This window comes from Halichoerus grypus, chromosome 10 (assembly GCF_964656455.1).
Source record: "Halichoerus grypus chromosome 10, mHalGry1.hap1.1, whole genome shotgun sequence".
NCBI lineage: Eukaryota > Metazoa > Chordata > Mammalia > Carnivora > Phocidae > Halichoerus > Halichoerus grypus.
The window spans coordinates 30046484-30189682 of record NC_135721.1 but is presented as its reverse complement, the minus strand read 5'-3'; the positions used below and the strand labels follow the sequence as shown (position 1 = coordinate 30189682).

Genomic DNA, 143199 nt, shown 5'->3' with positions numbered 1-143199 from the left:
AAGGGTTAGGGGTGGACGGAGGCCGTGACTGCAGAACATTTTGGAGTTTGGGGGGCTTTCTGACTGTGGCAATATAGTTACACAGATCTATCCGTGCGTTACAATTTATAAAACTGTACATTAAAATAGGCTGAAAAATAGTTTTGAAGGAGAGTTGGTGCAAATGAGCTTCAGTGAAGCTGAATGGAGGTTGGCAGGCAGACAGGACAGAAGCTGCTGGAAGACAGAGAAGCACTGAACAAAGAAGGTCAAGTCCAGGGGTGTGAACCAGCGTCACCTGCGTTGAGTCCTTGTAGGCTGAGGGCAACGGGTGGCAGCAGGCCCTCAGAGCAGAACCGGAAAGTAGGACACCAGCGTTTGCAATGAACAACAGCAGCTAAAAGTCGTGAGTTGGAACCTGCCACTTGGTGCAATTTAAATGCATGCTGTAAGTGTTAACTGAGCACCTACTGTGTGGCAGGCACCGTTCTGGGCACTGGCGATAGAACAGTGAGGAAGATACCCGGCTCTGAGCTCTTGGAGCTGATATTCTAGTGGAGCGGACATGGAGAGAGAAAAGAAAGAAGACTTCAGTTAGCAGTAAGTGCCCTGGTGCTGTAAAGACAATGAAACAGAGTGGAGTGTGTGTACGTGCGTGCGTGTGCGTGTTGGGGGAGTCTAGAAGGAGTAGCCTTTTGGAAGGAGGTGGCAAGGAGTAGAATTAAGGACAAGCATCCTCTTCCTCCCACCCTATGTGAAGGAAATAACCTGCGCTGAGTTTTCAGACAATAAATTAGTTACAAAAAAAAAAAGCTGGTTACAACCATTAAATTGATTCTATGGTCACTAATGAGTCACAGGCCACAGTCTGAAATAAAATCACTTCAGCACGCCCAGTGACAGATGTTGTAGGCAAGCCCTTAATCAGCTTTGGCTTTTGGTTTTGCTGCATGGCATCGGTATGGTCCAGACTGTTTCCTGCCTCTGACTCCCAAACTCATTCCCGATCCTGCTCCCCGGGGAGCGTGGAAGCAACTCCTGGAGAACCACCAGCGAGTCGGCCCTCTGTGTACACACGGATGTTGGCGCTAACGTACTTGACAACAGTGCTTTGAAAAGTACAAGTTAAAATGGCCTGCGGATTCTGCAACTTTACGAGCAGCAAAGGATTTCAAATTGATTCTTTGGCGCACTTAAGGGATTTTCTTCTGGAATATTTCACAGACTCTATCTCTGGCCCTTGAATGAAACTTTTATTGTATCTGATTGAAAAGGATTTCCACCCTGATTTCCGTGGGCTTGCGGAGAAGAGCAAGCAGTCTGGGGTTACTGTGTCCCGGGTCTCGCATCCCCGGTATCGTACTGCGCGTCTGGCGAGGCTTTCTTTGTGGGCCTTGCTTTGCTGTTGTATCACTCAGCTCTGGCTGTTGTCCAGGCGCTGGGACACCAGAGCGCGGGTCACACCCAGCTCTGAGAGTGTTACACAGCTCCCTTGGGGCTGGCAGGCTCTGTGCTGGGCCTTCTGACGCCTCCTCAGGTGCTCACTCCCCCCCCCGCCCCCCACATTTCACTGCTGCCCCACTTCAGGGGGCCACGGGGCACCTCGGCTCTCCTACTTCCCTTTTCAGCAATCATCATTTTAACTTCAGACTCTGCTTCTGCAGTTCCCATAGCCTCTGAGCAGATCCAGTTGGCACGCTGCTTTCCCAGCACTTGGCATTGACATTGAGGGAAAAAGTGGGGAAACACAGGCTGGACAAAGAGGTGGAAGAATAAGGTTGGTTTTTTACTGTTGTGTTTTCCAACGTGGTTTCCAGAAACTCATTGTGGTAAAAAGTGGAGCAAGCCTGCTTGCCACTTAGTTTTCTTTTTTAACTTCACAAGATGGTTCTGGAAATACCTATCAAGGCTTTGTTAACAAAACCCACCCAAAACTGTCCTCCCTCCTCAGGGCCCCACCAGGCTCATTTTCTCTGTGACCATGTGGCAGGGGGTTCAGTCCATGATCCAGAGCTGCCACTGGGCTCTGCGGAGTTCAGCTCCTTTATCACTTTCTTTGCCCAACCTTCTCCTCCGGCCCTCCCTCTAGTCTGAGCTCAGACCTCACTTTTTTTTAAAAAAGATTTTATTTATTTATTTGTCAGAGAGAGAGAGAGTGTGTGAGTGAGAACACAAGCAGGGGGAGCGGCAGGCAGAGGGAGAAGCAGGCTCCCCACTGAGCAGGGAGCCCGATGCGGGGCTTGATCCCAGGACCCTGGGACTGTCATATGACCCAAGCCAAAGGCAGACCCTTAACCGACAGAGCCCCCAGGTGCCCCAGACCTCACCTTCTTGATGAAGCCTACCTACTTTGACCACCGGCCAGACACTCTCAGCTCACCTTATCTTACTCTACATTTTCTGTGTTTCTTTTTTCCTATTTCATAGCATGTATTTCCTGCTAATATAACATAAGCCTAACCTTTCCATCTTGTTTACAGTTTATTGTCTGTCTCTAATGGACCTCACTCCACAGAATGTAAGAATGGACATCTTTATATTGCTTGGGAAGTAGAATATCCAATCATCCCGCTAGGTTTTCTACACAACATCTGTGTGATCTGATCACTGCCCGAAATAATCCATTCTCACACACACACACACACATACACACACACACACACACACACACAATTAGTTAATTGTTGTCGTATAGACCTGTGCTGTCCAATAAGATAGCCATTAGTCACATGTGCCTATTTAAATCTAAAGTATCTAAGATTGAAAAAGTTAACAGTTCAGCTCCTCAGTTATACTAGCCATATTTCAGGTGCTCCGTAGCCACGTGTGGCTCGTGGCTCCTGCCGTGGACAGCACAGATATAAAACACTTCCATCATGGCAGAAAGTTCTATTGGACAGCACTGCTGTAGATGAATCAGTTTGTCAATGTATTGGATTTTTTTTTTCTTTTATCCAAGTGGTAGCTATCTATTTAGTGTCTACTTGGAGTAAGGCACCATGAAAAGAAATGCATGCTGCACGGGTTAAATTCAGAGAACTTGCTTCTTTCAGCAAGTGGGTCTGAAGATAAATATAATATGAAAAGATATGTATCAAAAGCCTTGAGGTAGATACAGATAAAGGACTGTAGGAATTTGAAGGAAGGAGAGATTTATATTTTCCAATTCGGGTAAGAAATCAAGGAAGACTTCTTGGAGGAGGTGGATCTGAAACAGCAAACTGCCCATTACTTCAGTGTGAAAGCACAGGACACTCAACACCTTGAGATAACTAGAGGAGAGGGCCTGTATACAGTCATAACCTGATGGGAAAGTTAGCTCCACACCAGGAGATTAACAGTGACAGTTCCCAAGGCTTTGGGGTTCTGCTTTTACCTCTCCCTCCCCTTTGCCCTGGGACAATGAGTCCCCTGGAAACAAAGACTTCCGGTGCTGATGTCCTCTGCTTGCACAGGGCTGGGACTGACAGCACCTGAATGGTTCCTTCTCCAATGCTTCCCCTCTGCCTGGGAGCGGCAATGCAGGGGAGACTCTTCTCCTAATGCCGCTTCCCCTTGTGCGACAAAGCTTGAAGTCTTGACCTAAAGAGCTCTACTGCAGGTTGATGAGTGATCGAATGTGATTTTTCGGATATCCGAGATTCTCCGCCTGGGCTCATTTACCCTCTCCCCTGAGCCCGTAGGTGCTGACTCGCATTAGCCCGGACCTCACTCACAGGTGGAGGACCCCACACTCCCAGCGGGAAAATAAACTCAGGACAAAGGAAGAGGGCATGTGAGGAGCACAATTATTTCCACAGAAATCAATTAAATCTGGAAGAGCTGCTCTAGCTCTCCAAGGCCGCTACTGCGATTTGAGTACTTGCGGAGTGCTTCTTCTGACACCGCGGGGACAGCCTCAGGGGCTCCGCGGGCCACCGGCCGTCTAGATAGATGCCACCTTCTGTGGTTCGCACCAGAGGTCAGCAAACCACAGCCCACGGACCAAATCCGGCCCATGGCTTATTTTTTTCCAGCTTGTGAGCTCTGACTGGTTTCTACATTTTTTAACGGTTGGCAAATATCAAAAGAAGAATAGTATTTAGGGACACATGAACATTTCATGAAACTCAAAATTCCGTATGCGTAAGTTAAGTTATGCTGGGACCCAACGACATCCATTTATTTGCTTTTTGTCTATGATTGCTTTCCTTCCCCAGAGGCAGAGTTGAGAAGTTGTGACACGGACCACGGGGCCCGAAAAGCCGACAATATTTACTCTCTGGCCCTAACAGAAAAAGGGTGCCAGTCCTGGTCTGTACCATCCACTTCTGGAGGCACCAGCGAATATTGATAATAACTTCTTCATGGTCCTCAAGCACGTTATGTTTGACAGAACACTTCCCCGCGCACCATTTTCCCCTCTGTCTTGAATTGTCCTGGGCTCCGGCTCGGCTCTGGGAGGCTGAGGTTGCTTCGCAGATAGACATGAGCCCACAAAGCCAACACCCCAGATGAGGGTATTCAGGAGCAGAAACGGGTGACAGGCATTTTTTTTACCAAGGCAATATTCCAGATTGTTTGAAAATGTAGGCATTGAATAACAGACTAGAGAACATAGCAGTCACGTTCAGGCAACATTCAGACCCACGCAGTGTGGTAACATTACTGAAACAAAATAAAAAAAAACAGATTGTGGCGTCAGGACTTGAAGTTCTTGCTCAATTATTTTCCTCTTCCCCGAACGATTTGGTTTCTGTAGGTTTATATCATCTGAAAAAGTGCCCTTCACAATTATTACGCATAGCCTGAGATAACTGAACCAATCAAATAAACGAAAATTCTTCCTCTTACATGGTCACAGGGGACACTCTGAAGCATGTTTTTGAGCAACTCTCATAGGATCTTCCATGCAGAGCGGAGTAAATCAAGTATAATTTTATGTCCATTCAGATCATTTATTCACATCCAACTTATGCTTTTTTTTTAAGATCTTTTTTAATTTAATTTAATTTATTTATTTGACAGAGAGACACAGCCAGAAATGGAACACAAGCAGGAGGAGTGGGAGAGGGAGAAGCAGGCTTCCCGCGGAGCAGGAAGCCCAATGCGGGGCTCGATCCCAGGACCCTGGGATCACAACCTGAGCCGAAGGCAGACACTCAATGACTGAGCCACCCAGGCGCCCCACAACTTATGCTTCTCAGAATTGTTAAGAACTGTTAGATTTTGTTATAAGAGAAAACTACTATAAAAACAAACACATTTCCTGATTCAGTGGTGTTTATTCTCTGTTCAAGGAGACACACTCGAGCACCCCGAACACAGTGGGATGGATGCAGCAACAGTTCTGGATGAGGTGCCAGGGGGAAATAAAGATCAGAAAAGACCCAATTCCCCTAAGGAACATGGGGAGATGAGGGTTGGGACGGGCTCTGCCGAGGAGGTTCCATGTGAACTGGGCCTTGAAAGATGCTTAGGGTTGACCAGAGAGACAAGATACTGGGAAAGGGGGCTGAAAAGGTCCTGGATAGGTGCTGAGGTGTGGAAGGTCCTGGTGGTCTGCCTGGTTCCCTGCTGGGTCTCCGGTGCTTGTGACGGTGTTGGCCCCTCGTACGTGCTCAGTAAATACCTGCTGGATGAATGAATCTGACGTGCTTGGGGGTAAGTGATAAAGATAGAGTGGGGCCTTGCTTGTATACTTAGTAACATGCTATTTGGGAACCATTGCAGGGATGAGATGAGACTGACTTTTAATTTGATTTTTCATGCATCTGTGGATAAATAAATAGCTTGTCTTGGAGCCCCTGGAAACAGCTTGTACTCTCTCTTCAACAGTGTTGCTGAAGCATTCTCCTGCTCTGGCACATGGGGTCGACATTGTGTACGCACTTGGCACTCCCGTGAAACCTCCCACACGGCCCAGGACATTTTAGCTAATAGTGCTGAGATATCCAGCTGTTAACAATACGCCAGTAACAGCCACCTGTGGGCTGTTTGGTCTTAGGTAAGACGGACTGTGCGTCTCTGGCAATTGTATTTGGAAAGCACTATTCATTCTCTCACTCAAAAAAGCATATCATGATTCAAGTGAGAAAGTTATATTATTATAGGAATAATTTTAAATCAACTGCTTTATTTATTTATTTATTTGTTTATTTATTTAGAGCATGCCAGGGAGGGGCAGGGGGAGAGAGAGAATCCCAAGCACGATCCACGCTCAGCTTGGAGCCCAATGTGGGGCTCGATCTCATGGCCTTGAGATCATGACTTGAGCCAAAATCAAGAGTCAATTGCTTAACCGAGCCATTTATTTTTAAGGGACATTATTATTTGTACTTGTTGGTACTTTATTTTTATGAACAAATGACTTTCAATCTCACAGTGATTAAAATACACAACTGGGATTTAGAACCAGTGCTTTGTTCTACAAAGAGCCTTGACATTTATGGATTTGGCAATCGTGGAGTTAGTGACCGAGGATCCGTTCCATACAGTGATTTTTCGGAGGCACAGATTTGAATGCCATGGCCAGCAAGGCTGGAGGATGGGAGTGAATCCATTAGCTGGTGAACCCAGTCCACTGCCCACCTGCCCATGTCAAAATAGCATTAACATTTTCTACTTGACCTCAGGGTCCTGTAATTCTTGGGAACTGATTAAGAAAAAAAGTTTGTAGAACATGTCCCCAGGACAAACAACGACTGCTGGTGATGACAATAAAAAGACAGAGAAGTCATCAAACAAAGAAGGATCCTTAGGCGGGTTCATCAGTGCCTATGGAGAATTATTAAGAATATGAAGGTCACTCAGAATTTCCATTTCCACTTGACTGCATGGTACAGAGGGCATGTAAAACTCTGTTGCCATTCACAAACACCTCCAGACACATCCCACCTGACTGCCAGGGGTCAATTATATCTTCAACACTCCCTTGGCAATTTGGTTTTGCTATGACTCTGCATGACCTTGAAGAAAGGGGTTGGCAACTCAAAGATAAACATCAAACCAGACTTGGTCTAATTACATAAATTCCAGATTGGTGAAGCCTGAGCTAATGAGGTTTCATGCCCTGAAGGACATCTTAATCCTTGTCACCAGGCTTGGGGATGTCTTTCCTGAAGAGGCTCACTCCCCGGGGCGTAGCCTGCCCCACGAGGCCACGTTCTAACTTGCTCTCCCTCTCTCCATCTCCGATTCTGGCCCTTAAAAATAACAAGCCCTTTATGATACTTTCCAGGTAATTTTTCTAGGTGGAAGATTCACAAAAGCACAGGATTACCCATGAGCCTTGTTTGGATGCTGCTGCCCTCTCTCATTTCTTTCTGATACTTAGGCATCAGCCACGGCGTTGGGGGTGGGAGGGTTGTCCAACTTGAGTTTTGAAGTTGGGTGAATCTCTCTCACAGTCAGGAAGCTAGACTCAGATTAAGAATTGCTATTTGACTTCAAATTATGTTGCTTCTATTAAGCATGTTGGGGGGAAACCATAAATAACAATCCTAGGCATAATCTTCCAAAATTAAATAAGAACTGATTTCAATTTCTTAAACTCATGTCTTTTAAGGAGCAGCTTGCTCTCAGAGTGAGCCTGAGATCCTAGTTTTTTGTCTACATAGATCCTATAGATAATAACACAAATCACAATAATTCAATAGAACAACATGTTATTATACCAATACAGTAGATGAGGAGGTTATGGTCATCACTCAGAGCCATGTAGTGAATGGTCCTCTGATCTTACTTTAAGAAATACATGTGGCCTTCATGCAGGGTCATGTTTTCTCTTGTTTCCAAGTTCATAATGAGGTGACCAGGAGCTCTCTTAGAAATTGAACCATGGTGGAATATCCAGGGCATCTGTTCTGCCCAATTAAAGACTAGACTGCATCCCAGTCAGCCAGGGCAGAGGCCTATGGACTGTTAAAGACTCCACGAGAACATCTGAGATCTGAAAACAATATAATGGACTGGTGATGTTGCTTGCCTTTTCACAAACACGAGAGGAGAATCAGAGAAATTGGGGCTGTAAGTGGGGACATGTGGAAGGAGACGTACGGTCAAGGGACATATTTTGTCAAAGTAGGTAATGCTTAGGCAGGTGTGTATGCTGGCCACAGCGGTCCTACAGGGAGAGGAGACGATGAGGCAGGACAGAAAGGAGCCTGTTGTAGGGGCAAAGTCCCTGAGAAGGCAGCAGAACGTGGGATACACAGCACATGGGGATGCTGGGCCAGGGACGTGGAGTCCATGTAATGTGGGGCTAAGCACTTTCATCAAACCTTGGGTTCAAATCTAGTCTCTGTCAGTTTGTAGAAATGTGTGAATTTGTGCAAGTTAACCTCTTTAAGTAGCCATCCCCTCATGTGTAAAATGGAGGAATAAGATCTCAAATTTAAATTCCTCCCCAAGTCACAAATACACACACACACACACGCACGCACATACACATGCATACACGCTCGCTCGCATACAAATCACTCATATGTGAAGCAAGATTACGTCCTCAGTCTTTCCACAACTTACCTTCTGGAATTTCTCTGTCTTCCCAGCCCACATTGGCCCTCACCCCAACTTGAACACGCCGATTGCTGCTGGTCCACTGGGTGCCGGAGGGCAAGGATCTACACCTGCCTGGGACATGCCTGTGGATTGTGCTGGAAGCGCAGGGAGCCCCCTGGCAGGATGATGGGGGGGACAGCCTGAGGAGAGGAGGGGCTGCCGGGAAGTGGGCGGGGGGTGAGAAGGGCTTGCTGTGGGTTTGTCGGACATGGTGCTGGGCATGTTCCCATTCCTTGTCTCATTGAATCCTCACAGCAAGGCCTGATCCTTGGCATCTGGGGGCAGGGGGTGAAACAAGAGACATTAGGGCCTTGGGAGGGCAGGGCCAGCCCGGCATCCTTCCCTGCTGTCCTTCCTGACCCCTTAGGAAACACACGGTCCAGCATTAGACAATGGGTGGTTTTGTGGCAAGGGAGGAAGAGGGGTCTTCCCTCATCTGTCTGTAAACCTAATTCCTCTGTGAGTGGAGGCGGGGCCTTCTGGTAACAAGAGGAGTGAAAGGGAGGGGGAATGTTTACATCAACACAGAAATGATGTAGCAGAGGGGCAGGGGGGTGACATTGGAGGGACCGTGCCCCTCAAGTAAAGGAAGTCACGGCTTCCAAGGAAGAAGTGAAAAAACAGGAGTGCCTGGGGATGCTCAGGAAAAACTTTACAGACTGCATGTCACCTGCCATCGACGCCATGGCCGATCTATGGATTTAGGAACCAGACAGTTCTGAATTAGAATCACATTTTGTGACTCACTAGTTTTATGACCTTAGACAAGTTCATTACTCACTAGTTTTATGACCTTAGACAAGTTCGTTAGCCTCTCTGGACAATAGATTTTGCACTTGTAAAATGAGAACAAGCCCAAATGACTAAAACCCTAAAGGACAATCCTAAAATGAAGACTGAGTTTTCTACGACAATCATATGCATCAGAAAATATATATATATGAATTAACGTATATATATGGAATGCTGAATAGCATCTGGCTTTTAACTGTTGCTTAAAAAAAATCATTACTGTATTTTCATCATCATTTAAACATTTCAAATCAAGGTTGGGTGCAAAAAAACCCTGCTTGGCTTCTAGGGGACATACCCGAACCGGCAACACGGGCCTGACCCTCCTGGTGCTGAGAGGGGCAGAACTTCTCAGGGCAGGGCTGGCATGGGCGATGCTGAGACGTGACGCACGGTCCTCAGATACGGACTCCACAATCGGGTCTGGTGAGACCAAAGTATCTGCCTCTACTTGTCCGAGGTCTACCTGTTAGTCTCAACCCTGCGGGGTTCCAAGAAGCCCCCAGTGTCATCAACCCACGTTCCCTTTTGATTTCAAAAGACTTTTGCCGGGTGCCTGCTGTGTGGCAGGTTTCATTCTAGAAGCCGTGGGTACAAAGACTGAAGGTTTGCGCTTGCACCACGGCGCGGGAAGATGGAAGGAAGCCACCGGCCACGGCCCCGAATGCGCAGGCGCGGACGCAGACGGCCCCGAATGCGCAGGCGCGGACGCAGACGGCCCCGCAGCGCAGGCTGCAGACAAGGGGCTGTAGCCCTGAGCCACGCAGGAGACAGTGCTGAATTTCCCAGAAAACAGCTTGCACAACACGGAGTATCAGTTTTCTCCTTGGCTCCTTCCCCCATGTACCAAGATAACTGAACCAGTTACACAGAACACTCGGCTTATGTGATTGTTGGGAAAAACCAAAAACACCCCGAGGGAAGGAAGGCCAAAGTGCCTGGTGCAGAGAGACTGGCAGCTAGCGGCGGCCTTGCCCACAGGCTCCCTGCCCACCCGGGGACCAGGCCGCCTCCGCCCAGGGCTCCCCGCAAGGCCAGGCTGAGGCCCTCCGTGGAAAGTCCCGGAAGGCCTCCCTCAGGGATCGGGAGATTTCCGCTGGCTCAGCGGAGCCAGTAAGTGCCTTCCGTGGTCTAACTGCGGGGAAAAAATGGAAACAAGGGAACGAAGGAGAAGAGAGATGAGACAAGGGACGGAAGGCAGCCAGCGTCCTGGACGCCAGACTTGCAAGCGAAGTCAAAACTACCAGGCTCCCGAGCTCTACAGGCTTACAAAACACTCCAAAGTATTGCATTTAATCTTTTCTTGAAATTCTCATTCCCTCACCTCTCTTTCTGGCCGCATTGGATGTGACTCCCAGCTCAGGCCTGCGGGAGGTCTGTTATTTAGCCTTGGGGAGCCTGTGTTTTATCACAAAATAAATAAAATGGGCATAATGACCTTGTGGGGGAGAAGGACAAGAGCCGGAGTGGGTAAAGCATTTCACGCAGTGAGCCATTTGGGGGTTTCCTGCCTTGAGTTACTTTCAAGCTCTCAGCAGCCAATGGGATCCTGAAAGGATGGTCGAACAAAATATGTGGGTCCGGGAAAGACTCACCAGGATTCTGAACTCATTTTGAGACCCAGTTAAGTCAAGGACACCGACACGGATTCCCCAGCGAGTGTGCGCGCGGCACGGTCTTGGCAGCAACGGGCTGTCTTCCCCCAGGACTTGCACCGAGTCCGTGGATGCCGCCGGGCCCTTCCTCTGGGCTTCTGGGCTGTGAGCTCCTTGCGGGGCCTGTCTCTGCAGATACTCGCTCAACAACAGGCACTGACCGCATTCTGACGTGTGGGCAACGTCAGGGACACGACAGGGTTATGGGGATAAAAAGCAACATGGAAACATCTCGGGAAGCCGTGACTAGCCCGCAGAGGCTCTGTCCCGGCAGGAGGGAAGCTGAGAAATCCTCTCCATGTCGCTATGCCAATTATTTTACTTGCGTTTACTCAATCTTTCTCACAAAATCTTGCATCGTAGGAATTTTTAGCACCGTTTTAGGGATGAGGAAATGAAGGCTCATGGAGCTTAAGTCACTGGTGCAACTTTGCGCACGGAGCAAGAGCGGGTCTGGACCTGAATCCGATTCTGAATGCAGTATTTGTTTCTCTTTTATATCGTGCCACCTTTCCCTGGAAGCCTCAATTTATGGAAAATAAATGAACTCCAGGGATAAAATGGCACATTTCCCCATGTTCTTTGCTCTGCACCCCCTTTCCTACCCTCTCTCTCTGGAAAGAGATCGTGAAGCCACCAGGACCCCGGAGGCGGCGGTGGCCATCAGCACCGTGGATTTTTGGCATATCTGCCAGCTCTGTCTGGCACATCCTGGCTCTGATTTCTCCCTGCAGGAACCTGAGAGTCTGTCTCTGTATGTGTTATCAGACCGGCTAAAGAGTTACACATGTCAGCACAGAAGAAGAGAACTTTGTTGTTGGCTCCGCGTCCAGGAAAGTCTCGCAGCTCCCCTGCTTGGGCCGGAGCTCTGTGTCTTTCATCAAGTTCCTTAAGACGCCTTGCTGCCTGCCAAGATGAAGGCAAATGAAGCAGGACGCTCCCGGGGGGGGGGGGGGGGGGGAGGGGGTGCGGGGAACGCTCCCCCCGGGGCCCTGCCTTTGGACAGGGTGCTGATTATTCCGTGGCTCCCAACCTTCCTTCGGAGGGAGGGTATCTGGATTCTTGCTGGGTCTACAAAGCCCATGGCTCCTTGGGACATGAAAGGTGACAACGGCGAGGGGCGTGCTTGTTACAAGCAAGGCTCAGCACAAAGGGAACACTTCCCTCTGACCAGAGTTTGCAAAGTGTACTCACATTTGTCATTTTGTGCCCTTCTTGGGGGAAGCCTATGAGCTGGGCACAGCAGGAAGAAGTATCCCCAACAACACGTTCTTGGCTTGCTGAGCACACTGAGCTGTGCTCCTAGTAAGCCTCCTGGTGAGACCGTCCTGCAGGGGATGGATGCTCCTGGGTGACACCTCAATCTCTCTGTGGTGAGATCTCCGCAATTCTCCATCACAGGCACCTCTTTTTTTAATCCTCAAGTTGGGCCCGTCAACAAGGGTCCCCTGGGTGTGCGCCCAGCGAGGCTCTTTTTCCACTTGTCCTCGTTGCCTCTGAGCCTTGAATTCCTTCCTGGCTGGCATACTTTTCCCGGCTGTGGTGTTCAGGGCTAACGAGCGTCCAGACCTCAGGGAGCAGTTACCGCGTCCTGTGCGCTTGGAATGGGAGGATCCCTATGACACGGGCAATGCCCAGAGTGAACAACCGTGCCACGGGGGGATGGGTCTCAGGATGCCGCTGCCTCCTGCTGGGAAACAAATTTACAGTCTCGTCCATCTTTCCCACCCTCTTTTTCTTCCAAGGGCTCCTTTACTGCATAAGCTATTTTACGTGCCCTCTTGATCCTCTGTCACACTGGCATGTGTATCTGGGTGTACTTACAGCCTCTCTATTCTGCTTCCCTGAGTGGTTCAGCTATTCACTCACAATACTGCTTTTTAAAAAAATCTTTTTATTGTTATGTTAATCCCCATACATTACATCATTAGTTTTGGATGTAGTGTTCCATGATTCATTGTGCATAACACCCAGTGCTCCATACAATACTGCTTTAATTCTTAGAGCTTCATACTACATTTTTTCTTATCGGGTTGGTATGCTTGCCCTTCCTTCCTTGACTTTTCAGAGTCTCCACAATTATTCTTGCTGTTGTTTTTCTATTTGAATCTTAGGACACAAAAAGAATCTTGTTGGCATTTTAATGGGAATTACGCTAAATATGTAGATCAGCTGAGGAAGCTTTGGGAACTTCAGGATGCTGTCTTCTTAGTCAAAATATAGTAGGTCTTTCTACTTGTTCACCCCCTTGAGGCCCTTAGATTTCTGCTGTGTATCAGGCACGGTTCTTACATTTACTCCTAGAGATTTGACTCGGTCTTGTGGTTGTGGTAGATAACGCCTCACCTTCCATTACATCTCCGACCTGGCTCTTGATCTCTACACACCGCACTGTCTTAGTAAACTCTCTTATGTTTGAAAATAGTTTTGCAGCTATTTCTCTCAGGTTTTTGTGTATATAGTTTGATTTACCTACATAAATAAGATATTTATTATACTCTGTTAATATATTACTTCCAAATGGACTCTGTAATTTACTTGCCTTTTTAAATTAGAGCTAGTACCAGGGCGCCTGGGTGGCTCAGTTGGCTAAGTGTCCAACTCTTGATTTCTGCTCAGGTCATGATCTTGGGGTGGTGAGATCAAGCCCCACATGGGGCTCTGTACTCAGCCTGGAGTCTGCTTGAGATTCTCTGTCTCTCTGCCCATCCCCTGCTCATGTTCTCTAAATTAATTAATTAATTAATTAATTAATTTGAGAGAGAGTGAGGGACAGAGAGAGAGAGAGAGACCAAGCTGGGGGAGGGAGGGACAGAGGGAGAAGCAGGCCCCCTGCTGAGCAGGGAGCCCAGTATGGGGCTCCATCCCAGGACCCTGGGATCATGACCCAAGCCAAAGGCAGCTGCTTAACTGACTGAGCCACTCAGGAGCCCCAATAAATAAAATCTTCAAAAATTAGAGCTAGTGCCTCCAGAATAATATTAAATAATAGTAATGATATCATCCTGTCTTATCCCTGACTTCAGTACAAATGTTTCTAAATTCTAAATTAGTAGCATGATAGACTCAAATAAATATCTTTTATCATTTTAAGAAAGTATCTTTTTATTTCTTTTTTTTAAAGAATTTCTTTTTTAATCAAGAAAGGAGGCTATCCTATACTTTGAAAAGTTCTATATGTGTGTATGTTTTATCCTGAATATTTTAATAGAGTTTTAATATTTGTAATTTATAAATAAATGAATGTAAATATGTTGGGGGATGCCAACTTTTAAAAACTGATTGAATCAAGCATGCAATCAAAAAAGTTTGGACACCAATGGGCTTACAAGATTGCAGTAAAATTACTTATATTAAAATATTAACATTTACCACATAGAATTTAGCTTTTTTTTTTTTTTTTTTAAATGCAGAAGGCACTTGAGGATCTTGAATGCTTTAGGTTCATCGTTATGGATACTGGTTATCTTATTAGTTGATGGAAGATTGGCTAACTAAGCATCAATCATTGGAAGGTCTTAGCTCACCTCTGAAAAAGTCTGATTTCTATGGCCCTCTGAATGTCTTCCTCTACATCAGATGGTTTCAGGGAAGCAGCGACATGCTGGGTTTCCCCAGCCACACCCCCCATCGTGGAGGCACCATAATATGACAGAGGAGGGATGGAGGGTGGGCCTGTGTAGCCTGGGTCCTGCTACTCTGAAGCATGCCTTGGACAAACAGAGTGTCCTGGTTGAAAGACGCTCTTTCTGGCAGAGGCAAGGTGGTGACATATCTATGGGCAGACCACTCAAAGGATGGGAAGGAACCAGACCTCATAAAGACTCATTGCTTCAGCACAGTGAGACTTCCTGTCGGGGCCACTGCCAGAAGTCTTCTTGAATAGATGATTCTGACAAATAAAGAAACACAAGTGTTCTTTGTAGTCATAAAAAAGAAAAAGATGGCTAGAGGGATAAACATCTGAAACAACAAATTCTTTTTATAGGATGTCTGGCTTTCTGCAAATTTTTACTGAACCAAGACGTGTTCTTTTTAAATTAATACATGCAGTGCAAAAACTCAAAACAATATGCTGATTTATTCCATAAAGATAATTCCCAGGCTAACTGTGGTTTGTTTTACATTGTCAACAAGAGTAGGGAGTTGGGGGAGGAATCTTGTCAAGTCCTGGAGATGAAAAGTTTGGGTCCACATAGAATGAATACTCTATAATCTAGAGTAAGTTCAATCTCAGTCTCCTTCCTTCCCTCCATATACCTCCCTCCCTCCCTCTCTCCCTTCTTTTCTCTCTCTCCTTCCCTTTTCCTCTCTCTCTCTAAATATATACATATACATACATGTTTATATATGTGTATATATATATATATAAAATAAACATATATGTTGAAAATTGCAAATTTAATTCAACTTTAAAAGTACTCATTGAGCACCATGGGAACACAAAAGCAAGATAAAATGGAGTGCCTTTCAATCTATTTAAGGAGTGACTACATGTGCATATGGATTCAATAACAATTCAAAGAAATTCAGAATTGTGGGGCACCTGCGTGGCTCAGTCGGTTAAGCATCTGCCTTCAGCTCATGACCTGAGCTGGGTCCTGGGATCGAGCCCCGCATCAAGCTCTCTGCTCAGCGGTGAGTCTGCTTCTCCTTCTCCCTCTGTGTTCTCTCTTGCTTTTGCTCTCCTTAAATAAATAAATAAAATCTTTAAAAAAATACAGAATTGAATAACGAAATCAGAAGCGTGGACTGTGTTGCAAGAGGTCAGAAAACTCATGACTGGTTGTCGGGATTGTATCAGTGGGGGTTCCCATAAGTATAGCGGAGCAAAGGGGGGAAGAGGGACATAGGATTCATCTTCCTTCTCCCAACTTTGTTCCAATGTCACAGGCTCAATCTAGCTGCTCACCTTTATTTCCGTGGGGTTTCTGAAGGTCTGTTTTTATGACCTCGTCCCGGGACGGGAGGCAAATCAGAGCTCCTGTCAGCTTCCTTATGTGCTGTCAGTGTTAAGGCAAGAGGGAAAAAGTGAAACCTACCAGCAGGTGAGAAGGATGTTTTTGGCTGTAGGATTATTGAGTTTAGTGCCATCCGCTAGTCAGAGCGAGTCAAGGAAGAAAGATACCCAATGAGCCCATGAAAAGATGCTCAGTCATTAGTCAGCGAAGTGCAAATTAAAACCACAATGCAATGCCACCACACTTCCGTTAGAATGGCTAAAATTAAAGACAGGCTGACTGTGCCAAGTGTTGGTGAGGATGTGCAACAACTGGAACTCTCATTTATTTCTGAGGAGAATGCAAAATGGCACTGCCCTTGGAAAAGCAGTGTGGCGGTTTTTCATAAATCGAACATGTGACAACTTCATGCCTAGGTTTTTGCCTCCTCCTTCCAAATAAAAACATGTCCTTGAAAGACTAGTATATGAATGTTCACATCAGCTTCATTCATAATAGCCCCAAACTGCAAACAATCCCGAATAGGTGAACTGATAAACGATTTATGACAGTCGGGTTATGCAGTATTACACAGCCACACAATGGGATGAACTACTGATACACCAAATAACATGGATGGATCTCAAAAATGTGCTCAGAGAAGGAATGATTCCATTTATGTGATATGCGCAAAAACAATTAACCTATAGCACCAGAAAGTGGTTGCGGTTGCCTGAGACTGGGGTGCGGGCCAGAGATGGAGTGGGAAGGGACCCAAGGGAACTTTCTGGAGAGATGCACCTATTTTATATCTCGAATGTGGTAGGGCTTAAACTGGTGTATGAATTCGTCCCGATGCATCACACTTGACACTTAAAATGAATGCATTTGGTTGTATGTAATGTATACCTCAATGACGCTGATGTAAGAAGAGAAGGAGGAGGCCCCTCCTCTGATGAATGGGCTTTCAGGACAGGGGCACCAGTGAGAGATCGCACTCACTTGTGAGAAATGCCTGGGGGTGATGGACAGTGAGCAGCTCGGCCCCACATCTGCTACAGTGCTGTTCAAGGGTGGAGGCTGAGTCAGAGCCTGGCAGGCACAGTGCACAGTCTGCTTGGTTGGATGCTGCTTTTGAGACCCAACTCAGTTCAATGGCTCCTCCCTTGGACAAGAAACTTAAGTTGGGAGTCTAGCTAACTGTGGTTCGGAAGAGCATGCTTCGTGGGCCCTGTGCATCTTGAAGAGGGTCCCTGCTTGGAGAGCTTTTCCGGTCTGAGACAAGGTGGGAGGTCAGAAGGAGATGGGCAGCTTTTGCGTCTGCGCCCCCAGCAAGTTATCCTCTTTGTAAAGATACCGGGTGTTCATAATACATGGCTGAGTTTGGGAAAATCCAAATAAACTTCCCCTCACCCCCAAGCTTCTCAGCCAACTCAGTGAGCCACATTGGAACAGTCTAGATTTGGGGAGGGGAGATTTGCAACTGTGAGATAGATCATAATCTCCACCAAGTCTGTTCTGAAATGTAAATTATAGTTATGGAACAGTGATGATTCACATAATTACACTGAAATTAAACCGGAAACAAAGTGTGACTGTGAGCAGCATCTTGTAGAGAAATTACCACAACCAGATGTATGCAAATTGTTCCCTAAATAGAGTAAGGCACTTTTCCAGGACATTCCCATGAATTTATATTCTATGGACATCCAAATCCTGTCCAAAGCCCATCTTAATTACTGTTTTCCTTTCCAATGAACCATTTCCCCCACTGTGGGAGATACTTGTGTGTCGTTGGCTAAGTTAACAATTACACGAACTTCCAGAAGTCTTTGTTTTTACAAATAAAGGAGACTGCTATAGGCACTTTTTAGGTAAATAAAAACAAAGGAAAAAGAAAGAGTTCCTAAGTACATTAAATCTAAAATGGTTTAAGGCTGATTGTATGGATCTGAGTATGATTTCCTCCCTCACTGCACATGCCAGGGCTGGGAGTCAGGGCACCTGGGTCCAGGCTCCACTCTCTCACGAGCTAGGTATGTGACCTCCAGCAAATCTAACCTCGTTGCAGTTCCCTCACAGGCAAGTTAAGATGGCACCATGTCCTTCCCAATCTCAGCAAGTAATAAGTTTGCACTGAAATGTTACATCTGGTGCTAGCACTTTGAAAAAGCAAAAGTTTGATATGAATATAAAGCAGAGATTTTTTTGCATTTAAAAGACAACTTTTACAATGTTATAAACACAGTATATGTGCTACCACTAGATGTACATGCAGTAGGACTGGTCCCTAAAGCAATAAAAATCATCTCATTTTAAAATTTTCCAATCTGTTAGCAGCAAGCTCAAGGGCTAGGTGTCCTCCAAGAGCAGTGCTCACTGTCACTAGGTTGTCAGGAACGGTCCTCTGTCACCTCTCTAGATCGTTTTAAGTTCCACACTGGGGGACGGCAGGAGTTACTTTATTACTAAACCAAGAGACTACAAACTGAAGCCTGGAAATGGAATATGAATTAAAATTTCAAAAAGAATAAAACAACAACGGGGTCCTAGAAATGCCACAATGATTAAGTCTAGTATATGGTCCATATTCCATTCAATGCAGGCGGTAGTAAAAAATAAAATGGAACGTCCACGTGTCTGTGTTGTTTTTAGGGGAGAAAGAGAGTACTAGGAATTTGAAGTCAAGGGCTGGTCTTGGCATTGCCTTGAGCTTACTGCCTCTGGCCTAGCCCCTGAGCTGCAGGGTGGCTCCATTTCCTGCCCTGCTTGCCCCCCTCCTTCCCTCTGCTCGCTCCCACATCATCTCCGAGGGTAGAAATGACCCTTAATTTTCTTTTAGGAACTGTAGGAGCTGTGAAGTGCTTTTGTGTTTCTTGAGTTGTTTGATTGATTGATTGATTGATTTTTTAAAGATTTTATTTATTCATTTGAGACACAGAGATACAGAGAGAGAGAGAGAAAGCATGAGCAGGGAGAGAGGCAGAGGGAGAGGGAGAAGCAGGCTCCTCGCTGAGCCAGGAGCCCGATGTGGGGCTCGATCCCAGGACCCTGGGATCATGACCTGAGCTGAAGGCAGACGCTTAACCATCTGAGCCACCCAGGTGCCCCTTGAGTTGTTTGATTTAGTTGAACACATGTTAATTGAGTGCATACGGCTAGACAGCCCATACAAAAGTGACGAATACCTGGTCCTTGTCCTCGCCTTGCTGAAGATCTAATGGCTGGTCAGGCTCACAAAGGACACAAAAAGTGCCTTGCTATTTTGAGAAAGGAGAGAGCACATCTAGTTATGTGGATCAGGAAGGTTTTATGGTGGAGCTTCTGTCACTTGACCCAGGCCTGGAGTGGGGAGAGAGATGTCCGCAATGCGGGGCTTGATTGCAGGACCTTGAGATCATGACCTGAGCCGAAATCAAGAGTTGAACACTTAACCGACTGAGCCACCCAGGTGCCCCTGACTGGGACCTTTTAAAAATTAGGACAGCTAACTTTGGGCTCCAGATGAATTTCATACACACCATGGTGCGACTAGTCCACCTGACAAGAAGTGGCTTCCCACTTAGGGTTCTGTGAACAGCACAGCTAAGTGACATTAATAATTCCTAATGCTGTTTCTACTTATAATTTTTAGCAGATTCTTTTCCCCAGTCAAATTTCCCAAATTTAAATTCGCTGGGTTGTATAAATGTAAAGTATTGAAGAAGGAAGAAAGGTATAATTTAATTCTTCATATGCAAACTTTATTTGCCAATGCTTAAGAATGCTGTTTAAAAACAAATTATCTGAGTTGTAACCAAAGTCTAATTAAATAAATAATTTCATAGTATAATTGTTCAACTTGTTTTATATTATAGAATGGATACATTTGAACATTATAGAAACTTGTTTTAAAAAGCAATTTAATATGTTTGAGCTTGTTGTATACAAAATAATGGCTTAGAGGATTAGAAAGTGCTCCAGAATGACAACTCCCTGAAGTTACAATTTCTGTTCTTCAAAATCCAAAACATGGACGAAATGTATGAATCAATGGTTTTCAAGATACTGGACAGTGGGAAAGAAAGGACAGTAATTCCTGAGAGACTGTAACAAACAAGGTGAGCCCTACAATTCCCCGGGGTTACTGCCTTGAGAGAGTTTCCAGGCAACAACGCACAGAAGGGGAGCCTGAGAGGAGTCCCACAATCTCCTTGAGTTGAGGAGACAAATTGGTCAACAAAATGCCAATCAAAATTCTAGCTAGATTTTTTTTAGAAATTAAAAAACTGATTCTAAAATTCAGATGGAAATGCAAAGAAGCTAGAATAGCCAAATCAAGTTTGAGAAGAAACAAAGCTGAAGGAATAACAATATCTGATTTCAAGATAATATAGAAGTACAGTAATCAACAGTGTGGTGTTGGCGGTAATACTGATGAATAGATCGATGGAACAAAATAGAAACCACATACATATATGGAAAACTGATTTTCGACAAAGGTGCAAAGGCAACTCAGTGGGGGAACAAGTCTTTTCAACAGATGGTGCTAGAACAATTGTGTATCCACATACACAACGAATGAACTTCAATCCCTACCTCATGCCATATACAAAAATTAACCCAGAATGGACCACAGGCTTAAATGTAAAACTCCAGGTATAAAATTTTTAGGAGAAAATTTTTATGACCTCAGATTAAGCAAGGATCTTTAGATACACCACCAAAAACAGTATACATGAAAGTATAAATTGATTCATCAAAATGAAAAACTTTTGTCCTGTCAGACACTGTTAAGGAAATTAAAAGCCACAGACAGAGAGAAAACATTGGCAAATTACCTATCTAATAAAGGACTTCTATCATACAAAATATATAAAGAACTCTCAAAATTCAATAAAAAAGAAAACAAGTATCTCAATTAAGATAATGGACAAAAATTTTGAAAAGTACTTCACCAAAGATATATGAATGGCAAATAAGCACATGAAAATACGCTCAATGTAATTTGCCATTAGGGAAATGCAAATTAAAACCCCAATTAGATACCTCTACACACAGAGCAGTAGCTAAAATTTTGGAGAATGATGATACCAAATGTTGTTAAGAAGGTGCAGGAAGTGGAACTCTCATTCATAGCTGGTGGGAATATAAAATGGGATAACCACTTTGGAAAACAGTTTGACTGTTTTTTAAAATGCTAAACATCATTAGCCATCAGGGAAATTCAAATCAAAGCCACATCGAGATACCACCTTACACCAGTTAGAACAGCAAAAATTGACAAGGCAAGAAACAACAAATGTCTGAGAGGATGTGGAGAAAGGGGAACCCTCTTACACTGCTGGTGGGAATGCAAGTTGGTGCAGCCACTCTGAAAAACAGTATGGAGGTTCCTTAAGACGTTAAAAATAGAGCTACCCTATGACCCAGCAATTGCACTACTGGGTATTTACCCCAAAGATACAGATGCAGAAAAGAAGGGTCACCTGCACCCCAATGTTCATAGCAACAATGTCCACAATAGCCAAACTGTGGAAGGAGCCGAGATGCCCTTCAACAGATGAATGGATAAAGAAGATGTGGTCCATACATGCAACGGAATATTACTCAGCCATCAGAAAGGATGAATACCCACCATTTGCATTGACATGGATGGAACTGGAGGGGATTATGCTAAGTGAAATAAGTCAAACAGAGAAAGACAATTATCATATGGTTTCACTGATCTGTGGAACATAAGGAATAGCATGGAGGACATTAGGAGAAGGAAGGGAAAGATGAAGGGGGGAAATCAGAGAGGGAGACGAACCATGAGAGACTATGGACTCCAGGAATCAAACTGAGGGTTTTAGAGGGGAGGGGAGTGGGGGGATATGTGAGCCCAGTGATAGGTTATTAAGGAGGGCACGTATTGCTTGGAGCACGAGGTGTTATATGAAAACAATGAATCGTGGATCACTACATCAAAAACTAATGATGTATTGTATGGTGACTAACATAACACAATGAAAAAAATTATAAAAAAGTAAAAAATAAATAAAATAACTTGAGAGCTAAAAAAAATAAAAAAATAAAATGCTAAACATAGATCACATGATTCAGACATTCTATTCCTATGTATTTATCCAAGAGAAATGAAAGCATATGTCCATTTAAAGAATGTATATGAATATTCATAGATTTGTTTGTAATAATCAAATACTGGAAACTCCCCAAATGTTCATCAACAGGTGAAGGGAGAGAAACAACTCTGGTATATCCATGTAATAAAATACTCCCAGCAATAAAAAGGAATGAACTCTTAGTATACACGACGAGATGAACGAATCTCAAAATAATTTTGTTGAGTGAAAGACATCAGACAAAAAAAGAGAAAACATAATGTACAATCCCAATTATATAAAAGTCCAGAAAACGCAATGTATGATGACAAGAAGGCAGGTCAGCGGTTGTTTGGGGATGGGAGGTACAGGGAGAGTCAGGAGGGAGGGGTTGCAAAGGGTGTGAAGAAACTTTTGGGGTGATGGAAATGTCCGTTATCTTGTGGTGATGGTTTCAGGGATATATTTATATATCTGTATCTATATCTATATATATCTCAAAACACATCAAGTATCCACCTTAAATATGTGCATTTTGGTATGCCAATTACACCTCAGCAAAGCTATTTTTAGAACTTAATGATGTGACTTCGGGCACCTAGAGCAAAATCCTGGTTTGGGAGCTGCAAAAGTCATGGAGCATCAAGATATTAATGATACTTGGTTCTAAAATGTGACCTTGTCTTTAACTGTGAAATGAAATATTCTTGTTAACTGCCCAACAATAGGTCATAAAGTTTCTCCTGAGGCTCTCCTGCCACACAGATCGAGGGGAGCGAGTCACTGAAAGCAGGTTTCACCACCTCCTTTTTTCTTGCTTCCTTATCTTGGGAAAGAAGGGGGGAATATGAAAACAGACTTAATATAAGGGGAGATACACAATAGGTTGTTGGAAATATATGTGAAACCAGAAAATGGGTATCAATATCCAAAAAATACAAGGAAAGATTTTTCTTTGCCTTTGCTCTCTTCTTTTCCTTCTTTCCTTACCATCTCTCTCTACCATTCCTTTCTTAATAAACCCTTTCTTCCTTTCCTGTCCTTTTCCCCCTTCTCTCCTTCCACCTTTTGTCTTTTAACCCCACATCCCCTTGACCCCCCATTTGCTGGCAGGATTCCACGGCGGTTCAGACTACAGCACGGACCGGAGCAGACTGCCCAAGTTCAAATCTTATGCTGTGCTCCATATGGTATTTAATATCTCCTGCTTTAGCTGCCCTGTCTGTAAATAGAGTGAACCAAAAGTTCTTTCTTCTCGGGCCACTGTGAGATTTAAATGAGTTGATGTAGGTAAAGCACTTAAAACAGGCAGAACCACGGGTTAATGCCATGCAGTATTACTGTTCCCAGAGCCCCTAATCTACGACAGACATGCTGGGCTTCAATGAGTTAAACGTAAAAAGCCCTGGGCTCAGAGAAGAGGGCAGAAGGCACGAGATTCCGAGTTGGAACCCAGTCCTGGCTCGGCCAGTCCCCAGCTCCCTGACCCCTTCCATGTGGTTTACGCATCAGAGCTTAGACTGTTTCCTGGGGAAAATGAGAAGGTTGGTCTAGAAGACTGTCTCCACGGTCCCATCCAGCTGTTAACACTGCTTTTTATAATTCAAAATTATACCCATATTATCAAATGAAAAGCTTTTGGACCACTGTTAGGCACAATGGAGTTTTTCATGTTCCAGCGAAGGTCATTCGTTATTGAGTAAGAAAGATAACTAAGCTTGCAAATTACATGGATAGGATGATTGCTAAAATTTTAGCAGAACGCTGACTTCTTTAATGTTTTATGAGAAATTTTAACATGCAGTTTATTATCTTCTGAAATTGAATATATTTGAAGTTCTGGATCAGAACCTCCCCTTTTCAAAGCTGTGCGTCAATTCTCTTGAAAGGTTAGGAGTTTGTGTATTTTGTTGTGGTGGATGGCGCACCACTAGCTAGGCCTTAGGGACCCCCCAGGATCATTTTGGAAGTGCTCTGGAGACATAGTGTCTTCTCCCAGGTCAATAGCACGAATGGCGAGTGAAGTAACCATAGAAAGCAAGCTACAGTCAGTTCACATGACTCACTTTGTGGGAAATTCACTGGAGTAAGTTATACCAATCTACAAATAGTGCTGCCATCTGAGAAAAATACTCAGCTTTTAAAAGGGGGCAGATTTAATGTGGAGACTATTCCGTTGTGACCTAGACAGCCGGGCTTTAATGTTCATTTGAAGGGGACCCAGTATAACCATGATGGGGAGGGAGATTTCCTCTGCTAACATCCTACTGGAGAAATTGTCAAATGTGTCAGCAATTCCTAATGCTTTAAAGGTTCAAGTAACTTTTGGGAGTGTTACACTCCCATTGTAACATATTGACTCCAGGGACCAAAGAGGAATTTTGTTAAAACAAACGGAGATCGGTTAGATGTCCCTCATAATTCCTAGCAGAAGTCTTTGCACTGCTCTCTGCTGGAATGAGCTGCTCCCACAACGTGGTTGATTCTCTCATTTGCTGTTAGTGACAATCACCTGTCTCAACTGGCACATTCTTGGAGCTGTTCAGAGAGAGCCAGAGGCATCCTATAGCCTGTGGACACCGCGTATCTGTGCAGGAACCTGCCCGACTCCTGCCCTTCCAGCCAGTGCGGTCAACATTAGACCAGGTGTCAGAGTTTGGGCAAGAATCAGTCGAACCGATTCAGGTATCTCCATGGGTCGGTGTAAAAGAGAGAGGAACTAGCTCAGTTTGATTAAATGGCATCTCTAGGTCAGGGCTTGAAATCTTGAGTGTATAAATGTATGCGTACATTTGGGATAACAAGAAGGAATTTCAAGTTTTGATCTGATTTCCAGGATGAGGCTGGTTAAAGTGTAGTGAGGAATCTTTACAGATCACTGCTAGCTAAGTTCAATGAAAAAAATCCTTTTAGTTTATTAAAAATTGGGAAATAGAAGAAATAAAACACAACTCCACAGAAATATGAACTGCTACCAGATTAGTGTCTTTCCAATTGATGTTTTTCTGCACACATTTTCATATAGCTGAGATGATATGTATACACTGTTTTGCCTTGTACTTGCACTTAAGATGCTTTGTGCATTGCACAATTTCGGTAATTTTTTCAATGTCAAAATAATATCCTGTTGTAGTTATATTTTAATATGGTTAGATTCTAATACGGTTAACCACTTTTTTATTGTTGGACATAGTGTTCTGCTATAATAAATAATGCTGTTATAAACATTTGTGCATAAATAATTGTCCTTTTCTCCTTAGGACTATTCCCCTGAAATGACATTACAAGATTCAAGAATTAATACATTTTTAAGGCTCAGGATACATTTTACCAAATGTTTGTGTCAAAATACCCTCTCACCAGCTGTGGTTGAGAATGTTCCAACTTGTGGCATCATTACCAGCACTGAACATCTCTTGAAAGAAAAAAATCCTTGCTAATTTGATGACAAAACAGTATCTTACTGTAATTTTATTCACATTTCCGATTACTAGTTACCATGTGTTTACTCTTTCGTTTTTCCTCTTATGTCAACAACTTGTTCATGACCTCTGCCCGTTTTTCCCATTTTTTATCCACATTAATGAAATTTTGTTTTGTAAAGTCTCCATTGAAGCAGTTCACTTTATTGAATTGATTTAAGTATTTTATTTAAAGAAATACTCTGAAGACTATAGTTTATTGATAGGAAAAATATAAATCATACATGTTTAAAGATAATTTTGTACTGACATTATGGGAACTTGATTTCTGCCAACAACATGATTAGTTTTGTCGTGCTACTATTGGAATGCACTCTGCAGAAACGTGGTTTTACCTTCAAATCTGAGCATACTACCCTTACGTCAAAGAAGAAAAAAGGATAATAAAAAAACACAACTTGGATTAGTTTAAAGTTTAGTAGACCACATCTGATTTGTTGAAGAGTAAGTTCTTTTATTTACCTCTTCAAGGAAGTGCTTATTTTTTTCACTTCTTTCTGTGCATCTTTATCCTATAAAGAAAATACAAGTACACAATGAAATTTCACACATTGATCCTGCTACTCTGGGTACTTTGAAGCAATCTTTGGTGGAGTGAGGCGATACTCTCTGAAGGACCATTACAAAGAAATTACAGATTTCTTAGATCCAGGCATGATTCAGATCTCTGAGAATACGTGTCATGTGGAGAGCTATTTCCAGGGTTTCCCCCACCAGGTCTGGAGTGGTGGGAAGACAGGGAGAAGAGAGCCTTTTGTGTAAGCAGACACATTCGATCTCACTAGTGTGTTAATGGTTAACATTGTTTTCTTCTTCAACTGTACCATGTGGAAGAAGTCCCAGCCCTAGCAGCAGGATTTGAAGAAATCTGAGATTCCACTGCATGATCCAGACTAGCAAATATACCTTTCATTATTGACTTTATCAAGTAGTTTATATTTAAGATGAAAAACCATGTAATATGTTCTCTAGTACTGCACATGTATTGTTATTTCTTTAAAACAAGTGTGGTGGTTAGAAACAGTGGCGATAAATTCAGATGGCAGGGTACTCCTCTACACTTTTGCATTTATTTATTTTTTTTTTTTTTAAAGATTTTATTTATTTATTTGAGAGAGAGAGAATGAGAGACAGAGAGCATGAGAGGGAGGAGGGTCAGAGGGAGAAGCAGACTCCCTGCCGAGCAGGGAGCCCGATGTGGGACTCGATCCCGGGACTCCAGGATCATGACCTGAGCTGAAGGCAGTCGCTTAACCAACTGAGCCACCCAGGCGCCCCAAACTACACTTTTGCATTTAACAAACATTTATTGAGAGGCTCCTGGGTGGCTCAGTTGGTTAAGCTTAGGTCATGATCTCGGGTCCTGGGATGGAGTCCTCCATCGGACTCCACGCTCGGCAGGGAATCTGTTTCTCCCTCTGCCTTTCCCACCTGCTCGTGCTCTCTCTCTCTCTCAAATAAATAAAATCTTAAAAAAAAAAAATAAAACCCCAAATACGTATTAAGCACCTAATCAGAAAGGATTTAAGGGATGTAACAAATGAAAATAAACAGATGAGGAAAAATGAACAAAGTAATATTTGGAAGTAGCTATTAGATTTTTTTTTTTTAAACCTGGAAGTTCTTCAATAGTTTTAATCATAATGTAGTGTCTGGTCAGTAAGATGTCTACTTCTATCAAATCAATATTTTTTGAAGGCTGTGAGAAAATGTGATTAATGAATTTAGGGTATTAATGTATTATTTAAAAGAACTTATACAAAATAAGCTGTAATCCATGTTTATCTTTGTAACCCCATGGCTAGCTGAGTGCCTGGCACCTAGAAGTCCCGAAATGGATGATGCCTACTATTAGTCGCTTGATGCTAGAACATACAGTAACATTTCCCATCAATTAATTTCTAGGAATCAATTTCTTACAGAATAATGACATCAATGAGAGAATTATTTCAATTAGATGCCTAAAGAAATGAAAATGCATAAGCCATAATGAAAGATTCAAAATTAAGATCACAGCATAGCAATATTTATACTCATGCACCACAAAGAAGAGTTCCTCTAACCTCCACCCCAATTCAACTGGCAGCAAATGTGCACACCCACACACTCACACTCACACACTCATACCACATGCCTCCCATTTCACCTCTTTCCCAGGGCTTCCATCCAAGTATTCTCCTTATTTATGTTTTTATGTATAGAGGGCACTGGCAGGGCTTTTTAGCCCAAAAAGCCAGCTAAAACCACCACCTCCAATTATGCTTTCCTCTGTTATCATCCAAAATATACATCCTTTACACCATCAATCCTCTTTGGTATTCCCCCCAATACTGCCCTCCTATGAATTCTCCTCCTTGACTCAACCTCCCACTTACCCCCTTTTTCTCAGACATTTCTACATAGCTTCCTAGCACTCCTGCTAGTAGACTTGTTTTGAAGTCACTTTTGCATAACCGGTAATGCATTTGCTGAGAGAATATATTTTGGGGGGAAGAGGAGAGGATGAGGGATATTACTGGTGGAGGGGCTGGAGCCAATGGTAGAAGATAATTGCCCTCTACCATTTCTTCTAGCTCTTAAACTCCTGGTCACTCTCCTTTTACGTTTATTTTTTTATGACTTCGGCACCTGGGTCACTCTCCACACCGTCTGCCATCACTGTTGGGACATCCTTGCCCCATGGCCCGTGGATCCCAGCGTCCCAGGAGTTGGTCTCCTCATCTCCGATGTCCTTCCCCACCACCCCCATGAGCACTCCCTGGGCTGCGTCATGACCTAGAACTGCTCTACCTCTGAAACAGGCAGCCTGCTCTCTGAACACAACTGCCTACCTTTTTGGGTAATTTATCCAATCACACCAATTTTTCAACTTCTACAGGTTTATTAAGTGATTTTTTCCTTATTGTTCTCTATCAGCTTTCTCCTGCTTTGACTTATTTTCAACCCACATTAGGTTCTACATCCAACTATCCTCTTAGCAAAAGATCAAAGCCCTTTCTCCCTCTGTGGCACCTGCCCTGGTTCTCTACGAACCCACAAGTCTACAAACCCATCGAGTTTTCTATTGAGCCCACAACAACAGCAACAACAAAAAAAAGAGGACCATGATGTGCTCTAGATCCCTTTCTGACTTCCTCAGGACCTTATTCTATCAATTATCTCCTCTCTCCCCAGTCTTTCTCGAACCCTGCCTTCTTTGCTGGCCCTTTCTCATCATTTAAATATGCTCCCCTATTTCCCATCTAAAAAAACATGATTTCTCAACTCCAGCACCACTTTAACTGCCACCTGACCTCTCTCCTCTTCCCCACCAAATTACTGGAAGGGCGCCGACATGCACTGACTGCATTTTCTCACCTCTGGTGCTCTGCACTATCTCTGCTTCTCTTGCTCCACTAAAACAGTCTGGGTGAAGATCACCAGTAACACAGACATCATTCAATTCAGCTCATTCCATCCTGACTTCTCCAGAGTGTCTGACCAAGGTGACCACTCCCACCATCCTTTGGCTTCTGAGGCCCCGTCTCCTGTGGCCACTTCTTTCCATCTCACCTGTAGCTTCCTTTTCCTCCTCCCCTTCCCTTATTTTGGGGTTTCTCAGAGTTGATCCTTGGCCCACTGGCTTTCAAATACTCACTTTACTGGGTGGTCTCTGCCATCTTGTGGCTTCAGACATCAGTTATTTGACAAATATACAATCACTTTATGGATTGGAAAACCTCATAGACACAAACTCAAAAGGTTCATAACTGAACTCACCTTCTCTACCAAATCTGGTTCTCCAATGTTCCCTGGATCCTTAAAGGGTACCTCCCTCTATCCCGGACAGTTTCTAAAGCCGGAAACCGAGATCTCATTCTTGAGTCTTTTATCTCCTGGAAATTCAATGTCTAAGTCTTGTAGAGACTACCACCCACAAATCTGTTAAATCTGTGCTCTCCTTTCACTCCTCACTGCCATCATCTTAGTCCGGGTCACTGGCTCATGTCTGTGTTATTGCAGGAGTTACCTAAATGGTACTCCTTCTTCCAGTTCTGTTCCCCTCCAAGCCAAGTCAGTCTCCACATGGTAGCTAGTGTGCCCTCCCCCAAATCTCATTGTGTTACTTGTTGCTTAAAACCCTGTAAGAGTTTCCCCTTGCCTTTAAGAAAAGGTATTCATCTCTTTTCTCCCTCTAGGACTCAACATTTCAGCCATATTGTACATTTGATTCAATCCTTTTAGGCATATTTTTCTATTTCAAGCCTTTGTTTTTAGTGTCTTATAAAGTAGGGCATGTATACCACTCACATCAGTATCACCTGAGATATCTGAATCACATAGTGTTTATTTGTCCATGTTTCCATTCACCTTTGCCATGTAGATACATATTTCAACACTAATATAATCATTAGAACACATTATTTTGTGTTCTACACTTTTCAGTTACATTAAAAGTTGTTTTCTAATTGAACAGTCTTTGTAAATATGTTTAGAGCTGCATAAAGAATAGAAACTGATCAGCTTTCAACAGTGATGTAACAAAGGGAAAATGGCCTAATTACTCAGCATAACGTTTCATGATTTTTTGAAGACAAATACCAATGTATCAGATTTTTTATCAACAACTTTTATTAATCCGCTGAGGAGGGATTATCTTACTGCCTATTACGTTTTACCAAATTCTGCATTCTACATTTCCAAGAATGCATTACAGTTCTGCATTTTTACACTACATTATTTTCAGTGCCATGTCATTTGCCAAAAGTCTAAATTATATGTTGAATTGTATTCTAAGGGTTCTTGATAGTTTTGTTCTCCAGTCTGAGTTTTCTTATATAAACTGCAGTTAAAGGCATTTCTACTTGGACTTGAAGGCTGAGGGACTCCCCAGTGTGAGAACTTGAAGGCTGACTAAGGAATGTGTGGTTACTGAAGACTTTCCTTCATTCACGATACTGAGAGTGTTTAATACAGTGAGAATCCTCACATGTCCTGGAATGTTACTCTGTGAGGAAAGGGTTTCTCCTATTTACTTCATTGAATTGCTTCTCTAACATGAATTATCTGGTATTTCTCAAATGGCTTCCTCCTCCTGGTAAAGACTTGCTGTTCTCCTTCTTGTTTTGCTCAGTGTTCTGTGCCTTCCAAGGCTTGAGCTTTGGCTGAAGGCTGTAGGGTGCCTCCCCTGTGGGAACTCTTGTGTAAAGGCTAAATCTGAGGCTGAAGGTGCTTCTACATTCATTACATGTTTAGGGTTTCTCTCCAGTATGTGTTCTCATGATGGCTAAGCTTAGAGCATCAGCTAAGGGCTTTACCACATAGATGACATTCATGTAGTTTCTCTGCAGTGTGAATTCACTCATGCTGTTTAAAGGATAAGTTGTTATTGGAGGCATTTCCACACTGATTACAGGCAAAGGGTTCTTCTCCTGTGTGAATTCTCTCATATAAACAAAAGTTAGCTCTCTGGCTGAAGAGTTTGCCACATTCGTTACATTTGTAGGGATTCGCTCCAGTCCCACAGACTGAGTCAGCTGAACTGTAGCTATTTCCCCATTCTCATTATAGTCAAAGAGCTCCTCTCCAGTGTGAAATCTCTGCTACTAAGGGGGAGAGGAGAGGCTGCTAAACGTCTGCCTACATCCATCCATCAATTCATTTTTCTACATATGAATTCTATGCTGACCCTTCAGTGATAATCTCCAATTGAAGACTTTGCCACATGAGTTATACTCACATGGTGTGATACTCGCCTGCATGTAAGTTTTTTCCTTCATAGCATGTCAACTGCACAGCTATCTGATTAATTCTGAGGTCTTCATTATGTTTCAAGCACTCGATATATTGGCCATATTTGTGTAAACGTCATCTTCTGAGGACTCGGGTTATGGTTTTGAGTTCAGGTTATTCCTTTCTTCCCCAGATTCAAACTATCCAAACCTTTCTGCTGAGACAGCACACTTTCTCTCCGTAAAATACTGTAGTGTCAAATTCTGGCAATGTAAAGTTGTTCACATGCATGAATCTAGGCCCCAGAGCCCAAGGGCTGACACTCTCAATAACAAGTTCAGTGTGATGAGCTTAGAGCTCCCTGAAAGGGACAGAAGACATGTCACAAATAACTATCATGCCAGGAAGAGATTACAAGTGCCACAAGAAAGAAGCACATATGGGAAAATATATCAATACTCTCTGCTGAAGACTTTGGATAAGTAAGAGAGAGATTTACTTATATTACATTGTTATACTCCTGGCATTTGGGTAATGATTATCAAACATCAACTTGACTAGACTGGGTACTGCTTAAGAATGACTGATTCCAAACCGATGCTGTGTCATCAGTTATTTTAAGAAAATTATTAAAAGGAGGTCTAAGAAATTTCTTTAAGGTGTTTTTAAAGATCAACTTAAAAAATACAACCAAGGCCATTATATATCAAGAAACCTTAACGAATAATATATTTTGGAATGCCAAACAACATAAGAGAAGAGCCAAAAGAGTAGAAATAGGGGGTTGTAAACAGAGTAGCACCCCCAGCCGGCAGCTCATGAAAATGTCTGTTCAGAGAGTGAGCAAAGTCTGTCTATCCTTTAGTGGCCTTATTACTTTCTTTTAAAATGTACCAGGAAGAATGAATTCTCCAGGCATGGATGGCACAGATGAGTTAATCTATAAGAAATAAATCCAAACCAGAAATAAATAGGTAAATCAGAATTTCTAAAAAATGAGATGCTGAACAACATTGCTGGGTTTCAGTAAGTAACCCACTCATCACTCTGAGCTGTTGTGTTCCCTTAACAGGAAGGCAGGGTGAACATCTGTAGACTAATTCTATTTTATAAACTTATCTGAAAAACCAATCTCTTAATGAAGAAAATCAAATATGAGGTCTTAATTAAGACAGAAAATTAAAAGCAGGCTTAGGATTTTATTGCTAAGCGTGGTGACTAATAAGAGGGATGATTCTTAATCTATGTAACAGCATGGAGGTACAGCCCAGGATTTTAAACAACAGGTAACTTCCAAGGACTTGTGAGCCGGGACACAGTCGTCTTTACTTTGAACGCTTCCGGTGTCCTCTTCTTCCTGGAGTTGTTTCTCATATATTTTATTTACTGTCCTATAAGACTTTGTCTTAGAAGAGCAATTAATGTCACTTCAAAATATTACAGCCGTTTAAGAACAGTCTGTTTCTTTACCAGACTAGCGCACCCCTCGTCATAACACACAATACTACATACTGCTTTGCGCCCGGAGCGCTTGCAGCCTAGTCCAGGTCAGTCACTTGGACCCTTCCTCCAGGCAAAGAACTCCCAGGCTGCTGTGTGGTCATGACTTCATTCATCAAGCATTCTCACACTGCCTTAGACATAGGAATCCCGGTTTTGTTTTGTTTTTTTTAAAAAACAGAATGTTTCTCAGGACCTGAGATTACCTCCCTGGGGTCAAGAAAAGTCCACATGAATAATAAAATACTGTAGTTTCAAGCTCTGGGAATATAAAGCTGCTCACATGCATGAATCTGGGCCCTAGAGCCCAAGGGCTGACATTCCCAATATTGAGTGCAGTGTGATGAGTTAGCACTCCCTGAAAGGGACGGAAGACAGGTCACAAGTGACTACATGGCCAGGAAGCAGTTACAAGCACCACGAGAAAGCAGCACACAGGTCAGGCAAGTTCACGTGAGGGAGAGCACGCCAATGGCCCAGTGGCCGTCACTGTAATGAGTGGCTCTGCTGGACATTTTGGAAATTAATAGACGGGTCAGCAGGATCACTAATGGGGCATATTTCCATCAGGAAAACCTCACAGAGATAAGGGTACTACAGATCACTCTCCTCAGCTTATTTGCTAATTGAAAAACAAGTGGAGATATTCCTGACAGTGCATTTAATTCCTTGAAAAAAACAAAACCAAACCAAACCTCCTAGAAAATACAAATGGAAACATCACTGGAAAAAAAAAAGTAACATGGGAAATATTCATTAATGCTATTTTGCTTATTACATAAGTATTTCCACAGGGCCCAGCTCTCTTAGTTACATTCATATCCAGTCCTACTTATTAGCACTATTAGCACTAGTATTTTTATTTGCGTGCTATTAGTCTTCTGATTCTTCCTACCAGGACTCACGAGTGCTTATTATATGCCAGGCATGGCACCTGGCACTAGGAATAGAGGTATGGATGAGACCCACCTAGCCGAGATTCTTGTGGAACAATCACACACATAACGAGGCAACCACAGCCCTGCTCAATGACTTGAAGGAAAAGCACAAAGTACTTTCTTGCCTGGGAGCATCAAGGAAGTCTTTCCTAAGGAAATGACATTTGTGGTGAGGCTTAAAGGGTGAGTGGGAATAAAGGTGGTGAAGGGGGTGGAGGGCTTGGGTGGGAGTGTTTCCAGAAGAGGCAACAACAGGGCCTGACGGTGTGAGGCAGGGAAGAGCATGGTGCAGAGGTGAGGAGAGTGGAGAACATGCATCAGAGCCGTGAAGGACATGCTACATACTTAGGACTTTCAAGTAGGGAAGGGACAGATTGAGGTTTGTTTAATCTGTTGCCTCGGCTGCTATGGAGAGCCAAGAATAACCTGGAGGGAGGAAGAAAGCTGTGGGGCCAGTGGGAGGCTCCCACAGCGCAGTTTGGGTGAACTCGGGTGGTTTCCTGTTTGGAGTGGTGGCAGCGGAACGAGAGGTCCGTTGGGTGGCTCATGGCATGTTTTAGAAGAGGAATTCTGAGAACTTGGGGGCTGGGTGGGTGTCTGGGTTGGGGGCTGAGGTAGAAGGAGGGGTCAAGGATGATTCCCAGCGTTCCTAATTGATGAATGAACGTGCTGTTTAGAAGATGGGAAGATGGAGAGGAACAGATTCAAAGGCCTGATGACGAGTTAAGCTTGAGACGTCTCCGAAACATCCAGGTAGAGATGGCACACGGGAAGGTGGACAATCAGGTCTAGAGCTCAGAAGGGAGGTCGAGAGATACAAATTTGAGGACTCCCGGCAGGGAGATAGCATTTGAAGTCATGGACAACAGGCTTGTGGGGTAGGGAGGAGGAAAGGGGAGAGGAGAGGGGAGATTTAGGGACGAAGGACCAAACCTTGGGGGTCATCGATATTTAGCCCTTGTGTGAGAGCACTAAATTTCATGCACAAATGTTTGCATGTCACACCAGGTATTAAACTTCATTATCATACTGTAGTCTAATCTCAAATTCTAATAAGAATGCATAGATACTCAGTTTAAGATGACTGCATGTAACCTAAGTGACATCATTCAGGAGAGATGGGAAAGATGGTACGGTCCCCATCACCAATATGGAGCAGGCAGCCAGAGGGACAAAATCTGTTTTTCTGCCCCCAAAATTACATCAAGTGTCTTCTGTGGGGAAGTGCCGCTACTGAGCCTGTGCTGTTGTGCTCAGAACTGATCAACGGAACCCACCGAGGGATCTGAGGGAGAAGGACAACCAACCTCATAGGAATGCCCGAATCTAGAAGCCATCCGAGACCTAGTGCTGGCAGTTGCTGGGAAGGCCCGGGGGAGGCTGGCCAGCCCTGTCTACAGACACGGCCCTCCCCGAACCCTGAAGCTCGGGGAAGGTCTTGTTCCCCTTCTCCATCATCCATATTTCCCATGACTGTCCTGAACACCCCCTTCCCTCCAAGCACACAAATCTTCGCTTTTCCACCACCGCACCTTTGTTCATGATCTGCGATGTGCTTCACTCACACCTCCACGTCATCAAAACCCACCTCTGATGCTACTTAATCTCTTCTAGGTGAAAATAATTTCCATCTTCACTATTTCCATAACCAATTATTTGTACCTCTCTTAGCATTTCAGGCTTTCCACCCTGACCTATAGTTATTTGGATATATAACTTATATTCTAGGCTATAGAGGGCTGTGGGCTATTCTAGAGGGCTGTGGGCATGCCTTACATGCTTATATTTGAGATCACAAACATCGGAGCCAGTGTTGCTCCAACAGAGAAGAAGAGGGATGCTTATTTCTGAGGCAGCATTTGTTTTCTTTTTCTTTTTTTAAATGTAGGCTCCATACCCAGTGCAGAGCCCAACGTGGGGCTTGAACTCACGACCCTGAGATCAAGACCTGAGCTGAGATCAAGAGTCAGACGCTTAACCGACTGAGCCACCTAGGCGCCCCTTGAGGCATTTCTTTTAGCTGTGATTCAGAGGATGATAATGTTTGGTGGTATGAGAAGAGAGAAGGAAAACATTTATCTATTTTCTTTTGTTCCCACAATACCAATATATAGCTCACAGGAATGCAGGCTGGACTGTTAACTCTGAAATTCCTAAAACAGAGTACATCCAGAACCCTGAATTAGTGAACAAAAGGGCAAGAAGCAATGTGATAGTTTCTTCTTCATTAGTGGTAGATGTTCAAAGACTGAGAAAATGCTAATACGTTATTTTTAATCTTCTTCCTGCTAGAGGATAGCCCTCCCCTGCTGCGAGCTAGGCCTGAAGATGGCAGCCACGTGGACAGTTCTCTCGCTCCAAGGTGGGCAGCCTACTTACTTGACTGCTGCCTATCACAGCTTCATCATCATCGGCTCCCCAGAATTAGGCTGTCCTCCTTCCTTCCCCCAGCGGGGCTTAGCCTAATCCCTTAACAAGCATTAGGATGTTTTAACTGCTAGCCCATGATTTGTGTGTCCCTGAAAGATACAGGGAGTCTGCTGGTGAAGGGTTATCTGAAGCAATTTTAAAAACTTCATACTACATGTTAAATCCAAAGTTTTAGTATGGAAGAAAAATCCAGACGTTTCTAAGCTATCTTTGAAGCCAGAAAAGGACTAATAAAATAACAGCCCTCATTGTCACTGTTGGGACTTACCTCTTTGGTAACACAAGGAAGCAACACTGCCAAATTACAAAACTTCATAGCATCATCTGTTTGTTCAAGATCGATGTAACACTAGAAATGAAAAATAGTCAATATGAAAGGCAAGCACATTTTTATGTAATGGACTCAAAGTGATCTTAAAACAGTGGTCTTCCTGGGGCGCCTGGGTGGCTCAGTTGGTTAAGCGTCTGACTCTTGGTTTCGGCTCAAATCATGATCTCAGGGTCACGGGATCGAGCCCCAAGTAGGGCTCCCCACTCAGTGCAGAGTCTGCTTGAGATTCTCTCTCTCCCTCTGCCCCTCACCCCGCCTGCACTCTCTCTCTCTCTTTCTCTCAAAAAATAAATAAATAAAATATATATATATTTTTAAAGATTTTATTTATTCATTTGAGAGAGAGACAGAGAGAGCGTACAAGCAGGGGGAGAGGCAGAAGGAGAGGGAGAAGCAGGCTCCCCGCTAAGCTGGGAGCCTGACGTGGGGCTCAATCCCAAGACCTGGAGATCACGACCTGAACCGAAGGCAGGTGCTCCACCATCTGAGCCACCCAGGCGCCCCAATAAACAAAATATTAAAAAAAAAAACCAACCCAAAACAGTGGTCTTCCTCACCTTGGCCAAGAACAAGTAATTGGACTTAGAAAAACCAGGGTGTAGTTCTTCAACCTGATTTTAAGAGAAAACAGAAAAGAGAATAATGGGACAATATTAAAACAACCACCACCACCACCAATAAAGAGGACATATTTCAATAAATCAAATACTAACCAAATTGTCCTAAAAATTTAGGTTGATTGTGTTACATCAGAATCATTTTATCAGTTCAAGTATCCTCTGAGTGGAAATAGAACTTTTGAGATTATCCATTAAAATCAAGTTATCATTATGTTCATAAAGCTTACGAAACAATGCGAGGCTTTGAGATTTCGGGATTCCTTTGTACAACCTATCCTTTCTCTTTTTTTCCTTTCAAGAACAAAAACAATTGGTGATACATCTCCCAGGACAAGTCCTATCCAATTCACAATCTATTTAGGAAATGAGGAGAGGATGACTGGTATCCCATGACAAGCATCCTCCACTGCATTAATATTTGATTTCTTAGGATTTCAACACATCCCATGAATTGAATCATATCCGAAGTCCGTTGCATCAAGTGTTTTTAAAGCAAATACTGACCCGTGAAACAACCAGTCCAAGTAGCAGACCTACTTGCAGATTTTAATAAGTGGGTATTATGCAGGCACTTTACTCCTCATCTACTAAACTCTTATGCATCAGTTCCCTTTCTATATCTCTGGTAAATAAGAATTTTTTTCAGGCATCTGGCATTGCTACTAGAAAGCACTTCTTAGAACCTAAGTCAATCTTCAGTCAGAGTCATCTTCTGCAGTTGTAAGGGCCTATGCAAATATAAGCTCCCAGTCTGACCCCAGAACCCAACCCAGAGAGATGCAGAACCCAAGAGAAGAAGGTTACTTTAAAAAATTTACAGATATGTTTATTTTATAAGATACAAATAATACGGACATTTCCAAAATTAAAAAGTGATAGTTTCTTTGTTCTAATTTTATTTTCGATTTCAATCTCATTCTCCAGGGGTAAGCACTATCAATAGTTTGACATGCATCCCACCAGACCTTTAACAAGTATACACAAATAAAAAAAATTCGCTTTTGAAAAAAAAATTAATATGGGACCATTTCTATGTATTGGTCCAAAACTTTTTTCCCCACAACACATCACAGATACCTTTTTGTGTTAGCATATACAGATCTACCTCATTGTTCTTAAGAGCTGTATTTCATACTGCACATATGCCATAATTAAATTAAGAATTCTCTATTAGACATTTTTTTACTCTTACTAATAATGGCTGATGAATATATTTGCTCCTATATGCTTGTGCACGTGTGATTATGTCTGTAGAAGAGATTCCTAGAAGTTGAATTGCTGAGTAAAAGGATACATACATTTTAAAGATGGATACTAATGGAGGGAAATCTAAGACCTAGGCACTCCTGTGCTGAGGAGTGCACATCTTTGGTAAAGGACATTTACTCTCTATAAAATCCAAAGGCAAAGGTCCTAGGAGGAGGAGGAGAAGAAAGTCTCTTGGGCTGGGGAGCCAGACTGGGTGTAACTCTTTAGGACCAAATAGATGAACACTGTATGGATCTGGCCAAGAACCTGTTAATGAGACTGCAAGGCTGCCAACAGATGGAAGGACATTGTCAAGTCCAGTCCTAGCCAGAGCCTTGAAAAGCCTAGAGAGCCATCCACAGTGCTGATGGATTCTGGTTCTGTTGCTTCTCTCTCGTCCAGTTATTTCCATCTCAACTCTTTCAGTCTACTAAGTGCATTTCTCAAATCACTCTAATAAGGAAGACCTCAATTAAACTTTGTTCAATTGTACCTTCTTCTATGTCCAACAGTTGCCCAGTTCTTTTCAAATCCTGTCTGGAAAACTTGCTGAGCACAAGCAGCCTCTTATTTTTTTAAAGTTGGCATTTTGATTCTGCATACACACCTTAGCACTTATGTTTAATTAACTATAATAACTATAAATTAGAATATCTCCTTTTGTGCTCATGGTTAAAAAAAAGAAGAAGCCAAAGGAACATAGGCTACTCACAATACCAACTTCCTAAAATGGAGCAGATTTTGACTTTTTACCAAAGGGCTTACCTGAATAACAAGGAAGGTAGTGCTGCTCAGTAGAATGTTCTAGTTAGGCAGCAGTTTCTAGCTAGGCTCTTAGAACGCTCTATAATACAGGGTGGAGAATATTGTAGTTGTTAACTTGGTCGTGGCTGTACAAGTTCCCTGGAGGCAGGAGCTGTGTTGACCATTTCTGTATTCCCTGTATTTGACACTGTGTTACCAGGTTTGTGCTTAATAAACATTACTGAATAAATTAGCATTGTTTTAAGAACATCTCATAACCTCAAGCAGCAGCCCTCCATCATATCAGGACATAGATGAAGGCTCTGCAGGTGGTAAAACCACTAAGGGGGATCCAGGGATCATATGTTGCAAACAGCAGGGGGACACCAGGGCCACCAATCTCCCAACATTGCTACACCTGTTATCCTACTACACACACTCAAGGCACTGGGCTCTCAACCATGCCATTGGCTGCACAGGAAGAGCTTTGAGAGCTTTAAAAATGCTGATCAAGCTTTTAAAATACTTCCCTCATGACCCAAGTCCATTCCCAGGTAACTTACCAAAGAAAATTTACAACATGTCTACATAAAAGCTTGCAAATGAATGTTCATAGAAGCTTTATTCATAATAACTCCAATAGCCCACTGGACACAACTCTAATGTCTACCAATAGGCAAATGCATAAGTAGACTGTGGTATATCCATGAAATGGAATATTACTAGGCAGTAAAAAGGAACTGCTGATACACCAATAAAATGAGTGAATCTCAAAACATTGCATTGAGCAAAGGAAGCCAGATACACACAAAATACAAGCTCTATGATCCCATTTATATAAAATTACAGAATAGGCTAAACTAATCTATAGTGACAGAAAGCAGATCAGTGGTTGCCAGGGGCAGAAGGTGAGGGAAATTGACAGCAAAGGGGCAAAGATAACTCTTGAGGGTGATGGAAATGTTCTATATCTTAAAATGGTGGTGGTTACATGAGTATATAAATTTGTCAAACTTCAGTGAACTGTATCCTTAAAATGGGTGCATTTTATTGTATATAAACTATACCTTAATATATTCAAAGATTCTGAAATAATTAGTCTGGGTGGTGGCCAGGGCTGGCATTTTTTAAAGCTCTCCAGATGATGCTAACGTATACCCAAAGTTGAGAACCACTGCCGGAGGGAATCATGCCAGAATTTTGGATGAGGTGGGAAGCATACAATAGTTTGAAAGAATTCCCACAGGGGATTCACAGATGACTCCTGTCTAAAACCACATCCCTAGATGCTGTGATGCTGTGGAGGATCAGATTTCACCAGTTATAAGAGCAAAATAATAGCAGCTAACATTTACTTTTAGTTAGAGTACTTTATGTGCTAGGCCCTGGGCTAAGAAAATTACATATATTATTTTATGTATCTTCACAAAAACCATATAAAGTAGGTATTATTATGCCTGCTTTACAGATGAAGAATTTAAGATTAGGAGAAATAAAGAAACATGGCTAGGTCATATAGACAGGAAAAGGCTCAGGTCTCAAACTGATTCTAAAGCCAGTGCTCCGGATCACTACAGAACTGAGCTGGATGGCCTGGGGACACATTCCTGGCCCCTGTGAACACTCTTTGGAGGGAAAGAGTTGGGGACAGGAGTCGGGTCCAAAACCACAACCTCCTGCTGGGACCAAGGGTTGCAGACTCCCCTTGAGTGTGGGAGCCAAGTTCCTTCCCCTCCACCTCCCAGTTTTCTTACGTACTCCCCAGCCTTCGCCCTTAGCACCCTGGGCTCCTAAGGACTCTTAGCTGTGGCAGTCAGTACAGGGGGAGGCTTTCTTGATGCCTTCTCACTCCCTCAACAAACACCACAAAATGCATTTTCAGACAGAATCTAAGTCATGCTGAATGGAGAGGTCCCCAAGATGGTTTGCCAGCATGTTTACAATTTAATGGAGTTAAAATTCTGTGAGCTTTTATTGAGCTTACTAGGTGATGGGCACTCACTGATCAATTTCCTTGTATTAACTTATTGAATCTTGACAACACTATGAGTCAGGTACTATTATCTCCATGTCATTGATTAAATTGAGAAAGAGGTTAAGAAACTTGTCCTGTCCAATGCTTTAACACCCCGCCTCACTGAAATGGACAGATCATCTAAGCAAAAGATCAACAAGGAAATAAAGGCTTTAAATGACACACTGGACCAAATGGACTTCACAGGTATATTCAGAACATTCCAACCCAAAGCAACAGAATACACATTCTTCTCTAGTGCCCGTGGAACATTCTCCAGAATAGATCACATCCTAGGTCACAAATCAGGTCTCAACCCGTATCAAAAGACTGGGATCATTCCCTGCATATTTCCGGACCAAAATGCTTTGAAACTAGAACTCAATCACAAGAAGAAATTTGGAAAGAACTCAAATACATGGAGGCTAAAGAGCATCCTACTAAAGAATGAATGGGTCAACCAGGAAATTCAAGAAAAATTAAAAAAATTCATGGAAACAAATGAAAATGAAAACACAACTGTTCAAAATCTTTGGGATGCAGCAAAGGTGGTCCTAAGAGGAAAGTATATAGCAATACAAGCCTTTCTCAAGAAAGGTCTCAAATACACAACCTAACCCTACACCTAAAGGAGCTGGAGAAAGAACAGCAAATAAAGCCTAAACCCAACAGGAGAAGAGAAATAATAAAGATCAGAGCAGAAATCAATGAAATAGAAACCAAAAGAACAGTAGAACAGATCAACAAAACTAGGAGCTGGTTCTTTGAAAGAATTAATTAGACTGATAAACCCCTGGCCAGACGTACCAAAAAGAAAAGAGAAATGACCCAAATAAATAAAATCATGAATGAAAGAGGAAAGATCACAACCAACACCAAAGAAATACAAACAATTATAAGAACATATTATGAGCAACTATATGCCAGCCAATTAGATAATCTGGAAGAAATGGATGCATTCCTAGAGATGTATAAACTACCAAAATGAACCAGAAAGAAATAGAAAACCTGAACAGACCCATAACCACTAAGGAAATTGAAGCAGTAATCAAACATCTCCCAACAAACAAGAGCCCAGGGCCAGATGCCTTCCCAGGGGAATTCTACCAAATACCATTTAAAGAAGAATTAATACCTATTCTTCTGAAACTGTTCCAAAAAATGGAAATGGAAGGAAAACTTCCAAACTCATTTTATGAGGCCAGCATTACCTTGATCCCCAAACCAGACAAAGACCCCATCAAAAAGGAGAATTACAGACCAATATCCCTGATGAACATGGATGTGAAAATTCTCACCAAAATACTAGCCAATAGGATCCAACAGTACATTAAAAGGATTATTCACCACGACCAAGTGGGATTTATTCCTGGGCTGCAAGGTTGGTTCAACATCCATAAATCAATCAATGTGATACAATACATTAATTAAAGAAAGAACAAGAACCATATGATCCTCTCAGTAGATGCAGAAAAAGCATTTGACAAAGTACAGCATTCTTTCTTGATTAAAACCCTTCAGAGTGTAGGGATAGAGGGTACATACCTCAGTATCATAAAAGCCATCTATGAAAAACCCACAGTGAATATCATTCTCAATGGGGAAAAACTGAGAGCTTTTCCCCTAAGGTCAGGAACACGGCAGGGATGTCCACTATCACCACTGCTATTCAACATAGTATTAGAAGTCCTAGCCACAGCAATCAGACAACAAAAAGAAATAAAAGGCAACCGAATTGGCAAAGGAGAAGTCAAACTCTCACTCTTTGCAGACGATATGATACTTTATGTGGAAAACCCAAAAGACTCCACCCCAAAACTGCTAGCACTCATACAGGAATTCAGTAAAGTGGCAGGATATAAAATCAATGCACGGAAATCAGTTGCATTTCTATACACCAACAACAAGACAGAAGACAGAGAAATTAAGGAGTCGATCCCATTTACAATTGCACCCAAAACCATAAGATACCTAGGAATAAATCTAACCAAAGAGGCAAAGAATCTGTACTCAGAAACTATAGAATATTCATGAAAGAAATTGAGGAAGACACAAAGAAATGGAAAAACGTTCCATGCTCATGGATTGGAAGAACAAATATTGTGAAGATGTCAATGCTACCTAGAGCAATCTACACATTTAATGCAATCCTTATCAAAATACCATCCACTTTTTTCAAAGAAATGGAACAAATAATCTTAAAATTTGTATGGAACCAGAAACGACCCCAAATAGCCAGAAGAATGTTGAAAAAGAAAAGCAAAGCTGGTGGCATCACAATTCCGGACTTCCAGCTCTATTACAAAGCTGTAATCATCAAAACAGTATGGTATTGGCACAAAAACAGACACATAGATCAATGGAACAGAATAGAGAGCCCAGAAATGGACCCTCAACTCTATGGTCAACTAATCTTTGACAAAGCAGGAAAGAATGTCCAATGGAAAAAAGACAGTCTCTTCAACAAATGGTGTTGGGAAAATTGGACAGCCACATGCAGAAGAATGAAACTGGGCCATTTCCTTACACCACACACAAAAGTAGACTCAAAATGGATGAAAGACCTAAATGTGAGACAGGAATCCATCAAAATCCTAGAGGAGAACACAGGCAGCAACCTCTTCGACCTCAGCCGCAGCAACTTCTTCCTAGAAACATCGCCAAAGGCAAGGGAAGCAAGGGCAAAAATGAACTATTGGGACTTCATCAAGATAAAAAGCTTTTGCACAGCAAAGAAAACAGTCAACAAAACCAAAAGACAACTGACAGAATGGGAGAAGATATTTGCAAATGACATACCAGATAAAGGGCTAGTATCCAAAATCTATAAAGAACTTATCAAACTCAACACCCACAGAACAAATAATCCAATCAATAATGGGCAGAAGATATGAACACACATTTCTGCAAAGAAGACATCCAAATGGCCAACAGACACATGAAAAAGTTCTCAACATCACTCGGCATCAGGGAAATCCAAATCAAAACCTCAATGAGGTCAGTCAGAATGGCTAAAATTAACAAGTCAGGAAATGACAGCCACTCTGGAAAACAATATGGAGGTTCCTCAAAAAGTTGAAAATAGAGCTACCCTACGACCCAGCAATTGCTCTACTGGGTATTTACCCCAAAGATACAAATGTAGTGATCAGAAGGGGTATGTGCACCCCAATGTTTATAGCAGCAATGTCCACAATAGCCAAACTATGAAAAGAGCCAAGCTGTCCATCAACAGATGAATGGATAAAGAAGATGTGGTATATATATATACAATGGGATATTATGCAGCCATCAAAAAAACAGAAAATGAAATCTTGCCATTTGCAACGATGTGGATGGAACTAGAGGGTATTATGCTAAGTGAAACAAGTCAATCAGAGAAAGACAAGTATCATATGATCTCACTAATATGAGGAATTCTTAATCTCAGGAAACAAACTGAGGGTTACTAGAGTGGTGGGGGGATGGGAGGGATGGGGTGGCTGGGTGATGGACATTGGGGAGGGTATGTGCTATGGTGAGCGCTGTGAATTGTGTAAGACTGATGAATCACAGACCTGTACCTCTGAAACAAATAATACATTATATGTTTAAAAAAAAAAAAGAAGATAGTAGGAAGGGAAAAATGAAGGGGGGGAATCAAAGGGGGAGACGAACTATGAGAGACTATGGATTTCTGAGAAATAAACGAGGGTTTTAGAGGGGCGGGGGTGGGGGGATGGGTTAGCCTGGTGATGGGTATTAAGGAGGGCACGTACTGAATGGAGCACTGGGTGTTATTAAGATAACATAATAAAATTAAATAAAAAAAAAAAGAAACTTGTCCAACGTTAATCAGTTGGTAAGCAGCAGAACTGAGATTTAACCAGGTGGTCTGGTTCTAGAGGTTGCAATCCTTACCTCTACAATATTGGGCCTCTGACCATTTTTTATTTTATCTGGCTAATATTTCAGGTACATTAGCACCTTAAGAACTTCTGCGTAACATCCTGAAAACCTGAGCTCCCATTTATAACTTTGATACTATGAAGAAATGAGTTTCAAGTCCAAATGACGTTTTTCCTAATTAGCTTAGCACCATCTATGAACTATCTTAAATATACCGTGATCTATATTCTTATAAAATGTAAAATGAAAGAACTAATTCTCAGTGGTAGATAAAAGGTGAAGAAATGGTGATGATACAGTCTTAGACTACATGCATATCTTCGGTCTGCCATTGTGTGACACTAGAAAAAATTAAGTTCCTGAGGTCTTGATTTCCTTTTTATAAAATAAAAAAGATCACGTTAAATAAAAAATAAGACATGTCTGGCCCCTGTGCTTTTATACCCTGCAATCTTTTCCATTGGGCTCATGCTTGATCTCAGAACAATTATTTTTTCCACAGGGCATTGTAGGTAGCCACTAACCATTCATTCGTTCAGAAATGGAAAGTGCAATGAAACCTATTTCCGCTCTTAGAATATATGTTCTTTAAATTCCCTCTTAGTTCTACAAAATCAAACCCTAAGATACAACAAAAAAGTAAGAGCATGTATAATATGTTGGACAATACAGTTTAGAGCCTGATTTTGTCTATATTGTTACAGAAAAGACATCTTAGTGTCTATAAGATTCTATAATTGCTTCCAGAGAAAGATAAAGGGATTAGCCCATCAGGAAGTTGATTATATGCACACATATATTATTACTGTTTAGAGTTTTATTAGCCTAGCAATTATACATTTTAAGATAGGAATGAAAATACTGGTTTGGTCTGATGCCCCATGTTCCATAGAACTGTCTGCAACTTATGGAATGGCTTTTAAAATATAACTCTCCCTTTTGGTATCTTTTAGTTCTTCAAGATCAAACTGCTTCTATATTAGGCTAATTGGGAGTATTGGGGAACAAGTCTAATAATCAGGGCATGAATGCTTTTGCACATACTCACACAACCTGGAGAGCTGCTCTTGGATTTGGTAGCAAGGGCTGTGCACATAGGACCTAGGGCATAACTAGCTGCTCTGGGAAGCAGTCTGGACACTCCAAAACTAGGATTCAACCTGGGGCTTCTGTTAGAGATCTACACACGGAGAAGGGTAGGAGGGATTGGTGCAGGTAGTAGCCAGTTAGATACTAAAATAACAGACAGACAAAATATACCTTAAGGAAATTTTGCAAAGCTTCTTCTACAGTTGAGGATGGTATTTTTCCAAACAGAGTAGCAGCCATTTTTTTCTCAATCCAGCTCAGTTTCGAGACCTGCAAACATGGAGGCGACATCATTCTTAGAAAGTGGTTCCCCTTTTGAAAGAATCATCTCTCCTCAATTAGACGTGTGTGTGTAGGTGTATATGTATGTATATGCATGGAATATATAAATATAAACATATCCATACATAATATACATGACAGAGATCATCTTTATGGTATTAATATTTTACCTTCCTTTTTTTATAGTTCTAATAAACTATGAGCTCTAAAAGCACTGGTTACCAAATCAATCTGAAATACTCATGATAAGATTTGTGTTCAATCAGAGAAAGGGATGGGGAATAATGCTGATCCTGTTTGTTTATGTGATTCAAAATTCTGAGATGACCACACAGTATTTCTTTGCACAGAGTTTCTTTGCACAGAGTGGAGGAGACCCCAACTTTGCTTCCTTCCTGCCAACCTGACCCAGAACACATCATCTCAGAAGTGTAAATAGAAGAAGGATTCTTAACCCAGAGGGAGTATAGAGTGAGGGCCCAGTATACATATTTACAATCCAGGAGAAAATTTTTTTAACTAGCAACCACCAAAATTAAATTTCATATTATCATTTATTTTTTGCTTCCTTTTATCCCCCATTTTAATTCCAGTATAGTTAACATACAGTGTTTTATTCTTTTCAGGTGTACAATATAGTGATTCAACAATTCCATATATTACTCAGTGCTCTATCCCCTTCATCTATTTCACCCACCTCACTTCTGATAACCATCTATTTGTTCTCTGTAGTTAAGAGTCTGCTTTTTGGTTTGTCTCTTTTTATTTATTTATTTATTTTTTATTTTTATTTTTTAAAGATTTTTTATTTATTTATTTGAGAGAGAGAATGAGAGAGAGAGCACATGAGAGGGGGAAGGGTCAGAGGGAGAAGCAGACTCTCTGCCGAGCAGGGAGCCCGATGCGGGACTCGATCCCGGGACTCCAGGATCATGACCTGAGCCGAAGGCAGTCGCTTAACCAACTGAGCCACCCAGGCGCCCTGGTTTGTCTCTTTTTAGTTCCCTTGTTCATTTGTTTTGTTTCTTAAATTCCACATATGAGTGAAATCATATGGTATTCGTCTTTCTCTGACTGACTTATTTTGCTTAGCATTATAGTCTAGGTCCATGTTGCTGCAAATCGCAAAATTTCATTCTTTTTTATGGTTGAATAATATTCCATTATGTGGTATAATATACCACTTCTTTATCTATTCATCTATTGATGGACACTTAGGTTGCTTCCATAATTTGGCTATTGAAAATATGTTACAATAAACATTGAGGTGCATGTATCCCTTTGAATTAAAGTTTTTGTATTCTTTGGGTACTCAGTGCAATTACTAGATCATAGGGTAGTTCTATTTTTAATTTTTTGAGGAACCTCTGTACTATCTTCAGTGTCTGCACCAGTTTGCATTCCCACCAATAGTGCATGAGGGCACCTATTTCTCTACATCCTCACCAACACTTGTTATTTCTTGTGTTTTTGATTTTAGCCATTCTAATAGATGTGAGGTATCTCACAATGAGAGACGAGGTATCCCATTGTGATTTTGATTTGTGTTTCCCTGATGATGAGTGATGTTGAGCATCTTTCCAAATGTGTCTGTTGGCCATCTGTATTTCTTTTTTTTTTTTAAGATTTTATTTATTTATTTGACAGACAGAGATAGCGAGAGCAGGAGCACGAGCAGGGGGAGTGGGAGAGGGAGAAGCAGGCTCCCCACTGCGCAGGGAGCCCAATGTGGGGCTTGATCCCAGGACCCTGGGACCATGATCTGAGCTGAAGGCAGATGCTTAATGACTGAGCCACCCAGGTGCCCCTGGCCATGTGTATTTCTTCTTTGGAGACATGTCTGTTCATGTCTTCTGCCCATTTTAAATTGGATTATTTGGTTTTGAGTGTTGGGTTGTATCAGTTCTTTATGTATTTTAGACACGAGCCCTTTATTGGATATGTTATTTGCAAATACCTTCCCCATTCAGTAGGTTGTCTTTTAGTTTTGTTGGTTGTTTCCTTCCCTATGCAGAAACTTTTTATTTTGATGTAGACCCAATAGTTTATTTTTGCTTCTGTTTTCTTTGCCTCAGGAGACACATCTAGAAAGATATTGTTATGGCCAATGTCAGAGAAATTACTATCTGTGCTCCCTGCTAGGATTTTTATGATTTCAGGCCTCACATTTAGGTCTTTAGTCCATTTTGAGTTTTTGTGGTGTATGATGTAAGAAAGTGGTCCAGTTTCATTCTTTTGCATGTAGCTGTTCAGTTTTCCCAATATCATTTGTTGAAGAGACTATCTTTTTCCCATTGTATATTCTTGTCTCCCTTTGTCGAAGATTAATTGACCAAGTAATTGTGGGTTTGCTTCTGGGCTTTCTATTCTGTTCTATTGATCTACACATCTATTTTTGTGTGAGTAACATACTGTTTTGTTTAATACAGCTTTGTAATATAACTTGAAACCTGGAATTGTGATACTGCCAATCTTGTTTTCCTTTTTCAAGATTGCTTTGGCTATTTGGGTGGTTCCATACAAATTTTAGGATTGTTTGTTCTAGTTCTGTGAAAAATGCTGTTGGTACTTTGCTAGGGATTGCATTAAGTCTATAGATTGCTTTGGGTAGTATAGACAGTTTGACAGTATTTGTTCTTTCAATCCATAAGCATGGAATGTCTTCCTATTTCTTTGGGTCATCTTTAATTTCTTTCATCAATTTTTTATAGTTTTCAGAGTACAGGTCTTTTTACCTCTTTGGTTAAGTTTATTCTTAGGTATTTTATTATTTTTGTGATTATAAATGGGATTGTTTTCTTAATATCTCTTTCTGCTTTTTAGAAATGCAACAGATTTCTGTACATGGGGATTTTGTATTCTGTGATCTTACTGAATTCATTTATGAGTTCTAGTAGTTTTTTGGTGGAGTCCTTAGGGTTTTCTATATATAGTATCATCTCATCTGTGAATAGTGAAATTTTTTACTTCTTCCTTACCAATTTGGAAACATTTTATTTCTTCCCCGTATCTGATTGCTGTGGCTAGGACTTACAGTACTATGTTGAATAAAAGTAGCGAGAATGGGCATCCCTGTCTTGTTCCTGATCTTAGGGGAAAAGCTCTGTTTTTCACCATTGAGTATAAAACATTAGCTGTGGATTTTTCATATAAGGCCTTTATTATGTTGAGGTATGTTCCCTCTAAACCAACTTTGTTGAGGGTTTTTATCATGAATGGATATTGTACTCTGTCAAATGCTTTTTCTGCATCTATTGAAATGATCATATGGTTTTTATCCTTTCTCTTAATAATGTGATGTATCACACTGATTGATTTGCAAATGCTGAACCACCCTTGCATTCCAGGAATAAATCCCACTGATCATGGTGAATGATTTTTTGAATGTATTGTTGGATTTCTCTTGCTAATATTTTGTTGAGGATTTTTGCATCTATGTTCATCAGAGATACTGGCCTGTAGTTCTTTTTTGTTGTTGTGTCTTTAACTGGTTTTGGAATCAGGATAATGCTTACCTATTAGAATGAATTCGGAAGTTTTCCTTCCTATGCTATTTTTTAGAAAAGTTTGAGAAGAACAGGTATTAGCTCTTCTTTAAATATATGATAGAATTCACCTGTGAAGACATCTGGACTTTTTTTGTTGGGAGTTTTTTGATTACTGATTCAATTTCATTGCTGGTAATTGGTCCGTTCAAATTTTCTATTTCTTCCTGTTCAGTTTCGGTAAGTTTTACGTTTCTAGGAATTTATCCATCTCTTCTAGGTTGTCCAGTTTGTTGGCATATAATTTTTCACAATTCTTTTATAATCCTTTTTCTGTGGGGTCAGTTGTTATTTCTCCTCTTTTTGTTTCTGATTTTGTTTATTTGAGTCCTTTTTTTTTTGGATGAGTCTGGCTAGAGATTTATCAATTTTGTTTATCTGTTCAAAGAACAAATCCTGATTTCATTGATCCATTCTATTTTTTTTTTTTAGTCTCAATATCATTTATTTCTGCTCTAATCATTATTTCCTTCCTTCTGCTGTATTTGGGTTTTGTTCATCTTTCTTCTAGCTCTTTTAGGTGTAAGCTTAGGTTGTTTGAGATTTTTCTTGTTTCTGGAGGTAGACCTGTGTTGCTATACACTTCCCTCTTAGAATCACTTTTGCTGCGTCTCAAAGATTTTGGATCATTGTGTTTTCATTTTCATTTGTCTCCATGTATTTTTTTATTTCTTCTTTGATTTCTTGGTTGATCCATTCACTGTTTAGTAGCATGTTATTTAACCTCCATGTAGATGTGGTCTTTCCAGATTTTTTCTTTTAAGCCTAAACAAATAGTGTATATTCAAGCCCCAGACTCATGTGAAGTTGGGTCAATGGTTTTTAAGCCTGAGGGGTCTTCTACCTTAATTAAGACTCAGATTCTTAATATTTAAAACTGGCATAATAAAAACTGCTTACAGGATGTTTTAAGGATTTGACACACAGTTGATACATAGCAGGTGTTCAATAAAAGAGCTTCCTTCTCCATTCTTAATCCTCAAACCTCAATTAAAAAGCTTCTTCTTTTGCTTATGCTAATTTTTTCATTCAGAAATAGCATTTCTCTTCAGCATAATTTTTCATGCATCTCTTAAGATAGATTTTCACATTCTGTTAATTCTCTATAAACTAACGTCATTTAAGACACTGGATCTTAGACTCGCTAGCTGCCTTGATTTATTTCTATATGTTTCATGTGTCTTTCTAAATTCAGTTCTTTGAAGACAAGAACAGTGGGCACATAATTTATGCTCAACATGCTCTGATAAATGAAAAAGTCCTCTCACAAGATAAAGAGTAGTACACATGTGTGTAGGTGGCTGATCACCAACTGAGAGCACAAAGGGGACATGTGATTGCTGCCAGGGGAAACAGAGAGGTGGTCAGGTGAAAAATACAGATATATATGTGTGTGTGTATATATACACACACACACACATACACACACACACACACATATATAAAATCATATACTGTATGTAACACAGTATATAAACAAATCAATCATAAACTTATAAAATATGTACTGATTTTATCATTTTCCCTACAGTAGGCACTAGGTAAAACACTTAAAGAATAAGTGTTCACTGGAAATATATCCCATAATCATAGTATATTTAAACAAGATTTATAGATCAAAACATTCAACTCACAGTATAACAGTATCTTCCTTTGAGGTAATACAAAAAGGGTTCTTCAGGTAAAAATTGGATTGCTTTATCTAGATGTTCCTGAAAAAAAATCCAAAACAAATACCATCACTCAGATTCCAGGCAGCGTTGAATGGAAGTGTGCCTAGTAAGTTCAAAGGGGTTTTACAGTGTTGTTTGGTTCTCCTCCTCAATCCCTATCATTAATACAAGTAAGTCTTACCAATAATTCAATTATCAGGAATGACTGCTCACAAGTAGAACCAGATTGTGACTATGATTTAATTAAACTATGGATAATTTAAAGGCAAATGTCACTATAAAAATAGAAAACATCCGAGTGACATTTTTGTCTTCCCATGCCTTGCCTAGCTAATACTTACTATTAGGAAGCATGTTTGCAAATACCAAGTGATGGGGATATAATGGGGGAAAGAATAGCAGAGCTAGGTGGTGGAGGAATCTACTCCCCTGACATTATTATAATTGTTATAGGGAGCTGGAAGGCAAACTCTGACCATTTATATTGAGCTATCAAAGCTAGAGGTACATTATAAATGATGCACATATACATTATTTATTTTATTCACTTATCATGTTAAGTTTAAGTCTTAGATTGGATTCTATTCCTCCCACCAAATCAATATGCAAGAAGTGTTAACTAATTAGTTCCAGTCATGTTGATGATGTTGGTGAGTTCATGACCAAAAGACTAATCCTCAGTCTTTGAAAAAGTAATACTCATCTACTATGTGACTTCTTTCAAGATCCAGAATAATAATAATCCTCAATCTCCCATATAGTTTCATTCTTTTTCGCACAGTACGATGAAAAAACTGTCACTTCATTTAAATAAAAAAGATAAATTCCTTAAGATTAATTCATTGAATAATTTGATTTATATCTTTTAAGGGAACATATAGCTACATTAAAATATTTTTAATATCAAGAAATACCTTGAAGCGATGTCCATAGTTGATTTTGTTTTGTAAGCCCTCAAACTCAGATACATAGCCACACAAAACCGCATACCTGAAAAGGGTAAAAACAGTGGATAGCGTGTGAACTTTTAATCAAATACCACCAAATGTAACATTTTAAAAATATCTCTAAAGCATTCATTAATATTTGAGAAAAGTAGTCATATAGATGCAAGGGCCCTAAAAATAAAAAACACCTGACATGAACATGAGGCCAGTTTCCTCACCTATAATGGGGAGACTAACACCATCTATCTCACATGTATGTCGTGAGGGCAAAACACCCAAAACACATAAGTGTTTAAACTACTACCCGGCACATAGTGAGTTCCAAGAAATATGAGCTTCTGCTATCACCATCATCAACAGCAAAGTCACAAAGAGGCTCTCTGAAAAAGTCTAGTCACACAAGTAATAAATTGAAAAATATATTGTATCATGATATCCCTATTCCTCCTTAATAAAAAGAAAAAGAAAAATTTCACAGCCTCCCTTAATGTCATTTGAAAACAAAAATAAATATCATGACTAAAACAATGTCAAAGGTAATTTCAGAATACACTTTTCCGAAAAATTCCCCATGACCTTCAATCTTTCCTTGGAAACACTGCATATTAGAATAGCGCATCCCATTAATTGTTTACTCCCCCCCCCCACCACGGGGAATACAAAAGTTACATCAATAATTATCTGACATAAATTGGGTGCAATATTTGTTCAGCAATTTGCTCACTCCAAAATCTGGGGATATATTACTTTTTATATCCAGAATGTTTCTGTCTGTGCAAAATCTCCAGAGTATTTCAGAGTGTTTCTGTCTGAGGCAAAATATTCATTTACCTAAATATTTCAAGAGTAAGTATTAATTTTTACTTGCATTGTCATAACTGAAATGAAAGATGTAATTTTGTGTATTTATCTCAATCATTTCTGTGGATAAGCATAACTTTCAAGTACAAAAATGACGTGAACGATTTTCTTAATTTGGAACAGTAAGACCCTTCCTGAACACAAAAGATCACATAATTCACACAACTTACGACAACCAATAAAATAGTCACTTTTCAGTTATGACTTGTTTGACCTCTGAATTTTCAGTTTCTGTATAATCAACCAAATCTGCTAGAGTAGAAACAAGAATGATGACTAAACCAACCTATCAAAAGTGATCTGAGAACTTAACTAGATTAGGAGATACTACTACTCACAAATTCCATAATCAGACTACATTACACATACATCTCTGCACCCACCAGAGATCGAGCATGTAGGAAAAGATGACTGGAAAAAGACTCATGAGTTTCCTTGTAAAACTGCTATTGTCACCTCCAGCCTCACCATGTTCTTTTGAAATGCTCTCTGTCATTTTGTTCTATCATTCCTCCCGGGGAGTTCCAGAAAGTGGAGCAAAATTCCATACAACTACTTCCCCAAATTCTCCCATTTTTGTTATGGGCATTATCATTTTCTGATGCATTTGGACTTAAAACCTTAGGCCGCTTTTTAAAAAAATAAGCTTTTATTTTAAAATAGCCTGAGATTGCAAAGATGTTACAGAGAGTTCCCATATACCCACATTGGGTTTTCCCTACTGTTTACATCTTACATTACTAGAGTACATTTATCACAAGTGTACCAATACCGTCAAACAATACTGATACATAATTTTTACAATGTACCAGTATTAGTACATTATTATTAACTAAACTCCATGCTTTATTCAAATTCTTGTCTGTTTTTCCCTAAGTTAAATGTTGACACTTTTCTCTCCATCCCTCCTTCCACATTTATCCCTATTAATCCACACATGTGAAAATCTTTTGAATTACTATTGTCATTCGTCATACATCCTCTTCCTCCTAGTTCTGTGTTACTTGCAACTTTTATAAACATACCTATTATATCTTTACCCACTGACAAAATTACGGAACACTCTAGTGTCTAAGATACAGATCTGAAACCCTAGAATCACCTCCAGCTTGACAATGATGTTGCCAACAGTTATTCTGTTGAATAGCTGAGGCTTGAACCCTTCTCTCTATGTGGGTAACACAGAGGCTTGCCCACATTTTTACATCTTGTCCACAAGAATGTTATTGGTAAACTTACATGAATGCCTTGCTTAAATCCAGATATACTAGCTCAATTTCCCTACTCTACATGCTGGCAAAGAAATAAAAAACAAATCATGTCACATTTTTAGAAAAATCTGAAGGATCTATTTGAACTTTCTAATCCAGAGATTTATAGAACAACTCAAATATCTGTGCTGGAATCAAAAGAAAAGAATGTATGTTCACTGATGTGGAGCGGTGGGATCCATTATCTACTGATGCTAAACGCCAGCGTCAGATGACTTCGTGCGCAGCATTAGCACAGACACCACTCTGTCAGCAAACTCTCTTCAAGCTACTGAGTGAGGACAAAAGGGAAAAAAAACCCTAGGACTTATGAATACCATTATATGAAATATGAGTATTTCCCTTATAAATAATCAGTCTTAATGCTTTTCATAATCTTTTTTGAAGTCTGTTTCTTTCTTTTCTTTTTTTTTCTGAGCTGAGATCAAGAATCGGATGCTTAACCGACCGAGCCACCCAGGCACCCCTTGAAGTCTGTTTCTTTAAAGTCTAAAATATTGTCTATCTTCCTACATATCCTAAGTTCCAAGTTCATCTGACCACTTTTTCTCAAAGGATCATCACTTCTTTTCTGGCGATCAGTTCCACTTATGTCTCTGTGTATCTCTGTGTTTTTGTTCTTTTATGCTGTTCATCTTTAAACATGTAATTTAAAATTTTATTTTGTGAACCATCTCAAGTGGACTGGAACTCGGAAGAACGTTAATTCACAATATGGTCTATTACCTCCACCTAGAGGTCATTCTCACCATACAGGCTTTGACAAAAATTCTGATTTTCTTTGCATTGATATTGAATATATCTTTAATAAATGACCAACATTCTTGTTTTAACAACTACTAAAATAACCCCATTAGTTTCCCTGCATACTTCTGATTCAGCACAAATGCTATTTATACTGTGGGAAAGCAGTGGGAAAATAATGTAATAGAAAAAACACTGAGTAAGAATAAAAGATCTGGTTTTTGTTTTTCTATTTATTGTGTGACTCTTGCATACTAATCAGCATATTCCCCCCATACACCCCCTAGACACACTACCTTATCTATAAAATGGAAACAGGTTGTTCTGTGACTCATGTGCTGTAAAGCATGTGGATATAATTTGTGAACAGTAGAGCACAACAAATATGTAAGACATGATTTGTAATTAAGGTCAGGCCTATTGTGCTAACAAACTGTAAATCCACAGTGACTTTACTCTCTTGGTTCTAGAAGTATTTTAGGCTGGGTACAGCAAAAACAACAGAATTTGTAGCAAACATTTTAGGCTTTGGGGTCAGATAGTCAAGGTCGCAACTATTCAGCCTCATTGCTATGCACAAATGCACAGGTGTGGCTGGGCACCAATAAAACTACAAAAATAGGCAGTTGGCCCCGGACCGTAGTTTGTCATTTATGCTGAACGAATGAGAAAATGTCTTAACATCCTGAAAAAGATTTTTTAATGATATTTTACTACAATTAATCATGGAATCAGTTAAGCTAAATTTTAACCACTGCTTCTCAAGTCAAAGTTTTAATTTCTCTTTTATCATTACCCTAAACCTCTACTATGTAACTGAATGAAAACTCTTCTATTCACTACATACATTATAATACATTCTAAGAACTAAGATAAAATTGACATTTGAATTTATTAAATTTTATCAACTGAATAGATTTTAACATTGTTTTTTAATTTAAAACTGATACTGAATAAGAAATCATGTGCAACACAATTGGATCATTACTGTGTGTGTGTGTGTGTGTGTGTGTATATAAGATTTAAACTTGGAGTCAAATACCATAGTTGTAAACAAGGCAATCCATTCACAACAAAAAGTGAAAGAAGATGAACAAAAGAAAAGTAGCCAGACTAGCGTACGACAGACTGGGTAGCCTACTAGGGCAGAGTTATGTATAATTTCTTCCTACAAGATAGATTTCAAGGTACTTATGAAGCCCCCAGAGAAGACACAACATTGTTCCTCTATGAAAATTTGAAGCTTACACAGATAAATGCCCTCAAACTAAGGATTGAAATCCACTGTACATTTTAAATGTGATTCTTCATGGATGCAGATCTATGTGTGGGAGAAGGAAGAGGACAACAGAGGAAGAGCAATGCAGTGGGAGGGGGAGGATGTGGAGGAGGAGGAGGAGCTCAGAGTTAAGAGTAGGGCTTGGGGGTTCTTTCTGCATCTAAACCTGGCCAACCAGCTCCCAAACAGCTCCAGTATCAAAGGAGATGAAGAGCGTGTGGCTTATCAGCACAAATTCATTAGCTACGACTAAAAGTGGAAGAACAGAAGTACCTTAATGCATACATATGTTAATTTATTAATACTAATGTGCAAATTAGATGGGAAGGTATATTTGGCTATATAAATAATAGCCAAGACCCTTGCATACTGGGAAAATGATCTTAAAGATATGTACCAGGATGTTAACTGCAAAACTGCCTTTCTCCTAGAGTTGTGGCAGAGGTACCAGGGGCATAGAACAATACTTTATTAGGTGCTCCAGTTCCTAAAGCAAGATGCTCTATTGCCAGTACATGACATGCTAAGGAAATGATTCACAGGTTCTGCCAGGCTCAGCCCTTCACCCTTCTCCAGGCTATAGAAGGGAAAGTAAAGAAGGATTCCTGTGGATAGCATTGTTAGGGGACTGTGGGTTCTACCTCCCACCTTCTCATGGGAGGGGGCAGGAGGGAGGTTTGCGCCTCATCTTAAGCCAAGTGAGGGCAGATCAAAAGACTTGATTTATTTTGGCCCGTGTGCCTTAGGGGACTCCGAACCAGAGAAGCTTTAAGATGAGCGTGTGAGTGGAGCTCCCCCTGCCGGTGGCAGAGTAAAGAAACAGGTCTGCTTTGGGAAAATGGTTTGCATTTCAGAGTTAGCTCGTGGAATGAAAATGAATTTCCTATCGGGCAAATGCGGACCTGCAGAAAGGAAGCCATTTTGAGAGAGACTTTTGCCTAAAAGTGCTCCAGAAGAATAAAAATAATCCCGAAGAGAGGTAGATTTCTGGAAGCCTAGGTCTGAGAGAAGGGTCACAAATTAACTTATTATTGTTATCTTCCTAGCACCTGAAGTACCAGTATTGCTGTAAGGAACTAAAAGATGTAAAAATGCAACCACAGGGGCGCCTGGGTGGCTCGGCTGGTTGTGTCTGCTTTTGGCTCAGGTTGTGATGATGCCCGCACTGGGCTTCCTGCTCAGCGGGGAGTCTGCTTCTCCCTCTGCCCCTCACCCGGCTCATGCTCTCTTTCTCTCTTAAATAAATAAATAAAATCTTTAAAAAAAATGCAACCACAGAGTGTTAATTTAAAACAATATAATTCTTATTTGTGTTTTATAATTTTAAACATACAAAGGATCCAAAACAAAACATATTCAAGAATAATCTCGTTTCCCCAAGGATATTCACCTACCCCACGAATTAAATTCCCTTTGAGCTTTCTTATATTATATTTCTTATATTAAAAGTGGCTTCTCTTTGACCTGTAGAATTTGTACACATGGACTCATTAAGGTATAAGAAATGAGTGACATGCTTTTATTCTTTGAAGCATTCTTCCAACATTTCATTTAGGAACATGATATCACTTCAGTATTTGTTTCCAAACAAAACGTTAAATTATATTTAATTAGAATTTATCATGTTCAAAGGCGCTGCACTTGGTAGATTCACTTATGAAATTTTCAGTGAATATATTTAAAATGTACATACTACAAAATACATAAGAATAAGAACAGTTACTGTGCTATCTACTAAATATATTTTTCAGTGAATGTGACAGGTAAAATGAGTCAATAATACCTTAAAAATCAATTGTAACTTATATAGAGGTATATGAGAATTTTAAAAGACTGCGTAAGTTCTATGTACTTACCACAGATGACAATGTCCATTCGTGGGTGCTGTGGTGATCGCTCTTTCCCCTAACGTCTTTCCTGAAAGACAAATGTTCTTACATTTAGTATCTTCATGCGAGTTGGTGGGAGGTGAATTACTGAATTAAGTCAGTGGTTCCCAAAATATGGTCCCCAAAGCAGAAGCATCACCTGGGAACTTGTTAGAAAAGCAAATATGGGGCTACAAGGGAGACCCATTTCCTAACAAAGTCTGGGCTCAACAATCTGTTTTAACTAGCCTCTAGAGATTCTGCAGTATGCTCAAGTTTTAAGCTCACTGGATTAAGTGATGTAACCAAGTGCAGGAAAAGTCATTCAATCATTATTTGAAAGCATTAATAAAGACTGTTCTGTAATTAACCAACATTTACTGCGTGCCTTCTAAGTGCCACATCATAACCTCTGGGAATAAAAAGTCAAATTAAGACAGTTTTTGACTTCCAAGGGTTCACATTTCAGTAGAAAGCAGGTATAGAAGCAAACAAAATGCATGCAAAAACTAAAAGCGAGATGAAGAAAGAGAGAGCAAGGCAGAGAACAGAGTAACTAAGTCCATCTAAAGAGAAGGCTTCCCAGAGAAGTGCCTACCTAATCATGCACAACAATGAACAGGCTCTGTACATAAATAATCGTCCCAAATCATTTCCCTTAGTTTTAGGATAACTTTTCATAAGGTCATAATTACTTTGGATAGGTTTGTCTATTGGCCTGAAAAGTCAAAATGCTTGCAACAAAACTGAGCAACATTCTGAAAATCTTTTTCAAAAATGTGCTGCTTTGTCTTATACCATCTCCTTTTACCCTGCTCCACATTTTTGTTGTTGTTGCCTTGAAGAGAATATCCAGTGATCTGCAAAATGCTCTTCTAAATAAGTGGATGAGATAATCTTTATAAATAAGAATATTTTATTCTAAAATTATTCTATTTGTGAATTTGTTACGGCAGAACACTCTGTATTTTATAGCTCTATCCATTAAGAGAACCATCCTGTGTAGAAATCTACCTAAACTGGAAAAAATTAAAAAGTGAAGTGTTTCATGGCACTAAATTCATATCTTTCAATATTTACCGTGAATGTAAATGGGCTAAATGCCCCCAAAAAAGACATAGGGTATCAGATTGGATAAAAAAATAAGACCCATTGATATGCTGTCTGCAAGAGACTCATTCTAGACCCAAAGACACCTCCAGATTGAAAGTGAGGGGCTGGAAAACAATTTACCATGCTAATGGACATCAAAGGAAAGCTGGGGTGGCAATCCTTATATCAGACAAATTAGATTTTAAACCAAAGACTATAATAAGAGATGAGGAAGGACACTACATCATACTTAAAGTAGATCTAACAATTGTAAATATCTATGCCCCTAACATGGGAGCAGCCAATTATATAAGCCAATTAATAACAAAATCAAAGAAACACACCAACAACAATACAATAATAGTAGGGGACTTTAACACCCCCCTCACTGAAATGGACAGATCATCTAAGCAAAAGATCAACAAGAAAATAAAGGCTTTAAATGACACACTGGACCAAATGGACTTCACAGGTATATTCAGAACATTCCAACGCAAAGCAACAGAATACACATTCTTCTCTAGTGCCCATGGAACATTCTCCAGAATAGATCACATCCTAGGTCACAAATCAGGTCTCAACCAGTATCAAAAGATTGGGATCATTCCCTGCATATTTTCGGACCAAAATGCTTTGAAACTAGAACTCAATCACAAGAGGAAAGTCGGAAAGAACTCAAATACATGGAGGCTAAAGAGCATCCTACTAAAGAATGAATGGGTCAACCAGGAAATTCAAGAAGAATTGAAAAAAATCATGGACACAAATGAAAATGAAAACACAACTGTTCAAAATCTTTAGGATGCAGCAAAGGCGGTCCTAAGAGGAAAGTATATAGCAATACAAGCCTTTCTCAAGAAACAAGAAAGGTCTCAAATACACAACCTAACCCTACACCTAAAGGAGCTGGAGAAAGAACAGCAAATAAAGCCTAAACCCAGCAGGAGAAGAGAAATAATAAAGATCAGAGCAGAAATCAATGAAATAGAAACCAAAAGAACAGTAGAACAGATCAACAAAACTAGGAGCTGGTTCTTTGAAAGAATTAATAAGATTGATAAACCCCTGGCCAGACTTATCAAAAAGAAAAGAGAAATGACCCAAATAAATAAAGTCATGAATGAAAGAGGAGAGATCACAACCAACACCAAAGAAATACAAATAATTATAAGAACATATTATGAGCAACTATATGCCAGCCAATTAGATAATCTGGAAGAAATGGATGCATTCCTAGAGATGTATAAACTACCAAAACTGAACCAGGAAGAAATAGAAAACCTGAACAGACCCATAACCACTAAGGAAATTGAAGCAGTAATCACACATCTCCCAACAAACAAGAGCCCAGGGCCAGATGCCTTCCCAGGGGAATTCTACCAAATACCATTTAAAGAAGAATTAATACCTATTCTTCTGAAACTGTTCCAAAAAATGGAAATGGAAGGAAAACTTCCAAACTCATTTTATGAGGCCAGCATTACCTTGATCCCCAAACCAGACAAAGACCCCATCAAAAAGGAGAATTACAGACCAATATCCCTGATGAACATGGATGTGAAAATTCTCACCAAAATACTAGCCAATAGCATCCAACAGTACATTAAAAGGATTATTCACCATGACCAAGTGGGATTTATTCCTGGGCTGCAAGGTTGGTTCAACATCCGCAAATCAATCAATGTGATACATTAATAAAAGAAAGAACAAGAACCATATGATCCTCTCAGTAGATGCAGAAAAGGCATTTGACAAAGTACAGCATCCTTTCTTGATTAAAACTCTTCACAGTGTAGGGATAGAGGGTACATACCTCAATATCATAAAAGCCATCTATGAAAAACCTACAGCAAATGTCATTCTCAATGGGGAAAAACTGAAAGCATTCCCCCTAAGGTCAGGAACACGGCAGGGATGTCCACTATCACCACTGCTATTCAACATAGTATTAGAAGTCCTAGCCACAGCAATCAGACAACAAAAAGAAATAAAAGGCAACCGAATTGGCAAAGGAGAAGTCAAACTCTCACTCTTTACAGACGATATGATACTTTATGTGGAAAATCCCAAAGACTCCACCCCAAAACTGTTAGCACTCATACAGGAATTCAGTAAAGTGGCAGGATATAAAATCAATGCATGGAAATCAGTTGCATTTCTATACACCAACAACAAGACAGAAGAAAGAGAAATTAAGGAGTCGATCCCATTTACAATTTCACCCAAAACCATAAGATACCTAGGAATAAATCTAACCAAAGAGGCCAAGAATCTGTACTCAGAAACTATAGAATATTCATGAAAGAAATTGAGGAAGACACAAAGAAATGGAAAAACGTTCCATGCTCATGGATTGGAAGAACAAATATTGTGAAGATGTCAATGCTATCTAGAGCAATCTACACATTTAATGCAATCCTTATCAAAATCCCATCCACTTTTTTCAAAGAAATGGAACAAATAATCCTAAAATTTGTATGGAACCAGAAACGACCCCAAATAGCCAGAAGAATGTTGAAAAAGAAAAGCAAAGCTGGTGGCATCACAATTCCGGACTTCCAGCTCTATTACAAAGCTGTAATCATCAAAACAGTATAGTATTGGCACAAAAACAGACACATAGATCAATGGAACAGAATAGAGAGCCCAGAAATAGACCCTCAACTCTATGGTCAACTAATCTTTGACAAAGCAGGAAAGAATGTCCAATGGAAAAAAGACAGTCTCTTTAACAAATGGTGTTGGGAAAATTGGACAGCCACATGCAGAAGAATGAAACTGGGCCATTTCCTTACACCACACACAAAAGTAGACTCAAAATGGATGAAAGACCTAAATGTGAGACAGGAATCCATCAAAATCCTAGAGGAGAACACACGCAGCAACCTCTTTGACCTCAGCCGCAGCAACTTCTTCCTAGAAACATCACCAAAGGCAAGGGAAGCAAGGGCAAAAATGAACTATTGGGACTTCATCAAGATAAAAAGCTTTTGCACAGCAAAGGAAACAGTTGACAAAACCAAAAGACAATTGACAGAATGGGAGAAGATATTTGCAAATGACATATCAGATAAAGGGCTAGTATCCAAAATCTATAAAGAACTTATCAAACTCAACACCCACAGAACAAATAACACAATCAAGAAATGGGCAGAAGACATGAACAGACATTTTTCCAAAGAAGACATCCAAATGGCCAAGAGACACATGAAAAAGTGCTCAACATCGCTTGGCATCAGGGAAATCCAAATCAAAACCTCAATGAGATACCACCTCACACCAGTCAGAATGGCTAAAATTAACAAGTCAGGAAATGACAGATGTTGGCGAGGATGTGGAGAAGGGGGAACCCTCCTACACTGTTGGTGGGAATGCAAGCTGGTGCAGCCACTCTGGAAAACAATATGGAGGTTCCTTAAAAAGTTGAAAATAGAGCTACCCTACAACCCAGCAATTGCTCTACTGGGTATCTACTCCAAAGATACAAATGTAGTGATCTGAAGGGGTATGTGCACCCCAATGTTTATAGCAGCAATGTCCACAATAGCCAAACTGTGGAAAGAGCCAAGATATCCATCAACAGAGGAATGGATAAAGAAGATGTGGTATATGTATACAATGGAATATTATGCAGCCATCAAAAAACCCCGAAATCTTTCCATTTGCAATGATGTGGATGGAACTAGAAGGTATTATGCTAAGCGAAACAAGTCAATCAGAGAAAGACATGTATCATATGATTTCACTGATATGAGGAATTCTTAATCTCAGGAAACAAACTGAGGGTTGCTGGAGTGGTGGGGGGTGGGAGGGATGGGGTGGCTGGGTGATGGACATTGGGGAGGGTATGTGCTATGGTGAGCGCTGTGAATTGTGTAAGACTGATGAATCACAGACCTGTACCTCTGAAACAAATAATACATTATATGTTAAAAAAAAAAAAAAGATAGTAGGAAGGGAAAAATGAAGGGGGGGAATCGGAGAAGGAGAAAGCCATGAGAGATGATGGACTCTGAGAAACAAACTGAGGGTTCTAGAGGGGAGGGGGGTGGGGGGATGGGTTAGCCTGGTGATGGGTATTGGAGAGGGCATGTTCTGCATGGAACACTGGGTGTTATATGCAAACAATGAATCATGGAACACTACATCAAAAACTAACGATGTACTGTGTGGTGATTAACATAACATAATAACATAAAATTTAAAAATAAATAAATAAATTAGGTCATAGAGCCTATTAATAAGATAACAAAAAAAAGTGAAGTGTTTTAATACTAACTGACATTATATCGTACACATATATTAAAAGAGTAATCTTTAAATAAATGATTGAAAAACATAATTTTAAACATACATTTAAATATAAGAAACAAAATCAATATTTTAGCTACTTGGCCAAATGAACAAAAATAGCTTTGGGTGCACTCTCTCGAGCCTAAAACAGACAGTCCATTACCCTGAGACTATAAAAGGAAGCTGGGGAGCATGCAGCCTCACCCATGCACCAGAAGTCTGAAAGGAAAGCTGTTTCCTTTACAACACTGTACTTTGTGGTCTATTTGAGGCACTTGTATTGATCATTTAATTCTGGAAAGTATAATAATGTTCCTTTAGATATAGGATTCATATTTTATTTGGAATACAAATTAAGATCAGAGTACTTCAAAAGATGTGCTGCATAATGCTCCACCCCAGCATGAGTACCCTGAAAGAATTCTGCACTCCTCAGCGATCACATCTTCTTCCCCTGGCATAACAATTTTATTTTTTACTTTTATTTTTTTTTAAAGATTTTATTTATTTAAATGACAGAGAGAAAGCACAAGTAGGCAGAGCGGCAGGCAGAGGGAGAGGGAGAAGCAGGCTCCCCGCTGAGCAGGGAGCCCGAAGCGGGACTCGATTCCAGGACCCTGAGATCATGACCTGAGCCAAAGGCAGACGCTTAACTGACTGAGCCACCCAGGTGCCATCCCCCCACTCTTTTTTTTTTTAAAGAATTTTAAATATGCTATTATGGGGAATAATATTTCGCACTTCCTCCTCCCTCATGCTGAGTTCCAGTGTCCTCCAACACTGGGCTCAGCTCGAACCTATTTTTGTCATCACCTTTCCCAAGCACTTACTACCGGAACCCTGAGGTATGATGGGCTGTCTCTATGTTGATCTTTCTAGCAAGTTCCTTGGTGTAGAATCATCTTAATCACCTTCACCTCCCTCCTCTCTCCCTTCTCTCCTTCCCTCCACCCCTCATTTTAACATTGTTCCTGGACACGGTAATTTCAAATAAATATTTCTTAAATGGAGAGGAAAAATAATTCTTTTTTAATATATTTCAATATATGAATGAATGCTTCTGAGGCTTTCACTCCTTTTTCTTGACATCTAAACGTTTCTCTCTTTTTTAAATAGATCCTATTCCAATCTACGCTCCATTTTTGTCCCCCAATTTCCTCCAGCCTATTTCTTTTTCCATTTTTACCACCTCATACATTAACTCAATTACAATTCTACTCCATTTAAAAATAGAGATCCCCAGTAATTTCACCTCTGTGAGACTCTTACTTCCCCAGGAAAGCCTTCTCTTCATCAGCCCCCAGCCCCTGCCTTCAAATCCTTGGTGTTATCACCCTTAACATCCCATATTCTCCTTTCCTCACAATGGATTTCCGTTTGTTTCTTTATATGTATGGTTATTTCAATAATACTGCTTCCCCACAAAGCCATCAGCTTGTGTAGAGGCTGAGAACATGTGATTTTTTTTTTTTAAAGATTTTATTTATTTATTTGACAGAGAGAGAGACAGTGAGAGAGGGAACACAAGCAGGGGGAGTGGGAGAGGGAGAAGCAGGCTTCCCATGGAGCAGGGAGCCCCATGCGGGGCTCGATCCCAGGACGCTGGGATCATGACCTGAGCCGAAGGAAGACGCTTAACGACTGAGCCACCCAGGCGCCCCAGAACATGTGATTTTGTTATCATTTCTACCTCCTATCACACACAGGAGGAGCCCTGATGCCCAGGATGCCTATGGGAAATAAAAGTAATATGGATGAATGTTGAAACAGTTTACATAGATATCCTGTGATTTTCTCAGTAGATACAAACATAAATCAGTTTTTTCTCTTTGTGCAAAAGTCACTGGGCAAGGAAATCTACAAGTGGAAGGAATGTAATTACAAGGAGTTTGGAGATACTGCGTTCTTGGAAATAAAAATGACAGTGAACAAGACTGGAATGAGGTCTGTGGTATCATGTTTTGCTGTTTCTTCCTTATGCTATCTTAGAGAAAGAAAGCTTGGAAAAGAGGAGGTTTGGAATAAAAGAAGAATTAAAGAAGTTTTGATGTCAGATTACTATGCTGAAGCTCAGAGAAATGGCAGCTACGGGGCTTTTTGCAAGAAAGGGTTTTGATATTCAGTGAGAGTCAAGGTGAGATATATATAAAAGATTTGACATTCCAGCTGTTATACTTTTGTTGTTACTATGGAAAATTTCAAAAATATGCAAAAAAGTATAGAGGACAGTATAATAAACCACCATGTGCTGTATCCCTTAGCGTAAATGAGGATTGACTCAAGGCTAATCTTGTTTTATCAAGATGAATTTTGAAAAAAAGCATTGAACCCTGAGTAGCTATTTCTCTGTGGCACCTGAAGTTCTACCTTACAGGAATCAGGGAGGGTTATTTTAATTGTGCTGAAGACAACTATCCTCTGCCTCTTTTGCTCCTCAAATATTACCTCTGAATGTTTTGTCTGTCTGTGATTTTATAAACTTTAATAATATCTGAAATTTGAGTTTTTCAGTTGCTTATTCTTTCTTTCTTTCTTTTTAAAGATTTTATTTTTTTATTTGACAGAGAGAGAGACAGCGAGAGGGGGAACACAAGCAGGGGGGAGCAGGAGAGGGAGAAGCAGGCTTCCTGTTGAGCAGGGAGCCCAGTGTGGGGCTCGATCCCAGGACCCTAGGATCATGACCTGAGCCGAAGGCAGACGCTTAACCGACTGAGCCACCCAGGTGCCCCAGTTGCTTATTCTAATATGCTCCAACATTTTTAAAGAATATATACTTTAGTCCTAAAAAACCCTTTTTCTGTCCTTAGACTATGTATATTTTTCAGTACTAGGATATATTAAAATGGATTAAACATATTGGTTTTAGCTAAGACACTTTAATTAAAATTCATTAATGGGTTATTATACATAATGACTGTCTCTTGAGGATAGATTGTCACTTGAGGATAATCAATCTTTACAAAATACTTACCGATATTAGCATAATGTTTCTTTTCTTGTGTGTTAGTAGATAGCTCATACATGTCTCCGTAAGCACGAACTAACCGCCAAATAAACTCTATTTCATCTCTAAACTGAAAAGAAAAGATAGAACAATATATTAGATTAACTCAGTAACTTGACCAGACTATAAATGCTTTCCACTGCAACTTTTAAAAAATTAGGCAGGTGAACTGATATTTATGGATGACTGAATCTATTCATGTGCATACATTTTAAATTCAAATACTCATGGCTACAAAATGTGATTTAATATAGTGTTACATTTAGATCTTAAAACTAAGGAGTGTTACCCAGACATTAGCTCTACACCAACATATAAGAGAGAACTGATAGGTGCCAGAATCTGCGAGTTTTCCCTGGATTATAGTATCCTCTTTTTATTTTCCTTTCTAAGTTACCTACCTTCATTATAATGCCTCAGTGAGCATTAAAGATCACATATACTCAAGAGAGCAGTCACATTTTTTACCTACAAATATAATCATAATCCTTGTGTTTGGAGTTGCTAAATCCTTAGACAAAGGATTTAAGACTTAAATTGCTCATAGGAAAGAAAGATTGATTGCTCATTGGGATACTGAGAACTTTCTCCCTCCCTCCCTCCCTCCCTTCCTTCCTTCCTTCCCTATCTTCCCTTCTTTTCCTTCCTTCCTTCCTCTCCTTCTTTCTTTCTTTCTCTTTCGTGGTAGTAGTGGGAAGGATGGGCTTTCTCAATTCAGCCCAACGTTAAATGTTGAAAAATGACCACTAGTAGAAACACATTGAAACTGATGGCTGTTATTCTAATAACTCTAAGACAGTAAACTTAAAATGTAGCTTTTCCTGCCCCAACAGAAGCAGTAGGTCTTATTCTTTGTTATAAAGTACATATCAAATATGGCAAATTAATAATCAAATAAAAATAGATGTGTATAATCATACCTCTGGTTCTCATTTTCATGATCTTAGAGCCTAATAAACTCTTATAATTTACTTTTTAAAAGTTTCAGTTAGATTATAGAAAAATTTGCATCAACCATTTAGCTTGTGTAAACTGTAACACAATGTTACAGTCATAACATGAATAGGACAGCAGATTAAATTAAAAATTAAAACTATACAAACGTTATTGTCTCATATCTCTTACCTTTTCTTTGTGATCACAAAGTAGTTCAAAACTCTCCATTTTGCTACATTCATTCATACGTAAATTATCAGCCTTCTGAAGAAGGACATCTAAATTTAATTCCTCTATGTGTGTGTTAAATGCCTTAGCGACTGGAAAACTCTGTTCTTCTGTGTCAGTATTAGCTGTAATATACCTAAAATTCAAAAATAATAAATAATGATCAAATCTCTTGAAAGTTATAATAGACAGAGTGATTCTTTTAAAATACAAGCCAGTATGCTATGAATACAAGAACAGATAAGCGACTGATGAAATAAGAGGCCAGAAGCAGATCTGTATATATATAGAGCTGTGGTGCATGATGGAGTTGGCCTGTCAGATCACTGGGAAAGTAAGGGAATGGCCAGGAAAAAAATGGCTATTCCTATGGAAACAATGAAATTGAATCTCTACCATATAATATTATAAAAATAACTCTGGATGATAAAAGGAATTAAGTGTTAAAAATAATTTTCTAAACTCTAAGTAGAAACTATAGGTGAATATCTTTCAGTCTTTGGAGCAAAAATTTTTCTTTTTTCTTTTTTAAGATTCTATTTTTTTTATTTGTCAGAGAGAGAGACAGAGCACAAACAGGAGGAACAGCAGGCAGAGGGAGAAGCAGGCTCCCTGTAGAGCAAGAAGCCTGATGTGGGACTTGATCCCAGGACCCTGGGATCATGACCTGAGCCAAAGGCAGACGCTTAACGGGCTGAGCCACCCAGGCATCCAGGAGCAAAAAATTTTCTTAACCAAGATAGGAAAGCATTAACTATAAATGATTAATTATGAATGACTAATCAGTTTAACTATATTAAAATGAAAAACTGCTGCTAATCAAAAGACAATTTCAAAAATATAAGAACACAAATTAAAAACCAGGAATGGATGTTTTGCAACACACCCACATGGAGAACATTGATGTCAAGAACACATAAATGCTTTCCTAAAATTAGGTAACAAAAGACGCAGTGAACTCAATAGAAATATGCTTGAGAGATATAAATAGGGTTTCTCAAATGAGAAAATACATACAGTCAATAAACATAAGAAAAGATGTTCAATGTTCACTAGCAATTACAGAAATACAAATAAAGACCACAGAGAGATATTATGTAAAAAGTCTGACAATACCAAATGCTGGGGATGAAGTTAATCCACAGGATCTGATGTGAATCCAAACTGGTGAACCCAGTTGGGAAAGCACTTTGGAGTTATCTTTTAATAGTGAACTTCCACATGCCCTAGGACCCAGTAACCCGGTCTCTTGCATATGTGCAAAAAAAGATATGTATAATAGAGACAGCAGTACTTTCAAATAGTAAACACCAGGAAGCAACCTAAATGCCCACCAAAGAGTGAATGAATATTATACAACAGTCAAAATGAAAGAAATACAGTGATGTGCAAAATATGAAGGAATCTTAACAAACTTATTATTAAGTGGAAAAATAAGCTCTTAAAACTATATACAACACAATCCCCTTTCCATAAAAACAATCAAAATTAAATGTGCATCTTAAGGAATATACACACACCTGCAATAAAATGATATTATTAAAAAAGGAAGGAATGAACAATATAGATTATACATTCAGGGTAACCGTTACCTTCAGATGAGGGAAGGCACGGGAGCCAAATGGTTTGATGAGGATTCTTCTCTAGGTCCTATCCTTTGTTTTAGGAGGTAGTTTCATGGATGCTTTTACATTATTCATAATGTAAATTTAGCATAACTAGCTAAATGAATAAAAGTGGCACATGCATGGACCAGTCCTTAGAGTTTGTAAGAGCTAAAAGTTGTTTTTAATCCAATTCTACATACCTGAGATATAATAAGAAAATGATAAACAAAAGGAAGTAACTAGTTTAATATCAGACATAATATTCTTTAGAGCAAAAAGCATTAAATTTAAAGAGGGACACCAACACTAAATGGTTCAATTTATGATAAACAAAGAGCAGTTTTAGACTTCTATGCATCTAAAAACACAAGTCTCAGATACACAGAAAACATAAATTAACATATACAAAGAGAAATTGAATCCACTATCAGAATGGGAGATTTTTAACACAACATTCTAAGTACTTGATAAAGTGTAAGAAAAAGTAAGGATACAATTTAAATGCCAAAATTAACAAGCTCAAATCCAACTAACATATATAGGACTAGACATTGAGCCCCTGGAAAACAATGTCGTATCTATGACATATCTATGAAAACAGCCACATACACAAGGCCACAAAGCAAGCCACAAATGGTAGCAATCTGTGGTGTAGAACATATTCTCTGTTCACAATGCAACTAAGTCAGAAATCACCACTAAAAAGTAGGTGAGAAAACCTCCAAAGTTAAAAATAATTGAAACATTTCCATCTACATGCCCACTAGAATGGCTAAAATGAAAAGACAAAAAATACCAAAAGTTGGTGAGGATGTGGAGCCAATGGAGCTCTTACATATAGCTGATGGGAGCATAAATTAGAACAACCACTTTGGAAATATGTTTGGCAATATATCCTAAGCTGGCATACACATACTCTACGGATCTAGTCATTTCACTCCTAGGTATATACACAAAAGAAATGTGTACAGATGTTTATCCAATCATAATAGTCTATAATTGGAAAGTACCAAATGCCTATTAGGAATAGGAAGTTTCCACATCAAAAACTAATGATGTGTTGTATGGTGACTAACATAACATAATAAAATTAAAAAAAAAAAAAAGGAATAGGAAGCTTACATATTGTGGTATATTAACACAGTGTAAGAGTAGTTAGTAGTGAGGATAAATGGCCTTCAACCACACACAACAAAATGGATGAATATCACAAGCTAATATCAACTGAGAGAAGCTAGACACAAAGGAGTATGTAGTGTATTATTTCATTTAGATAAAGTAGAAACATAATTTTAACTAATGTATGCATTTGGAAATCAAGATGGGTTATCCTCCTGGTGCCAGGGAGTGACTGGATGACAGCATGTTGGGAATATCTGAGGTACTAATAATATTCTGTCTCTAAATCTGGGTGCTGACTTTACCACTGTATTCAGTTTGAAAATCCATCTGTGTACTTGTTATTTGTATGCTTTTCCACATGTACTCTGTATGTCATAAAGTTTAAAAAGAATTTTAAAAAGATATATCTCATACATAAGAGAATGTAAGAAAGAAAAGCAGAAGTCATTATTAACAGCATCAGGAATGAAACAAAGAACCATTGTTACTAAAGATAGAGCATAGATTTAAATAACAGACTATGATGAACAATTTTATGCTAATAAATTTAAACTTTGAAAGACAACCACCTAGAAAAATATAATTAGCTAAAACTGCTCAAGGAAAAGCCAATCAATTAGTCCAGAAAATGAAATAAAAAGTACCCAGATTGGAAAGAAGTAAAATTATCTCTAATCACATTTGACATCATCTTGTTCATATAAAATCCTAATAAATCCATAAAAAGCTATTAGAACTAATAAACAAGTTCAATAAGATTGCAAAATACAAGATCAACTTATAAAAGTAAATTGTATTTCTATACATCTATTAATGAACAATCCAAAAATGAAATGAAGAAAACAATTTCACTTACAAGATTATTAAAAAAAATAAAATTCTGGGGCACCTGGCTGGCTTAGTCATTTGGGTGTCAGACTCATGATTTTGGCTCAGGTCATGATCTCATGGGTGGTGAGATAAGCCCCGGATCAGGTTCTGCGCTCAACAGGGAGTCTACTTGAGATTCTCTCCCTCTGCCCCTCTCCCACTCACATGCATGCCCTTTCTCTCGCTCTCCCTTTCTCCCTTTCTCTAATAAATAAACACTCTTTTTAAAAAAGAATAAAATTCGGGACGCCTGGGTGGCTCAGTCGTTAAGCATCTGCCTTTGGCTCAGGTCATGATCCCAGGGTCCTGGGATTGAGCCCCACATCAGGCTCCCTGCTCTGCGGGAAGCCTGCTTCTCCCACTTCCCCTACTTGTGTTCCCTCTCTCGCTGTGTCTCTCTCTGTCAAATAAATAAATAATATCTTTAAAAAAAAAAGAATAAAATTCTTAGGATTGAATTTAACAAAATATGTGCAAGACTTATATACTGTAAACTATCAAACATTGCTGAAATTAAAGAATAGGATCTAAGTACATGAAGTCTCACGCTCATGAATCAGAAGGTTAGTTATTATGATGGCAGCATTCTCCCAATTTATCTACAGATTCAAAGTAATTTCTATTAAATCTCTGCTGACAACATTTTCCCCCAGAAATTGACAAGCTGATCCTAAATTTCATGTGGAAATGCAAGGGACCCAATACAGCCAAAATAATGTTGTAAAAGAGGGAAAAAGTTACAGAATTCACACTTTCAGATTTCAAAATTTACTATAAAGCCACAGTAGTCAAGACAGTACTGGCATAAGGATGATAGACATATGGAATAGGGATTAAGGACCTATTAAGAATTTAGAGTCCAGAAATAAACCTTTATGTTTATGGTCAATTTGTTTTGACAAGAATACCAAGACAACTTAGTGGAGGATACAATTTTATTTTCAACAAATGGTTCTGGGCCAAATAGATATCCACATGCATAAGAATGAAGGTGGACCTTTACCTCACACCATATATAAACATTAACTCAAAATGGATCAAAAACCTAAGAGCTAAAATTATAAAACTCTTAGAAGAAAACACAGGAGTAAACATTTGTGATCATGGACTAGGCAATGGTCTAGCACAGGTGACAAAAGAAAAAATAGATAAAATAGATTTTACAAAATTTTAAACTTTTGTGCTTAAAGGAAATTTTCTTCATCAAGAAAATGAAAAGATAATTCAAAAATGGAAGAAAATACTTACAAATCAAATATACTGACATATATCTAACAAGTGTACTGACAAATATACTGATGTATATCTAACAAGTATACAGATGGATTTACAACTCAATAATAAAAAGACAAATAATTCAATTTAAAAATGGAAGAAAGGAGTTAATAGATATTTCATCAAAAGATGATAACAAATGGCCAAAGAACACATGAAGAGATGCTCAATATTAGTCATTAGTGAAATGCAAATCATAACCACAATGAATTATCACTTCACACCTTCTAGGATGGCCAAAATAAAAGAGACAATAACAACTGTTGACAAAGATGTGGAAAAACTGGAACCCTCCTACATTGCTAATGGGATAAAATGGTGCATCAAGTTTGGAAAACAATTCAGTAGTTCCTCAAAATGTTTAACATAGAGTTATCATATGACTCAGCAATTACACTTCTAAGTACACATCCAAGAGAACTGAAAAACCTATGTCCACACAAGAACCTGTATAGGAATGTACATAGAAACTTTATTCAAAATAGCCAAAAAATGAAAACAACCCAAATGCTCTTCATCTGATGAATGGGTAAGCAAAATGAGTAAACAATGGAATGTTATTTGGTAATACAAAGGAATGAAGTACTGTTGGATGATACAACATGAATGGACCTTGAACACATTATGCTTAGTGAAAGGCCACATATTTTAAGATTCCACTTCATGAAGTGTACAGGATAAGCAAAGCCATGGAAACAGAAAGTAAGAATAATGGTTGACAGGGCCTGGGGATGCGGAGAGATAGAGAATGAGTGGATACAGGGTACATGGCCTTTTTTTGAGTGATGAAAGTGTTTGGAAATTAGATAGTGGTGATGGCTATACAACTAACTCTGTGAATAAACTAAACCCCACCAAACTGTACACTTTAAAGGGATGAAGTATACAGCATATGAAGAATATATCAATAAAGACTTTATTTTTATAAGAAAAAAGAACAAAAATGTGAATATTCCTATAGCCATTAAATAAATTAAACCAGAATCTGTATATCCATTTCAAAACACACACACACACACACACACACACACGAAGAGAGAGAGACAGAGAGAGAGAGGAGAGATCTAGAGACAGTCAGTTTCTCTCAGGCTTTACCAAATATCCAAAGAATTAGATTTACCCAAATTCTTCCAAGAAATTCAAATAGAGGGAATACCCCTCAGCTCATTTTTTGAAGCTGGTAAAACTGACACCAAAATCAAATAAGGACAGTATAAGAAATGAACAATATAGACCAATTTCACACGTAAATATAGATGTAAAAATATCAACGAAAGATATCACAGACATCAAAAATATCAAAAAATTGTAACAAACATGAAAGAATGCATCATAACTAAACTGGATTTCTCCCAGGAATTACAAGCACAGTTTAACATTAGAACATTTCTTTAGCACAACAGATAGAATGAGAACAATACATGATCATTTCAGTGATTACAGATTTTTTCTCAATAAATTCAGCTCCATTTTAGGACAAAGAAATAGCAAACCCATGAACAAGGAGTAGAAGGGGACTTCTGAACACAAGGTTATATGACAAAACTATAATACATTTCACACTTAATGATGAAAAATTAGAAGCATTCTCCTTAAAATAAGAAATAGAAAGGGATGTTTAATATTATTGCTTCTATTCAACAATGTACTACAGGTTAGCACAATATTAAAAGAAAACAAAAATTATAAGAATTGGGAAAGAAGAAATAGAACTATTTTTATTTGAAGTTTATGCAATAGAATAAAAATCCTATCAAAATTTACAGATAAGTAAATAAAGCTAATCAATACTTATGATCAGTTTTTGAAAATCAATCATGTCCTTAGATCTATAAAACAAGTTAGAGAATGTAATTTCTTTTTCTTTTTCTTTTTTTAAAGGTTTTATTTATTTATTTGTCAGAGAGAGAGAGCGAGCACACAAGGATCAGCAGTAGAGGGAGAAGCAGGCTCCCTGCCAAGCAGGGAGCCTGACCCGCGGCTCGATCCAAGGACCCTGGGATCATGACCTGAGCCGAAGGCAGATGCTTAACTGACTGAGCCACCCAGGCAACCCTAGAGAATGTAATTTCATAAAATGTAACATTTACAGGAAAAATACACAGTACCTAGGGAAAAAATTCCACATAGTTTTTTTTTTTTTTACTTTTTTATAGAAAATTTAAAAATATTATTTGAGGACATTAAAGAATATCTAAATAAATGGTCAAAGATACTATATCCATGGATAGAAAAACTTAACGTTAAACCAATTTCACATGGCCCCAAATTTAACTACATTTTAATGCAGTTCCAGCCAAAACCACAATGGTTTTTCCTATGGAACTTATCTGACTCTAAAATTAATATGGAAGAGCAAGTGCAAGAAGAGCAAAGACACTTCTAAATAATAGCTATCAGGACTATAGCATAAAGGATAAAGCTATAAGAAGTCAGAGTGGTATTGACATTAACAATAGACAAACTGGCCAATAAAACAAAAGAGAACATTAAGCTAGTCTCTTCCCCACATTTAGAAACACTCAAGTGTGGGGAAACTGTTTTCCTACTTTGGACAGGAATCTTCTACTTATAACTGGACATTTACCAAAAATTATAAGAAAGTTTTAAAAGCAAATTTTATAAATAGGGCATATCTAAATAGGCATGGGAAAATCAAACATATGTATTAATTTTGGGTTAAAGCTGAGATTTGTACAGGGGCAAAAAAAAAAAAAAGGCAATTCATAGATTATCTGATGTCAAACAGAATTTTCCAACACTCTTTTAGCAGTTCTGGAGAGATTCACCCTAAAATGTCAAATTTACTTACAAACATTTGCAACTTCATGTACTTTTCTGGCCCTATTTTGTGCTCCCAATTTGAATAAGAACTATGCCATTTCCCCTATCCCTTCATTTCTTCTGCATAATCAATTACTTGCTTCAATAGCAACAATAGCATCTCTGAAGGTATCATTGCACTAATTAAAGAGAAAATGACATTATTTTCTACAAAAATAAAGTAGTGTATTTACAAAAGTCAATCCATAGTGAGTTCCATCAGAATAGGCAAAAACATGCCTGGTTACAGTACTGTGCCATCTCGCCGTATCAGGCACCCTGATTCAGTTCCTTTTGCTCAGCCTTATCCAATACCTCACTTCCCCCAACTTTTTTTTTTTTCTTTTCAAAATATACATGCCAAGAGAGACTGATGTCAGCAAGATGGTGGAGAGGAAGCTATGGGCCCTCATTCCTACATGGAAACACTAGATGGACAATAGACAGAATGAAACAGCTTCATGGGAGATTTAGAAGCTAGTCAAGGATTTGTAGCAACCAAGTGAATGCCAAATCAAGAAAAAAACATACTCAAAATGGTAGGAAACTTCATGCTGTTTTTGTTCACCCTTGCCTCACCCCTCCCTGGCATCATATAGTATTGATGAGAAGTTTGCAATTCCCAGCTCCTCCCTTGGGACAGAAGGGAAAGAGTGGATCTTATTTGCAATGTTCTGACACGTCTAATGGCTTCCTGAGAGACTGTTTTCTGTTTTGCTTGCCTCAGAGCTCAGACAGAAATGAAGGTATCGTTTGGACATCAGGTTGAAGGTCACTGAAAGCAGTGGCAGGCACTGTGGCATGTGAGAATTAGAGGGGGACTGCAAACTCCTGGGTGCCTTCATGCAAGAGATTATGGGGAGAGGAATACAATGAGACATCTAAGAACAGCAGTAAGATCACTGAAATTAAGATATTTAAAAACAGTCAGCTATATGGGATAATTAGGGGAAAACACACACACATGGGCCCAGGGAAAACTAGTGCCTAGAAAAGACCTGAGAAATCCTTAAGCCCTCACACTGGGCTAATTAGTGAGGGTCTTCCGCTGCATGGAGCCAATCTACAAAGGGAGGATATATGGCTGTTTTTTCAAATGTGTAATTTTCTTTTCTTTTTTTTAAGTAGGCTAATGCCCAGCATGGAGCTCAGTGTGGGGCTTGACCTCATGACCCCAAAATCAAGACCTGAGCTGAGATCAAGAGTCAGACACTTAACCGACTGAGCCACCCAGCCACCCCAAAATGTGCAATAAAAGATCACAAACAATACAAAGAAACAGGGTAAAATGGACTATTTAAATAAACAAAATACATTTCCAGAAGCTGACTCTAAAGAAATACAGGCTGTAGACTTAAAACAATTTTAAAACAAAAATTGTTGTAAGTGTACTCAAAGAGCTAAAGGAAAACATGGAAGAGAGAACAAAAGGAAATCAGGAAAAGAATATATGAACAAAATGAGAATATCAACAAAGAGCTAGAAACTATTTTTTAAAATCAAACAAATTTTGGAGCTGAAAAAATAAGTAACTTGGAAAATTCACTAAAGGGAATCAACAACATACTCAAACAAGCAGAATAAAGGATCAGCAAATTTGAAGACAGATTATTTTAAATTCTTGAACCTGAAAAGTTAAAAAAAAAAAAAAAAAGAAATGAAGTGAACAGAGCCTAAGAAACTTTGTGGAATAACATAAACCAGACCAATATACATATTATTAGAATACCAGAAGAAGAGAGAAAGGGATAGAGAGCTTATTTTGGGGAATAATGACCAAAAACTCCCCAAATTTGAGGAAAGATATGAATATACAAATGTAAGAAGCTCAGTGAATTCCAACTAGGATAAATTCAAAGAAATCCACACTAAGACACAGCCTCAAACTGTAGAAACTTAAAGGCAAATCTTAAAAATCTTGAAGGCAGCAAGAGAATAACTATTCATTACATATAAGGGATCTCCCGTAGGATTATCAATGGATTTCTCAGCAGAAAACTTCTGGGCTGAAGGCAGTGGGATAATATATTTGAAGTGCTGAAAGAAAAAAAAACTGTCAACCAAGAATTCTATATCCAGCAAAAACTGTCCTTCAAAAATAAGGGAGAAATTAAGACATTCCCAGATAAACAAAAGCTGAGGGGGTTCTTTACTTCTAGATCTGTTCCACAAGAAATTATAGAGTCCTCAAGTTGAAATGAAAGGACATTAGCAGCAACTTGAAGCCATATGAAAAGATAAAGTTTTCTGACATAGCTAAATACATGGGTAAATATAAATACCAGCATTATTGTAATTCTGGTTCATAACTCCACTTTTTATTCTTTTACAGTATTAAAAGAGAAAAGCATAAAATAATGATAAATCTTACATAATATATAAAGATATAATTTGTGACATCAGTAACTAAATGATGGTGGAGCTGTTAAAGGAGAAGTTTTTGCATGCAATTGAAGTTATGCTGGTATCAGTTTAAAATAGATTGCTATAATTTTAGGATGTTATATGCAATGCCCATGGTAAACACAAAGAAAATATCTACAGAATACACACCAAAGGAACTGAGAAGTAAATCAAAATATGTCATTACAAAAAATCAAGTAAATACAAAGAAGGCAGTAACAGAGGAAATGAAGGCCAAAAACCCATAAGACATACAGAAAACAAATAGTAAAATGGCAATAGTGAGTTATTCTCTATTAATAAATTTAAATTAGTAATTATTTGGGGGTGCCTGCATGGCTCAGTCAGTTAAGCATCTGACTCTTGATTTCAGCTCAGGTCATGATCTTAGGGTTGTAAGATCCAGCCCCATGTTGGGCTCCATGCTCCGTGGCGGGGGGTGGGGGGGTGTTCTGCTAGAGATTCTTTTCCCTTGTCCCTCTCCCCAGTCATACTTTCTCTCTCTCAAATAAACAAATAAATCTTTAAAAAAACAAAATAAATTAGTAGTTATTTGGTAACTCATTTAAATTACTAATTAATTATTTAAATGTAAATGGATTAAATTCTCCAATCAAAAAAGCACAGGTTAGTAGAATAAATTTAAAAAATCAGGATCAACTCTATGCTATCTATAAGAGATTCACTTTAGAACTGAAGACACATCTGAATTGAAAGTAAAAAGATGAAAAAGATGCTTCATCTAAATAATAACGTTGGCTATACTAGCCTCAAACAAAATGACTTTAAGTCAAAAACTTACAAGAGAACAAAGAAGGACATTATATAATTATAAAAGATTCAATTCACCATGAGTATGTTAACGATAATAAACATATATGCACTAGACATTAGAGGTTCTAAATATTTGAAGCCAACATTGACAGAATTGAAGGGAGAAACAAACAGTAACATAATAATAGTAGGAGACTTCAATATCTCACTTTTAATAATGGATAGAACAACCAGATAGAAGATCAATAAGCAAACAGAGGACTTGAATATCATTATAGACCAATTTGACTTAACATATACAGAATACTCCACTCAACAATAGAAGAATACACATTCTTCTCAAGTGAACACGGAACATTCCCCAGCATACATTATATATTACATCACAAAACAAGTCTTCATGAATTTTAAAGGATTAAAATCATACAAAGCATCTTTTCTGATTGCAATGAAATGGAAGTATAAATCAATGGCAGAAGGAAAACTAGAAAATCATAAATATGTGGAAATTAAATAACACATTTAACAAATGAGTCAAAGAATAAATCACAAGGAAAATTAGAAAATATCTTGAATCAAAAGAAAGCAAAACAGAGTATACCAAAATGTACAGGATGCAGTGAAAGCAGTGGTAAAGGGAAATTTATAGTTGTAAATGCTATCTTTAAAAAGATATCAAATCAACAACCTAAATGTATAGTTTAAGAAACTAGAAAAAGAAGAGCAAACTAAACCCAAAGCTAGCAAAAGAAAGAAAATAAAAAGATTAAAGCAGAAATGAAAATAGAGAATTAAAAAAAAAAAAGAAAGAAAATCAATGAAACCAAGAGTTGGTTCTTCAAAAAGATCAACAAAATTGACAAATCTTTAGCTAGACTAAGAAAAAAGGACAGAAAATCAAATAACTAAAAACAGACATGAAAGAGGAATATCACTATCCATTTTACAGAAATAAAAAGGGTTATGAGAGTACAATGAAGGATAATATGCCAACAAATTGGATAACCAAGATGAAATGAACAAATTCCTAGAAACATACAACCTACCAAGACTGAATTAGGAAAAAACGGAAAATCTGAACAGATCTAACTAGTAAGGAGACTAAATCAGTAATCAAAAACCTCCTAACAAAAGAAAGCCGAGGACCACATAACTTCACTGGTGAATTCCACCAAATATTTAAGGAATTAACCAGTATTCCTCAAACTCCCCAAAAAATCGAAGAGAAAGGAACATTTCCTAACTTATTCTATTAGGCCATTATTACCCTGATCCCAAAGCTGTACAAATACACTATAAGAAGAGAAAACTAGACCAACATCTTTGATGAATATTGATACAAAAACCCTGAAAGAAATACTAGCAAACAGGATTTGAAAGCAATTATACACCATGACCAAGCGGAATGCAAGGATGGTCCAACATATGAAAATCAATGTGATACACCACATTAACAGAATTAAGGAGGGAAAAAAACCCAAATGACCATCTCAATTGGTGCAGAAAAAAGCACTTGACAATATTCAACACCCTTTCATGATGAAAATGTGTAACAAACTGGGGTCCCTGCATGGCTCAGTAGATTGAGCATCTGACTCTTGGTCTCAGTTTGGGTCTTGATCTCAGGGTTGTGCGTTCAAGCTCCATGTTGGGCTCCATGCTGGGTGTGGAGCCTACTTAAAAAAAAAATGTGTAAAAAACTAGCAATAGAAGGAAACTACCTCAACATAATATAGGCCATATATGAGAAGCCCATAGCTAACATCATACTCAATGATGAAAGACTGAAAGCTTTTCCTCTCACATCAGGGATGAGACACGAGTGTCTGCTTTTGCCACTACTATTCAGTACAGTACTAGGAGTCCTAGCCAGAGCAATTAGGCAAGAAAAAGAAATAAAAGACACCTAAATCAGAAAGGAAGAAATAAAATTATCTCTTAGCAGATGACATGATCTTAAATGTAGAAAATCCTAAAGATTTTACACACACACACATACACACACACACTGTAAGAATTAATAAACAAATTCAGCAAAGTTTCAGAATATAAATCAACTTGCAAAAATCAGATGTGTTTCTATACATTAACAAGAAGCAATTTAAAAAGCAAATAAAAAATGACTATAATAGCATCAAAAAGAATAAAATACTTAGGAGTAAACTTAACAAAGGAGATGAAAGATTTGTATACTTAAAACTATAAAACATTGCTGAAAAAAATTAAAGAAGACACAATCGGAAACTCCATGCCATAGATATGGAGACTAATATTGTTAAGGTGTCAGTACTACTAAAGCAATTGATAGAGTCAGTACAATCCCTCTTAAAATCCCAACAATGTTTTTTGTAAAGATAGAAAAATCCATCTTAAAATTCATGTGAAATCTCAAGGGACCCTGAATAGACAAAACAACCTTGAAAAAAGAATAAAGTTGGAGGTCTCACACTTCCTGATTTTAAAACTTATTACAAAGCTACAGTAATCAAAATAATGTGGACTAATATAAAGTCAGACATATACATCAATGGAATAGAATAGAAAGCCCAGAAATAAACTTTCACATATATGGTCAAATGATTTTTGACAGGGGTGCCAAGACCAATCAATGGAGAAAGGGTAGTCTCTTCAACAAATGGTGCTGGGAAAACTGGATATTCATAAGCAAAAGAGTGACATTGGACTCTCTCTATGCAAAAATTAAAAATTAACTCAAAATGGATCATTTACTAAATGTAAAACCTAAAACTCTAACTCTTAGAATAAAGCATAGGGGAATAGCTTCATGACATTGTGTTTGGTAATGATTTCTTGGGTATGACAACAAAAGCACAGGCAACAGAAGCAAAATAGGTAAACTAGACACCAAAATTAAAATAGATAAATTAGACATCAAAATTAAAATGAAATTTTTGCATCAAAGGACATAATCAATAGAGTGAAAGGCAGCCCACATGATGGGAGAAAAGATTTGTAAATCATATATCTGGTAAAGGGTTAATACCCGAGATATATAAAGAACTCCTACAACTCAACAACAAAAAGCAAACAACCCAGTTAAAAAATGGGCAAAGGACTTGACTAGACATTTTTCCAAAGAAGATATACAAAAGGCCAATAAGCACATGAAAAAATGCTCAGTGTCACTAAACATTAGGGAAATGCAAACCACAATGGGAAACCACCTTGTACCAATTGGGATGGTTACTGCCAAAAACCAGAAAAGAACAAATGTTGGCATTGATGTGGAGAAACTGGAATCCTTATGAACTCTTGGAGGAACATAAAATAGTGCAGCTGCTATGGAAAAAATAAGGCAGTACCTCAAAAAAAATTAAAAATAGAATTGCCATACGATTCAGTAATTCCATTTCTGGATATACAATCAAAAGAATCGAAAACAGGGTCTTGAAGAGATATTTGTACACCCATGTTCATAGCATTATTCACAATAGCTAAAAGGTAGAAGCAACAAAAGTGTCCATCAACAGATGAATAAATAAGTAAAATGTGGTCTATACATACAAATACTGTTCAACCTTAAAAAAGAAACTCTGACACATGCTATAACATAGATGAACCTTGAGAACATTACGTTGAGTGAAACAGCCGTTACAAAAAGACATAATTCCACTTCTTTAAGGTGCCTAGAGGAATCAAATCCACACAGACAGAAAGTAGAAAAGTGGCTGCCAGAGGCTGGGGGGAATGGGGGGAGTGTGGAGTGATTTTAATGGGTCCAGAATTCAGTTTGCAAGAGGAAAAAAGTTCTGGAGAAAAATGGTGATAATGGTTGCAAAACAATATGAATGTACTTAATGTCACTAAACTTAAAAATGGTTAAGACAGTAGATTTTATGTGATGTATATTTTACCACAATTTAAAAAAACGAAGTAGAAAAAAAGCTTTTTAAGATACATGCTAAAACTTGGAGAAAGACACAAAAGTAAAAGTAGTATCTTAGCCCAATGATACAGGTTTAGGAGGCATTTTATCATGATAAATAATTGAACATAATGCCAATTTCTTTCCTCTACAAAGACTATATTCTAACTTAAGTATTTTTAGTTGTCTATATGCATTTTTTCATTCATTAGTTATTCTGATAAATCCATCTATAGACTTTAATATAGTGGGAAAAAATTGAAAGATACTCAAAAATAAAGTTTTGGGAGATACTTTTTAAAATAAAAAATTTTTTTAAAGATTTATTTATTTGAGAGAGAGAGAGAAATAGCACGAGAGGGGAGAGGGTCAGAGGGAGAAGAAGGCTCCCCACTGAGCCAGGAGCCCAATGTGGGACTCAATCCCAGGACTCTGGGGATCATGACCTGAGCCGAAGGCAGTCGCTTAACCAACTGAGCCACCCAGGCGCTCTAAAATAGAATTTTTATTTAAAAATTTTTTAAAGTGAAAATTTTGGAAAAAAATCTAAAAAAGATTCACTTTGAAAAATAAAGACTAATATACGCATTTATTACCTCTGATCTCAGAGTTCTCTGAAGTCTCAGACATGCACACACAAATGTGTATTAAAATTATTTAGTTAAAATACCTGGTTTCAATATATTCTATATATTTCTATTACAATATTTTTTACTTATAATTTGATCCTTGTATTAGTAAAAGTATCATCTGTCCCCAGGCTATCTGGCATGAGAAATGAAGCTAAATAAGGCTGATACAAATGAAAATTTGTAAATTGCTAAGTATAACTCTATAGGTAACATAGGTAGGAATACTGTCTGTAATGACTAGAGTAGGATAAAAGAAGATGTTAAAACTCTCAGAGAATGTCATACATCCAGAAGACTTATATATCAATGCTTGATGGTATTTTTCAGACCACAGAAATATTATAATAATCATCCAGAAATCTGAGGCTGGTCAACCTGTCAGCAGTCAATCTGTTAAAAGCCTGAAACAGATTAATAACCTTTGACTTCCAAATTCTAATAATGTCAATAAGCTATCTTTCCAAAAAAAAACATAGCGATTAAAGTTAAATTTAGACTGCAATGTGGAGGTCTTTTTTTCTGAAAAGGCAGTGAAGCTTAGTGAGATGGGGGACTTCTAGGAGAGCTGAGCCGTGATTTCAACAGAGTGTGCCTGGTAGAAAAATTTTCTGATTTGAGCTACCCTTCTAAGAGAGTGGAAAGTCTGAGGCGACCTTATTTTAGGAATTGCTTTGGATGAAGATGTGTCTTCATCATAAGATGGAATAGCAATGTTTTCATCTTCAAAGGAATCTAAAGCAATGTCCTTTTGAGGTGGGATAAAGTGACTAGCATTTTTTTATAAAGTGAAAATCCAACATTACAGAAAACAGGGGAAGTTACTCTTTGAGAGGGATGCTGCTGAACCACAGGTGGAGAATGATCTGTATGGTGACTTTGAGAACAGGATGAAGGGCAACTTTCCTTGATTGGCCTCTTTCTTCAATATCGGTGGCAGTTTCGTTTTGTTGACAGGTATAGGAAAGAACAGCTGGAAGAGAAACTAAGGTTGCTGTGCTGTGTTGACAGGTGTTTCCACCAACAGTGTGTGGATAGGTTGAAGGATTAGCTTTTGTTCCAAAACTCATAAAATGTGTAATGTTATATTCAGGAGAACAAGAGCTTAGATATTTTTCAGCACCAGTAATACTTGAGTTTTTACAAACCATTTCAATTTCATCTGTATTATGATGAACGCAGATGCTACGACCACTTGATTGAAGATCAAAAAAACTAGCTTTCTCATAACAGGAAATTATACTTAGTTTAGGGGCAGAGAAAAAACTTTGGAATCCAAGGCCAAGATGGTCTGATTTTAAATCACTGAAGATTCTTTGTTCTTGAGAATCAAAGTTAGCTCTACTGTGTTGATGGTCGGGGAAAATACAGCTTTTCTGAAGTTTAGCAAGTAAATAATGTCTTCTTCCAGAGAAATATGAGTGAGTAGATAAATTTGATGAAGAAGATAAATTTTTACTTTCACTACGTGAACTGACATTACATATTACAGACAGATGAGCTCTTTTAGGATCAAGAGATAGAGTTCGATGAATGAAAGAAGAGGTTCCATGCTGCAGGGGGTCTGAAGTAACTGGATCTGCAGGATAATTTGGTTGCACGTTCTGGTCCTGTTTGCTGCGGCTAGAGTGAGAAAAGTGTCAAATGAGGAAAAAAAATAGGGAGCAGAGGTGGAGACCTGCCAAGCCTCCTGGAGAGTAATATCTACTTTATCAATATGGAAACAATAGGGAATGAGAGAATGATGGCAGCAGAATTGATGGTCACATAGATGTATCCTCCCAAAATGCCCAAGTCTGAAAGATTATCTCTACCTACACAGGACCTGCCCAATCTATTAAACCTTGGGAAGATCAGACGAAAGACTCAGGGCAACAGGCAGAAAGACAGACCAGGGGAAACATATGACAAGGCACAAGAACGAAAATATCCCCTGAAGGAAAGGAGAGGGCTTCCTCTTTTAAAAATAGTAAATCATAGTATCTGTTTGAGACTCTTGAACTACTATATTTAAAGGAGATAAGTAGAATAAATGTATGCCCTGTTGACTAATACATTTTTAAAATATTAACCATGGATGAAGTAGGACCTCTCTGGAGAGAATACTTCAGATAAACATCCAGGTAGTCCTCATACTCAGTTATTGTGGGAAACTAAAGGAAGCGTTAAAGCTGGGTTCATGAACATGTCAATGTTCTTTAGCACATGAAACATATGGAACAATGGGGGTTCTTCTTTTCTTTTTAAAGGCTTACCTTAAGCATTTTCCCATATTGAATTTAATCCAAAGTAAATCTCTCCCTTCCTTCCTAAGCCATCATCCTTAAGCCATAAAATGCCCTGTGTAGGTGGAACAGGTCAGAAGACTGAACACTCAAGCTGCGTGTGGAATTAACATGGCAATAACACAGAATGTGATGACAGCAGACTCTAGAATCTTATGACATCAGGTTTGGATAAAACTGTTCTGTGGCTTGCCTTTCTGAAAAGCTGCAATTCACATGACAGGGGAATGTGTATTCTGACTTCACCATGTTCAAGGTGTCAGCCAATAAATCAAGGGACGAGAAAGCAGGATGAAGGCAGTAACATATATAATATCTGCATGATCTTTTGCTTGGGACTGTCTCTCTCACTGGCCGCCCAACACGCCCCTGGCTTACTAATTCATTCTACTTTCACATGAACACTCTTCACCCCAGGTTTTTATACCCTCCAGTGATATGGAAAAGTCACCATTACAGACTTTGGTCCAAAGATATATGGAGAAGGAAAAAAACCAAACCAACAAACCGAAATAGCCAACATCATTGCCCCCCAGAATGAGATAAGCTTTATCTATGTTGGCAGTAAAGCATGCCATCTGATCATGTGGGCCAGATGCACAGATTACAGAGATCTGCTGTGTTACTGTTTCTAACTCCTTGAAACAACCTATATCCATTTAAAGACAAGGGTAATAGAGTTATCAGAAAAGAAATATTGTCGTCTCCTTTTCCAAACCAACTTGAAGCCCTATCCATATAACAGGTATGTGTGTCAAGCCAGTGATGACATAAAACACTGCCTCAAATATAAACGTTTTTACTTCTCGATATCCTGAATACCCTGCTGCCACCTTCTGATTTTGCTCCATTCCTAACAATCTTCTTTGGGAAACCTCTGAACAAATTAGTTTTCGAAGGCCTAACGCTCTCTCATTTTCATCATATAATTGTCAGTTTGGTGATCTGATTTTACCCTACATATAAGCTAATACCTTAATCAGTTAATGTCTCACACACGGTTCTTGGGTCAGAAGAAGAGGACTTTATTACGCACAGCAAATCCAGCAGTATGATCACTGGCATATTTGTGCTGGTTCTCCCAGACCCCAGGTCCCACAAGGGCAACGCAGAGGGCCTGGAGACTCCTGCATTTGCACTGATTTGTGTTACAAAGAAAGGAACGCTGAGCTTAGGGAACCCACTACATTTACCCCAAGAAGCAAATCTGCTAAATGTGCTGTTGGTCCTGGAGGGGAACATCACCTCATTCCTCAGGGTTTCTCCCCACAATCCTGACATATGGCCTAGACAAAGAGTGGTCAGTCATGCAGACCTTCCACGCTTCACAAACATTAACTCAAAATGGAACACAGACCTAAATATAAAACGCAAAACTATAAAACTCTGAGATGACAACACAGGAGAAAACCTAGATAAATTTGGGTCTGGCAATGACTTTTTAGATAGAACACCAAAGGCATGCTATCCCACTTCTGCCCACTCCCTCGGTACTGGTGCCAAGAGGCTCTGCACTCTACCTTGTCGCTCTTCCCATGCGACACATTCTGCCTGAGCAATGGCATCCGTTCCTACAGCATTCAGCATCATACACATACTGGTGGGATGCCCGGCACAGGAACGACTTTCCCTGAAGAAATGCTTCTCTCAGCCCTTCAGCTGCTTCCTTTCACAGGCTACTGGTGGGTGAATGCTCACACTGGCAATGGCTTCCATCTTTTGGCAAGTCCCGCCCAGGAGGGTCTAGAATGCAAGGGGACCTGGCCCTTATCACTCTGTTCTTGGCCTTTGGGACTCTGGTTAAAATTAGAACACAGTATCTCTCTTTAACATTCTGTTACATTGTTTAATGGACACTCTCAGAGAATCAATAAAGAGGACACCAACTGTTAGTGTTACCTTCCTTTATTATTTCATTTTTAAAAAAAATTCATAGATGAGAAGACCAAAATACAAATAAACTATGATGAGATGCCCAATCTTACTAGTGTTTGGGGGAATTGCAAACGGAAATAATGATTAGTTACTACTTCATCTCCACCAGGTTGCCTAAAATTAAAAAGTCTAACTATACAAATTTGTATGGGAAAATAAGAATTCTCATATACTGGCACACTCTGAGGAATAGTTTAGTAATATATCATAACACTATATTTGATCTATAACTCAGCATCCACTTCTAAGTATAAACTTTGAAATTATTCCACATGTGCCTAAAGAAATATGAAGGTGTTCAATAAAGCATTGTTTAGAAGAACCAAAAGATGGTGACCTAAATAAACATCCATCCATAGGGAAATAAATTAAGGCATTTCATACAATGGAATGCAAAATAGCAACTGAAAAGAATGAAATAAATTTATATATGTCAATCTGGAAAAATCTTAAAGAAACATTTGATGCAAAAGCAAGTTACAAGATGTTATATACCATATAATGCCATTTATGTAAATTTTAAAAACCAAGCACCATTTATTCATTGTTGATATAATCACACACATATAGGAGAAACATTCAAACTTTCAAAGGAAGAATCTGTGCCAACTTTAAGATAATGGTTACCTCCAAGAGAAAGGACTACAAAAAGGATTTCATTTATGTGGTAAGGTTTTATTTTTAAAAATCATAAACAGAAAACATTTTTTGTGTGCAGATGTGCTCTTCTACAACATGAAAGAATACAGAAGTACCACATCGTGAATATCTGAATTTGTCTTTCAAAGGCTTGAGAAATTGAAGTCCAACAGTAAAACTGACTTGGCAGAAGTAAATAATAGTAAGAATAAAAAATGCAAATGAACAAAAAGCAAAGACTACATTTTGGCTCATGAAATGAAAATTCAAGGATTTTTTAAAAGATTTATTTATTTATTTATTTATTTGAGAGAGAGCACAAATGAATGAGCAGGGGAGGGGCAGAAGGAGAGGGAGAGAGAGAATCCCAAGCAGACTCCCCGCTGAGTGTAGAGCCCAAGGCAAGGCTAGATCTCACAACACCGAGATCATAAGCTGAGCTGAAATCAAGAGTTGGATGCTTAACTGACTGTGCCATCAGGCACCCTGAAAATTTAAGTAGTTTTAAATAAAATCTCAAAAAGCCTGTTTCTGCCTGTGGTCTTGCTGGCATCACCATCCTCTATTATTTGTAGAGTAATATCTAAGGTACTAGGTACTGTGGCTTGTATTATGGCTTGGTGTTCTTTTGGGGGTAGATTTGTGGGGTTTTTCTTTTCAAATAATCGTGTGTCTGTTGATACTATCTGAAGCTATCATATGAACTTAACACTAAAAGGAAAATACCTACGTCAAGAAAAAAAGAAAGAAAGCCTGTAGGATTTTTATACAACCCTGATTTATCTAATAAAAATGTTTCATTTTGAAACACATCTAGTCTTTTTTTTTTTTTTTAAGATTTTATTTATTTGAGAGAGAGAGAGAGTGAGCACAAGCCAGGGAGAGGGGCAGAGGGAGAGGGAGAAGCAGGCTCCCCACAGAGCAGGGAGCCCAATGCGGGGCTCGATCCCAGAACCCCAAGATCATGACCTGAACCGAAGGCAGCCGCTTAACGGACTGAGCCACCCAGGCTTCCTGAAACACATCTATTCTTCGTAAAGCTCACTTAAAATGAAGAACTATGAATTTATTATGGGATATTACTTTAATCTAAAGTGGAACAAGATGGATCTTTTGAAAGAGAGCTTTCTAAAGCTTTACATAACATTGTGATTTTTAAAATTTTTTTTCAAATTTTATTTTATTATGTTATGTTAGTCACCATACATCATTAGTTTTTGATGTAGTGATCCACGCTTCATTGTTTTCATATAACACCCAGTGCTCTATGCAGTACGTGCCCTCCTTAATACCCATCACTGGGCTAACCCATCCTCCCACCCCCATCCCCTCTAACACCCTCAGTTTGTTTCTCAGAGTCCATAGTCTCTCATGGTTCATCTCTCCCTCCGATTCCCCCCCTTCATTTTTCCCTTTCTTCTCCTAATGTCCTCCATGCTATTCCTTATGTTCCACAAATAAGTGAAACCATATGATAATTGACTTTCTCTGCTTGACTTATTTCACTTAGCATAATCTCCTCCAGTCCCATCCATGTTGATGTAAAAGTTGGGTATTCATCCTTTCTGATGGCTGAGTAATATTCCATTGTATATATGGACCACATCTTCTTTATCCATTCATCTGTTGAAGGGCATCTCGGCTCTTTCCACAGTTTGGCTATTGTGGACATTGCTGCTATGAACATTGGGGTGCATGTGGCCCTTCTTTTCACTACATCTGTGTCTTTGGGGTAAATACCCAGTAGTGCAATTGCTGGGTCATAGGGTAGCTCTATTTTTAATTTTTTGAGGCACCTCCACATAACATTGTGATTTAAATAACTTTTTAAACCCATGGTTTGATAGAGCAATACAGATAAAAGTTGGCAGAGAAAAGAGCAGTAAGCAGCTTGAAAAGGAAAACGAGCTAAAAAGTTTTCAGAAATAAGGAAGGACTTCTGTTTAAGCTGAAAACACCAATGTGAACTCATGATGTGGAAAATATTTAGAACTATTTTTCTTTACCCTGACCCTAAATGGGCCCAAACAAGCTCTGGCATCATCCTGCCTACAACAGTATGTGTCTGCACACCCAGCTGCTACTGTCTAGTACTATTTGTCCCTGAAAGGAACGAGCGCTGCCAAGGCAGTGGCTGACTCCAAGTCTTGGAGCAGGGACAGAAACAAAATCCGTCGAAACATAATATTACCAAGAAGCACAGATGCCTTCCAAGATGTTCTCGCTAGTGCTAAGAAGGAAAAGGAAAAAACTTGACAGGCCCTCTGATGGCCACATTATGAGAATTTGAGCCTCTGGCACCATCACCTCCACAATGAAGTAGATGAAATTAGCTAAGTCCAAAAAAGGCATAAATCCCTGTGTCCATAATGATGCTGTGTACAAGACAGCCATACAGAACATACTGTTGGCAGAAAATGCGTTCTACTGATCGACCCACTCAAGGTCTGGATACCACCTAAGGATATAATTCATTTCTTCCCTCTTCTTGTGTAGAAAGAACAGTGTCAGCAAATTGTGACTGGCACCTTTTTTACTAAAAGAAGTCAAAAGCTCCAGGAACCTTTGGTAAAAGATAAACTTTACATATGGAACATGCAATTATCATTTGATGTTTTAATTTTGCTGTCAAGGACACTAAGAGGTATACATCTCAACTTAAATATGTTAACGGGGCTAGGACTGTATCTTACCATGACCAGTCATTTCTGTCCCCTGGGAGGTTTATCAGGACAGGCAATCTAAAATTTACACAAATATACTTTATGGAGACCTTGTTTTTAAAAAGTACATTATTTATTTAAAAAGTTTGTCTCTAGGTTTTTTATTTAGAAAGAGGTATTAAATCTTTCTGTATCTTATTCCTCTCTCAAAAAAAATCCACATTAAGTGTCTGTTTGCTTGTTTTGTTTATTTTATTGAAGTATAGCTAAACAGGAAAAAGTTTCCCTCTGCTGTATTAAGGGCCATTCACTGTAATCTAGTCCAAGTCATTAGGGCTCCCTTGCCTCTATCCTAGTATTCTATTGCTAACAAAGGCACCCAGGATTGAGCAAGAAGAGGGAATGTCTTACCTGACATCAATCTTAAAGTTTTTATTAGCCATCTGTGACTCTTACTTATAAATTTCACAAATCCTTATGAACTCACATAAACGGTGTATGCCTATACCATTACTTGAAGTTAATTAAGTCCCACAGTTACCTTGTTTTCATTTGTCCAAACTTATCTTTTTTTAATTTTAATTTCAATTAGCCAACATATAGTACATCATTAGTTTCAGATGTAGTATTCAATAATTCATCAGTTGCGTATAACACCCAGTGCTCATCACATCACGGGGTCTCCTTAATGCCCATCACCCAGTTACCCCATCCCTCTACCCGCCTCCCCTCCAGCAACCCTCAGTTTTGTTTCCTGTAGTTAAGAATCTCTCATGGTTTGTCTCCCTCTCTGATTTCTTCCCATTCAGTTTTCCCTCCCTTCCCCGATTGTCCTCTGCGCTATTTCTTATATTCCACATATGAGTGAAACCATACGATAATTGTCTTTCTCTGATTGTCCCAAACTTATCTTAAACTTATGAAAGGTTGCCTCTCTTCCTAGAATTTTAGAAGTTCTTGAACAAGCCTGTGCTCAATCTAACGTGGGTCTTTTTAGATGAAGGGCATATTCAGCCTTTTGGCCTCCACTCCTTTACCAGGACTGCCGTCTCTCCTCCCAGTCTAGGGGATCTTCTCTGGCTAGTCCTTAAACTCCATTATGTCCTTTCGAAGATGTGCTTGCCAAAGTTGCACACAGGATTCCTCATAAGGAAATGCCCTAGATTTACATAAAGGTATGATAACCATTGCTGGTCTTCAATAACTCATCGATGTCCAATGTTGTGTTGGGATCTTTGTCCTCATTAGAGTACAAAGCTGTTGTTCTCTATACCCTTAATAATTTACAGGGCCTTTTCAGATTTATAGTTCTGGAATATTTAGAACTCTTTTCAATTCCTTTTAAACACTCCACTGCCAATTTTAAAATCAGTCTACAACTTGTCGCTGTTCAGGAACACAAATGTTTAAAATCTTCCTGTTATCTAGATCTACCACTTGTGGCTCTTCCCTATCTGAAAGATTTTTCATAGAGTTATGTCTCCAGTTCATATATAAAAATGCTAAGTAATTCCAGTCCTAGCATGATATCAAAGACTTGCTCCACCATTTACATTTCTTTATCTATGAAATCACACTTTTATCCCTACCCTTTGTTTCCTCTCTTCTCCCTTCCCCTCTCTTCTCCCAATTCCATGGTGATTTAGCAGAACACTCATTCATTCGTGAAATATTTATTGGCATCTACTCTGTGCTAGGTACAAGAGCAAGGCGTTAAGAATATAACAAAATAAACATAGTGTCCCTGCCCTAAAGAACCTCTAGTGATTCTTTATTTACTTGCCTATTTTACACCTCAGAAACACTAGCTGGGCACAGGTTTTTTTAAACTCATAAATCATTTGTTTTTCTTCTAAAAGAATATTTTTTATGTTCTTGGTTTTAGAATTCAAAGGTTTACCACTGAGGATGGTGAGGATGAAACTGAATCACTTGTACCTTCTCAAATCTTTTTAGGTCTTCACTGCCCAATTCCGTAAGCCACTAGTCCCATGGCTATTTAAATTAATTACAATTAAATAAGATTAAGAAGTCAGCTTCTCATTTGCACTAGCTACATTTCAGGTGCTTAATGGCTAAGGTGGCTAATGGCTACCGTACTGGCAGCATAGATTTAGACCTTTTCCGTCATCACAGAAAGTTCTAGCTGAGAGCACTTCTTGTACAGTTCTTATATAAGGGGTGACACCATGGCCACATATAAAAATAGGTTACACATTTTGGCAAACAATTAATGACTTTTTTATTACTCACATGATGGCACCTGGTGCTAGCAAGTCACTTACATTCTTTTTGTCATTGCAGTCTAAACTATCTTAAATACAGACCACTATTGAACATAGTTTTAATCATGATGTAAGCCAAAAAATCCTTTCTTTTTTTAATCTTATTCGTAGCAAAATACATAACTGGAAATGTATAATGAAGGTATCTAACTAATAGCAATAATGAGATAAATAATCAATTCAGCATGGGAAACATCATCAAGAAACTTACCCTCCTTCACTTTCTGCTTCCTCTGAACTATTGCTTGTTCCAGAACTTTGAACTGTGGCAAGCCTTCTTTTTCTAGCTCTGTGCTGAGGACTTATCTTATGAACAGTTATCCTCCCTCCAAGTTCACCTTGTATATATTCCTCCAGCTTTGGAATGGTTTCTTTAAGAACTCTGATTTCCTCTTTGAGTTCTTCCATATTTGTCAGTAATTCGTTTAACTTCTCCAGTATCTGAAGCTGCCTTCCTTGAAAGATTGCGGCTGTTCCTTGGCCATTACACATTTCATCTTGAAAAGTCACGGAATCAAACTTATTACCCAGAGAAAGAAAGTTAGGTAAATTCAATGTTGTCCTTGATTTACGAACCTTGTGGTACCACAAAAGAAGCAAGCTGATTCCAGTAGTTCCCACCATGATACCAAGTATCAGTTCTTTGTTTGTGGAATGAGGCATTTCTTGGGTTTTGTTTCTAAAATTGAAAGCATAAATGTAAATGAATGTTGTTTCTGTCTTCGCCCAAGACAAAAATATTAAAGCTTTCTCAATCAAGAGAAGTCAAGTCTACATCATAGACACACACACACGATAAATCATAAACTAAAATTTATAAATAATAATAAGTATAATATATTTACCCCTAAAATGTATGTGGCCCCATCGAAAGATTTACTTTAAGGATATCACTGAAGTCCAGTGTAAAGTTTCAATTTTAATTCAGAATTTGTATTCTACATGACTGATCTGAATTTTTAAAGAGTATGATGTATAGTGGTAAAAGCATCATTATACATTTCCGAAAAAAAAAAAGCTATTTGAGAATTCAAATTGTGCTTAACTGTGTTTCACCCTTTATCTGTGTAAAATTAGTATGCTGATTTCTGAGTCTTATCCAATCTGTAAGGAAGTCCAAGGAGCTTTTTCTTAGTACCCAGTTCACACATATACTTAGAGTAATAAACATTTTAAAAGCCCAAGGATTTGGAATATAAAATATATCAGAAAGCTCTGGCAAGTTTATAACCCACCTCATCTCTTTTTTTTTTCAGCACACAGAGCAAAAATGCTAACACATGCAGGCTTCATCTCCTTTCTCCTTTTGACCCAGAATGCCTCTGCTCTTTACATTTCTATTTCTGTCTGAGGTCTTAATGTTTTTATTTTCTTTCAAATTTTCCTCTTTTTTAAAGTAGCAAAAATGTCCTTTCTTTGACTCTTCTCTCCATCTGAACTTTCACTGTTTTACATTCAAGGTTCAAGCGTTAGCCTGCCTAATTCCACATAAACTCAGCTACTCTGACTAAATGCACCATGATTTTTCTTTGGTATATCCCATCTTCACAAGTTTTATTGTTTATCTCTGTTCTTAAAATCAGAAGACCATTAATGGAAAACAATAGTATAATATAATTCATAATATACTATTAAATAAACATATATAATATTATATACAAATATATAATATTAAATATATAAATAAGTATATAAAATATAATAATATAATATAAATATAATATTTATAATAATATAAAGTCCTTTTCCTTCCAAGACTTTAAAATGACAATAAGTATGTTAGTACTATAATAAACTGTGTTTAGAATAAAATATAGTGAGGCTTCTTTACAGACTTTGAAGTTCCCCAAATTATCTTCCCATCAATATCCAGTACTTTGCAAACACCCTTATTAAATTTTGTTAGCAATTTGAGAGAAATGTTACAAATAATGGTAAACTGTCTGTTATAGGAATTTAAATTCATGAAATTTCTGGTTTGTTTTTCTTGACACTTTCTCAAGGAGCAGACTGATATAGCACTGCTACCCATGATCCCCAAGAAAGAGGAAACAAATGAGGGAAGTCCTATGATCTCCCTGGTTTTTAATTGGAGGCATTTTTGGACTATGGCACAGGAAGGGGAAAACCAAACAAAGCCTGGTAGTCTATTGAGCTGAACAGAGAACAGAGTTCAGAGAAACTGAAGGACCTAGAATTCGTGTGGCACAGTACTGAAGATGAGGAAAGTATGTAGAGAAAGAGCTCTAGAAATATGTGTAGGAGTCTCCTTAAATCTTTAACTGAATACCAGTCTGAACATGCATAATCAAACCCCATCAGGCCAGGCAAATGAACAATTTCCAGGAAGCTATAAACCTAACTATTCCTAAAGATTACACAAATTCCCACCAGCCAGAATAGAGAGTGTTTACCAAATATCTGAGACTTTTTCTTTTTTTTTTTTTTTTTATCTGAGACTTTCAGTAGAGATCTCAGAAGGGTGATGCCTTGGAAATGAGGCCTAATTAACCCTAGAGTTAAGATCTATTTAGACTTGCTCTAAAATAGATTAAAAACGAGCCTCCAAAGGATCAAACTAATTCACAAATAATTTAACTGTATCCAAGAGAAAGTCCAAAACTCTTTAAAGGAACTGAAAAAGTTCAGAATGCAATGACATAAAATCGCAATGTTGATCATCCAATCAAAAATTACTCAATACATAAAGAAGCAGGAAAATGACAGAGATGATGTAATTAGCAGACAGGATGTTAAAACAACTATTACAAATATGTTCACTATTTAATATAAATATCAAAAATATGTTAAAGAAAAACATAAACAGGATGAGGAGAGAAATAGAAGGTATTAAGCAGAACCAAATAGAACTTCTGGAGATGAAAAATAAAACATCTGAAATAAAATTTTATTGAATGAGATTAATAGAAGAAAAAGCATTCTGGAGAAAAAAGTCAGCAAACCCGAAGACAAAGCAACAGAAACCATCTACTACAGACTAAATGTTTGTGTCTTCTCTAGATCCATATGTTGAAATCTTAATTCCCGTGGTAATAGTATTAGGAGGTGGGGCCTTCAGGAGGCAGAGTCTTCATAAATGAGATTAGGGCACTCATAAAACAGAACCCCCAGATACCCCTCCACCCTTCCACCCTGTAAAGTTATAAGGAGAGGGTGCCGTCTATGAACCAATTGGCCTTCATAAGACAACGAATCTGTCAGTGCCTTCATCTTGGATTTCCCAGCTTTAGAACTGTGAGATATAAATTTCTGTTGTTCTGTAATAAATCTTCTGCTGCCACCCGGTCTATGGTATTTTGTTACAGCAGCTCCAATGGACTAAGACACCATATAAAATGAAACACAGAAATGAAAAAATTTAAAAAATTTTAAATTTAAAAAAATTTTTAAAAATTAAAAAATATGTGTATATACATACACCACACACACATATTAAGAGTAAGAAACAAAAAAATGAAAAACCAAGCACAGCCTATGGCAATATCGAGCAGTCTAAGACATATATAGTTCAAGTTATAGGGACGAAAAAGGGGTATACAAAGTATTTGAAAGAAAAATGGCCAAAAAATTTCCAAATTAGACAAAAACACTGAAAACCAGTGATAAAGAAGGAATCTTAAAAGTAGTCAGTGGGGAAAAATGACATCATGTGCACAGAGAAAAAAGGATAAGATTACAGCGCACATTGTCTCAGCGAATCACCTTAGAAACTATTCAGGCAAAAAAGCAATGGAGTGTCATCTTTAAAGTACTGGAAGAAACTGTCAACTTACATTTCTATACCCAGTGAAATAGTTTCCAAAAATGAGGGTAAAACAAAAACTTTTTAAAGTGGTTATTTTTTTTTCAAGATTTTATTTATTTATTTGTCAGAGAGAGAGAGAGCTCACAAGCAGGCGGAGGGAGAAGCAGACTCCTGGCTGAGCAAGGAGCCCAACGCCGGACTCGATCCCAGGACCCTGGGATCATGACCTGAGTCCAAGGCAGACACTTAATGACTGAGCCACCCAGGCGTCCCAAACAAAGACTTTTTTAGACAAAGAAAAGTTGAGAGAATTCATTGCCATCAGACACACACTACAAGAAATGCTAACAGAGGTTCTTCAGGCAGAAGGAAAATGATAACAGATAGAAACCTGAATCTACACAGAAGATGAATTACATCAGTAGTGGCAAATACGAGGGTGAATATGAAAGTCATTTTTCTCACTTTAAGATTTCTTTATAAAACATTCGCTTATTATAGCAAAAATGATATTAACCAACTGTGGGGCTTATAACATATGTAGAAGTAAAAAATGAGGCCAACAATAGCCCAAAGTATGGGAGGGGATAAAATAGGACATACTGTTGTAAGGGTCTTGGATTATAATGCAGTGTCATAATAGTAAGTTAAAGATGTACAGTTGTAAATCCAAGGGCAAACACTAAACAAACAAGAACAGTTTAAAAAACTCCATAAAGGTATAAATAATAAGCCAAGAGTGGAGATAAAAATGTAATAGTAAAGATATTCAATTAGTCCAAAAGAAGTCAGAAGAGGGAGAAAAAAGAACAAACGGGCAAACAGCAAGTAAGGAGAGAAGAAATGATGTCATGACTATATTGGAAAATGGTGCCAAAAAGATGGGAGAAATAATAGCATTTCTATTTGGGCATGGACAAGATCCAATTTTTTTTTTAAAAGGAAGATAAAATGATGAAGTAAAAGATCAGAGAATCACTGCAGCAGTAACCTTGAGAAGGCAGAGGGACGGATGGTCTGCAGTACCCAGGCACAGACGTTGACCTTTGACGGAAACACAAACCGTTCATTCATAGGAATGAAAGAAAAGGCAGATTATGTGAGCAGATTCAGGAAGGTGGGTAGATGTGACAGTGGGAGCTTATGAAAGTTCTCTGTGGATGCTTCATTGTTCCAAGTGAACTAGGAAACAAAATAAACAGCTGAGCGTGAGAACAGGGGAAGGAGCCCTGGAAAGATGCGAATTCTGAATTCAGCTGTATACCTGAAACGTACCTTCCTATGGTCTATATCCCATGATCTCACATACTTGAGCAAGCCATTGTTTCTTATACTCTAAATGAGCAACTAAATGTGGTGTTTCAAATGGTGCCACATAGGAGAGTGAATAAGAAGATTATTTCCAAGAAGTCTGCCTAAGAGAATGTCTTCTCAGATTCCTTAAGTAATATAATAGAGGATATACATTGAATGCAGGGAGGATCCTATTTGGATGCTCCATTTCATTACAGGTCTCCGTGTAAAAGAGGACTAATGATTTTAAAATAGTAACTTTCCAGAAATTACCTCAGATGTTAGTGAATATTATATCCAAGAGAATTAAGAATCCCTTCTTCTAAAGCCAAAGATTCTAGGAGAAAGGCTGTGTGCTTAATCTGGCCTGCCTGACCTCAGGGAAGTTTGCCTGGAATTAATTTTTTTTAAGCAAAAAGCATTTTTACCTAATTGGTAGAACGGAACTGTAAGTCTAACCATTCGTCCTCGCCTATCCCAAACAGGAGACAGGCCAGCAGTAGATTCGGATCAATGCAGCTGAAGTTGTGGGTAATTATTATTAGCTGTATACTTATTTCCACACACAAAAAATTTATCACCAAACTAAATTATTTTGAAAGATTATTGCAAAAAGGCAACAGATATTAAGAAAAGTCATTACGTGCCCATGACTTCCATTTGCATTACATCTAATAACCATGCATCAAACTTGATCTTCTTGGCTTTTTGTCAATAAAAAGATTAATGCAGAATGTTCATATGCTGATCCGGAGGTTTATTAAAAGAAATCTTCCTATTCTGATTGCTTTCTTGGCTCATTCCTGCTGGGCCTTCCTTGAACTTTACATGAAAAAACATAGCCTAGTTTGAAATTATTTTCATTTAATCAAGTAAATAAATTGAAGTCAAAATCTACCTAGGAAGGCGATCTTATCCCTGAGACTGTCCCAGGTTTAAATAGGCGGCCAGGAGCATGACTTTTTGTTTGACCTTTTCTTTAGGAATTATACCGATTCCAAATGATCTCTTGGAGGCAGGTCCTGTTATTATCTCTATTGCAGATAAGCAAACTGAGGCATACAGCTGTCAAGGGGCCATCTGACTAGGACAGGAAAACTGTTACCCTGATTACTCCTGGATGTACTGCTGCATGAGGAAGATTCAGAAAGCATCCATAAGGGTACGAAGGAGGATGCTGAACTGGGCAGAGATGTTCAGGATTTCAGAACTATAAAAATCAACTGGGGGAAAAACAACAATCAATCAGTGGAGCAGGTATTGCTTTTGAATAACCACAATTAGAGACTAATAGAACAAGCTATGTTTCAATTTTATATCAGTATAAAATACACCTGCTTCTAAGCCACCAATCTGAAAAATGCCACTCATTAAAAATAGTAACTAGCAGGGGCACCTGGGTGGCGCAGTTGGTTAGGTGCCAGACTCTTGGTTTCCGCTCAGGTCATGAGCTCAGGGTAGTGAGATCGAGCCCCTCCTCAGACTTACCTTGGAGTCTTAAGACTCTCCCTCTCCCTTTCCCCTCTGCCCCTGTCCCCTGCACTCACTCTCTCTCTCTAAAAATACATAAATCTTAAAAAAAAAAAAAAGTAGCTAGCAAAGTAATAAATCAGAATACTTGCTTACCTGCAGTATAATTTCAAAGGTTATATTACATTTTTTATGTAACTTTTATGTTTAATTGTCAAATTAGTGTACACTATACTTTAATATAAAAACAGTAATTAAAAAATATATTGACTAGATAATCAAATGTTAAGTATTATTCCCCTTACAAGTTTGGTTTGTAAGGTGCTAGTAATGATAGAAAATGAGACATTATTTTAATAAAAAATATTGGCATCTAAAATTAATGGGTAATACATAATTATTTGCAGATGAGAACCAAGAATCCTACTGAAGTAATAAATCACCAAAATGTTAACGCTGAAGAAATTTCTACATTAAAATTAATTTTTAGAAATGGAAATTGTGCTTTATCAAATTACAATGTTTTCAGCAATATCTAGCATATATATTCATTTAACTCAGCAGAATCTTAGGGGGAAGCACATAAAAATGTAACTCTGGTACTTGGAAGATGTATGAAAAATTTTGCAAGAAGGGTAAAGGAACATCATGGGTTACACTCAGGCCTGAGGTTTGTTTCCCAAAGGATTACCTCTGAGACCTTGAATTGGCAATCAGATTCCTCACAGCGACCTGGATAACCTAGTACTTTCTAAGTGAATTCTAATACTCCTATTTCATCAGGTTCTCACTATTTTCCCTGTTTAATAATTTCTTTTAAACTCAGGGCTCGCTGATGTTTGCCTTATTTGCAAATATCTGTGGCACTGAAAATTTGGCCTTCCTTTTGTAGTAAAATAGGCAGAGGATCGGAGTCACAGCAAAACACAACACAACAAAAATGTTTGCCGGAGGCTGAAAGGTGAGCGGAGCGGAGGCTATGAGGCGACCCAGTGTCTCCGGCGGCAAGTCCTCCGGTCTGCAGGGAGCCGCCGGGCCGGCAGCACACCGCCAGCTCCCCAAGCACCCACGACGGGCGGCCTGCGTGGAAACACCTGCGAGCTCCAGGACTGAAGCTTCCAGACGCCGGCTCGACAGGGCTGCCAGGGAAGCCGACTCTGCCCCCGGGACGGCGCAACGCGGCGCCGGCCGGCGGAAGGATGCGCCGCAGGGACTCGGCGGCGGGGCCGCCCGCGGAACCCGGAAGTGCCGCGGCGGCCGCCGGAAGTGCCGCCTCAGCCCTCCGCACCCCCGGCGCGTCGGGCCTCTGCCCACCGAGCCGCCCAGTGCCCACCTCCGCACGCACCTGGAGTTCGCCGCGCGGGCCTCTCCGCGGTCGGAGAACGGGGACCCGGGACCTGCGGCCGGGCGGACGGGAGCGGAGCGGCGGACGGCGGACAGCAGCCCGGAGCCCGCGGGTCCCCACCTTCGGCCCCGCGGCCGGCCGCGTCCTGACCCAGAGAGCGGAGGCGCCGGGGGAGGAGCCCGCGGCCGCTCGCCCTACGGCTCCCGCCTCTTCCCGCGGGGGTTCGACAGACCCGGGCCGGCGCCCAGCGCACCTTTTCCAGAAGGAGAATGCGCTCCGCCGGCGCTTCGGCCCGCGCCGCATATTGTTGCCGGGATGCCGCCGTCCCTCCAAGCCCGCCGGGCGCCCGGCCCAGCGCGTTCGTCCCATCACTGCAGCTCCCCAAACCCGCCTGCCCCTGGCTCTTTCCCGCGCCCAGACTCACCCCTCGCCCTGTATACCCTTCTTTGTTTCCCCTCCTAGGCACAACCTTGAAGTTTGATCTGCATTACAGGGTAGCGCAGACGTCTTACACTAATAAGTAATCGTGTCCGCAACCACGTTTCTTAACTTTAACTCAGGTTCCATTTTAATGACTAAAATCCCCAACCTCTTCATACCCCCACCATTCTGAGTTGCTTTTAGCTGAAAACCACAGGCTTCTCAGATCCCTAACATAAGAGATTTTACCCAACTTCACTTTTCTGTGGGTTGTACGATGAAAACAAACTCTGCCAAACAAAAACACTCCTTTCTGTATTGCCCCCACTTTGAGCTTTAAATTTAGGCTTGCACAGAACTTAGTCTTGATTACTAAATTCCCCACCAATGTACTGAATGGGATTAAAAACGGATCACTCCTATTTATCAAAAAAAAATCTTGCTCTACGAAAAATTAAAAAGCTTATTTTATCATCTATACGATGCTATTTACTGATGGGGATTCTATAGGATCCTTGAGACTATAAGGTGTTTTTTGAGTTTTAAGCAAGCTGCATTAAAGAATTAAGCCTAGCCATAGCGACAGTCATTTTATTAAAACAGAGTTATATTTTGGAAGACAGCAGGCTAACACTTCTAAGATTTGAAACTAGCTAGAAGAGCACTCCATTCCAAAAACCACTTTGACTCTTATTTTACGGTTTGCAAGGATATTACAATATAATGCTAATATTTGTTTTGTTTGACCAGGATACAATATACTGTAAACGTGTTATGCAGGGTGATCGTAGGGTTTTTTGTTTTTGTTTTTTTAAATAAGATTTGGATACAAATATGATTTGGATACTGTCTCTTCTATAATACTTAAAAGAAGCCTAAAGCACCTTGCGATTAAAGCTTTTCCAGAAGCAGCCCACTGAGTTGTTCACTGCTATGTCCTCAGTGCACAGCACAGAAGAGATCCTCAATAAAAATAGGGAGTGTGAGCTAAGAACAAGGCCTTACCAACTCTTTGCTCCAAAAGGAAGATGGCAGCTGGTACTGACTTGTTCTTCAAGTCCAGGAAGTAGGGTAAAATAGCCGGACTCCTGTACGCCTACATAACACCGGTCCCTCTCTCTGCTGCCAGTATTGTTGATTCTGTTCCTTGCTCAGTAAAAATTATCTGAGAGGTAGAAACTGAGATAGTGGTAGCCATTGACGTTTGGTAAAGTTAAAACTAAACAGCCCAGAGAGGAGCAACCCTTGCCAGGTACTGTTGTAGGGATAACCTAAAAAAGAAGAAATGACTCCCCCACCCTTACTCGAGTGTAGCGTCAAAGGAACTACTAAAGGGGGGTGTGGGAAACAACCATTAGGAGTTTCAAAGTTTCTGTTTGCCATAGACAAATGTTTGTGTTCCTCCAAAGTTCATATATTTAAACCCTAATCCCCAAAGTGATGCAATTTGGAGGCAGGGCCTTTGGCAGATAATTTGGTTACAAGGTTGGAGCCCTGTGAATAGGATTATTGCTCTTATAAGAAGACTAAGAGGCCAGAGCTGTCTTTTTCTACCACGTGAGGATACAGTGAGAAGCCAGCTGTCTGCAACCTGGAAAAGGACTCGTACCAGAACCCAACTACCCTGGCACCATGATCTTGGATTTCCAGCCTCCAGGGCTGTGAGAAATAAGTGTCATTTAAGCCCCCCAGCCTATGGTAATTTGTTATAGCAGCTGGAACTGATTAAGACACTTTTCTCCGTCACAACTAGCACAGTGCTACAATGATCTGGCCCTTCACAATTTGTCCTCACCTGCTTCTCCAGCTTTTCCCTACTAGGCATCATCCTATACTTCAGCTATAGCCAAACTGCCTTCTCATCTTTCCATAAGCCACAGATTTTCCAGTCTCTGTGTGCTCTTCAGGCTGCTCTCTGTGCCTAGAATGCCCTACTGTTTACCGCTTGTCAAAAACCAATTCATCCAGTTAAATCTGCTTCCCTTGAGAAGCTACTCTGTACATTTTTCTCCTCCCCAAAAGATGTATCCATCCATGCCCCCATCAAAACTTTTGTGGAAAGATAAGGATTAAACAAACACAAAACCCCTCCCTGCTGCCTTGCAGACGCCTCTCTCTCATACATTGTGTTATTACTGCTTGGTCAGTGACTATCGGGTCCTTGAGATTGGGACCCTCTTCAAGGCAAGGATGTATCTATCTTGGTATCCTCAGTGCGTGGCACAGTGCACATACTCAATGTTAAATAAATATTTTGAAAAAAATTTTTTTGAAAGTAATATGTATAGTCAAGAGAAAAGCATTAAGAACTTTGTAGTCCTTCCTGGGGTAAAGCGTGTGTTATGGGTTTATCAGGGTTTTTTTTGTTTTGTTTTGTTTTATTTTTTCATTTCTTGGGTTTTATCTAAGTGGTTTTGTTTCCAGGAAGCAACTGAATGACCAAGTTGGTTTTAGCCCTGTAACAGTTATCAGTCTACTCTATTGTTAACTATTCTTAAATTTCCTTGTATAATTATTTCCAAATCTTTTTATCACCTATCAACTTACTCAGGGAACAGACTATTAAAGGCAAAGAAACTGTTTAGTTAGAAGGCAATCAAGGGTTTTGCCTCCATTTCCTTGAGAAGCTATACTCTTATTTTGTTCTAGAAATTTGATCTGGATTTTACTTTAAGGCTCAGGAATTGGTGATGGTCAGATATTGCCATTTACATTCAATCTATTATATTTTTGCTCTTGGAGTGTTCTAATTTACAACCTGAATTTCTGTGAACTGTAGATTGAGCTGTAAATATAATAAGTGCCACCATGTCACCACCAACTCCTACCTCAAAACAGCAACACCTACCTTCATCTCCAGGCCGGAGTCAAGGAAGTATTTTGTTGCTAAATAACTGAAGACATTATTTTAAAATTAAGAACACACCCACCATGAAGAGAGAGAGGGGTCCATGGCTGGCTGCACAAAGAACAACATGGAGGAGCCAGTCAGCACGACTGAAGCGCCAAGTTTCCCAAATCAGACCTGGAGACCAGAGGAGAGCCAACAGCAACAACGGCCACGGCAAAAGTACTGATTGCGTCTTACACTCCATTCCTGCTTCCTTCTTCAGATGTGAATCCTCTTATTCCATTGTCCCAGCAGTCCAGCGAGACAAGTAATGTTTCAGGTAAGGAAGCAGACGCTTGCCGAGGTGAAGAAACTTGGCCCCAGTCACATAGTCAGTTTTAGAGGCAATAATCAAACCTAGCTTTGTCTGCGAGCTTTTCCTCTCAACCACACCCTGTGAGGCCGGCCATCCTGATGCCTGATAGAACATTCGAAGGAGGCTCATCAGAACACCTCTCATAAGCACATCCCAGAAGTCTGCAGGTGATATTGTCCTGTCTGCATCTCCCAAGTCAGTTAATAATGGGGTTCAGCCTTGACTGCTCCTCTTACAAGAGGGCCTGAATATCCAGATCAGAGTACTCTACCCCATGGGGAGCGTCTCTCGAGGGGTTAACCGTTATCTCTAAGCCACAGGGTACATACAGAATTATGGTGGATCTAGCATGTTCAGGTTAGGCTAGGAATAGACTTGGGGAAAAGAGGAAAAGTAATACTGTGTCTAATGCAAGTGGGGTGTTTGGGGGGCATTTTTACTTTTAGGGGACCCCCAGAACACAAGAAAATTACCCCCCCAAATTATGAAATTACTCTGAGATTACTATGACTAAATTGGACCTTCTGAGGGAAAAATGCTTTCTTTGGAAAAGGCATAAGAGTAAGTTTATTAACTGTTTCCACAAGACTAAGTAATTAGTGAATAAGCTATTAATCACTTAAATACAATAAAACAGTTGATCCAGTATTCCTGTGCTGAATAAAACTTAAATGGTATTTTAGAAAAATACATAGGAAAGAAAAATTAGCAACAATATTTATGTAATACTACTTAGCAATCCAATGTTGAAACCATTTATTAAAAATATGATGACATCATTGAAATATGGAATTTTTATTAGAAACTTCCTGTTTGGCTAGAAAAATTAAGTTTTTGTTCAGTGAAGAAACAGTCATTTTCAGAAAGGCATATACTTTGCCTGATTGATACCAACCTTGCTTGATGATCAGCAGTTTTTCTGGGACACTTGAAGATAGGAATGAAATTTCTTCAGTAATTGCAGAAGGCTTTCTAAGTCACATTCTTACTCTGGTTTCCTGTAGACAGCCTGTTCAAAGCACAGCCTTGGATACACTTGAAAATGGAACTCAACAGATTCAGAGTAAAGAGGAATCTTGCCCCTCCCTTCTGCATGTTTTCTTCATCTTGAGAGAAAATGTTCAGGGACATTCTTGATGATTTGTATGTCAACTTCACAAGCCAAGGTCAGTTTCCTTGTGGCAGGTTCAAAATAAAGTCAAATGTTCATCAGTTAGGCAAAATATTGTTACAATACATGTATGTACAAATTAGGTAAAATACCGGGATAGTTTCAATTATACATAAGTAGAACAAAAGATTTCATTTTGAACTTGGGTAGTAACTCAATTTTGTAAAAGGTTCTGCTGGGGAAAATTTAGGTTAGCAGTTTCCCAGACCCACTATCCTCAGACTACATAAAGACAAGTTATTTTCTCCTTCGGAGCAGATCTCTTTCAAAAAATTGTTCAGTAGAGACAGCCTCTTGTATGCAAATAAATCTATAGGAAGAATCCCCTCTTGTGCCCCAACAGAGACACATTAATTCACCAACCATTGTTAAAACTTTTTCCATTTTATAAAGATTAGACTCCCATCATTACACTTAAGACACATAGAAAAGTGAATCTAGAAAAAGAAGAAAATTGAAACTCACCACTGTAATGATTTTAGAAGAAAGCTTGCCTCATAAAGCAAGTGACTAACCCATGGGTATTAGGATCCAAAATAATTATAGTTTGTTTGGAACTTGGAATATATCTCATGAAAATCATGCTATAAATTGTGGTTTGTTTTCTAGGTAACCCCATAAAATCCTTCATAATCTATATGTAGAGGAAAAGTAATACTGTGTCTAATGCAAGTGGGGTGTTTGGGGGGCATTTTTACTTTTAGGGGACCCCCAGAACACAAGAAAATTACCCCCCCAAATTATGAAATTAACAATTACCCCCCCAAATTATGAAAACATACTATATGTTTCAGCTGAATTCTCACTCAGAACTGTTGATTTCAGGATATCACCCATCTATAGCTTTGGCCTTAGCCGTTTCCACTTAGGAAAAAAAAAAAAAAGTGGACTTATCCCTGCTGGTTGCAGCAGCTAATAGCTGTCCAATGAAAAGAGAGACCCCATCTTCCAGCTATGGCATCTGATTACCAACTAATTAAAAAAAAAAAATTTCATCCTACCTCCAACCACAGCCTCTGCTGAGTTTTCTAGCAAGGAAAGAACTATCCGTTCAGCCACGGGGCTCTTTGATTTCTCAACTGAGGCAAAACAACTGTTCCATGCTCCTTAAAAATAATGATAATAATAATAATAAAGACAATTCCAACAGTAATGACATTTACTCTCTCTTTCTCTCTCTCTCTCTGTAATGGAAAACTCCCATTTCTCAAACAGAAGGACACTTGGAGGAACTTTTCTTCTAGATGTAACTCATGGTATAAGAAGTGTAACTCAAGGGGTGTCTGTATTTAATAAATGAAAGACTGTTAAACTAATTTTAATCCTGTAGATATTCACATAGAAAAATGCAATACAACTTTATAGAGCGACAGTAATTTCAAAAAAAATAATTAATTATGAGAATCCAACTTTCAACAGAAAGACACTTCTTTTCTTTTGCTAAATATTTGCGATTGTGAAGACATGACCAAAAATAAGTAGCGTTATTTTCTCCCCTTTTTAATGTGTAAAAACTGTAAAGATCTTTCAACAACATGGTACCATTGCCACCGTGGCTTAGGTTAGGGCTTCAAAGGCATCAAATGTCTAAAGGAAAAATGAAGGGCGCCTGGGTGGCTCAGTTGGTTAAGCAACTGCCTTTGGCTCAGGTCATGATCCTGGAGTCCTGGGATTGAGTCCCACGTCGGGCTCCCTGCTTAGTGGGGGGTCTGCTTCTCCCTCTGACCCTCTTCCCTCTCGTGCTCTCTGTCTCTCATTCTCTCTCTCTCAAATAAATAAATAAAATCTTTAAAAAAAAAATTAAAAAAAAATAAATAAAGGAAAAATGAAAATTTCAATTGATCCAAATATTTTTAAATACTACCACCAATTATCCTTCCTAAAAAAACTTCTTAACCCTGCCCCCCCTCTGGTGTTTCTCCCTTATCTCACACCAGACACTACCAGAAACCGTAAGAGAAAATTTCCCACTGAAAGACTTCGCTTCCTGCTTCCCCAACCATTTATCAGCCCAGGGCAGAAACCACTCAAACTGCTCTCACGAAGGGGACAAAGGTCTCCTGATTTCCCAAATTATTGCCTTTGAAGCTCTTTGGAACAGGGTTTTCCAACTTCAGTCCTGTTGACTTTGACTTTTGGCACTAGAGAATTATTTGTTGTAGGATGTTTAACATATTCATGGCCTCCCTACCCCCCCCCCCCGCCCCCACCGGGTGCTGGTAGATCTAGAAGTTACATGTCACATCACGGAATCTAAGCCCTTAATTAACAGTGAGTAGCCAGTCAAACACACGTACATTTTTTTAAAGAATTAAATACTCCGCGGGCAGGCTTGTTAAGCAATGCCCAAACATCAAAAGAATGTGATATGAGTTCTTAATTTCTAAGTTTAGATAATTTTTCTTAAAAGCATGGGCCATGTCTTATTTGTTTTCTATCCTCAATACTTGACATTCACTAATATATATCTTGAATGAATAAATAGATTGGTGGATAAATTAAAATGCCTTGGCATCTGAATTCTTTACTTTTCAACCTGAAGTTTTGACAAGTTTACACATACGTAACCAGCCTACGTGACTGTTTAAAAACATTTTTTTTAATTGGTTAATGCCAGGTAAGGTAGGTCACAGAAGAGAAAGGCCCATTTGGTCATGGGATATGGAATTGGAGGGAAGCTGAGAAAGGAGAACTCAAGTTTCCAAAATTAAATGGAATTTTTTGACCTCACCTCAGAGACCTAAATTTTGCCTAAAGCTCACTCTGTTTATCAAACTACTTTTCTCATCAGAATTATACTATCCAGTGTTTGTAATTCTTTCTAAATATGCATATACTTCAACAAGGTTTACTGTCACTGGTTTCTGCTTTGCAAAGCCCACTAAATCTTTTAGGTAGCATTTATAATTAAAATGGTAAACTGAAAGACTGGGATATTTATGTGCATATACATCATCTGGGTTACTTGTTTATTTTATAGATTCTCTGACCAGCAAGACTTCAGATTCTTAGCTCTGAGATGGGGCCCAGAAATTTGCATTTCACAATATTATTCTGACTTGATGTTGCACGGACCACCCTTTGAGAAACTTTGCTTGTAGCAGTAGGGATGGTGATCTGCTGAATTTCTAAAGTAAAAATGAGGTCGGGCAACCTTATACTGGAGGGACCACTGTTAAATCTGTTCTTTATTCATTTTTGGTATTTTATGCAAAAGAAACCAAATGAAATTCAGATTTGGGAAATCGAGTGCTTCATTAGAGGTTCTTCTCGCAATTTCTCCTGTGAGTGAGAAAAAGAGAAAGAGAGAGAGAGCACAAAGATAAGAAAGGTTAAAAAAACGGCCCACATTTGTTACCATTCTCAAGATTCCAACTCGAAGGGACTATGCCTCTTGGTACTTTTTGTTTATCCTGTACACTATGGTTTAAGGCACTTATTAGACTACTTTTTGAGATCATCAATTAGATCATTAAAGGGAATACACAGGGAATATCTTTAAGAGTTGTGGAAGGAAGAAGAAAACAAAGAATGAAAATCTACGTGGTGACGGGGTCACAAAAAATAGTAGAGAAGCTCTCCACTCTGTGCTCGCGTGTGTTTACAATATCCAAATATCCAGGATAATAAGGAAGTCATTTATTTGGTCTGTCATGGTACTATGCAAGAGCCATCTAAAAGCACTGCAAACAGAGCTCTGGAGAAACCTCTACCAGGAACAGATCCAGAATGGGACGCAAGGCACTGAGGGGGTTGGTACTGAGAGGACAGGGGAGCTGGGAGTCGGGCTTGTGGACCCCCAGAGAGAATGAAGCATTTACCTCTGGAGAATGGGATGGAGGGGAAAGGGAAGAGGACTCTAACACTAAATCCAGAGAATCACAGCAGGAAAATTAGAGCACAAACTAAAATATTTTTATTCTATTTTCACAGCTTATGGAAATTAGTTCTCTTTCCTATGACTTTTAATTATTGCTTGGCTGCAAGTAATAGAAAACCAACTTGACGTGTCTTAAACATTTAAGGTTTTTCTTATCTCACATCTCAAAAAGTCTGGAGGCCTGATTGAGTCAGCATCTCAACAGTATCATTAGGAGCCAGACACTTCCCATATTTCCAGGCTGCAACCCACAGCATATTGACATTCATCCTAGGCCTGCATCCTCATGTTGCAAGATGGCTGCCACAGCTCCAGGAATCATACCCTCTCACAAGTGCTTCTAAAGGCAGGAGGGAAGAAGGAGACTATCCTCCTGCATCTCTTTCTTTTTATGATTAAGGAAAATTTCCCCCAGATATTCCTTACGTCTCCATGGCCACAGCTGCTCATACCCATGCCATCGTGAAAGGGAGCTGTTTTAGAAAAACAAGTAACTGTCATTTGCACCTCTGCTGTAGCAGGTAGACTCTGTCAAACAGCCAGAATAGGGAGGCTATTGTGCAAAGAAACTTGTGGGTGAGCAAACAAAATTGCTTCATGAACAGATCTGGTGTCTCTCTTTAGATGTTTCAATACAAGTGAGTCAGATTTCTAAACCTGGCTTCGTATTAGAATAGCTCAGGCCCAGATATTTCCTATCTCCTGAGAGTAATGCTGGCCAATTAACTCTCTTTAGGGAACAGGGCGCCTGATCACGAGCCTGCTCTCCTGCTAACGTGCTTTCGCACTTGAAGGAGCAATGCCTGTATGGAAAAGGAGAATGTGTTCCAACATATTATGTTGCCAAAAACATAATTAACAGAGGTCTAAAAATATAGCAGGTCAAGAAGGAGCTGTGTTTTGTATAAATCACATCTGTATTCATACAAAACCAGCTTTTACTGTTTTTCCTCTGTACACATATAAACAAATTTCCGGTTGGACATGAAACATTTGAGGTGCTCCATGTCTAATGGCACTTTAAAAAAAGAGAAAAAAGATTCTGGCTTTTACCTTCACAAACTGTGTGGGAGTTAGGGAGTCAGTGCATTCTTATACAGATGACATCCTTTAGTAAAACAAAATATTGCTAGTAGAGCAGATAAGACTTTCAGTTGTAAGATTCAAACATGCAGAAATGTCACTCGCTCTACTAATCTGTAATTGAACTCAGTGGAGGATCTTTTCATCCCGGCTAGCAATGCAATGGAAGAGATCAAAATCACCCACTCAAGGTAACTCAGCTACTTCTAGATTTTAAGTCTGGGAATCTTCCACCCTGATGCACCTTCTCTCCTTCTCCCTGAGGGTGCGCTAAGCTCTTGGGGAGGCTCATGTATCATCCTGGCACCTTGCCAGTGTGGCCATTCGCTTCTCATGCCAGGGAGCTTGTTTCTGCCCCACCCCCTACCCCCCCCAGCCCCAACCCCTACCTCCACTCCGTCCTTGGGTTTAGGCTCTGCCTTCAGCTGCTGGTGTCCCTGGCCTTTGGTTTCAAGGTCTAGCATTTTGTTTCTTTTGGGTCCCAACCATAAGCTTTTTCTGCTCTCTGGCCCTCCCAGCACTCTGCTCCCCACCTCCATCCCTAGGGGTTTCAGAAACTCTTGTCCACTCTCCTACCTGGGTGGGGTCGCAGAACTTTCTGGGACAAGCCAGCCTATTCATAAAAATAATGGTGACACAATAAAGCACAGATATCTAAAGAGAGACTTCCTGACCATGAGATTTTCCAAATCGCTACTTTCCCTTAATACAGTTGCGTGCCAGTTGCGATTATCATAGAGGGAAATTAGAAATCAGCCTTGCTTCCAACAGCGCAAGCACTGCCCTGGGAAAGCAGGAAGAATTCGATCCTCTCTTCTTAGATAAGGGAACAAAGTCAGAGATAAGATAATGTTGCCTTGGGGAAAAAAAATGTTTGCTTTCAGTGGTTTTCCTCCCGGGAGCCTGACTGGTCTGTGGGGATTCAATCCTCCGCTGAGTCAGGGTGGGGTTTTGTGCCAGGGAGCTGTGCCTATAAAGCATTCAGCTTCTGAAACAAATACCGAGTCTCCCCACGAATCAGCACCCGCCAGGCCCTGAGTGGCGTGGGGGCTGTGTATTGAAACTGAAGTTCTTGTGTTTTAAAAGACAAAGCATGGAAAGAAAAAGCTGATGGATATAGTTTCACAATTTCTAAATGTTCTTTCATGCAGGTTAAAGGAAGAGTTTTGCATGGTGATCATCTATGTTAAATAACACACCATCCTGAAGGTTAAAATTTAAGTTAGAAAGAAGTTTTTGCGTGGATGTAGAGCTAGGAGGAATTTCTCTGGGGGTGGTAGTGGCAGGGGCTGTTCATCGTCTTGGGCTGGCTTGATGGAATAAAGCTGGGAGGGAGAGCTGAGAGGCTGTTCTGCCTCTGACATCGATTTACTTTGTGGCTTCAAGCAAGTCACCTTAAAGGATCGATGTCATCGATGAGTCAAGGACCTAGCCTTGAAGTTGTATGGAGGACCAAAGCGGACAGACCCCTCCGTCCGAATGCCTGGAGCTTCTCGGAAGGACGGTGCTCCAGAAAGAGCAGGTGTGACTATCTTGTGCCTTCGTGAACCTGCTGGTGACCCATCAGAGCTGGAAGAGGCCTCTGAGACCATCCAGCCCACCCCCTTCATCTGTCAGATGAACCCAGAGAGGGGAAAGTAACTTAGCAGGGTCACCTAGCCGGTAAGTGCAGAGCTGGACCCATAACTGAGGTCACATAGTTGCCATGAGGGTTCCGGTGTCCTCTAGGTCTAACAACGAACAAGGAGTTTATTTTGTGGTTAGAAGCAAGGCGAGTGTGCTCACGGTGTTCTCAATAACACGCCAGGCTCTGTGTCCTAGAGAACAGAGGGATGACTTAAGGAAATATCCCCAGTGAGCCAGGCGGAGGCTGCTTCGGGTGTGCGTTCTGGTCAATTCTGTCATCCCTAGGAATGGGCCATCTCACAGGCCTGGACTGCCACCTTCAAGTAGGAGCAGCCCAAGGAGGCTCCATGCTCCTCACCCCAGAGATTTGGCTGGACGGGCAGGAGGAAGAGAGCACTGAGTGAGCAAGGCGGGGTGGAGGGTCGGAGCGGAGGTCGGCTGGGCGTGCTGACATGGGCGCACGCAGAGGGCTTCACAACTGAGCGTTATCAAGCACATCACATGTTTTTTGCTTTTTTGTCTGTTTGTTTTGTTCCCCTGGGGTGCTTTGAAGAGCTGCTTTGAGGGAGTCAACTGTCGCATCTGAAGCTTATAATGATGTGACACCGGATTAGGAAGCACAGTGTTCTCTGGACCGGGAAGCCTCAGTCCCCAGACTCTGAGTGACAACAGATGGATGTGGGGAAAACTGTATCTGGTCAAAGTGTTGGTGAGGCGAAGGCCAGAGGGGAGGGAGCAGGCCAGAGGGAGAGCACACAGAAGGAGGGCTCCCTCTCCTGATGGAGCAGGTCTGTGGCCTACCTGACTGATGGACAGGAAGGGTGGGTGATCCCTGGGCTGAGGGTTCGAATCCGGCTGCTGGGCCAGGGCCCTGACGGGGTTTGGAGAAAACAGGATGGATGGAGTCACACTGGACCCTTTTCCAGGCTGTTCCAAGAGGAGCCTTTGGGCAATGGATGCTCCCGGGGGCTCCAAACGACTCTGCCCCTAAGATACAGCCCATTGAGTCCTAACAGGCCCTGGACTTCATAATAAATAATAATAAATATATTTTTTAAGTACTTCCATGTGTACGAAATGTGATAGGCATTTTTTTCATGCTCTGTCTCATTTGATAATCACAACAAACTTCGAGTTAAATATTATAATCCTCATTATACAGGGGAGGAAATTGAGGTTTAGAAATGTTAAAACAATGTCCTAAGACTACCAAGCATATAAGCAGGCAGAGATTACAATCCAATTCCTGTTCTAAATGCATTTTTAATTATTATATTATACCACCTTCCATTGGGCAGGTTATTGGCTCCTGGGGGTGAAGCAAGAACTTATTCACTCAAGAGGGGTTGATGACCATGTACAGCAAACTCAGGATCCTAACGGGGTCTAATCTGGGGACAGAGATGGGGCAAAGTGAGCGGGGACTCTACACACTTGGATTCTGCCCCTGGGGTCTGGTCCAGGTTCTTCCTTTGAGTGACACCAATTCTATGATGTTTCTGAATGAACCTGCCCGTTCCAAGCTTTACATCGGGAATCAGAAACTCTGACCGACTGAGGAAGAGAAGGATGGGGGAAGGCGAAGTAGCAAGACAGTGAGCGTGTTCAAGCAGCCTCAGAGCATTCATCTGCCTCAGGGCTGCATTTCTCTGCAGCTTTTGATTCTTACCCTCTTAATAGCTCTGGCCTTGTGGAAGCCAAAGGGCAGGAGAGAATGGTGCAGGAGAGCCCAGGATCAGGGAGGGGTCTAGTTAGACCAGATGTTTGTTCAGGCAGAAAAGGAGACCCAGTAATGGGCAGGTGTGTGCAGATGGTGAGTCCAGGTGGGGAGGCAGGATACAGAGTCGGGCATCTCCACGGGCAGGGAGAACCAAGCCGCAAGAGGGTCTGGAGCAGGTAGGTGGGGTCTTTGGGTCCATGAGATCATCTCTGTCAGGAGGAGCATGGATTACGTTATAGGCAAGTAAGCCGGGCTAGAGCACTAGGACTTCAGATAGAAATACTAGACAATCTGGTGGGTCCTAGATACTGTGTTTTGGCATCTAGTTCAATTGTACAAGTCCTTAGAGCTGCCACCAAGCCTGGACAGACCACTGATCCCAAGACAGTCTGCACCCTTGCCCATCTGGGCTGGTTTACTCTGCTCAGTTTGGTTGGGACAACTGGCCACGAGAGGGCAGTAGGGAGCCACTCCTGAGGCTGAGTAAGGCGGGGGACTGGGTGCTCCCAAACCTCCGCGGGACATTCTGATTCAGTAGCAGGGGGGTAGGGAGGTGGGGGGTGGGGGGGTAGGCTGGCAGACTGTAGTTTTAACCCCTGGCCCGCCTGACTCTGATGAGACAACTCCACAGCTGGCATTCTAAACTATTCTGAATCTTCTCTTATCTTCAGCGACCTTAACCCAGGACGACAAATATGATTGTTGGAGCATCGTACCTGTTCAAATGTTTTATTGAGAAAATAGATCACGTAACAATGACTATCTAAAACATATGTTCATTTCAACGAAGAAGAATAAAGGGAAGAGCTGTGCCCACACCTGCTAGGTTGAAACGTAGAGTGTCGCCAGCCCCTTAGAAGCCCCTGCGTGCAGGTCTCACCTCGTATCCCCTCCCTCCAGAGGTAACCATGATCCTGAGGTTTGTAGGAATCGCCCCCTTCCTTCTCTTTAGAGCTTGACACCTCTGGGTTTCTGGTATTCTTTTTAATCCCCAAATAATAATGGGCTGATTTTGAATTTTTAATAAAATAAATTATTTTTTTTCAGTTAACTGTAGGTTTTTGAGACAAATCCATATGGACACATGGGTTTGTAGTTCATTACTGTGTAGGACATGCCCACCTGGATTCATCGCCTCTCTGTTTCTTGTTTTTGTTCAAGTAAACCCTACCCCTAGTGTGGGGCTCAAACTCACCACCCCCAGATCAAGAGTCACATGCTCTACTGACAGCCAGCCAGGCACCCCCCAACTCCTCTCTCGATGGACACTTACAGAGCTTCTACGTTTCTCCCTCTACATTTCTGTGAATATTCCTATACCTGGAGAATTGTGCAAGAGTTTTTCTAGTGCATACATCCAGAAGTAGAATTGCTGGGTTTTAGTATGCATAATAAGCACTAACCATAAAAAAAAAAAAAAGACTGATAAATCTTTAAAGATAGTGAAAAGGCAAGCCACATCCTGGGATAAGATGTTTGTAATACAGAGTACTGATAAAGCTAATATCCAGAGTATACAAAGAATCATGAATCAGTAAGGAAAGGGGAGACAACCTGGTAGAAAAATGGGCAAAAGTCAGACATGCTTCAGAAACAAGGGGATCCAGAAGGCTGCTAAAAATACGGAAAGATGCCCAACCTCATTAGTTATCAGAGAAATGCAAAGTAAAGCCACAAGGAGATATCAGCACATAGCTTATGGATTGTTCAAAATGAATCAGCCCGTATTAAGTGTTGTTGAGGTTGTGGGACAATAGAAAAACCCATTCATTGCAGAACAAATGGTAGAATCACTTAGAGAAACACCAGCATTATTGAACTAGTCCTCTCAAGGCTCTGGTCTTACGGGATAGGTAGGAGAATGCAACGGAATCCGAAAAGCCAGATGTACATGCTGAAGTAGGGCCATGAAGGGAAACTCGTAGGGGGGATCTCTAGGAAGCTCTCGCCTCCATGTAGCTATGGCCTCTGTGGGTTCGCAGCCGAGCATATGATGGGGGGCCTGGGGCTGCCGTGGCTCTTCCTGTCGTCTGGAAGAGCTAGACACCTAGCACAGGGGAGAGAGGCCTACCTGGATGGACCCTACAGGGCACCTTATCACAAAGACTGTCGGAGAGAAATGGCTCTTGCTTTGCTTACTCCCACTTCCCACATCTTGTCCAAGTTTGTCTTTTGGCCAGCTCTAACCAAGACACACAGGAAAGGGGATTCTGGGAGATGTGGTTTCTACTGTATTAGTTTTCTATTACTGCTAAACTCGGTGGCTAAAAATGCAAACTTAGTAGCTTGTAATTCTTGAGGTCAGAAATCCAAAATATGTTCCACATGGTTAAAATCAAGGTATTGGCGGTGCCCCACTCCCTCTGGAGACTCTGAGGGAGAGTCTACTTCCTTACCTTTTCCAGCCTCCAGAGGCAACCTGCATTCTTGGCTTGTGGTCCCTTCCTCCATCTTCAAAATGTGTCACTCCAACCTCTGTTTTTGTTGTCATATCTCCTTTCTGACTGTGATCCTCCTGCCTTCCTCCTATAAGGACCCTTGTGATTATATTGTGCCCACCTGGATACCCTGGGATAACCTCCCCATCTCAAGATCCTTAGCTTAATTACATTTACTAAGTCCCTCTCGCCATGTAAGGAAACACATTCACAGGTTCCAGGGACTAGAACATGGGTGTGTCCGCGGGGTTGTGATCCAGACCACCACGGCCGCACAGCCCGGCCACCATCTTACCGACTGGAGCCTTTTTTACTGGATGATTTTCAATTTGCTCACCGAGGTTCTCCTAGCATGGCTCTCTTCTTTCAGGGCTGAGTTAGTCTGGTAATTTATAGATCCTCTGGCTCATAGGTCTTTCCAATTTTTCTTTCCTCTCTCAAGCCTTGCTGCTCTCTCACATTTTGGCACACCCAGCCATATCCTGAATGTATGGAATCCTGGGAATTCCTTTTCACCTCGTTTTGTTGAAGGTGTCCTCCACATTTTTTCTTTCATCATCCTTGTAGCTATGTCTGCTTTTTATGATCTGGGGATTAAATAAAATGCTACTGCCACCAGTTCTTGCTATCTGAATGGTCTGCATTCTTGCCATGGTTTTGAACCCCTGGGTAGAATACTATTTTTTTTTTTTTTAATGAAGTTAGAAGATAGGTATGATGATAAAGATTATGAAGGTTTTGAAAAGACCTTTTCTAAGGATGGATTTCCTAGCCACTATCTTCCCAAACCATCCCCTAAAATACGGCTCAGCACTAAACTTCAAAGCTGAGTAGCTACTTATACTACTAGAAATAAAATTGGATATGAAGGTTATGTGGCCAAGATATCCCTCCATTATGGTCAGAAATGAAATTGCAAAGGTTTAGGGTCAAGATATTTTTTCAATTGAAGTATCAGTTTCAAATACCGATTTTAAAGATTCTCAAACAAAGTGGTTTGATTTCTTAGTGTCTTATAAGTGTTTGGCTTCACTTCATCCCAAGTGAGATTTTAGACTATGAACCACATTGTAAGAATCCCTTGGACCACCCACCTCAAAACTTCTGCTTGCAACCACGGAACACACACACACACACACACACACACACACACACACACCGCCCCCACCACAACCACGCCATTTGAAGTGTCTGCTTAGCATGTGACCGTCTTTGTGGTTATAATCATCAAATATCTATTTCTGTACCCTTTTTATGGAGAGTTCAAATCTCTAGCAGAAAATACTCTTCGAACAAAACCTACTCATTGCATTTGGGCAACCACAGACCACCTGGAGGGCCTTCAAAGACCAGAGTTTCAGAAACTACAATTTAGAGCATAAAAAGAATCATAGTGCCTTGAGTTGAGGAGAACCAAAAAGATACCTGGTACCGGCTCAGCCCAAATTTGAGCACTAGCAAAGCACACAATGGGTACTGGTTTAGATATTTAAAAAAAAAATGTCTTAAAGGGATGAACTATGGAACCCAGCCGTCAGCTAGGACCAGCTGTGCCTTGGAGATTTAGGCTGAGCTCCTACATTCACAAATGGTGCTCTGTTTTGTCTCCCCCTCAACGTGGAAACTCAGACCCTTGGATACTTCTGTAACTAGTCCTTCTATTCAATTATCTCTAGAAGTTAATAGTGTCTGGGAGGAGTCAAAGGGGTCATCGGATGCCACACCCCACACGCTGACATCTCCTATATCTTCTCTTCTCCTCCTCCACCCCCACTTCCTAACTCTACCTCCCTCCCTCCATGGGGAGCAGACAACCCCTTCTCCTTGCACTGCCTGCCCATCCCCAGTGGCCTCGTGGCCTCAGCACCAGTCCCCCCCAAACCCGCCCCAGACTGATCTGCTCTGAGTGGTCCCATTGAGTATTTCCCCAACGAGGATGGGCCTCCCGTGAAGAGGAATTCACCTGCCAGCCGCGGAAAGAACAGAAATGTCTTCACCTCCTGACACATATGGCAAGCAAAGCAGTCATAAAACCAGGAAACTACATGAAAAGTTACTCAGTCTCTTCTTCCACAGAAGAAAATCCACACAGAAAACCCAGACAAGTGAGGACAAATGTGAGAACGCCTGAAGGCTTTTCCTAATTCCTTCCCTTAGCAGGCTGAGCAAACTTGCGTTGCCCGAATTTGTCGCCTCTCCCAGCGGGCTTCCATCAGAGTGCGCTGTTCTTCTGCATTCTTTCCAACTCCTGGGAAATCCTCCCCGTGAACTAAATCTGTCATCCTATTCTTTCTCCTTGCTTATGGGTATACATCCAATGAGTGAATTTTCTACTGCTGGGTTTTGTGTTTATTTCACTTGCTGTTGAAAAGGCAACATTGCAATGAACTGTACTTACTCGTTGAGAAATCAGTAAGTTCTTACAACAAAAGAAGGATGGGTTCCTGTATGTTTTATTAGGCGTTTCACGCGTCTGTGTATCATTTTACTGACAAGACAGCAAGCGCCTGAGAATCTGTCTTATATTTCCTTGCAAACTCCACCTCATCTAGCTGTCTCAGAAAGGAACAGACAGGGACGCCTGGGAGGCCCAGTGCATTAAGCATCTGCTTTCGGCTTAGGTCATGATCCTAGGGTCCTGGGTTCGAGTCCCACACCAGGCTCCCTGCTCAGCAGGGAGTCTGCTTCTCCCTCTGCTGGCTACTTCCCCTGCTTGTGCTTGTTCTCTCTCTCTCTGACAAATAAATAAATAAAAATCTTAAAAAAAAGAAAGAAAGAAATGAACAGACATCACTAAGCTTCACAGGGCTGCTTCCCACTAAGTCAAACAAAAGAGGGCCCTGTCTTTGTTCAAAGGACTTTAAGAAACAACATAATATAATAGGAAACATTGGATTTAAAGTCTGAGGGTCTGACTTCAGAAGGAGTGCGGGCAGGTAATTGCAACTCTCTGAGATTCTTTGGTTTCCTTGTTTGCAAAGTGAGTAATAATCATTACTGCCCAGTGTGTGGTTGTTGTGAGAAGTGAATACAGCTGTGCCCCTGAGAGTCCTGTGCAGATTGCTAAGCACCGTACAACACTGAGATATCAAGCCAGGGTTCAGCCATCGTACAAGTACCAAAGAGGATGTAAAAGGAAGGAAAAGTGGATCCAGTTAATTCTCTGAGTCTTCAGGTACATTTCTGTGGACTTGAGCTTCAAATCCCTTCCTGCAGCTTGAATTTTGATACAAACCTTTCCTTTATCTCCAGTCGTAGCCTTGAGTTTGCAATGCATTGGTCACGGCCTGGGTCAACTGTGAGCAAGCAGCTTAAACTCAGCCCTCAGAGAGGAACACCCCACTGAGCCATGGATTGTCCAGCTCAGATGTGTTCGCCTCTCCTCGGCTGCGGACTGCAAGCCTGTCCCTGTGGATCGTGCCTTTTCCTGCTTTCCCAGGCCTTGCCTGAGCAGCACATCGGTGCAGAGATGGAGACACAGTCGGGCAGCCAGCTGGGAAATTTCAGGCCTCAGCAAGTCTTCATCTTCCCAACCAGCCAAACCCTCCAAGGAGGGCCACCCCCATATTCCACTGTGGACTCAAGGAGGCTGGATTGCTGATTATGGCGGGGGCCTGAGCAGGGTGGGCATGGCAGGGACTTACCAAGTCTACAGGGCTGGGTTGGGTCTAGCAGGCCCCTGCTGAGTCAGGTTTTAGCCCTTTGTTGCCATATCTGGGAGATCCGGGAGGAATGAGAAAGGACAGAAGGGTCTGGACGGTGAGGTGGCAGGGGAGCCCTTCAGGGAAGTATGCGAGCAGCCATCTACCCACCAGTAGGAAAGTATTTCAATTAAGGCCTGGAATACTCTTACAGGGACACACAGGCTGAATACCAGTCCAGGGATTGAGATATCATCTAATCCGTCCCCTTGGCTTCACCCATGAGCAAATTGAGTAACTAGGCCAGGTCACTTTCCCAGCAATGGTCTTTTTGCTACATTCTCTCCAGCCAATTGTCCTCAATCTTCTGGGCTTCAAAACATGGAGGACTGCAGAGCGCCTGGTTTCTGTGGCAACCAGAAAACAGATGCTATGCTGGGACAACCCTTTATCTAATCAATTAAAGTCTTGTTACTGGTGCCTTTGATTTGATTTCCTAACACTTCCTCTTGTTCCTTCATCAGTAATTCACATCAACACAACTTCGTGAAGCAGCTACTGGGTAGAGTGGGCTAGATTCTACAGGAGCTTCGGAGGACCAGAGAGCCTCTGGCTTTAGGGAGGCTACAGGTGGGAGTAGACAGCGGTGTTGTCTGAGGGCGTCCAGGAATTCCTAAGGAGCTGAGCCCAGAGAGGGGAGGAGCATTCGGCCAGGAGCACCCACAGCAGGGAGCCCCAGTCTGAAATGGAGACAAACAAATGGAGCCTGGCAAAGACATGCTCCTTGAAGAAAAGACGTGTCTGTAGATTTACAGGTGGAATTAGGTGAAACCAGGGAACTCAGCACTGAGAGCAGATACAAATGATAGCAGGTGGGTAAGGCAGTAGTTTTCCAACTTTTCTTAGGAGGAAACCTTATGCCAAAGCTGAAAATATGCAATAGATTAAGGCAGAACTGTCTGTGTGGGGGTGGGGGGGGTGGGGTAGGATGGAGAATATCGGGGGAGGGCAGGGCCGTGGGAGCACAGTTTGGAAACCACTCATTTAAAAGAAGGCCTTTGGGGGCTGGCAGATCATGCATCGCTCATGGACAGGTCACCTCATTCCAGGATCCCCACAAGGAAGGCTTGATTCCTCCAGCTCTGAGAGATTAACACAGGTTGGAGACTAGCTTCAGGAGACTGGAGTAAACAGCAAAACGTCAGCAACTGGGTTTTCAATGGACTGGACTCTTTACCTATTGTCCCTGTCGTTAAGCTACATGGCAAACTAAATCATAATCAGAAAGCACTTTACTACCTCAGTGTAAGAAATCATGGTCACTCACCGGTCTAGAAATATTCGGTCTGTATCTTCAGCATTCTCTTTCTATGTAGATACACATCTGTGGCAGGACATCACCACAAGGAATCAGTACAAGGGGGAAGTAAAGAAATCAAATCTTTAATTGCATCAAGCTAAAATATCCTGATATTTTTATCTTGTAATCCAGTGGACTCCAAACGTTATGGAATGTACAGCCCAATCAGCAAAAACTGTTGGAGCCCATATCCCCAGTATATGTATATTTATTTATGAATTATATGTACCTTCAACTGATATTTTGAATATTAAATATGAATACATTTAATTAAAAATGAAAAAATTCTAGTATTTTCTTTCTTCATAACTGTGGAATAATTAAAAGCTCTTTGATGACAGAAATGGAGTCCATATCCATGGATTTCCTATGTATGAACCTCTTCTCGGTGGAAAAATTCAAAACATTCTACCGAACACATAAAGTGTGTTAGCTTTTCTTTGGTGGGCCATATCAGGATCATCATCTACCTCACTTATAATTATTGTCACCACAGTATGAAGAAACTGTGATCCAAAGCTCCTAACTTGTGCATGTGCCCTTCGATCTTATCTAACATTGAAGAACTTGCTGTCTTCCTTCTTTGCATGGAAGTGCTATGATTGTTAAAAATATTGAAGACGTCAAACAAATAAGCAAGTTGGCTGTCCAGTTCACATCTACAAAAGCTGGGACTAACTAATGTGGTTTCTTACCGTGCAGAAACATTATGAGCTCCTGTCACATTTCAAACATTCCGGAGTCGTTAGAGTTTTTCCCCTCGACACCATCATGCCTCATCAAGAAACAGTTGTTTTTGGTATGGACCAGCCTCCATATAAACACATAAGAAAGAGAATGATTTGGACTGAACATACTGGCCTCAATGTCATTCCGTTTTTACTATATCAGTAAGCACATTGCGTAGTTCAGCCAAATTTTTAAGGATTTTGAAGATTTTCCTGATGAATAAAGCAGCGAACTGATTCACCGTCACTGGTGCAAGCTTCTTGGTACCAAGCGAGTATGAAGAAGCTTGTCTAACCTAATCGATCAGCTTCTTTCCCTTTCCTACCAGTGCCTGGGTCTAGAGACAAAGACTTTCACCTCTTTTTTATCTCCTATGTGGACTTTTATGGTCTATATGGGTTTTCACATGTCAAAGAAGGAGATAAAAGAATGTGGAACAACTTTCTCTCTCTCTCTGAATTAAGCCTGGGTTTTAAGCTTAGTGTGTTGCTACAAAATCCTATTTTGAGTAACCAAAGTTATTATTCAAAATATCAGATTTTTTCCCCACTTTGTGTTTCTGCTGTAACAATCTTAATCCTAGAGACAGATGCTACCTCAGGCTGTCCAGGGAAAACGGACACGTACCCCCAAAACGTAGAGAGAGAAGCACAGCATCATTTTTAGACTTCCGTACAGAGCCCCGTCAGTTGGCCAGAGTTTTTGCCATGTACTCTGTAGACCCTGTTTTGCTGGCCTTCCGTGGTGACACCAGTGACCATGTCACGCTGTGGCTGGCTGCCTTCCGAGGACTTTATATCTGGGGTCTCTGTCATAAGGAGTGTTTCCCCCTAATGCTGCAGCTACCGTGGTTCTGGGCTTTGTTCTTGAACCTCTTCCTGCCCATTGCCACCAGGGATGCTCTCACCCACCCCGGGGGGAGTCTCCGATTCATGAATGGTCTGCGTGTGGAATGTCTGTAAGCCTAGCATTTGAAACCCAGAACTCCTTTTTCTGTAGAGAGAATGTTTTAAGTGTTTGTGGGTCTCCAGGTCAACCCACAAAGACTCACCCAACCCTCAGTACAGGTAATGAATTTTCCCTTTGCTCCTTTTATATATCATAGAATTATAGACCGTCAGAGCTGAAATGGAATTTAGGACATTGCGTTATGCACTGCTAACAGAGTTGTTTTCCACTGGATTCTATTACAAATGCCCCACATTTCATCCACCTTAGACGTTAAGTAGGGTCCTGAGGTCTAGCCTGGAAGCCCAGTCATCCTTTACAACATCACATAATCATGAAGCAGGAAGGGTCTTGCCACAGAGAGCTTCACCTTGGCCACTTTTCTCTATAACCTTGGAGGCTACACCACGAGGGCCAGGTCTGTGTCGATGGTGTCCCTACACAGACATGGCCAATACTTACGCACCTTAAATCAATGGGATCACGGGAGCCACATCAGGAAAACCAAAGGGCTCAGGTGTGGAAGCAAAGGTGTGAAGGAACGCCTCCTGGCATTTACTGAGCCAGGCATACTTCCATCCCAGGGGAGCCTTCATCTTCCTGTCCTCCCTGAAATGCTTTTCCCCAGATATCGTCGTGCTGCACTCTCTCACTTCATCAGCTCTTGGCTCAAGTGTCACAGCTCCGAGAGGCCCTCAGTGGCTGTTCTACCTGAACCAAACCTTCCCAGCACGCCGGTTTCCTGTCCCCTTGGCTTTGTTCCATAGCGCTATTCATTTGCTTATTAGTCGGAATCCCTGCTTGCCATCCTCCCTGCCCCCTGCCCCCTTCTCCCCAACTCACATGTCAGCTTCATGAGGGGAGGACTTTATCTGTTTTGTTTACTTTCTATCAACAGTGCCCAAAACACTGTCTGTCAGGCACATAGTAGGAGCTCAGGCACTGTACTCGTAGGTGGAAGGATCAAGCGAGGAAGCACTGTCCCAGGTGCTCTGCACGCGTCAGCTCACTCAGTCCTCAAAGCGGTTCCGGGTGGTAGGTTACTTCTTTTTTAACACACGAGTGGCAGAACACCCTTAGGTTTAAAAACAACTTTAGCAACACCGTTTTGTGATTCATATATGCATTTTATCAGTTTCTAATTGTTGGTATGTTTGAATCTCAGTAAAATCCTCTCACTTTCCCTACAGAAGACATTTGAATTAAAAGAAAGTCTCTCTGGACTTCGTCGTCAAAAAGGGGGAATGGCACTTTACTGGGGTTTGTCAGTAAGGACAACTCAGTTCAAGCCGATAAACTGAACGATCGCTGTTGCTGGAGGGGGTAGAACGTAAGGGCTTTGTCCTCAAAGACCTTGTGGAGGCATCATCTCTTTGTCCTGGGAGAAATAATATGTTACCATTTTTCATCCATCCGTTTATTCATTTAACAAGCGTGAGTTCTGCCCTTGAGGAATTCTATCCCAGGAAGAAGGAAGTTCTGTAAAAAAAAACTTTGATAACACAGTAAGATAATAGTAACAGAGAGGTCTGTGTAAAATGCTACAAGGACACGTGCACCTGCGTGCTTATCATCCTTTTCATCCTTCGTTATGGTCAGGGTTACGTGTCAGACTCTCCAAGAGTCTTCCTGAAATTTCTTTCTTTTTAAAAAGATTTTATTTATTCATTTGAGAGAGAGAGAGAGAGGCAAAGAGAGCACAAGCAAGGGGAGAGGCAGAGGGAGAGGGAGAAGCAGACTCCCCACTGAGCAGGGAGGACCCTGGGATCATGACCCTGAGCCTAAGGCAGATGATTAACCATCTGAGCCACCCAGGCACCCCCTGAAATTACTTTCTTAAATATACGTATGTATAGCACGGTCAGGTGAACTTGGCACATCTATGCGATGAGATACATGCGTCAGACCCCAAAGCATGGGGCCCGTATCAATACATGATGGCCCCTAGAGTGAACCTCCACAGAAATATATCAGAAGGGAATTCAGAGCCATGTTTTGTGAGTTGACAGGTATGAGAACAGCTTCGGAACCAGATGAAAAATTGGGTTTAAACCTGGTTCTCACTTAGCTGTATAATCCTGGGCATGGAGTCTGCCATCTCAGAAGCTCTCCCTCTTATGGAATTGCTGTGAAGAATTCCTCGCACAATCTGATACTTAGCGTGTGTTCAGTAAATGTCAGAACAAAGCTACCTTCTTCCGCTAGCTCTGGGGTAAGTTTTACATACATCATTTAATCAACAGAAGGCCTTATAATTATTCATATTTTATAGATGAAAATCTGAGGGTAAAGGTGGCCATATATCTACTAAGTGGTTTAGCTGAGAGCCCATTTTTTCCTCTTCCAAAGTTAGTCCTCTTAAGCATTACACAAGTAATTATATTTCAATTTCATCTGGTTCTTTCTGTAAGTTGCTTAAGGAATTCATGATCTGAAATAAAAATGTGTGTACCAGAATTTATTTAGTTAAGTCGCCAGGGGTACAAAATTGTCTTTCCAGTACTACATAACCCCTAATTTTCGTGGACAAGTTGTTGCAATGCTTTGTGATTTTATTTCTTGACAGTAGATGGCGCTGATGATTGTCAAACGAGACCAAGAAGCGGCCATACACCAACCCCCTTAGCCATTAAAACAAAACAAACAACAAACAAAACCTGAAAGACATATATAAAAAAAAAAAGGAAGATTTTCATTCCAACGAAAGGTTGAAATTAAGAATTTGGAACTGCCATGTAACGGAGCTAGATGTGATCCATGTGTGTTTAATTTGGAACTCTAGGGGAAATCTCCTCGGCTACTTGCAAAATTTCATTAACAGGATTAAAACAAAATATAGTAAAATTTAATTATCCAGACAAACAATAAACTTAGAGTTACTTGTCAGATTTTATTTTCTGCACCATAATTTTAGGGAGACATGAATATTAAGATAACTATGAATGCAGTTAAAAATATATATATAAATGTATATATATTTATATGACTTCCAGAGTGCTGAAGACAGTACAGAGGAATACAGTGGTCAAGATGAAAAACAAAACAAGACAATTTAATTATATGACCCTCAGGCACGTTAACGTTTTGGGACATAAATTTCCTCATCTTGAAAACTGAAATATTTCTTACTTAATTCACAGGACAGTTGCCTGGATAGAAGCCAGTAAACGCCTTAAGAATGATCATGTCCAATATCCAAATAAGCCTTCATTGATATTTTCCATGCATTCAACCCAACCTCCTACAGGCACAATCTTCACACAGTGACACTGAAATTCAGAATAAAAGACTTGAGTCTTCAATTTCCTTATTGGTCCATGAACAATTTAGTAACCTTCAGTGTATTAGATTCATGGAAGATGAGGGACTAAGGTATTTTCAACCATAAACGGAATGTTTAGGTTAATATTCAGCTATTCAGAAAATTAAATAAAAGAACCCTGAATCCAAAGGATATCAATTCATTGGTGTAGCCTATACTTTCCTCCCCATTTTCACTGTCTTTCCCATCTGCCGGTGTGTGTGTGTCCCTGGGATGCACGTTTGTGGGATATAGGCTAAGCCAGGGTCTACTTCAGCTGCAGAAAAGATCATAGCCCTACAGAAGCCTATGTGGGATTTCTCCCTTGACTTTCACAAGAGGTGTAGACATTCCCTCTGCTCTTCTCCTTTTTTTTTTTAATAGCTTATTGAAACATCTTTGACATATAAAAAAAATAGACACTTCTCGAAAGAAGAAATTCAAATCGCTAACAGGTTCTCGGCGTCTTTAATCATCAGAGAAATGCAAATAAACCACAAGAAGATATCACCTCACACCTGTCAGGGTAGCTATTATCAAAAAGAGAAAAGATAGCAAGTGTTGGCAAGGATGTGGAGAAAAGAGACCCCATGTGCACAGCTGGGAGGGATGTAAATTAGTGCAGCCGTTATGGAAAATAGTATGGAGGTTCCTCAAAACATTAAAAATAAAATTACCATAGTACCCTTTGTTCCTTTTTTTTTTTTTAAGATTTTTTAATTTATTTGAGAGGGCGCACAAGAGAGCATGATGGGAGCCTCCATCTCATGACGCTGAGATCACAACCTGAGCCGAAATCAAGAGTCAGATGCTTAACCAGCTGAGCCACCCAGGTGCTCCCCCTCTGTTCTTCTTTTAACAAAAGGTTCACAAATATCTGTGGATGATGGTAGGTATTATCATTTCTGCTTCAGGAGCCCTGCGTGTCTCCTGGCACTGGTTCCTGGGCCTCAAGCTGCTTTCCCTAGAAAGAAACATCCTCCACACCAGGGACTCCAGGCAGCTAGATTCAGCTTCTCAATTCCTGCCACGAGTAAGTGCCCCATCTCCATTCCCCACTATTTGATCTGGGCTTTGGGGACATAAAGCGTGCTGGCCAAGGCCAAACAGTGTCTGGCTGGCTTCTAAAAGCACAGGGGGCAGATTCTTCTTGCTTTTACAGATTCTATCACTTCCTCAGACAGGACTCCCTGCCTGGTCTCCGTCTTACTCCCCACCCCAGGGAATATTCCCTAGAGCCTTCCAGAATTTGTGATTAGAGAGCTGTTTCTGTGGTTATTTCCTCCCACTAGACCCGAAGGTCCCTGGGGGATATGACATGAGTCTGTCTTTTGTCCTGCTGTGTCCTCATGCCTGGCACAGGGCCCAGCACAAAGTAGGTGCTCAGTGAAGAGCTGCCGAAGGTGTGAAAGATTGATCGGCTTTGACTTCCCTGGAAAGGGCTGGCAGGCATCTAAGGGTCAAACGAACCCACCCACTAAGCGCCCACTAAGCGTTTATGACACTTCTCGGGCTTTTCAAGAGTTCGGACTGGTGGGGGAAAGGGGAGAATTTCTGGTTGAGAGAGGCTGGGTTTGGGGGCCTCCAGCCCCCCATGCTCTGATCTCTCCAGAACCTTTCCTGCTAAACCACCCACCCCCCAGAGGGCCCCTTCCCCCTCTTTCCTTCATTGCTCCCTGTGGGCATGGGGCTGGCATGGAACTTGATCCTAAGTAAGAGTCTGTTCTAACAGGAAGCAAATAATGTTCCTCCCCTGACGGAGGTGTTTCCTTCTTAAAGAAGTTACAAAGGCTCTTTTCAGAGAGAAAGGGGGCGGGCATGGTGTGTGGCCCCACTGCTGCCTGCCCCATGCAGACTGAAGCATGTTCCGGAGTCAGGGCCTCTGAAACGAGCCCCGAAACAGAGTGGCCCAGGCTCTCTGAGCCTCGGTCCCTTTACGGGCTGGTTACGAGCATCCCCCGAAATCCCCTAGCGTCGTTGTGAATCTTTTTCTTTTCTCGGCTTCTGGGATACCGCAGTCTGGGTTTTCTTCCTGTTTTCTCCAAGTCCCCTTGCTGGATCCACTTCCTCTTTGTCATCCCTTCCCTGCGGGTCCCCCAGACCTGTCCTGAGGGCGACAGCCACACTCACCTTGGGATGAGCACACTGAGTTTCCTGGCCATCAGTTCTTTCTGTGTCCTGAGGAATCCAGAGTCTTACAGCTAACTGCTGACTCTGCGTCCCACCAGGGTGCCTACTAGGTGTTCCACACTAACTGGATCTAAAGCTGAGCCCTCTCTTTTTTAGAAGACTACCTGTAATGAGAGACAGAACCTTAATGTAGACCCAATAGTTGACACCATGTGCAATAGTGAAAAAACAGGGGCCTTCGTGTTAAAGGTCAGAAAGAATGGAAGGAGGCAGCCATCTTGATGCTATTTTGACGATGAGGAGGAGGTTCTAGCCAATTAAATAAAATGAGGGGAGAGGCTAGAAGGAAAGAGGATGAAAATTATTATTTGTAGGTGATATGATTGTCAATACCGCAAACCAAAGAGAATCTAAAAGAAAATAATATGAAAGAGATATCAGGTAAGAGGCAGTCAGAAAATAAATATGCATGTATTAATACCTTGCACTAGTTTTAAAAATTCAAAATATAATGACAAACATGCCATATATGGCATAATTTGTTTCAAATATAAAATACCTCAGAATCAACTTCTCAAAGAGGTGTGACATGTACATTTTAAAAATTAAACATAAACTACATTTAAAAGCAAATGACAAATCAGGGAAACAGTTTCCAAGTAAATGACAAATCAAATTTCCCTATCTCTAATATATAAACAGCTCTTACAAAAAAAGAAAAAAGTAGAATTCCAATTAAAGATGGCAAAGGGCAAATGATTCACAAAAGAAGAAGTAATCAATAAGTCTATTAAAAATGTTTGGCCTCATTAGCCATCAAAGAAGTACAAATTAAAACAGTAAAATGTGATTTATGCCTTGTCAAATTATAACCTTTTTCTAAAATATTGTCAGCATTGATAAGATGTGAAGGAACGGGCATACTTATATGTGGCTGGTAGAATGTAACTAGCTGTGATTTTCCTGAGGACAACTTGACAATATGTATCAAAAACCTTAAGCCATCCTTTGACCCAGAAATTTCACTTCTAGAAGTATAATCATACTCATTATAAAAAGCTTTGCTAGAACAGAATTTTGATATGGGGAAAATTCTGGAAACAACCCAAATGATGAACTACAGGGGACTCGTGAAATGGAAGTATAGTTCACCCAGAATTAAAGAGACCACGCAGCATTACACATGACATTACAGAACACAAAGCTGAACTCTTGTTCCCACCCTCCCCGCGCTCCAGCTGGCCTTTCTCATAATCTTCCCCACCTCAGTAAGTGGCTCCGTCCCAAAACCTTGCAGTCATCCTTGACTCCTCTCTTTCCTTCATAGTCTGTATCTAACCCACAGGCCTGTCACCTCCACCTTCAAAATGTCTCCCTTTTCTGACCTTGTCCCACCACCCTCGAACACCCTAGGCTTGAAGGAGACCGAGCCACACCACCTCGCTCCTGGACCACCTCAACAGTCTCTGTCTTTCTGCTTCCATTCTTGTCCTCCTATAGGCAATTCTCTGTAGGGCAGACAGACTGATCTTTTTAACTACCAGAACATGTCACCCCTTGCTCGAAACTATCAGGGGCTTCCCTCACACATGGAATAAAATTCAAACTCCGTGCATGGCCTAGCCAGCTTCACCAGCTCTGGCCCCCGTGTGGCCTTCTGACTTCAGCTCGTATCTCTGTTCTAGCCACGCTGACCTTCTTGGTATTCCTCAGACTCACGGCCTTGTTACTGCCTAAACTTTGCACTGTTGTTCTCTCTCTGGGGTTCTCTTTCCCCAGTTCTTCGCATGGCTTTGCTCTTAAAAGTGCAGAGAGAGGTGGGGTGCCTGGGTGGCTCAGTCATTAAGCGTCTGCCTTCGGCTCAGGTCACGATCCCAGGGTCCTGGGATTGAGCCCTGTATCGGGGTCCCTGCACCGCATGCATCGGGCTCCCTGCCCCGCATGCATCGGGCTCCCTGCTCGGCGGGAGGCCTGCTTCTCCCTCTCCCACTCTCCCTGCTTGTGTTCCCTCTCTTGCTGTGTCTCTGTCAAATAAATAAATAAATAAAATCTTTCAAAAAAAAGTGCAGAGAGAGGCTCATTTGACCCCTAAGTAAAATAGCTTCCCATCACTCTCCAGGCCCTCATCTGCCTTTGTTTTTGTCACTGTACTTAAGACTCCCTGCGTTAGGAGTTGCCTGTCCTTAGGTGAGAGCTAGTTGAGGGAGAAGAGGCATTTGTTAACAGACAGAAGATCAAGGAACGGATAGGAAGGCTGAGTGGTTCACAGCCAAGAGCAATGCGTAAATCACACCGCTTGGTGAGAACCCTATTGCCCTGCTGCCAAAGGGCATGTCACCTGTGCCACCGTCCCAGACACCAGCTCTGCTGTACCCACGACGACCTTCCTCGTGCTGCAGACGCTCCCACCAGCAGCGAGGATTTTCTGCAGGCACTGTGTCCTTGAATCACTGGCTCCTGACCCAAGGTATGGGCTGGTATGCCTGATCGGCCAAGCCTTGACCATGGGTCTTGGCTCATTCTACAAGGGAGGCTGGTCAAACTACCATCTGGAGATTTCTCTTTCTATGTAGTGGGCCATGGGCTCTGCATCCCAGGATTCCATAAAGTACAGAATGTCCAGATATAAGATGGAGTTTCAGATTCTAGGTGGCCAAAAAAGGATGACAGATATCTCTTGCATTAGTTGGCTTTCTACTCTATGTTTATTTGTCTATTGCCTATCTCTTCTGCTAGAATAGAAGCCTCACTAGGTCAGGGACTTTGCCCTTTCCTCTCTACATCCCCCGAGTCCGGAACAGTGACTGCAGAGAGGTGGCCTTCCATTAATATGCGTTGACTGAATCTCAGATACTATATTGAAAATGTTGGCAATCCTAACGATTAAACAGTCTAGTTGTTATCATTCCTCCTTTTGGTGAGAGATGTTCCTGGCCCCCTCTTCTGGCCTGTTCCTCCTCCCCTAGCTCCAAAAGCAAAAGCAAGCCAGTCTAGCCTGATGTGGCTAGAAACCACATTTGTAGGTAGAGAGTATCAGAACTGAGTTACATTGTAGGACACCGAGCTGATGTCACAAATTGTTTGGTGTGGGGGAAAAACCTTCACACATTTGGTGACCAGAAATGTTCTCTGTGTTAAAGTCAAGGAGACACACAAGGAAGAAACATTAGTAGGGTAGAACTGGGTTTTTCCCCTACACAGAAGGAGGAAAACAGCTTTTTCCCTGACAAGGACACCGGAGACATATGGAACTCCAGCATTTGGTGGTGGGGAGGAGGGTGAGATGCAAATGTTTTCTCTTTTAAAGAGAAAGAGAGAAAATGATAGTGAAAGTCGTTTCTGGGCTGGACTGTCTGCAGGAGAGGGATGGGTTGAGGGAGGAGGGAGAAAGGGAGTTGGGGGGTGGGGGGTGGAGGGTGAGAAAGAGGAAAGGAAGGGAGCTCTCTGAGGGAGAATCAGGCTGCACATAATGTCGAAGGAACGCTTCCTATATTCTATTTATAGATTCTAGAGACCTGCTAAGAAGAGACAGTTCGAGCTGGTTTAGCTGTGTTAAAGGATTACTAATTACAGTCATTTATGAGAATCGCCGCTTAGCATTTCTAGCTAATCACTGTGCAGGCAAGTATTATCTATATTGTGACTATCTGCCAGAGTGTCTTTTGTTGTAGATTTTATTTGATTGCAACACCTGCTCATGAAGATTCCCTCTGTTCTGGGGAAGCGTAGCCGCCTGCTCAGGACTGAAACAAAGCAACCCGGAAGGAATGCTTTCTAAGAATAAAGGGAAAAAAATTCCTATAGATATACCACATAATTTTTGTTACTTGGGGTGATGGTTGGTAGAAGAAGATCAACAAAGCACTAAGAATTTTTTTTTTAATTTTTGCTGCTTCCTATATCCCCATTCTCTATTCTCATCACCACACACACACACACACACACACACACACACACCACTCTTTACACACTAGGTCCATGACAGATTCAGAAACTGGAGCATGTAATCTACAAACTTATCCATTATGGTGTTTTGCAGATGGACAGAAGTTGCTTTTACCATTTAAAAAAAAGGGCCTCCTACTAATGGTCCCTCAGGAAATCTGTGGCATATTAAGCAATGTGGGGTTTGGATTAGGACAAAAGAAGGTTAAATTAAATCCAAGCAAAAACATCTTGACTTGTAGCTTAGAAACGTGTGCAGTTCCTGACTTTAGATTCAGTGTTGTGAAGTAACTTTCCAAAACACATTTTGTGGGTGGGTGTCCATGTGTGGCCCCGTGAGCCACTTGGAAAGAAGCATGGCCCTCGCTCTCAGCCCAATGCCTGCCACCACCATCTCTCCATGGAGGCGATAAACTGGGGCAGCTGACCAGGGCTTCTCTACCAAGCTTGGAATGCAGGCAGGGAATTGCATACATAGAAAAAGAAAGCTGATTGGAACCACTTAGTTCCTATGTACATTCATCAACTTCTATCCAGTCAAAGTTTGGCATCAGCGCTGGGGGATCAACCTTTCCAGGCCTGTTGTTCAGATGAAGACATTACAGAACACAAAAAGCACGTCAAGTCCTCTGACACGGCAGCAGGCCTGAGATAAAAACCAGACTTTGGAGTCAGAGTGGGAATAGGCTATACTGTTTTAAAATGTTACTGTTAAAAAAAAAAAAAAAAGTGAGGAATCGGGAATCAGAAAATTAAATATAAGGGCAAGAGTTTAAAAATCAAACATTTTCTTCTTAAAAACACTACTTCCATGTAAAATTGTGGTTTGACCCTTAGTTACCCACCAATAACTGGGTTATTGGGTAAGAACAAAATGGTGAAAACTTAGAAGTCATCTAGCGCAATTCTCATCTGATATTTGAATCCCCTCTTTGTGCCCCAATATCTTGTCATCTTGTTTCTGCCTCAAAACTTTAAGCGGCAGCAAACCCATTGCCTGCTGGGGTAACCCATCTGTCTCTGGAGCGTGCTGGTCGAGAGGCAGGACGGGCTGTTACTGCATCACCCCATAGTCCTAGCCTTTTGGAGACACACAGGTCCAATCTCTTTTCCCTGTAAACCCTTGCTTCACCATTAGGAAACCCCAGTCACACATGCCTTTCAGGACCCCAAGTCTACAAATACTCCTGAGTCATGGTGTCAGGCTCCCTCACCAACCCTGCTGTCCTGGTTCCAGTTTGCAAATGCTCCTCTTCCGTGTGATACTGGCAATCAGACCCAGCCTGAGGCCTGACTGGGCTTAGTCGATACCTGCCATATTTTTGACCACCCAGCAACTTTGGCACACCCGCTCTTAGGAGACTGGTTATACCTAAGGAGGAAGTCAGAGGCTTGCTTTGTAAGCCTCCCCTGCAGCTAAGGTTTGGGCATGTGATCCAGACCCCTCTGATCACGTACAACCACATGAGACCATGATTCTCCAGCTACAGATGGGAAGAAGGACTGCAATGAAGCATTCTGGTAAGGGTAGATGCAGTGACTTCCAGCATTTCACAGACAGGGCTTATGAAGTGCTTTGGTAGAACCCAGAAATCGAAAGATGAACTACTATGGTAGGCAGGATAATGGCCTTCCAAGGATGTCCATGTCCGAATCTTTGGAGCCTGAATATGAATATGGGACCCATGTGGCAGATGCAATAGAGCTCAGGACCTTGAGATGGGGAGTTATCCTGGGTTATCTGGGTGGACCTGATGTACTCTGTAGAGTCCTTGTAAGGGGGAGGCAGGAGAGTCAGAATCAGAGAAAGCCATGTGATGACAAAAGCTGAGTGAGGGAAGGAGATGCAGTGATAGAAGCAGAAATCAGAGAGACAGATTTGAGGGTATTCTTCTGCTGGCTTTGAAGATAGAGGATGGTGCCATAAGCCAAGGGCTGCAGGCACCTTGATTTAAGCCCAGTGAGATCCACTTTGGACTTCTGACTTCCAGAACTGTAAGAGAATAAATCTGTGTCATCTTGGACTACTACGTGTATGGCGATTTGTTAGGGCAGCAACAGGAATCCAATACCTAGATGCCTAAGTCCTTAAGGCCAGTGGTGGCGGGAAAGCAGGGTCTCCGTGAGAGGGGCTGATGCAATTCGGGTGCCTCTCTTACTGCAAAACTTGCAAATCTGATTCTCTGGCCCTCCCAAAGACTCTATCAGCTCTCTCCTATCATTTGGCAAATTCATCTTCTTAAACCAGATCAAATACATAGGATCTGGGGCTTGCAACAAGGAATCTGGTAGCCCTGGCAACCCAGCACTCTATATTTGTCCTTTCTCTTTTATTTCTGGATGATCTCTCAGCTCCACCTTTGCTGCTCTCTCACTCCTGCCTTCATTCAAGTTTCCACTAGTCCTTACCTAGACCATTGGCATGCCTTCCTAATTGGTTTCCCTGTCTCTGGCCTCTTCCCACTCCTCCACTTCCTCCACATTCCTGCTGTGTCATTATCCTTCTGAAACTTAGCCACAGGACTTCGTTGCCCTATTGAAAACGCATCAGTGGTATCCGGTTGCCAACGGGATAAAGACCAAAGTCCTTATATGGCTTGGAAGGACCCTTATCACCTTGTCTGAACCTGCTTGTACTGTCACTAAGAGCAAAAGCTATGGTGTTAGTGACACCTGATGAGCTCTAGGACCTTGGGTAAGTGGAGCCTCATCTGTAAGGTAACCACAATAACATTGGTAAAATGGGGATTTAAGAATTCCTAGCTCATTGCGTTGTCATGTAATTAAAGAGATAATGCATACAAATGTACTCGGCTCAGTGCTTGGCATATAGTGGGCATTGGATTATACATGTGTGTGTGTCTGTGTCACTTCCCATCTTGTACCACCAAATACTCCCCATATTACCCCTGCATTTTCATGCTGATATTTTTTTTAACTTCAAAGTCTTTCCCTCCTTCTCTTTTGCTTGGCAAACTATTGCAGGATCGAGCTCAGATATTACCTCCTTGTGAAACGTTCTTTGACCCTTCAGGCAAGGTGGTCAGTCCCTACTCCGAGCGCCTGATGTGATTCTGTGGCAATGACTTGCTCTCACTTTCTCCATCGAGAGTCTTTTCCATTTTGAGGTTGATAAAGCCCAGTGTGGCATCCAGCAAACAGGAGCCTCTTGATAAATGTCAGGTGAACGGATGAATGGAGCAATGATGAAAAGGAGAAGGTTGGAACCACCACCTGCCCATTCTGGAAAGTAAGATTTGGCCGAAAGCATGAGAGTTCAAACCTGAAACTTCCCGTGCTTGCATAGCAAACCTATGTAGGTGTTCTAGGTAAGCTTCAAGGAGGTTGAAGATTATGGAATGGGTGAGTCTGAGTTATATTTTACACAGGACTTTTAGGCACACAAAAGAATTGTTTTAAAACCATGTTTTTTTAGAGAGGAAGTTGTCCAGTTGCTATAGGCAATTATTTACTTAATAATTCCAAGTGTGGGCAGGGCAAAACCTCAGGGGTAGAGGCCACTGCCCAGTGAGGTTCTAGCTGAAATTAAGACAAAGCACCTCAGAGCTGAGCACCAGTGGGAGAAAGATATTGCTGGGCACGCAACTATTTATGTGCTTGTGTATGCTGAGGTGCATCTGAGTGATATTTGATCGCTTTTTCACAGAAGTCATCAAGACGTTTCAAGCCATCCAATGTATCTGTATTTTCAATGTCAAATCACAAAGTAAGATTTCTGAGAAAAGGGTTATTTTGTGAGTCACTTGGACTTTCCAACAAAGTACACAAAAATGGAGACTATTCCTTCAGGACCCTAGGAGTTGGCCATACACATGTAGTTTACAACTCCTCTGGGCTCCAACCCACAAGAGGCCCTGTTTGTCTCCACAGAGACTTTTTCCACCGGTATCAACGGCAACTAGAACCATCGGTCTGCTCTTCCCTTCACCCTGCTGACATTAGCAGCAGAGCCGCATTCAAAAGTTCAGAGACAAGTGAAACTTGGTTGGGGTCACTCAGGCCACAGAACCTTCCTAAGAACAAAAAAACAAAAGGTCATGACCTTGGTTACGCCTAAAGTAAAGACTTCCCTGTTTCAGATTATAAACTGGTTTGGATGAAAACCGGCCGATGTGTGGACAATCTGATGGGTTCAGTAGGCCTTTCAACCTTTGTAATTATCTCTTTGCTAAAGTAAATGTTAGCATAACCATTGACATTTGGTAAGTTATTCTGTGCTACTCAAGATAGAAGACAGATAAACTTTAATCATTTTTTGAGTAGTTAATATACATTTCTTATCACAGAACACTATTCTTTTTTTTTTCCTCACAGAACACGATTCTGTTTTGTTGCTAGGATGTATAGAAATACATTCGTACACAGTTAAGTTCAAATAATTGCACGTGTATGCAAGTTTTTCTGTTTTCCAGTATGTGCATAGTTTTTTAAAACATGGCCCTCCTTCGAGAACAATCAGTGACCTTCCCTTGCAAGTCTGAAGATGGGGCAGTGCTAATGGAGAGGCCGGGCTGAGGACTTACTGGGGAAACAAACCAAATTAAAGATGAGTGGTTCTGTAGGGACCGCAGGCCTCTTGGGGTGTATTTTTTTTTTTTAAAGATTTTATTTATTTATTTGAGAGAGAGAGAGAGAGAATGAGAGCGAGAGAGCATGAGGGGGGACGGTCAGAGGGAGAAGCAGATTCCCCGCCGAGCAGGGAGCCTGATGTGGGACTCGATCCCGGGACTCCAGGATCATGACCTGAGCCGAAGGCAGTTGCTTAACTAACTGAGCCACCCAGGCGCCCCTCTTGGGGTGTATTTTTGCTAAGACTGATTTACATGTCCTCTACTCCAGCAACATGAATAGTACCACTTCTCAGATTAATGAGAACAATTTTTCCTCAAACGATAGAAGACATGCCATTTCTCAATAAGGAGAGGACCTGTCAAAATTATGCATAAATAAAATCATAACTAGAGGGCCTCTGTCATTTATAGCCATTAATTTCTTCCATCCTCTTTGAAAATCCCGAGGGAAGAGGCAAGTGACAGCAGTTCACACACAGAGACATGGGCGTACCAGGGACTCCGGCCAACTCGACAGGATCTAAAATAGTCCTTTGGCAACTGAGCAAAGAATGGATTCCAGGCCCCGAGGCAACTGTGCACATCAGAGGAATGGGTTCCCTCCCTTGGGCTGGGGCAGAAGCTAATCTTGCGGTCTTCCCCAACACAGCAGCTCTGCTCAGAGGGCAGCCAACTAAGGCTTGACAAAAGCCAGCTTGGGGAGCAGCCCAGCCCAACCTCATACCCACACGCTGCTACTGAAAGTATTTTAAAGATTCATAACATCTTATTGATGCTGCTTAGCAACAGCAACTGTCAACGTTCTCCTTCCTTTTGGAGTAGGCAAAACCAACCTCCCGTTGGAGCTTGACCCATAAATAGAGGCGTCCCCACCCTAGGCATGATCAGCTTGTGTGTGAGTTGCCTGAGACTGGTCTATTTCACATTCAACAATCATTTCCTGAGTGTTCACTATGTGTAGGGCTCTGTACAATGGCTTGGGGTAAATTTCAGAGAGGAGTAATAATCATTAAAAAAAAAGAAGAGCTCAGGGAGGTGTAATAAAAATAAAAAGATTAATTCCAGTGTATCACACTCCTACAGGCCACAGGCCCCCGGGCTGCACTTTACATAATTGGCTCATTGGGCCTTTGGAACAACTCTGCAATTTTATTTTCATTCCTGTTTTACAGATTAAGAAACTGAGGCTTAGAGAAATTACGTGACTTGGCAAAGCTCGGCATATCAAGGTTGGGAAGGGAATTGATTCAGAGGTGAAGGGGGCAGTCCTTGAAGGTTGTTAAGCGCTGATGTGACCTGATCACAGACTAAAGAAAAGAAGTACATAGAATCGGGGCGCCTGGATGGCTCAGTTGTAAGCGTCCAGCTCTTGATTTCAGCTGTCATGATCTCAGGGTCCTTGGATTGAGCCCCACCATGGGGGGTTTCTGTTTGAGGGTTATCTCTCTCCCTCTCCCTTTGCCCCTTGCACACACGCTCTCTCTTTCAAGTAAATAGATCTTAAAAAAAAAAAAGAAGAAGAAGAAGTATGTAGAATGGCAATAGGATAAATGAAGAGGTGGAAAAATCAGCCAGGAGATCAGTTGGGATTTGGTGGAAAACATGCTAAAGGTTGACTTGCAAATCTAAACAACATGCATATATGTTTTAAGAACACAATCATCCACAGTAAAAACTACAAAGAAAAGCCAGGTAATTACAAATCCAAAAATTCAGGCCAGTAGATACTTCTGGGGAACATGAACAGAAAAAGGGGAGGAGGACATAATTAGAGTTGAGGTTTCAGTAGGCTTAAATTGTATTTGTTTTTATTTTATTTATTTTATTTTTTTCAACTTTATTGAGGTATAATTAATAAACAGACCTGCAATCTCTAAAAAAAATATATACAATCTGCTAAGTGAAATAAATCAAGCAGAGAAAGTCAATTATCATATGGTTTCACTCATTTGTGGAACATAAGGAATAGCATGGAGGACATTAGGAGAAGGAAGGGAGAAATGAAGGGGAGCGGAAATTGGAGGGAGAGATGAACCATGAGAGACTATGGACTCCGAGAAACAAACTGAGGGTTTTAGAGGGGATGGGGGTGGGGGGTTGGGTTAGCCCAGTGATGGGTATTAAGGAGGGCACGTATTGCATGGAGCACTGGGTGTTATACGCAAACAATGAATCACGGAACACTACATCAAAAACTAATGATGTACTGTATGGTGACTAACATAACATAATAAAAAAAAATAAAATCCTAAATCCAAAAAAAAAAAAAAATACAATCTGATATTTGCTATACACACACATTGCAAGAGGATTCCCACCAACAGATGAGTTAGCAAATCAGGCATCTCACATATTCCCTTTTTGTTTTTCTTTTTTGGTGAGAACCCTTCAGTTCAACTCTCTTAGCAAATTATAATGGTACAACACAGTATCCCTGAATGGCAGCCACAAAGGCAGGGCACCAGGCATGTGTACAATCTCATCCCAGAGAGATGTTGGCGATCTGGTTGCTACAGTTGGGTTGAGTGGAGGGAGAAGGTGGAGGAAGGGCCCACTGGTCTCCCTGGGTTCCAGGGAGGGTTGCAGCTGGCCCTGAGAGATGTGAGAGATGCGTGCAGGTTAGAAACTGGACCCTCAGATAGTCTGTTGTACAGTAGGCAATCAATCCCCTTGTAGGGAACGACTGGGAAATGGGCTTTTCTGCCTGCTCCCTCTGGGCTGGGCTCTGAGCTGACAACCTCAGCGAGTGCTCACGTGCCTGTGAAGAACTGCTTCTTTGTTTTCTAGAATCCTATGGGTGTCATGAATGCAAGCACCATTGACTTTTCATTGGTGTCTGGGGGCCCATCTCTCTGGTGGGAACCTTGAAAGTTGTGGCACCAGATGTGGGGTCCAAGTCCTTTCCTCCCTCGGGGAGAAGGTAGGAGTTGAGGATCCCCCTGATTGTATGGCAATGTGCCAGGGTTGGGGTTTATGGTGAGTGTGTGTCCCAGTCTCTCCCACCCATTTTGATGTGGGCATTTTCTGTCACATGGTGTGTAGGAGTCATTCAGCTAGTTTCTGGATTTCTCTGAGAGAATTGCTCCGGACGTAGCTGTACATTTGGTGTATCTGGGGGAGGAGACTGCTCCGGAACCTTCTATGTCACCATCTTGATTCCTCTCCTTGCTTCATTCAAACAGTAGTTAAATGCTCTATGTCTTGTGCTGTTTTACAGGCACATGGGTGGTCAATACATTCTTCTTTGAAACCCTATGTACTAGAGTTCACAACTTCTCTCAGCTCAGAATGCTCTTAGTGTCTCAGTAGATTTTTCAGTATCCTGAGACAAAACCAAATCCCTAATAGTTTTGTTTTTAAGTAGTTAGGTCCAAATAACTTCAAAGTAATGGATTATGTGGTGTCTCTTAAGCATATAAAATACCCAGTGGGTCTCCTTTGATTTCACTGTGGTCTTCCAGATGCTTCAGCACACAATATATCATCCTATATGCTCATGTGTATGAAATGTTTCAAAATATATATATTTTAAGATATAAGGGCCTGTTCAAAGATGAGGCCAATGGAGACATGAAAGGGGCATAGGATTTCCTTGGCTTGGTGACTGACTGGATGTGGGGAGGGGGAAGTCAAAGACCTTATTAGAGTGTTGAGGTAGAATGTTGAGAAAAGTGTAAAGTCAATGGTAGATGACTGAGGGATTATAGGAAGAAATAAGAGTAGTTTGGGACATAGTGAGTTTATGGCAGCTGAAGATATTCAGATTTCCAGAGATGGTTGAATAATTGGGACAAGCTTATGTTCCAGAGATTTGGACCCAAGAGACGGATTTGGAGACCATCTGAAGACAGCAATGAAGCTTGGGGGAGATGACCCGAGGGCAGAAGATAGGAGCACGATGGGACCTGAAGGCAGAGACCAGGGAAGCACCCACATGTTTGTACAGGAGGAGCGAGAGAAACTTGACAGAGAGAGTGAGAGAGGAGAGCAAAGGGTGGGCAGCTTCAGAGAAAGCAGGGGAAGGTATAGGGAAGATTGCCAATGGGGCCCAAGGCTGCTGGGGCACTTCGAGGAGAAAGATGGATAAAAGCCACGGGAATGGACAATCGGGAAGTCATGAAAATGAGATCATGGATTAACTTTGCTCTTTCAATAAATTTGAAGGTAAAGAGAAAGTTAGAAAATTCGCTTGAAGGGATGTAAGGGGTCAAAGGACTCTCTGTGGTTGTTGCTGTGTTGTAAGGAAGCACCTTTGCTGACCTATAGGGAGAGAGAAGGAAGCTTTAAAGCAGAAAAATAGAAGGGACGATGACTGGAGCCAAGTACAGAGAAGACAGGAGGAAGCAGGGTCAAGAGCATGGGTGGAGACTAGTGCTCCTTCCTCAGAGACTGGCGTGGGTCCAAGGGGAAAGGCGGATGGATGACAATCAAGGGAAGAAACATAGAGAAAGGTCCTGCCTCATGGCTTCAGGTATCTCAGGAATGTGGGAAACAAGCCTGAAGGAGATAGGTTTGGTTGGGGGCTTGGGGAAAGGTTTGGGCAAGCCAGGATCAGAGAGGCCAGAAATCAACCCAGGCAAGGAGTTCAAAGGATCCTCCGGCAGCCATGAGGCCCACACGGAGCTTCCACGGTCCCTGCCTGGTGGCTCCAGTGGGCTCCGCTCTGTGGCTGTCTTCGGTCAGTGCTGAGCATATCTGGAGGGAGGGCAGACAGGACCTGGGGGGAAAGGTCGGGACTGGGGCAGCAGAGCTCAAGGGCACGAGGGCATCACAGAGACATCTGACGATCATCTGGGAGTGAGGGCCCTGAGCAGGGAAGGGCGGAGGGTCTGACAGGTGCGAGGAGGGTGGCATGGAGGCTGGGGAGGGGTGAGATCCAGGAGCTGTGGAGGCCTGAGGCCGTGCGGAGGGGTGCTGCCCAGCTGCCGGGGTGCTCAGGTCCACCACCACTTTCCCCAGGCTCCCCAGCCCTCCGGCTTGCAGGCAGTCTCCACCAGCAGTGGCACCGGGTGTGGAGGAAGGGGAGACTCAGGCCACTTCTCACTTTTCCCCCTCCTTATGGCATCACTGGCGGCGGTGGTGTTTCCTCTCTGGCTCCTTGGCCCTACAGGGAAGCCCTAACCCTAACCCTCCACGGTCCTGGCTCCCACCGAGCAGCCCCAGCCCGGTGGCCCTGGTTTCTGGCCTGGTTATGCCCCCCTCCTGCTGATCTTCCAGTTCTAGCCGGGGTCGTGGATTACAGCAGCTGTGAGCGTCTCTACAACCTGTGAACCAGTTTCCTGGTTGAAATATCTAGAGAGGTTTCTGTCTTCCCAAGTGACTTTCACAGATACATTGGTATAGAAATGAATAAAAACAAATACCTCCTTTTTGACCTGCTCCCATCTCTTTTTTTCTTCCTTTGCCTCGAAACAAGTGAGGAAGAATATGTAGTTTTAAAATTATCCAGGGGAGCACAGTAAAGGAGAGTGCAAGTGTGGACGCCATCTGCACAGAGTAGGGCAGGGAGGGGCATCCTGGCCTTGGGTTAATTGCAAGAGCCCGCACAAGCTTCCTTGCCCCCTTTCTGAGATAGAGGCCATGTGGACACAGAGCGAGGGGTGAGTGTGTGGTCATCTACACAGCCCTCTGACCCAAAGTAGCTCCGCTACCATAGGTCTTGGTACCTGAAATTCCTCTCCCCTCCGCCCTTTGATTCAAGTTACTCTGCATCTCCAGGAAGCTTATACTTAAATAGAATAAGTAATAAAACAAAGCCACTCAATTAGACTCAGATGGACTGGAGAAGTTGAGAAAAACTTTAGGGAGTTTGAGTCTGTAGAAAGTTTGGGTTTCTCCTTTATATTGTATTGTAGAAATTTTGGGTTTGAACAGGCAGAGAGGAAGGGAGAAGACTTTCTAGGAACAATCTGGGTGGAGGGTGCCCACAG

At 40.7% G+C, this 143199-nt stretch overlaps 1 protein-coding gene and 1 long non-coding RNA gene across 5 annotated transcripts; both read right to left on the bottom strand.

Annotated features, from left to right (window-relative positions):
* Positions 1 to 6249: 6249 nt before the first annotated feature.
* On the bottom strand, positions 6250 to 11244 carry LOC118521687 (uncharacterized). The gene is made up of 3 exons (XR_004910242.2): positions 10908 to 11244; positions 8485 to 8795; positions 6250 to 6735 (listed from the first exon to the last, which is right to left on the bottom strand). It is a non-coding gene; the product is annotated as an uncharacterized LOC118521687 (long non-coding RNA).
* Positions 11245 to 25650: 14406 nt separating this feature from the next.
* On the bottom strand, positions 25651 to 102641 carry RMDN2 (regulator of microtubule dynamics 2). 4 transcript variants are annotated; one of them, XM_036070387.2, is made up of 11 exons: positions 102505 to 102641; positions 93417 to 93884; positions 67971 to 68145; positions 66813 to 66915; positions 58445 to 58505; positions 52401 to 52476; positions 51448 to 51525; positions 46158 to 46256; positions 36941 to 36994; positions 36321 to 36401; positions 25651 to 25984 (listed from the first exon to the last, which is right to left on the bottom strand). In XM_036070387.2, the coding sequence occupies exons 2-11, from the start codon at positions 93866 to 93868 to the stop codon at positions 25931 to 25933; spliced, it is 1233 nt and encodes a 410-aa protein (XP_035926280.1). In that variant the 5' UTR covers positions 93869 to 93884; positions 102505 to 102641; the 3' UTR covers positions 25651 to 25930. The 4 variants fall into 4 exon arrangements, with proteins under 4 accessions (XP_035926280.1, XP_077912324.1, XP_035926275.1 ...); XM_078056198.1 differs by lacking the exon at positions 102505 to 102641 and adding an exon at positions 101333 to 101426; XM_036070382.2 differs by lacking the exon at positions 102505 to 102641 and adding an exon at positions 101080 to 101252.
* Between the last annotated feature and the right edge of the window lie 40558 nt (positions 102642 to 143199).

Bases quoted from the DNA above. Each gene is read 5' to 3' on its own strand.
- RMDN2 (XM_078056198.1), bottom strand. From the start codon at position 101,382: ATGCGGCGCGGGCCGAAGCGCCGGCGGAGCGCATTCTCCTTCTGGAAA. The intron at 68,146-93,416 runs GTAAGTTTCTTG...TTTGAATTTTAG, and splicing joins GAAGCAGAAAGTGAAGGAGG to GTATATTACAGCTAATACTG. The intron at 36,402-36,940 runs GTGAGGAAGACC...TTTCATTTCTAG, and splicing joins ATTACTTGTTCTTGGCCAAG to TGTTACATCGATCTTGAACA.